The sequence below is a fragment of the Saccopteryx bilineata genome, chromosome 9, assembly GCF_036850765.1.
Source record: "Saccopteryx bilineata isolate mSacBil1 chromosome 9, mSacBil1_pri_phased_curated, whole genome shotgun sequence".
Classification (NCBI taxonomy): domain Eukaryota; kingdom Metazoa; phylum Chordata; class Mammalia; order Chiroptera; family Emballonuridae; genus Saccopteryx; species Saccopteryx bilineata.
The window spans coordinates 70,606,308-70,728,203 of NC_089498.1; the positions used below are offsets into that span (position 1 = coordinate 70,606,308).

Sequence of the window (121,896 nt, forward strand, 5' to 3'; positions counted from 1 at the left end):
TAATACCTAACAAAACAATAAAACTGTTATTTAAGATATTTCCATATTGCTTCTTGATTGGCGTCCTCATTTGCAATATTTTTTACCTATGGACGAAATGAACAAAGTGTTAAAAAAGTGTCAGGAATGTAAATCTGTGATTTCCACATTGGGCAACTGCCCAGGTACCCACCTTAGAGAGAACTGAGATTACAAGTGCCATTTTAACAACAGGTTCGCCAAACTCACCAAAAAATTAGGTATCGGTTCTGCCGAACCAGTGTGAACCGAATGAATACCACCACTGGTTACTACCACTCAAGTTTGTGCCCTTAAACGATGTAGGGTTTGTGGGGGTTTTTTTTGCTTATTTTCACAAATCAAATAACACTATGAATTTTGTTACTTGTTTCATTTGCTAAACATCCACATCCAGGAGGAGTTTCCAAGTTCGTCTTTTTCCAGGTTATACATACATCCAGGTGCCTATATGCAAGAGTCTCAAGAGCATATAATTAACAATAGAATTACTGGATAGCATGACCTGTGGTGGCACAGTGGTTAAAGCGTTGACCTGGAATGCTGAGGTCAACGGTTTGAAACGCTGGGCTTGCCTGGTCAAGGCACATATGGGAGTCAATGCTTCCTGCTCCTCCCCCTTCTCTCTCTCTCTCTCTCTCTGTAAAAATGAATAAATAAAACCTAAAAAGAAAATGAATTACTGGAAATCAGGTATCCGTTTCTTTAAATTTAGTAGATAATGCCAAACTGTTTTCAAAATTCTCAAATATAACACTCCTATCAGCAATGTAATCTTTCTGTAACTCCATCTCCATTCTAATGCTTGAATTGTGAGAATTTCTTAATTTCTGGCTCATTTTGTGGGTAGGTGAATGTATGTTGGATTTATTTGGTATTTATCATTACTGGTGACATTGAGCACTCTTCTCATGTTTACAATTTGGAAATTCTCTTTTGCAAAGTGACTGTTCAAATCTTTACCCTATTTTTTTTTTTTTTTTAACAGAGGCAGAGATAGACAGGGACAGACAGACAGGAACGGAGAGAGATGAGAAGCATCAATCATCAGTTTCTCATTGCGCGTTGCGACTTCTTAGTTGTTCATTGATTGCCCTCTCACACGTGCCTTGACCGCGGGCCTTCAGCAGACCGAGTAACCCCCTGCTGGAGCCAGCGACCTTGGGTCTAAGCTGGTGAGCTCTTTGCTCAAGCCAGATGAGCCCGTGCTCAAGCTGGCGATCTCGGGGTCTCAAACCTGGGTCCTTCCGCATCCCAGTCCAACGCTCTACCCACTGCGCCACCACCTGGTCAGGCTACCCTATTTTTCTATTAATTTTTTATTCTAGACTTGTACAAGTTACTAAATATTCTACATAATAGTTTGGTGTCCCCTGGCCAACTAGCTCAGTTGGTTAGAGCATTGTTCCAATAAACCAAGGTTGCAGGTTCGATCCCAAGTCAGGGCACATACAAGAAACAACCAATAAATGTATAAATAAGTGTAACAACAGATGAATGTTTCTCTCTCTTTCTCCCTTCCTCTCCAAAATCAATAAGTAAACTAAAAAAAAAATAGTTTGGTGTCAGTTATGTGTTGCCTGTAACTTCTAGCTAATGTTTTCTGGCTGCAGGATGGGAAGAGGGAGAAGAAAGGGGAGAGAAGCAGATGGTCATGTTTCTTGTGTGCCCTCACCAGGAATCGAACCCAGGAGGTCTATATGCTAGGCCAACATTCCAGGGCCTGTTTATGCTCCTTATAGAGACCTTTGCTAAATATAAATTCTTAATTTTCTATAATTGAGTTTATGATTTATTCTCTAGGGTCTTGTTTAAGAAATCGTCCCTGCCCCAAACTCATGAACATACTCTATTTTAAGATACAGAGTTTTGGCTTTCATATTTAAGCTTGTTATTGTACCCAAAATTGATTTTAGTTAATGGCATGAGATAGGGTCAAATTTCACTTTTTCTATATATTTATAGCCAACTATCCCATTATCCTTTTGCCATTGATCTTCCATGCCCCCTCTCATATCAATGATCATGTATGTGCAGGTCAGTTCCTACACCTGGTCTCATTTCATTTTCAAAACTTCCATGGTAAGAAGGAATAATCTCCATTTTGCAGATGAAACCAATCTCAGAAAGGTTAAATGACTTACCCAAAGTCATAGAACTATTAAGTAACAGAGCCAGAATTCTAGCTAGTACAAAAGTAGCCTCCATTTTCATAATTTCAAAATATATCCGGGGTTTTTATAGTGTTTTGAGGAATCTGAAACTCATGACAAGTCTAAACCCTTCTACTGTCTTGAACTTAACATTGAAATACAACTGATTTGTTCGTTTTTCTCCTCTCCAAATGATGGGTAGAAAGGGAGGAATTCTAAGTGCATTTGTATTCTAAGTACATTTAGAAAAGCAAATAAAATTAAGTATGTAATTATTTTATAGTGATAAAAACAAGAGTCGAGACCTTTACTTCCTGGATTGCTTCTCCCAGGGACTTTATAGGTAACAAGTAGAAAAGAAATTTAATTCAGCAACAAACCAGCTTCATTTAAAGCAAATAACATTTCTCTTTTTGAGGCATATTTTTTTTTGAGAAGAGTGAGGATAGTGAGATAGACTCTTGCATGCACCCCAACCAGGATCCACCCAGCAATCCCTGTCTGGGGCTGATGCTTGGACCAACTGAACTATCCTCAGCACCTGGGGCCAACGCTCAAACCAATCAAGCCACTGGCTGCAGAAGGAAGAGAGAGAAGGGGGAGAGGGTGGAGAAGAGAAGCAGATGGTCACTTCTCATGTGTGCCATGATCAGGAATCAAATCCAGGACATCTACACACCAGGCCCACACTATCCACTGAGCAAGCCGGCCAGGGAAGGCATATACCAGGGGTCAGGAACATTTATGGCTGAGAGAGCGATGAACGCCACATGTCTTAAAATGTAATTACGTGAGAGCCATACAACGACCCATGTATGTTACACATTATCCAATAAAAATTTGGTGTTGTCCCGGAGAACAGCTGTGATTGGCTCAAGCAACCCGCAACCATGAACACGAGCGATAAGAAATGAATGGATTGTAATACATGAGAATGTTTTATATTTTTAACGTTATTATTATTATTATTATTATTATTTTGTATTTTTCTGAAGTTGGAAACGGGGAGGCAGTCAGACAGACTCCTCATGTGCCCAAGATCCACCCAGCATGCCCACCAGGGGGCGATGCTCTGCCCATCTGGGGCGTTGCTCTATTGCAACCAGGGCCATTCTAGCGCCTGAGGCAGAGGCCATGGAGCCATCCTCAGCACCCGGGCCAACTTTGCTCCAATGGAGCCTTGGCTGCAGGAGGGGAAGAGAGAGTCAGAGAGGAAGAAGAGGGGGAGGGGTGGAGAAGCAGATGGGCGCTTCTCTTGTGTGCCCTGGCCGGAAATCGAACCCGGGACTCCTGCATGCCAGGCCGACGCTCTACCACTGAGCAAACCGGCCAGGGCAATGTTATTATTTTTTTTTATTAAAGATTTGTCTGCAAGCCAGATGCAGCCATCAAAAGAGCCACATCTGGCTTGCAAGCCATAGGTTCCCAATCCCTCGCATATACTTTTTTTTTTTTTTTTTTTTTACAGGACAGAGAGTCAGAGAGAGGGATAGATAGGGACAGACAGGAACGGAGAGAGATGAGAAGCATCAATCATCAGTTTTTTGTTGAGACACCTTAGTTGTTCATTGATTGCTTTCTCAGATGTGCCTTGACCGCAGGCTTTCAGCAGACCAAGTAACCCCTTATTCAAGCCAGCAACCTTGGGTCCAAGCTGGTGAGCTTTGCTCAAACCAGATGAGCCTGTGCTCAAGCTGGCGACCACGGGGTCTCTAACCTGGGTCCTCCGCATTCCCAGTCTGCTCTGTCCACTGCGCCACCGCCTGGTCAGACTGAAGGCATATTCTTTTTTTTTTTTTTTTTTTTTTTTTTTTTTTTTTTTTTGCATTTTTCTGAAGCTGGAAACAGGGAGAGACAGTCAGACAGACTCCCGCATGCGCCCGACCGGGATCCACCCGGCACGCCCACCAGGGGGCGACGCTCTGCCCACCAGGGGGCGATGCTCTGCCCATCCTGGGCGTCGCCATGTTGCGACCCTCCTGGGTGTTGCCATGTTGCGACCAGAGCCACTCTAGCGCCTGGGGCAGAGGCCACAGAGCCATCCCCAGCACCCGGGCCATCTTTGCTCCAATGGAACCTTGGCTGCGGGAGGGGAAGAGAGAGACAGAGAGGAAGGTGCGGCGGAGGGGTGGAGAAGCAAATGGGCGCTTCTCCTATGTGGCCTGGCCGGGAATCGAACCCTGGTCCTCCGCAAGCTAGGCCGACGCTCTACCGCTGAGCCAACCGGCCAGGGCCTGAAGGCATATTCTTAAACATTTGCTGGATACTCTAGCCCCTTTGTTGAACAGAATTGGAATTTAGTGTGTTATGTTTAACTACACTTAATAGGGTTAAGTAGAGTATGACCAGGTGGTAGCACAGTGGATAAAGAGTGTTGAACTGGGATGTGGAGGACCCAGGTTTGAAACCCCAGTCACCAGCTTGAGCGCAGGCTCATCTGGTTTAAACAAAGCTCACCAGCTTGAAGCCCAAGGTCGCAGGCTTAAGCTCAAGGTCACTGGCTTGAGCAAGGGGTTACTCACTCTGCTGTAGCCCCACGGTCAAGGCACATATGAGAAAGCAAACAATGAACAACTAAGGTGCCGCAGTGAAGAATTGATGCTTCTCATCTCTCTCCCTTCCTGTCTGTCCCTATCTATCCCTCTTTCTGACTCTCTCTCTGTCTCTGTCAAAAAATAAATAAAATAGGATTAAGTAGAATATTAATCTGTTCTGAGTCCCTAAGAATCTAGGACTTTAAGCTTTCAAATATTATGTAACAAAAATACTATTTTTTTTTTTAAGATTTTTATTATTTATTTGAGAGAGAGAGAGAGAGAGAGGCTGTGGGGAAGAACGGGAAGCATCAACTTGTAGTTGCTTCTCATATGTGCCTTGACCAGGCAAGCCCGAGGTTTTGAACCAGTGACCTCAGCATTCCAGGTTGACGCCTTATCCACTGAGCCACCACACGTCAGGCCAAAAGTATTATTTAAAAAAAAAATAAAAAAAACTTTTATTGAATTTATTGGGGTGACTGGTTAATAAAATTGTTTGAAGTGTACAATTCTATAATACATCATCTATATATTGTATTGTGTTCACTTTAAGACGTCTCCTTCCAGATAATAAAAATCAGAGCAGAAATAAATGAAATAGAGAACAGAAAAACTATAGAAAAAAATCAAGAAAACAAGGAGCTGGTTCTTTGAAAAGATCAACAAAATTGACAAACCCTTGGCAAGACTCACCAAGGAAAAAAGGCACAGGACTCAAATAAATAAAATCCAAAATGAAAGAGGAGAGATCACCACAGACATCATAGATATACAAAGAATTATTGTAGAATACTATGAAAAATTATATGCCACCAAATACAACAATCTAGAAGAAATGGATAAATTCCTAGAACAATACAACCTTCTTAGACTGAGTCATGAAGAAGTAGAAAGCCTAAACAGACCAATCAGCAGGGAGGAAATAGAAAAAACTATTAAAAACCTCCCCCAAAATAAAAGTCCAGGCCCAGATGGTTATACTAGTGAATTCTATCAAACATTCAAAGAAGACTTGGTTACTATTCTACTCAAAGTCTTCCAAAAAATTGAAGAAGAAGCAATACTTCCAAACACATTTTATGAGGCCAACATAACCCTCATACCAAAACATGGCAAGGATGGCACAAAGAAAGAAAACTACAGACCAATATCTCTAATGAATACAGATGCTAAAATACTAAACAAAATACTGGCAAACCGAATACAACAACATATTAAAAAAATAATACATCATGATCAAGTGGGATTCATCCCAGAATCTCAAGGATGGTTCAACACACGCAAAACGGTTAACGTAATACACCATATCAACAAAACAAAGAACAAAAACCACATGATCTTATCAATAGATGCAGAAAAGGCTTTTGATAAAATACAACACAATTTTATGTTTAAGACTCTCAACAAAATGGGTATAGAAGGAAAATATCTCAACATGATAAAGGCCATATATGATAAACCATCGGCCAACATCATATTAAACGGCATAAAACTGAGGACTTTCTACCTTAAATCAGGAACAAGACAGGGTTGTCCACTCTCTCCACTCTTATTTAACGTGGTGCTAGAAGTTCTGGCCAGAGCAATCAGACAAGACAAAGAAATAAAAGGCATCCATATCGGAAAAGAAGAAGTAAAGGTATCACTTTTTGCTGATGATATGATCCTATACATTGAAAGCCCGAAGGACTCCACAAAAAGATTATTAGAAACAATAAACCAATACAGTAAGGTCGCAGGATACAAAATTAACATACAAAAGTCCATAGCCTTTCTATATGCCAACAATGAAATATTAGAAAACGAACTCAAAAAAATAATCCCCTTCACGATTGCAACAAAAAAAATAAAATACCTAGGAATAAACATAACAAAGAATGTAAAGGACCTTTATAATGAAAATTACAAAGCATTGTTAAGGGAAATCGAAAAAGATACAATGAGATGGAAAAATATTCCTTGTTCTTGGATAGGAAGAATAAATATAATCAAAATGGCCATATTACCCAAAGCAATATACAAATTTAATGCAATTCCCATCAAAATTCCTATGAGATTTTTTAAAGAAATGGAACAAAAAATCATCAGATTTATATGGAACTATAAAAAACCCCGAATAGCCAAAGCAATCCTAAAGAAAAAGAACGAAGCTGGGGGCATTACAATACCTGACTTTAAACTATATTATAGGGCCACGATAATCAAAACAGCATGGTATTGGCAGAAAAATAGACACTCAGACCAATGGAACAGAATAGAAAGCCCAGAAATAAAACCACATATATATGGTCAAATAATCTTTGATAAAGGGGCCAACAACACACAATGGAGAAAAGAAAGCCTCTTCAACAAATGGTGTTGGGAAAACTGGAAAGCCACATGCAAAAGAATGAAACTCGACTACAGCCTGTCCCCATGTACTAAAATTAATTCAAAATGGATCAAAGACCTAAATATAAGACCTGAAACAATAAAGTACATAGAAGAAGACATAGGTACTAAAATCATGGACCTGGGTTTTAAAGAACATTTTATGAACTTGACTCCAATGGCAAGAGAAGTGAAGGCAAAGATAAATGAATGGGACTACATCAGAATAAAAAGTTTTTGCTCAGCAAGAGAAACTGATATCAAAATAAACAGACAGCCAACTAAATGGGAAATGATATTTTCAAACAACAGCTCAGATAAGGGCCTAATATCCAAAATTTACAAAGAACTCATAAAACTCAACAACAAACAAACAATCCAATAAAAAAATGGGAAGAGGACATGAACAGACACTTCTCCCAGGAAGAGATACAAATGGCCAACAGATATATGAAAAGATGCTCAGCTTCATTAGTTATTAGAGAAATGCAAATCAAAACTACAATGTGATACCACCTCACCCCTGTTAGATTAGCTATTATCAACAAGACGGGTAATAGCAAATGTTGGAGAGGCTGTGGAGAAAAAGGAACCCTCATTCACTGTTGGTGGGACTGTAAAGTAGTACAACCATTATGGAGGAAAGTATGGTGGTTCCTCAAAAAACTGCAAATAGAACTACCTTATGACCCAGCAATCCCACTACTGGGTATATACCCCAAAACCTCAGAAACATTGATTCGTGAAGACACATGTAGCCCCATGTTCATTGCAGCACTGTTCACAGTGGCCAAGACATGGAAACAACCAAAAAGCCCTTCAATAGAAGACTGGATAAAGAAGATGTGGCACATATACACTATGGAATACTACTCAGCCATAAGAAATGATGACATCAGATCATTTACAGCAAAATGGTGGGATCTTGATAACATTATAAGGAGTGAAATAAGCAAATCAGGAAAAAACAAGAACTACATGATTCCATACATTGGTGGAACATAAAAATGAGACTAAGAGACATGGACAAGAGTGTGGTGGTTACCAGGGGTGGGGGGAGGGAGGACATGGGAGGGAGGGAGGGAGAGAGTTAGGGGGAGGGGGAGGGGCACAGAGAACTAGATAGAGGGTGGCGGAGGACAATCTGACTTTGGGCGAGGGGTATGCAACATAATTTAATGACAAAATAACCTAGACATGTTTTCTTTGAATATATGTACCCTGATTTATTAATGTCATCCCATTACCATTAATAAAAATTTATTTAAAAAAAAAAAAAGACGTCTCCTTCCATCACCATTTATCCTCTTTACCCTATTTTTCTTTTTGCTTAATCCCTTAACCTTTTTTAAGCTTTCAAATATTATTTAAGAAAAATACTATTTTAAAAAGCTCATCACAGTGAAGTATAGAATTAAATGTCTAGAATTTGCTTTACAATATCTCAACTATCGATAAAAAGAAAATCAAGAATGTTGAAAACAAATGCAAGCCCTGGCTAAATAGCTTGGTTGGTTAGAGCAGTGGTCGGCAAACTGTGGCTTGTGAGCCACATGCGGCTCTTTGGCCCCTTGAGTGTGGCTCTTCCACAAAATACCACGTGCAGGAGCTACCTCGATAAAGGAATGTACCTACCTATAGAGTTTAAGTTTAAAAAATTTGGCTCTCAAAAGAAATTTCAATAGTTGTACTGTTGATATTTGGCTCTGTTGACTAATGAGTTGCTGACCACTGGGTTAGAGCATCTTCCTGAAGCACCAAGGCACATATGAGAGAGCAATCAATGAACAACTAAAGTGCCATAATGAAGAATTGATGCTTCTCATCTCTCCCTTCCTGTCTGTCTGTCCCTATCTGTCCCTCTCTGTCTCCGTCACAAAAAATTAATTAATTAAATTAAGCACTATTATTGCCACAGACCAGCATGGGTAGTACTTGTCCAGGTCTTGAGTGAGAATGGTGCAGAATGAAGAATTAAACTCAGAGAGAAAAAGGATGGGATCAGGAGGTCTCTGCACAGCAGATAGATTGCAAGAGCAAGTCGCCACCCCCAAACCACTTTATTTATAGGGAAGAGCATAGTCATTAGCAAATCAAAGAGATCTTTGATACAAAGTCTCATTTCCAAGGCAACCCAAGAATTCTCCCAAGTGCAGAAAACCCTCCACCCTGCACAACTTCATAAAACAAAGGATAAACATAGCTAAAACGGAGGTGTGGAGAAGGGCATGTAAATTAACTTTACCAACTTTAACAGTCAGAGGTTGGGGGGAAGAACTTAGCCTTTAGCAACTTAAGCAAGTGAGGTGGGGGAATGAGACGAGTAGAAATACTCAGCTTCACAACCAATATGGATTTGTGGTAAAGAGCTTACTTAGCCTTTAGCTTAAGCCTTAAACTGAGGGCTCTGCTAGCTTGGAGTCTCCCTCACTATTATAATTTAAAGATGAAAATAATTTTCTTGTCAGGGAAAAAATCAGACAAGGCCTTTTGGAGAAGGTGACTAAAGTTTTTCAGACTGGGTAGTGTTGCATAAATAATAATGGCAGAAAAGACATCCAGATAGAGGTTACAAATGGGAAATGGAAAAGACGTGTACAGGGAACAGCAAAAATAAAAAGTATATTTACAACAAACAGATGAAGAACTATTAGAGAATGACTAAAAACAATGGGTTCATCCCTGGCTGGTTGGCTCAGGGGTAGAACATGGGCCCAGTATGTGTAAGTCCTGGGTTCGATTCCCGGCCAGGGCACACAGGAGAAGTGCCCATCTGCTTCTCCACCCCTCCCCCTCTCCTTTCTCTATTTTTCTTCCCCTCCCACAGCCAAGGCTCCATTGGAGCAAAGTTGGTCCAGGCGCTGAGGATGGCTCCATGGCCTCTGACTTAGGTGCTAGAATGGCTCCAGTTGCAATGGTGCAACGCCCAGATGGGCAGAGCATCGCCCCCTAGAAGGCATACTGGGTGGATCCCGGTCAGGCACATGCAAGAGTCTATCTCTCTGCCTCCCCGCTTCTCACCTCAGAAAACAACAACAACAAAAAAAAAAAACCCCAAGGAGTTCCAACTTATTAGTGGGACATGAACACAATTTTAATAGCTTGCATCCAGCTGTTTTTAATGGAACAGAATGGGAAATATTAGGGTGTATCACATTTAAAAAGGGTAAATATTTAGTTTACCATAAGTGTTTCAAATGCACACATATACACATCTATGCCATCATGATATAAAATACATTTCTTGTGATTTGTTATAATTTTTTTAAACACCACGCTAGATCAACACCAGACTACCAGTAGTTATAACTAAGGCTGAGATTACAAAGAAATTTAATTTTCTAAAGCCTGCAGTGTTTGAAATTCTTACTAAAATAATATACTACCTATAATCAGAAAGAAAAAATTTAAAGAAAAGTACACAAAGACTTTTAAGCTCAGATAACTGTGAGGTCAGTGGTGTTGTTAATCAAAATAAGTATTACAAAAGGAAGGCATTTTCAACCTTTTTCATCTTATGACACACGTAAACTACTAAAATTCTGTAGCACACCAAAAATATTTTGCCAATCTGACAGAAATTAGGTGCAATTTTGATTCATTCATATCAAACGGCTATTGTTGTATATTGGCTATTGTCATTTTTAAATCTGACAGTTTAAGAGTAAAAAGGTCAGTGCCCCTGACTACATAGGTATTGCACGTTTTAAAAATTCTTGTGGTAGCCCTGGCTGGTTGGCTCAGCGGTAGAGCGTCGCCTGGCGGGCCTGGCGTGTGGGGGACCCGGGTTCGATTCCCGGCCAGGGCACATAAGGAGAAGCACCCATTTGCTTCTCCACCCTCCCCCTCCTTCCTCTCTGTCTCTCTCTTCCCCTCCCGACCCCCCCTCCTTCCTCTCTGTCTCTCTCTTCCCCTCCCGCAGCCGAGGCTCCATTGGAGCAAAGATGGCCTGGGCGCTGGGCATGGCTCCTTGGCCGCTGCCCCAGGCGCTGGAGTGGCTCTGGTCGCCGCAGAGCGATGCCCTGGAGGGGCAGAGCATCGCCCCCTGGTGGGCAGAGCGTAGCCCCTGGTGGGCGTGCCGGGTGGATCCCGGTCGGGCGCATGCGGGAGTCTGTCTGACTGTCTCTCCCCGTTTCCAGCTTCAGAAAAATATTAAAAAAAAAAAAAAGAAAAAAGAAAAAAAAAATTCTTGTGGCACAACAATGTACCTGCTGCAGCACACTGATTGAAAAACACTGCATTTAGATGAAGACTGGAATTTATATTTTATGTACACTAAGGCTGAAATGCTCAAAGAAAACAGTAGGCCCTTGCCTATTGGCTCAGTGGATAGAGCATCAGCCCAGTGTGCAGACTTCTCAGATTCGGTCCCACATGAAAAGCAACCATCTGCTTCTCTCCCTCTCCCCCTTCTTTCTCTCTTTCCCCTCTCACAGCCAGTGGCTCGACAGGTCCTTGTGCAGGCCCTGGGCAATGAGGATAGCTTGGCTGATCTGAGCGTTGGCCTCAGGTGCTGAGGATAGCTCAGTTGACTTGAGCATAGCTCCCAGATGGGGTTGGCAGGTGGATCCCATTCGGGGTGCATGCAGGAGCCTACCTCCCCTCCTCTTACTTAAAAAAAAAACCCAGTAAAACATTTTGCTTATAGGGTGGGATATAGATTTAGTAAACAGCCACACAGGGATGGTTGAAGCCATGACTATCCAAGGAGTGGGAAGAGGACCAGACCAAACACAGAACTGTGGGGAAAACTGTCTTTAGAGAGGGAAAAGAGGAAAAGAATCAGAGACAGCAAGAAGGAAATGTCATGAAGCATGAACTCTGAACTGATTCAAGAATAAGGCCACTAGAATGGCTACACTGTCATCAAATGTGGCTTTATACTATAAGCAAGATGTTGTTTATTAGGCTAATAGTGTTTTTGGTCTGGAACTGAACCAGTGAATGCCTAGTAACATTAGTGATCAGTAGCCATTGCTGTCTTAGTCCTTAGCATAAATATCATACCAACTCTGCACTATTAACTTTTTTGAGTGCCCAGTTTGGGTTTAACTTCCAGCTCATCTCACACCTCCAACTCACAACACCTTATACATAGATGATGTATCCTAACTCTTTCAAATAATTAACTGGCTAGAATCTTGTAACCAAGACATTCACAAATTACAGAAAACACTGAACTCCCTCTCAGGTTCTTCTTTCACAGGGCTTTACGGCCGTGCAAACCTGCACGCAGTGAAGTGGGTGCTGTATACAGTAACCAGTGCTTGCTGGAGAGAAGCAACTAATGACTAAAAAAAAATTTTTTTTCTTCATCTCACTCTCAGAAACTGAAATTATCTTCATGCCAACATGCCTTGGTTTCATTTTTAAGAGCATTAGCAATATTTCACTTGTCACTACCAGAAAAAAATGCTGGACAACCCTGAACTTAATTATTATTCAGTATTAATAACTGACACAGTAAGATTTAACAATAGAAAACTTTAATAAAAGCTTCAATAATTTTTTAAAAACATGTGAGGTAGGAGCAATTGAGAGAAATGAGAGCTTTCCCTCAGAAGATACACTTAGGTTAAAATTGGTCACCATAAACATAATTAAGTACTTTAAGGTAATTCTGTTTAAAAAACAAAACAAAACAAAACTTTTTTTTTTTTTTAGTGTGAGACAGAGACAGGAAGGGAGAAAGGTGAGAAGCATCAACTCATAGTTGTGGCACCTTAATTGTTCATTGATTGTTTTTTCATATGTGCTTTGAACGAGGCGGGGGGGGGGCTCGAGCCAGTGACCCGTTGCTCAAGCCAGCGACCATGGGGTCATGTCTATGTCCCGTGCTCAAGCTGGCAATCCCGTGCTCAAACTGGTGAGCCTGTGCTCAAGCCAGTGACCTCGGAGTTTTGAATATGGGTCCTTAGCATCCCAGGCCGACACGCTATCCCCTGTGCCACCGCCTGGTTAGGCTACAAAACATATTTATACAAGAGGAAAAACTCGGGGCATATGAACAAAAATAGGTGAAAATAGGGTATACATTTTTCTTTTTTTCTTTTTTTTCTTTTTTTTAAATTATTTTTATTTATTTATTCATTTTAGAGGAGAGAGAGAGAGAGAGAGAGAAGGGGGGAGGAGCAGGAAGCCTCAACTCCCATATGTGCCCTGACGGGGCAAGCCCAGGGTTTCGAACCGGCAACCCCAGCATTCCAGGTCGAGGCTTCATCCACTGTGCCACCACAGGTCAGGCCCATAGGGTATACATTTTTCATTTGTCACCAATTCAGCAAATAAAAGATCTTTTCTGAAGGATAAAAATTATTTTCTTTTATATCAAAATATACTCTAGAAATACTGAATACTAAAAATAACAAATGGGAGCCTTGGCCGGAGAGGTTGGCTCGATTCCCAATCAGGACACATACAGGAACAGACTGATGTTCCTCTCTCTCTCATTCTCTCTCCTCTCGCACAAAAATCCATAAATACACCCTGGCCAGACAGCTCAGTTGATAGAATGTCAGGCTGAGCACAAAGGTTGCCAGTTCGATCCCTGGTCAGGGCACATACAGGAAGAGATTGATGTTCCTGTCTCTGTCTCTCTTTCTCTCCCCCTTCCTCTCTTGCTGAAATCAATCAAAAAATAAATTTAAAAGATTTTTAAAAATAACAAGTGGAAGAGCAAGAGAGAATCAGACATTAATTGGAAATACTCAATTTATAAGTACTAATTTAAAAGACTTAGATTTCAAGTGAAAACGTATCTGACACCAAAAAGCAACAGTCAGGGGAAAAAAACAACAAAACGGCCTTTGGATCAGGGCCCTCAAAATATAGAACAAAATCATACCTATGTTCTCATTACCAAAGATTGTGCTCAAATAACAAAAGAATTAATTTTCTTTACCTGTATTTAAATAAAGAAAATGCAATTTAAAAAAAAGAATCTACAGGCCTGACCTGTGGTGGCACAGTGGATAAAAGCATTGACCTGGAACACTGAGGTCGTAGGTTTGAAACCCCAGGCTTGCCTGGTCAAGGCACATATGGGAATTGATGCTTTCTGCTCTTCTCCCCACTTCTCTCTCTCCTCACTAAAATGAATAAATAAAATCATTTAAAAAAGATTCTACAAAATCAAATTAATCCTGAAATTTTAGAGTGAAAAAGTTTATACCACAGAATTTTTAAAAAATCTATCTCTAAAGATGGTAAACATTCATTAAATTTTTTGTAGGTTGCATAAAAGCACATAAAAAGTACCGTAAATTTACACTTTTCACAGTTTTAGGTACACTTGTACTGAAAAAATAATTTCAAATTCTGCATGGTGATAGAACGTTATGCTTAACAAGAGTATACAAACACAAAAAACCCTGGAACTTTAAACAGAGAACAGTTACATCACTTTATAGCCTTATGACAAAATTTATCACTGTATCTCCACAGCCTAACCAGGCACTGATTTTACAGCATGCCCAACTTACTAATAATAGGAAATTGTAATAGGTCTCCATAGAGGAGACCACTATGCTAGTATGAAAAAGGCAAGGGAAACAGCACTTCATCTTCTTTGAAAATCATCCAATATATGACAAAGACTTGCGTGTTCTCCCGATGGAAGATCAATGATGTAAAATAAATTAAGGAAGAGATATTTAATACAGTATAGAATCATATAAAAATATTTATGATATTATTATTTAATATTTTGTATTTGGTTTACAAGATTGCCAAAAACAGTACAAAGATTTTTATGGCATGCTACGGATAATAATGTACTTAAGCAATAAGGTTTATGTATCTTAGCCTAACACCTTCATATAAATTTTTAAAAAGATGATCTATTTTTAAAATTAACTATACAGTCAAGGCACACAGGAGAAGCACCCATCTACTTCTCCACCCTTCCCCCTTTCCTTTCTACCTGTCTCTTCCCCTCCTGCAGCCAAGGCTCCATTGGAGCAAAGTTGGTCTGTGCACTGAGGATGGCTCCATGACTCTGCCTCAGGCACTAGAATGGCTCGGGTTGCAATGGAGCAACGCCCCAGATGGGCAGAGCATCGCCCCCTGGTGGACTTGCTAGGTGGATCCCAGTGGGGCACATGCGTAAGTCTCTCTGCCTCCACACTTCACTTCAGAAAAATACAAAAAAATAAATAAAATTAACTACAATATGACAAGGAATAATTTTTCTTTTTTTTAATTTATTCATTTTTAGAGAGAGAGGAGAGAGAGAGAGAAGAGGAGAGCAGGAAGCATCAACTCCCATATGTGCCTTGACCAGGCAAACCCAGGGTTTCAAACCGGTGACCTCAGTGTTCCAGGTCAACACTTTAACCCTGCGCCACCACAGGTCAGGTAAATTTCCATTTTTTAATATAATGCTTTGTCCTATATTTTAAAAAAATGGTTATAAATTGGACTGAGAGGAACCAGAAGAGAGAACTAGTTTTTCTAGCTGTGGCTAGGAAATATGAATCCTATTTATCAGACAACAGATCAAGTCCCTTTCCTTCTCCATTCTCACTTCATAAACTACCCTTCTCCATTGCCTTCATTATTCTTTTTGTTTAAAATTACTTCCTGTGAATTGTTTTCTCTTCCTGCTTCATAGAATCATATCTCTGAAATATGCCCATGGAAAACAGAAGATACTGAGTTTTAATTTATACAAGTACATAAATAAAGTACTCAAAATAGTACAAATATGATCATATAGAAAACAAAAAGGATATTAATTTTTCTGCGTGTAGATGAAAAAGTAGCTTCCCCAAAGGAGGATAGTGGTTTAGTGAGGACACGCTTCCCAGGAGAATCAGTTTATGTTTCGCTCTGGTTATAGCAACATTAAGACGTCGCCAATCTTTCAAGAGTTCACCAAGCTGAAAGAAATATAATTTCAATTATTTGAGTTTTCTTATACATTTGAGTTTGGTCTGGCAAGGGACACAATTTGTCTTGAACTATTTTATTATTTTTAATCCTAACCACTAGACCACCAGGGAAGGTTATTTTATTACTTTTAAAAAGATATATTGCAAAAAGATTCATCAACACATTAAAAAAATCTAGACAGTTGGAAAATCTTGCCTGCAATATCAACTTCAAATACTTTATCTTGGGTGTGATATCTTAGCCATAATTTCAAATTATCAAATACATATAATAATTACTAAAAAGTAGAGCTATTTCCACTCATTGTAGCATTGTTTTTAACAGTAATAAAAACAGTAAAAGACCAAACGAGTAGTTAAAAATACCATGATATGTATATATAGTGGAAAACTGCAACAAAAGAACAGGATGAAATTTTTTTAAGTGAGAGAGACAGAGAGAGACAAAAAGGGAGATGGCTGGGAAGCATCAGCGCATCAACTCGTAGCTATGGCACTTTAGTTGTTCATAGATTGCTTCTCCTACATGCCTTGACAGGGGCAGGGGGCCTTCCAGCCAAACCAGTGACCATGGAGTCATGTCTATGACCCCATGCTCAAGCCAGTGAGCCCACGCTCAAGCTGGATGAGTCCATGCTTAAGCCAGAAATCTTGGGGTTTTGAACCTGGGATCTATCCACTGCACCACCATCTAGTAAGGTTGAAATCTCTTTTTATACATTGACATGAAAAGAGCTCTAAGCTATTTTACTAAATGGAAAAGCAAAGTCCAGAATAATATATGGTCTACCGGAAAGTTCTGTCCATTTCTATCACAACAAGTTTCGACACGTAAGCAAGTTTATTTGGCGCATGTGTGCCTCTCTATTTTTATCACTTAATGTATACATACTGACATAGCAAATTAACTAAAAGTAAGTTGATTCACGTTAGACTTATGTGTGAAGCGATAGTGTACCCATGGCTACTGATAAAGTTCATTTACGCCACTGTAATTTTTACGAATTTCAACAAGGAAGAAATGCTAGAGGCATGTCTGTTGCATCCACCATATTCCCCGGACTTAGCACCCTCCGACTATCACTTGTTTTTGTCCTTACAAAATTTTTTGAAGGACAAAAAATTTAAAAATGAAGAAGATATCAAACAAGCACTGGTTCAATTTTTTGCATCAAAAGATAAAACATTTTTCGAAAATGGGATATACAAATTGCCGTCACACTGGCAAGAAAACATTAATAATAATGGCAATTATATTATTTAATAAAGTTTATTGATGGTAAGAAAAATTTGTATTTTGTTTTATTCCAAAAACAAACAGAACTTTCCGGTAGACCTTATATATATATTACCTTTTGTGTAAAAAGGAGAGAACTATGAATACTGATTCACATTTGCTTGTATATGCCTAGGAAATTCTAGGTTATCCAAAGAACTAAAAATGTACAGATGTAAGGAGAAGAACTGAATAGAAGAGGAACAGGATAGAAGAGAAACTTTTTACTATGTACATTTTAAAATTCATATGGAGGTATCACATAATCAAAAAAAATTAATCAAGAAGTAAAAATGGCCTGACCAGACGGTGGCACAGTGGATAGAGCATCGGACTGAGATGCAGAGGACACAGATTCATGACCTCGAGGTAACCAGCTTTAAGTGAGAGAGACAGAGAGAGACAAAAAGGGAGATGGCTGGGAAGCATCAGCGCATCAACTCGTAGCTATGGCACTTCAGTTGTTCATAGATTGCTTCTCCTACATGCCTTGACAGGGGCAGGGGGCCTTCCAGCCAAACCAGTGACCATGGAGTCATGTCTATGACTTGAGCGCGGGCTCATCTGTTTTGAGCAAAGCCTACCAGCTTGGACCCAAGGTCGCTGGCTCAAGCAAGGGGTTACTCAGTCTGCTGAAGGCCCGCAGTGAAGGCACATATGAGAAAGCGATCAATGAACAATTAAGGTGTCTCAACAAAAAACTGATGATTGATGCTTTTCATCTCTCTCTGTTCCAGTCTGTCTGTCCCTATCTATCCCTCTCTCTTACTCTCTCTCTGTCTCTGTAAAAAAAAAAAAAAGTAAAAATGCACAGGCCCTGACTGGTTGGCTCAGTGGTAGAGCTTCAGCCTGTCCTGTGGAAGTTCTGGGTTCGATTTCTGGTAAGGGCACACAGGAGAAGCGCCCATCTGCTTCTCCACCCCTCCCCCTTCTCTCTCTGTCTTCTCCTCCCCTCCCCCTTCTCTCTCTCTCTGTCTTCTCCTCCCCTCCTGCAGCCATGGCTTGATTAGAACAAGTTGGCTCTGGGCTCTGGGGATAGCTCCATGGTCTCTGACTTAGACGCTAAAAATTGGCTCCAGTTGCAGTGGAGCAAGGGCCCCAGATGGGCACAGCATTGCCCCCCCAGTGGGCTTGTCGAGTGGATCCCAGTCGAGGTGCATGTGGGAGTCTGTCTCTGCTTGCCTTCCTCTCACTAAAAAAAATAAAAATTTTCAAAAATGCAAATAACATAAATACATACCCCCCAAAAACTGGAATAATCTACAAATCTGAAAGTATATCAAAGGAAAATTTTATGTTTAAAATGCCCCAAATGCAATAGCCAAGAGGCAGAAGAAACCTAAGTGTGTGTTGTTGATGGATAAATGTATAAACAAAATGTGGTATATGTATGCAAAAGTATTACTCAGCTTCTAAAAGAAAGGAAATTCTGCCACATGCTACAACATGAATGAATCTTGAGGATTTTTTTCTAAGTGAAAGGATAAATATAACTGTACTTATTTAAGGTATCTAGAGTAGTCAAATTCATAGAGACTTAAAGCAGAATGGTGGTTGTCAGGGGTTGGAGGGAGAAGGAATTAGGGAGTTGTTATTCATGGGTATAGTGTTTCAGTTAGCAAAACGAAAAAGTTCTAGAGAGCTGTTGCTCAACAGTGTGAACACACTTAACACTACTGAACTGTATAGTTAAAATAGTTAAGATGGGAAATTTTATATTCTGTGTTTTTAACCACAGTTTCTTATAAAAAGAGAGGAAAAAACCATGTCCCAGACAAATAAACAGAAAATACAATTAACTCACAGTTCCATCTTTATTATTTCTAACAAAAGATACCAGAATGATACTTTTGTCTCTTCCTTGGTATTTGTCTACTGTATTAATTTCAACCATCCCAACAGAAGAATGTGTCAGTAACTCATTGATGATCTTTAGCTGCTGCCTATATGGTGCAATGATACCAATATCAGAAGGATTACATCCAGCCTAAACAGAAAAGGACACAATGTAAAATTTTTAAAATCTTGATTTTTGTTATTTAAGCCCTACCAAATTTATTAAATTAAATGTTTACTACATAATGTGCCCAACTGATGTTTACAATACATATTCCTAACATAAGAAGTAAATACAATGATTGAATTTGTTCTAAATCAACATTGACACTTCCCGGGATGAGATAATTACCTCAAATATTACTCCTTTGATTTTCAGAGGTTCAAGGCAGTATAATGGGTTGCATGCCACTAGAACAGTGCTGCCATAGAGTATAAAGAAATACCTTCCACTTTCTGCTATCCCTCACACTGAAGTTTCTAACCCCCAATCATACTCCCTATATTGACACAGTCAGAATTATTTGATGTTACAAAAAGTTACCTTAAAAGGAAACCCAAAATGTCATTATAAAAAATTACATGTCAGAGATAAATTTTCTCAAAATAAAATACTCAGGCTTCAGTCCTGTTATCTCAATTAACAAGGGTAAATGCTACTACATCTTAATTTCCTTGCATCCTAACATTCTATTATATTGTGAATACTAATTGGCTCTCAAAATAAAATTCTAAATTACCTTAATAAAAATTGAGGTCAGGAAAACTATGAGTTTGGCTTCTGTTATATTGCTCACACCACCCTTTTCAACTTGTTCTGGTGCTGGAACCTAAATAGAAAAACACGCACCCGCTTATAAAACAATGTTTAAAGTTAAGAGAACACAGCTCATTATAGGAACTGTACTGCCAGTGTGGAGACAGCTGAAAATTTCTTCATCTTAAAAGCTGCAGGTAAAAGAATTAACAAAAATGAATAAGATTATTCAATTTCAGAAAACCACCCAGAGGCAACTATTTTAAACATGCCACAGATGAGACTAAAATTTCTGTGAAAGCTGACCACACACTGAATTTCATGTTTTACTGTTATCCCCATTTTAAGAAATGAGAGGCCAAAAAAGTGACTTGCTCAAGGTCTCACAATAAATCATGACACTAGGAATCAAAACTTATTAGACGTGGCTTTAATATCTATGCTGTTTCCAATTTATGTTGCCTTTCTTTTTATCTTTAAGCCAGAGACAGACAGACAGAGAGAGACAGATAGGGACAGACAGAAAGGGAGAGAGATGAGAAGCATCAATTCTTTGTTGCAGCACCTTAGTTGTTCATTGATTGCTTTCTCATAGGTGCCTTGACCAGGGAGCTACAGCAGAGCAAGTGACCCCATGCTCAAGCCACTGACCATGGGGTCATGTCCATGATCCTACACTCAAGCCAGTGACCTTGGGGTTTCGAACCTGGGTCCTCTGCATCCCAGGCCAAACTCTATCCATGGTACCACTGCCTGGTGAGGCTCTGTTGCTTTTTATACAAATAATGGAACAGAAAATGTTCTCCAAGTTCTAGAATATCCAGTAAAACTCTTCAAGGACTCTTTTGCTTCTACATATCCCTAACTAACTTTGATGATTATTTTTTTAGATTTTTATTTTATCGATTATAGAGAAAGGAGAGAGAGAAAGGAGGGGGAGAGGAATGAGAAGCATCAACTTGTAGTAGTTGCTTCTTGTATGTGCTTTGACCGGGCAAGCCCAAGCCCAGGGTTTCAAACCCACAACCCTAGCTTCCCAGACTGATGCTTTATCAACTGTGCCCACAGGTCAGGCAACCTTGATTATTTTTATTTTTAATACAGCGTATTTGGAACCTTGATGCCAAGAAAGAGAAAACCTGAGTAGCAAAAATAAACTGAACAAACATTGGTGAGATAAATAACTGTAAATTATAACTATTAAACTGGAATTGTGCTTTAAATCACCTTATTTGAATAAATTTTTCAGAATCTGCATGCCGCTAGGCATTCTTTTTTTATAATGAAATGTTATTCTTACTACTTTTTTATTTTTTTTTATTTTTATATTTTTGTATTTTTCTGAAGTTGGAAATAGGGAGGCAGTCAGACAGACTCCCACATGCGCCCGACCGGGATCCATCGGCATTCTCTGCCCATATGGGGCATTGCTCCGTTGCAACCAGAGCCATTCTAGCGCCTGAGGCAGAGGGCATGGAGCCATCCTCAGTGCCCGGGCCAACTTTGCTCCAATGGAGCCTCGGCTGCGCGAGGGGAAGAGAGAGACAGAGAGGAAGGAGAGGGGGAGGGATGGAGAAGCAGATGGGGGCTTCTCCTGTGTGCCCTGGCTGGGAATCGAACCTGGGACTCCTGCATGCCAGGCCAACGCTCTACCACTGAGCCAACTGGCCAGGGCTACTTTTTTATATTTTTAAAATATATTCTTTATAAGTTTTATTTTTGAGAGAGAGGGAGGAAAGAAATGAGAAGCATCAACTTGTAGTTGCAGCATTTTAGTTGTTCACTGATTGCTTCTTATACATGCCTTAACCAGGGTGCTCAAGCTAAGCTAGTGACCATGGAATTATCTTGATGATTTACGCTCAAGCCAGGGATCCTATGCTCTAGCTGGTGAGACTGTGCTCAAGCCAGTGACCTCGGGGTTTCGAACCTGAGACCTCAGTGTCCTAGGTCGATGCTCTATCCACTGTACCACCAATGGTCAGGCCTTTTCTTTTTTTTTTTTTTTTAGAGAAAGAAAAGATGGGAGAGAGAGAAAGAGGCAGGAACAATCGATCCCCCTGTCCAGGGATCAAACTGGTAACTTCTATGTATCTGGACGATATTCCAAGCATCCAACCAAGCCATCTTGGCAGGATCCCTAGGTGTTAATTCTTGAACCTAAAATAGGGCAAAATCCAAGAAAATGAGAATTCCATCAGGTTATGCAGGTGAGGCCCTGTTTTTAACAATCAGCTAAACCTATCCATCTTAATAACAAATGACTTATTTTAGAGTAATAAGCATACATATAATTGGCCACTATATTTTTATTTGAACTTATATAAAAGACTTCTAAATCAGAGCTGACAATCATTATATAAAACAAACTATAGGCCCTGGCCAGATGGTTTGATTGGTTGAGGGTTGTCTAGATGTGCAAGAGTTATGAGTTCAATCCCTAATCAGGGTACATGTGGGAAGAGATAGATGTTCCTGTTTCTCTCTTCCACTCTCTAAAATCAATAAATCACTTAAATAAATAAATAAATAATAAAACAAACTGTAGGACTATATGGTCAAAACTTTGTTCTTAGTTCCTAGAAATAAGTCATTTAAAGTCCTTGTGAAGATATTTGTTTAATGCCAAGTTTGTAAAGTTTTTACGTACATATATGGGGTCGGGAGGTATATGGAAAACCTTACTTTTGGCTCAATTGTGCCCAGTTAAAGTCTTTAAAAGGACAAAATTTATCGTATCATTTATCCATTTGTAAACTTACCCTTTTACGGTATTAATGCTAGTTTCTTCTCTATAAAAGTAATTATAGCCTGACCAAGAGGTGGCATAGAGGATAGAGCGTCAGACTGGGATGCGGAGGACCCAGGTTCGAGACCTCGAGGTCGCCAGCTCTAGCGCGGGCTCGTCTGGTTTGAGCAAAAACTCACCAGCTTGGACCCAAGGTTGCTGGCTTGAGCAAGGGGTTACTCGGTCTGCTGAAGGCCCACGGTCAAGGCACATATGAGAAAGCAATCAATGAACAACTAAGGTGTTGCAACAAAAAACTAATGATTGATGCTTCTCATCTCTCTCCATTCCTGTCTGTCCCTGTCTATCCCTCTCTCTGACTCTCTCTGTCTCTGTAATAAAAAAAAAAGTAATTATACACTTGAGTTTACTTTGTAGCTTTCCTACTTTAAAAGTCAATTTTGATATCTACCAACCCTCAGAAAAACCTCCTCCCAGTGATACTGGATCTACAAAAAATATTTTGTGTTTGTTCTGCAGAAGTGTACAAGAGGTAAACCAGTTTTGCTTGAGCAGGCGGTTCCATAGTGGATGGAGCGTCGGCCTGGGATGCTGAGGACCTAGGTTAGAAATCCCGAGGTCACTGGCTTGAGCATGGGCTCATCCATCCAACTTGAACATGGGCTCATCCAGCTTGAGCACAGGGATCAGAGGCATGACCTCATGGTCGCTGGCTTGAGCCCAAAGGTGGCTGGCTTGAGTCCAAGGTCACTGGCTTGAGCAAGGGGCCACCGACTCTGCTGGAGCCCCCTGGTCAAGGAACATATGAGAAAGCAATCAATGAACACCAGGTAAGGTGCCACAACTATGAGTGGATGCTTCTCATCTCTCTCCCTTCCTGTCTGTCTGTCCCCCTCTCTCTGTTTCTGTATCACTAAAAAAAAAAAGAAAGAATATACCAGTTTTAACTAATAAGCTCTACAATAAAGCATTTGCTACTGAAAACTGAGGGATTTTAATAAGAGTATAAAAGGAGAAAAACAAATAAAAAAGTTTGCTTTTATACCTGGTCTGTATTAAGAAAACAAACAGGACTGTTTGGTTCAAATACTCCGATCAGCCAAGGATTTTCAGAATAATCCACGTAAAATTCCAGTTCCAGTTTTATATCTTTAAAGTTAGGTAGGTTTATCACTGCATTGGCCACTTTGTCTGATCCACATTCCAGCTTTCCTTCATATGTCAGTTTATTACTTAAGGACATAATTTTACTGGAGGAATTACAAAAATAATTTTAGTTCCGGTGGATGAAAACAAACATGAAAATCACTCATAGATAACTATCACACATACCTGTTCATTCTGTACTGCACAGTTAGCTGTACAACAGCACTTTTGTTCTTCTCCAGCCTCTTGAATAAGCTTTCACTCATGCCAAGAGCTCTGTCAACATAAATTCAGGCTGATCAGTATACTGTAACTGTCCCTAAAAAGGATCTAGTTTAAAGTGAAAACCTCGATGTCTGCTTACCGCGCTTCATGGTTTAGCACCAAGGGAGGAAGCTGCTGATGATCCCCCACCAACACAAATCTCTGTGAAAAAAAAAGTGGCCCTAGGCACACTGGCTGGCTAATTTGAGAGGCTTCGTCCACAATACAAAAATCAAAAACTTTACGAGAAAATACTGGATGGTTTATTCCCATACATGTCGTTGCAACTATAAGCTAAAAACAAACAAAAGAGATCAATTACTTAATATGTTCAAGAAATGCAACTTCTTTTACCCATTTTTGAAATGAAAAGATATAAAAAAGATTTCTGTCCCCAATAACAGAATCCCCCAATATTATTTAATCCTGAGACATAGCATGCGAAAAAAATTAATTTTTACTACAAACTGAAAAAATCAAGTAAATTTTCTAGACACTATAACAATTCTTAAATTTGCAGACCAAAAACAGCTCCAACAAAAGCCAAAGAAACAGAAAAGGGAAAGCCTAGTAGACAGAAAACTTATACAATAACCACTCTACTGTAGCCAAACACCACGGAAAAAACTGTGCCTCACCCTCAACCGATGCCAGCAGAGGCCGAATGGCAAGGCTAGACTTCAACTGTCCAGGAGTTATAAAAAGACTCCCCAATAGCCCTGGCCGGTTGGCTCAGCGGTTGAGCGTCGGCCTAGCGTGCGGAGGACCCGGGTTCGATTCCCGGCCAGGGCACACAGGAGAAGCGCCCATTTGCTTCTCCACCCCTCCGCGGCGCTTTCCTCTCTGTCTCTCTCGTCCCCTCCCGCAGCCAAGGCTCCATTGGAGCAAAGATGGCCCGGGCTCTGGGGATGGCTCTGTGGCCTCTGCCCCAGGCGCTAGAGTGGCTCTGGTCGCAACATGGCGACGCCCAGGATGGGCAGAGCATCGCCCCCTGGTGGGCAGAGCGTCGCCCCTAGTGGGCGTGCCGGGTGGATCCCGGTCGGGCGCATGCGGGAGTCTGTCTGACTGTCTCTCCCTGTTTCCAGCTTCAGAAAAATGAAAAAAAAAAAAAAAAAAGACTCCCCAATAGCATACCAGGATAGTGTCAGGAAAGGCCAAGCAGAGAAGCAGGACCTTCATCCCTGCTAGCGGGTAAAAAGCACACACACGCAATGTCAGTGGAAACCCGGTGGGGAGCCTGGACTTCCACAGCCATCCAGCAGCAGTAAGGAGCCCCCACCTTGGATGTTAAAAAGGCTGAGTGGGGAATCTGGACTTCAAATCCCACCTGACAGTAATGAGGTAGTATAACCCCTTGTCCTACCAGCGTAGTGTCAGAGGCAGCCACCTAAAACAGAAGTTTTATATAATATAACACAAAACTTCTCAGCTTTCATTTAAAAATCACTCTCCTGACCCGTGACGCAATGGATAAAGGGTTGACCTGGAATCCTGAGGTCACCAGTTCCAGACCCTGGACTTGCCCAGTCCAGGCACATTTGAGAAACAAGTTGATGCTTCCCATTCATTTCCCACCCCATCCTTTCTCTCTCTCTCTCAAATCAATAAATTTTTTTAAAAAAAATCAACCTTTATATAAAGATCCAAGAAAATCTCAAACTAAAAAAAAAAAAAAGAAAATCTCAAACTAAAAGACAATCGATAGATGCCAACACCAAGATGACATTAGAATCATATGAAAAAGATTTTAAAGCAACCATGATAAAAATGTTTCAATAAGCAATAATAAACACACTTGAATCAAATAAAAATATAAAACGTCTCAACAAAATAGAAAGTCTTGTCAAAGAAAAAGATAAAAGAACCAAATGGAAATTTTAGAACTGAAAATACAATAACCAAAATTTCAAAAAATCAGGGGGAAAAAGAAAGAATCAGTAAAAAGAGACACAGAAAAATAGAAATGATCAGGGGGCTGGGTAAAAAAGATGAAGGGAGTAAGAAGTACAAATTGGCAGTTACAAAATAGTCATAGGAATTACAGGAATTATAACCAGTGATATTGTAATAACTATGTATGGTGTCAGGTGGATACTAGGCTTATTGGGGTATCATTTTGTAGTTTATGTCAATTTCTTACCACTATGCTATATACCTGAAACTAATATAAAGATTGAATGTCAAGTGTAATTGGAAAAGATTTTTAACTTTATAGAAACTATAGTCTAATTAACAGAGAAATTACTAAAAAAAAAAAGTAATAATAAACAAGCCTTATGGACTTGTGGAACACAACAACAGATCTAACATTCATGTCCTTAACAGTCCTAAAAGAAAGGGAGGAGCTCAAAACAATACTAGAAGAAATCATGCTTACAAACATCCCAAGTTTGGCAAGAGACTTTAAATGTATTGATTTAATATGCTGAGAAAAAAAATCCACTACCAAACACAACATAATTAAACTTCTAAAAATTAACATCTGGAAAGCAACCTGAGAAAATCATCCTTTGCTACAGAGAAACAGTCTAATTCAAATGTCAGCATATTATCAGAAACCATGGAAGCCAGAAGAAAGTAGCAGAAGATTTCTCCAGGACTAAAAGAAAAGAATTATCTAACCAGAATGCTATAACTAGCAAAACTACCATTCAGGAATGAAAGGAAAATCGAGACATTCTCACATTAAAGGAAAACTAAGATAATTTTTTTTGCCAGCTGACCTACCACCCTAAAAGAATGGATGAATACAGGGATGTCTGCAAACAAAAAGGAAATGATAAAAATGAGAAATTTAGAACATAAGGAGGAAAGAAAAACCACAGTAAGCAAAAATATGTATAAATACAATATGCTTTCCATCTCCAAAGTATCTTTGATGGTTAAAACAAAAATTATTACATGGTCTGATATAGTTCTAAATGTAGATGAAATATTTAAGACAATAATATTATTAACAGGGGAATCTAAAGGGGCATAAATAATAAAAGTAAGGTGTCTAACTTCACTTGTCCTGATAAAACAACAGCAATAGACTGTAAGTAATGTATATATAATGTAATAACAAAAGCAACCACTAAAAAAGCTATTCAAAGTGATACATACAAAAACACTAGAGAGAAATCAAAATGAAATTCTAAAAAATGCACAACTAATCCATAAAAAGGCAGGAAAAAGAAATGAGAACAAGCCCTGGTCGGTTGGCTCAGTGGTAGAGTGCAGCCCAGCGTGTGGATATTTCTGGTTTGATTCCTGGTCAGGGCACACAGGAGAAGCGCTCATCTGCTTCTCCACCCCTCCTCTTCTCACTTCTCTCTCTCTCTGTCTCTCTCTCTGTCTCCCCTTCCTCCCCTCCTGCAGCCATGGCTCCATGGCCTCCGCCTCAGGTGCTAAAAAGGGCTCCAATGCTGAGCAACAGAGCAATGCCCCAGATGGGCAGAAGCATCACCCCCTAATGGGCTTGCCAGGTGGATCCTGGTCAGGGCTCATGCAGGAGTCTATCTCTGCCTCCCCTCTTCTCACTGAATAAAAAAGAACCAAGGACAACAAAAAATAGAGAAAATAAAGTGGCAGATGTCAGCCCTAACATTTATCAATAATTGTCATAAGTGTAAACAGTTTATATACCATGTGTATTTTACAATGCAGAGATTAAAAGATACCAAGTAAAAGAGTTTGGCAGCTATATACTATTTACAAGGAAGTCACTTCAAATTTAATGAAAAAGACATGCTGAGAGTGAAAAAGTGGAGTATCATACTAATTATCATTTGTTGATCCTTGAATCATGAGAATAAATCCCACTTGTTCATGGGGTATAAACCTTTTAATATGCTGCTAAATTTGGTTTGTGAGTATAGTGTTAAGAATTTCTGTATCATTCAAATAGGCCCAATGAATTTTTTAACATAGGTGCAAAAGCAATTCAATAGAAGAATGAAAGTTTTTTAAGAAGTGTTGCTGTAGCAATTGGACATCAAGAGGCAAAAAATGAACCTTGACCTAAATTTCATACCTTATATAAAAAGAAACTCAAAGCCTGACCAGGTGGTGGCACAGTGGATAGAGCATCGGACTGGGCTGCGGAAGGACCCAGGTTCGAGACCCCGAGGTCGCCAGCTTGAGCGTGGGCTCATCTGGCTTGAGCGAAGAGCTCACCAGCTTGGACCCAAGGTCGCTGACTCCAGCAGGGGGTTACTCGGTCTGCTGAAGGCCCGCGGTCAAGGCACATGTGAGAAAGCAATCAATGAACAACTAAGAAGTCGCAACACGCAAGGAGAAACTGATGATTGATGCTTCTCATCTCTCTCTGTTCCTGTCTGTCTGTCCCTGTCTATCTCTGCCTCTGTAAAAAAAATAAAAATAAAAATAAAAATAAAAAAAAAAAGAAACTCAAAATGGTAGCAGCCTTAAATGTAAGATATAAAAGTGTAAAAATTTTAGAAAAAAACAAACATAGGATAAATTATCAGCATCTAGAACTAGACAGAGTTCTTAAACTTGACACTAAAAACAGGATACAAAAAAAATTATATACCAGACTTCATCGAAATTAAAAACTTTTCTGCTGAAAAAACCTGTGAAGAGCCTGACCAGGCAGTGGCACAGTGGATAGAGCGTCGGACTGGGATGAAGAGGACCCAGGTTCGAGACCCCAAGGTCGCCAGCTTGAGTGCGGCTCATCTGGTTTGAGCAAAGCTTACCAGCTTGGACCCAAGATCGCTGGCTCAAGCAAGGGGTTACTCAGTCTGCTGAAGGCCCATGGTCAAGGCACATATGAGAAAGCAATCAATGAACAACTAAGGTGTCACAACAAAAAACTGATGATTGGATGCTTCTCATCTCTCTCTGTTCCTGTCTGTCTGTCCCTATCTATCCCTCTCTCTGACTCCCTGTCTCTGTTAAAAAAAAAAAAAAAAAAAAAAAAACCTGTGAAGAAGATAAAAGCAAGCCACATACTGGGAGAAATATCCACAAATTACATATCCAATAGAGGACTAATATCTACAATATATAAAGAACTCTAAAAACTCAGCATTAAAAAAATAAACAATCCAAATGGGCAACAGACATGAAGAGACATTTTACTGGAAAGGATATACAGATGGCCAAGAAGCACATAAAAATATCATTAACCATTAGGGCAGCAATTTTAAACCTGTGTGCTGAAAGAATTTTTAAAACATGCACTGACTATTTAGTTAGGGGCACACACCTCTTTTCCTATAGACTATCAAATTAAAAAATGACAACAGCCAACAGCCATTCAGTGTGAATGAATCAAAATTATACCTATTTTTTGTCAGATCGTCAAAAAAGATATTTTTTGGTATGCTGCATAATTTTAATCATTACCATATTTTTCGCTCCATAAGACACACTTTTTCCCCCCAAAAGTGGAGGGGGAAATGCCTGTGCATCTTATGGAGCGAAAAATACAGTATTTTATTAAATATTTTAACACACCATTTGGTTCAGAATATTTTTTTTCTAATTTTCCTCCTTAAAACCCTAGGTGTGTCTTATGGTCAGGTGTGTCTTATGGAGCAAAAAATATGGTAGTTCATGTGTGCCATGGGTGAAAATGGTTGAAAATTGCTGCCTTAGGGAAATGCAAACTAAAACCACAATGAGATATTACACACCTTTAAGAATGCCCAAAATGAAAAATAGTAACACCACCAGATGCTGCTAAGGATCACTCATACACTGCTGGTGGGAATATAAAATGTTACAGCTGCTTTAAAAAATAGTATGATAGATATCTAAAATTCTAAGCATGCAACTATGTAGTAACCCAAAAATTGCACCCTGAACGAGCATTTATCTTAGAGAACTGAACTTACATGAAAGTCTGTAGTAGTTTTACTCCTAATAACCAAAAACTGGAAATAATCAAGATGTTTTTCAATGGGTGAATAGTTAAACAACTCTGGTACATCCATACAATGGACCGATGCTTACCAATAAAAAAGGAAAAACCAACTGACATATGCAAACGTCTTAATCTCCAGAGCATTGGGCAAGTGAAAAACACCAGTCCCAAAAGGTTACACATTCTGATTCCATTCATATAACATTCTAGATATGACCAAATTGTAGAAATGGAGAACAGGTAAGTGGTTGTCACGGGTTAAAGGAGGGGTGTAATGGGAAAGAAATGTGCAATTATAAAAGTGCAACATGCCTGACCTGTGGTGGCGCAGTGGATAAAGCGTCGACCTGGAAATGCGGAGGTCGCAGGTTCGAAACCCTGGGCTTGCCTGGTCAAGGCACATATGGGAGTTGATGCTTCCAGCTCCTCCTCCCTTCTCTCTCTCTCTCTCCCTCTCTCTCTCCTCTCTAAAATGAATAAATAAATAAATTTAAAATAAATAAATAAATAAAAGTGCAACATGAGTGATTCATGTGGTAATGGAACTAACTATTCTGCATCAATGTCAATATACTGGTTGTAACAGTTCACTATAGTTTTGTTTTGTTTTTTACAGAGACAGAGAGAGGGATAAATAGGGACAGACAGAAAGGAACAGAGAGAGATGAGAAGCATCAATCATTAGTTTTTTGTTGCGACACCTTAGTTGTTCACTGATTGCTTTCTCATATGTGCCTTGACTGTTGGGCTACAGCAGACTGAGTAACCCCTTGCTTGAGCCAGCGACCTTGGGTCCAAGCTGGTGAGCTTTGCTCAAACCAGATAAGCACTTGAGGTTTCGAACCTGGATCCTCCATGTTCCAGTCCAACGCTCTATCCACTGCACCACCACCTGGTCAGGTATTTTAAACTATAAGATGAGATCTCTAAATAAGAAACCAAAGACATCATTTCAGTTCCAAAGCAAACAGCAAACTATAAATTAGTAACTTGATCTTGTGGTTTACATGAATTAATCATGTGCAAATTTGGTTAATGCAACTAAATTTCCTAGAGTTCTGTTTCTCCCGTCATTCTGGCTCCAGAAATTATTATCAGCATTATTATACCGTATGGTACTTACATGACTATTGTAGAGTTCTTCTAGAAGAGCTAAGGATTTAATGGACTTTGATCTGCAAATTTCTTCCTCTGTAAATTTCTGGATATCTGGATGTACCTTCTGAGTCTGACCCAAGCGCAAAAATCCTATCTTAAATTTCGCTAACTTCAAAAGAATATTGTCAACAGCAGAGTGTGTATAACTGGTCAACAAAACACTAAAACCACAGGCATAGAGAATTCTTACCTAATAATGAATAAGAGAAAGAAAAACAGCATTACTTTTTAATTCCAGATCATTTTTAACATGCTTATATTTTTCTAAATAAAATTATAAAACTTAACAGGAAGCATATCTAAGAGTTGAACCAAGTAACTTCTTAAAAATTTAAACTCCAAAATGTTTTATGAAAGTAACATGGCATTATTATGTTGTTAATGATGTTAATAAAATTGAATACATATGAACTTTGAATGGTGCCTGGCACAAAGTATCAATCAATATTTGCTACCATCATTATAATTAATCAGTAAATTACTACTCAGAAATTTACTGATATGAAAAAATATCCAATAAAATATATTTCTACCACTTCTATATAATTTATCGTTTCTTAAAGACTTTATTTATTCATTTTAGATATGGGAGAGAGAGAGAGAGAGAAAGGGAGGGAGGAGCAGGAAGCATCAATTCCCACATGTGCCTTGACCAGGCAAGCCCAGGGTTTCAAACCTGTGACCTCAGCATTCCAGGTCAACACTTTATCCACTGCACCACCACAGGTCAGGCTAATTTTTCACTTTTTAAAGAAAAGGAAAACATAACAATGATACATATACCACCAACATAAAGAGACCTTAAATGGGGGGCACATTGTTGGGATGAGGGTGTTATATTGAGTAGGACACTTGAATCTATGTTAACAAAATAAAATTTAAAATTTAATAGGTAAAATTTTAAAAAGGAGACTTTAGACAATCCTAAATGTAAGAAATCTACAGCATGATTACAAATATTTGTGATTCAGTTTTTCTAGTTCTCATTTGTTGTTATTATTATTATTTTTTTTGTTTGTTTTTTTTGGTGACAGAGGCAGAGACAGACAGGGAGGGAGAGATGAGAAGCATCAATCCTTTGTTGTAGGTCTTTGTTCCAATTCCTTAGTTGTTCATTGATTGCTTTCTCTTTTGTACTTTCATGGGGGGGACAGGGGAACTACAGCAGAGCAAGTGATCCCTTGCTCAAGCCAGCGACCTTGGGCTTCAAGCCAGCGACCTTTAGGCTCAAGCTAGCGACCATGGGGTCATGTCTATGATCCCCTGCTCAAGCCAGCGACCTTTAGGCTCATGCTAGCAACCATGGGGTCATGTCTATGATCCCATGCTCAAGCCAGCATCCCTGTGCTCAAACTGGTGAGCCCGCGCTCAAGCCGGCAACTTCGGGGTTTCAAACCTGGGTCCTCTGAGTCTCAGTCCAAGGCTCTATCCACTGTGCCACTGCCTGGTCAGACAAACATCACATTCTCTGAACAAAGGAAAAGCTGATTTACATACTTAGTTTCTAAGCAAAAGAATAATAACCTTACAAGAGTACATATTGTAGTTGTCTTTCCCGTTCCAGGCATACCCACGATGAGTGTGTAGTCTTTTGAAAGAAGTACTTTCTTCATTGCTTGCCTCTGAGGCTTATTCAAACCTACATTTAAATTTAAAAATAACAGGAAAAGGTATGTTACATTTCTATGAAAAAATGAACTATTTTAAAAGAAAAGCAGCCTCCATTCAAGTTTAATACATCTTTGCAAAGAAAACATGGTGATGTTAAAAAATATATGTAAACTACTCCCAAAGAGACGTTGTCTAAAAACTTTAACTGCATATAAATTACTTCGTATTAAATTATATTGTGCCTGACCAGGCAGTGGAGCAGTGGATAGAGTGTCGGACTGGGACGCAGAAGACCCAGGTTTGAGACCCCGAGGTTGCCAGCTTGAGCACGTGCTCATCTGCTTTCAGCAAAGCTCACCATCTTGGACCCAAGGTCACTGGCTCGAGCAAGGGGTTACTCGGTCTGCTGAAGGCCCACGGACAAGGCACATATGAGAAAGCAATCAATGAACAATTAAGGTGTCGCAACGAAAAACTGATGATTGATGCTTCTCATCTCTCTCCATTCCTGTCTGTCTGTCCCTATCTATCCCTCTCTCTGATTCTCTCTGTCTCTGTGTAAAATAAATAAATAAATAATATTGTATATATTAAATTATAATGTAGACTAAATTATAAATAGAACCAAAAAATATTAATGGGAGCAGAGATGCAGATTATAGCATACCTTTTAGAATAGAGGCAACTGTGTCCTTTGCGTCATGTGGAAGAACAGAACTAAGGTAGGGTATAAACTGAGGCTCACGAAAGTCTATGATTAAATCTCGAAGTTTCTGGCTGAAAAGAAAAAAAATGCTTTTAGTAATATTTCTTAGGAAAGTGGGATGAAATTCAGATTCATTCACTGTTACAAACCTGGCACCAGTATTTTTCATCAGTTTAGAAAGATTTCCTAATGGGGTATCTATATCACAATTTTTTTCTTCCTGGTCCAATCTGAACAAAGTTGATTCTGGGAGTACTGACAAGTTCCTAAAACAGCAAAACAGATGTATGTGAATGTTTTTCACTTACCATATTCAGTTTGTCTGTGTAAGAAATAGATTGCTGCCCCTGGCTGGCTGGATAGGTGGATAGAGTGTCAGCGCAGCATGTAGACGTCCAGGTTTGATTACTGGTCAGGACACAAATGAGAAGTGACCATCTGCTTCTCTTCCCCTCCCTATCACCCTTCTCTCTCTCTTTCCCTCTCACATCTAGTGGCTTGATTAGTTCGCTGAGAATAGTTAAATTGGGCTGAGCATCGGTCTCTGGCACTGAGGATAGCTTGGTTGGTCTGAGCGTTGGCCTCAGGCACTGAGGATAGCTCAGTTGATTTAAGCACTGGCCCCAGACGAGATGTTGGGGGGCTCAGGCGGGAGTCTATCTTCCCTCTTCCCCTTAAAGTAAATAAATAAAAAATAAAAATAAAAGAAATACGTTGCTGTCTGCTAAAAGAGTAAATGGGCCAGAATAGCTATTAAAATGGCTACCAGCCCATAATCCATACTTGGCAAGCAAAGACAGCATAAGGCACTGAATTGGTGGGAAAAGGAAGAAAGGCATAAGGCACCAAGGTCAAAAAAGTTAATAATCAGGAACCTTCAACATTTACTGACAATTTACTTGGCCTTGCAATCTACTCTGGCCTTACCGTCCCTAAAAGGATCCTGAGCACATGGCTCTCCTTCTACCAGCCTGGAGCACAGGACTCTTTCCTGACACCTTCTCTCACCCTTCTAGCAATCCCTAAAACCCTGATGTCCCCTATGGCACCTCCCTGGTCCTCTCTACTTCTTTTTCTTGTCATTTTCCCTTAGGTCCCGTGCCATCACATGGCTCTAAATCCCAAGTCTACATCTTCAGGCCTGACCTCACATTCATCTCCCACCTGGTTGCTCACCCAAGCTCCAGGTTTGGATGACCAGCAGGGAGTAAGCTCTTTCTATCTGGTTAAAACCTGGGCTATGAAAGCTCAATATATTCAAAGCTGAACAATTCTTCATCCTTGCTGAACCTGATTCTCCCTCTGTGGTCCTGATCACAGGTAACAGCACCTGCATCTACACTGCTGCCTTGATCCTTCCCTCTCCTCTCATCCTCATCCTCATCTCTACCTGCATATCCAATCAGCATCCAAATGCCAGCCAATTTCTTCTCAAAGTCACTCCATCCTCTCTGCCAAACCTGCCCTGCCCTTATTCACCTCTAGCCTGGGCCACCACAAGTTTTCTGGTTTCTCTGCTCTCAGTGTTGCCTTCATCAATTAATGGTACTCTTCAGTGTATGCACAGAAAAAAGCAAACCTGATTATCATTCTTCTGTTTAAAACTCTTCAAATATATCTGAATAAAGTCAAAATTTATTATCCTTCTATATAAGAAGATCTTCTATAACCTCAGCCCAGGGCACTGAGGATAGCACTTGGATATTGGAAGAACATGGATAGTAGACTCTACCACAAAATTTTATAACAACTATTTTACTATTTACTTAATATTTTTCTTTAAATCAACCTGCTTTCTTTTAACTGAGACAAATATATTTTACACAACTATAAATGAAAAAAATCCTTTAAAAAGAAGAACAAAATGGTGAGTATACAAAATGGTTAGAAGGAGAAATAAGTTATATATTTAACACAAGATATCTATCCTGCCCACCATACACGTAGTTGTGAGGATTAGGTGAGACTTTATCTACATTAGCACTATGGGATGGGAGGCACTAAACAAAGTTTAGCAGTTTGGAAGTTCCCCAACCTGTCAAACAAGAAATCAGCACATGACCCAGCAATTCAGCTAAGACATATTACTAGAGAAAATAAAAATATATTCATATAAAAATTTGTACGTGAATATTTATAGCAACACTAGCCATGACACCTAAAGTGAAAACAACTCAAATGTGCTGGTGAATAAATGAACAAAATACAGTCTATCTATATAACAGAATATTATTCAGCCATAAAATGAGATAAAGAAAAATGAATGAGGTACCAACTATTGCTGAAACACGGATGAACCTCATAAACATGCTGAGTAAAAGAAGCCAGACAAAATATATCACATATGGTTTATTTATAGGAAATATCCAGAAGAGTTACATCCATAGTGACAGAAAGCAGATTCGCTGTGGCCAGGGGCTGGAGGGAAGGGAGAGTAGAAAGTGATTGCTTAATTGGGTATGTCTTCTTTCAGGGTGGTGAAAATGTTTTGGAACTAGATAGAGGTGATGGTTGTACAATGCTGTTAATATGCTAAGTGCAACTGAACTGTGCATTTCAAAATAGTCAATGGGCCTGAAGAGGTGGTTGCACAGTGGGTAGAGCATCAACCTGGGACGCTGGAGACCCAGATTCGAAATCCTGAGGTCACCAGCTTGAGCGTGGGCTCATCCAGCTTGAGCATGGGGTCACCAGCTTGAGCATGGGATCGTTGATATGACCCCATGGTCACTGGCTTGAGGCCCAAGGTCCCTGACTTGAGTGAGGGGACACTGGTTTGGCTGGAGCCCCATGGTCAAGGATGTGTGAGAAGTAATCAGTAAACAACTAAAGTGAAGCAACTACATTATGAGTTGATGCTTCTCATCTCCCTTCCTGTCTCTTTCTTTCTTTCTAAAAAAGAGAAAAAATATGACCTGTGGTGGCGCAGTGGGATAAAGCGTCGACCTGGAACACTGAGGTCGCCGGTTCGAAACCTTGGGCTTGCCTGGTCAAGGCACATATGGGAGTTGATGCTTCCTGCTCCTCCCCCTTCTCTCTCTCTCTGTCTCTCTCTCTCACTCCTCTCTCTCTAAAAAAATCAATAAATAAAATATTTAAAAAAAAAAAAAGAAAAAATATCAGTGGTCAATTTTACATTATGTGATTTCACTTCAATTTTAAAGAAGAAATGAAGTACTGAAACACTGCTACATGAAAAAGAATCTCAAAAGCACTAAAAAACAGACAAAAACAGTAGGCTAAGTGAAAAAAGCCAGGCACAAAAGACCACATACTTATATGTTCCCATTCACATAAAATGTTCAGGACAGGTAAATCTACAGACAGAAAGGAAGCTGGTGATTGTCTGGGGCTGGAGGAATAACTGCTAAAAGCACAAGGTTTCTTTTTGAGGTGATGAAAACGTTTGAAAATTGATTCTGATGATGGGCAAAACTCTCCAGATATACTAAAATCTACTGAACTATACCCTTTAAATGGATGAACTATATGGTTTGTGAGTTACCCCTCTTCCCAAAAAGGAAGCATTTCATTACCTGTCTAATAAACAGGTGACTGTCATCATGTTAATCTCTTTCACATATCCCCTGGACAAAGCAAATAGTGTTCTTTCTTCTCCACTTAAAATAATTCTGTCACCTGCCATTAGATTTGTGATAGGCATGGTACCATTTTTCCGTTGGAAATTATGTAAATATTGTCCATCACAAACTGTCTTTACATGTTCTGTTCTAATCAGGTTTCCAATGCAGTTGCCACTCTGCTCCCTATGGAATAGAGAGAAAGCTTCCATTTATATCACATAATACTGTATTTTGCAGTATTCCACATTTCCTTCATCTGACCCCTGGAAACTCTAATACTAATATTGAGTCTGTCATTTTTACATATTCATCAATCCACACTTAAAATTTTTAAATGCTAAGAAAACATTCTATTAGCTTAAAAATAATATCATTAATAGGCCTTTTGACAAGTGCTAGAGAGAGCCATACCTGTTGCAACCACAGGCTGGGATCTGAGCAACATGTGTGTCAGCATTTTGCCATGCCTACTTCCTGTGCATAACTTACCATGACAAAAGACAAACTGTAATAACCTGTTCCTAAACCTAAGATAAAGAAAATACTAACCTATTTTGCCAGTGTTTATAGAGATTTATAATTACTATTCTTAAATTCATTGCAAGCAAACTGATAATCCCACTACTTCTAAGAAGTAAATGTTAATAAACATCAACAATCTCTCAGATCCTACTAAACACTATTATACAACTTCAGAAGCTTGTTGGCATGTACACTGCACATAGCACTCTACTTATGTAGTCCACAGATAACTACTTATGTTTCCTGTGGTAAAATCTAGTATTAAGAAAATAATCAGCCTGTCCTGTGGTGGCGCAGTGGATAAAACATTAACCTGGAACGCTGAGGTCGCCTGTTTGAATCCTTGAGCTTGCCCAGTCAGGGCACATACAGGAAGCACTACTATGAGTTGATGCTTCCAACTTCTCTCCTTTCTTTCTCTCTCTTCTTCCTTCTCTCACTCTCTCTCTCTCCTCCTCTAAAAATAAATCAATAAAATCTAAAAATATATAAAAGATTTGTTTAGGCTCTGGCTGGTTGGCTCAGTGGTAGAGCATCGGCCTGGCGTGCGGGAGTCCCGGGTTCGATTCCCGGCCAGGGCACACAGGAGAAGCGCCCATCTGCTTCTCCACCCCTCCCCCTCTCCTTCCTATCTCTCTCTCTCTTCCCCTCCCGCAGCCAAGGCTCCATTGGAGCAAAAGTTTGCCCAGGTACTGAGGATGGCTCTGTGGCCTCTGCCTCAGGCGCTAGAATGGCTCTGATTGCGGCAGAGCGGTGCCCCGGATGGGCAGAGCATCACCCCCTGGTGGGCATGCCGGGTGGATCCCAGTCGGGCACATGTGGGAGTCTGACTGCCTCCCCGTTTCCAACTTCAGAAAAATACAAAAAAATAAATAAATAAAATAAATAAAAATAAAAAGATTTGTTTAAAAAATTAAAAAATAATAATAATCAGCCTGACTAGGTGGTGGCGCAGTGGATAGAGTGCCAGACAGGGACGTGTAGGACCCAGGTTCGAAACCCCGAGGTCACCAGCTTGAGTGCAGGCTCATCTGGTTTGAGCAAGGCTCACCAGCTTGAGCCCAAGGTTGCTGGTGTGCGAAAGGGGTCACTTGGTCTGCTGTAGCCCCCCAGTCAAGGCACATATGAGAAAGCAATCTATGAGAAACTAAGGTGCTGAAATGAAGAATTGATGCTTCTTATCTCTCTCCCTTTTGGTCTGTCTGTCCTTATCTGTCCCTCTCCCTATCTCTGTCTGTCACAAAAAAAAAAGCAAAGAAAAGAAAATAATCATCTGCCCTGGCTGGTTGGCTCAGTGGTAGAGCGTCGGACCAGCGTGTGGAAGTCCCGGGTTCAATTCTCGACCAGGGCACACAGGAGAAGCACTCATCTGCTTCTCTATCCCTTTCCCTTTCGCTTCTCTCTGTCTCTCTCTCTCTCTCTCTTCTCCTCCTCTCCTGTAGCCATGGCTTGATTGAAGCAAGTTGGCCTTGGGCACTGAGGGTGGCTCCATGGCCTCCGCCTCAGGCACTAAAAAAAAATGGCTCCAGTTGCAACAGAGCAATGCCCCAGATGGGCACAGCACCATCCCCTAGTGGGCTAGCCAGTGAATCCCAGTTGGGCTCATGCAAGAGTCTGTCTCTACCTCCCTTCCTCTCACTGAATTAAAAAAAAATCAGCCAATTTCTTTTTTTTTCTTTTTCTCTTTTTTTACAGAGACAGAGAGAGAGTCAGAGAGAGGGACAGATAGGGACAGACAGACAGGAACGGAGAGAGATGAGAAGCATCAATCATCAGTTTTTCATTGCTACACCTTAGTTGTTCATTGATTGCTTTCTCATATGTGCCTTGACCGTGGGCCTTCAGCAGACCAAGTAACCCCTTGCTCGAGCCAGCGACCTTGGGCTCAAGCTGGTAAGATTTTGCTCAAATCAGATAAGCCCACACTCAAGCTGGTGACCTCAGGGTCTCGAACCTGGGTCTTCCTCATCCCAGTCCAACGCTCTATCCACTGCGCCACCGCCTGGTCAGGCAGCCAATTATCTCTAAAGTCACAAAATTATAAATACTCATTCTGGAAAGAAACAAATTGATGAAAAGCAAATATTACATAAAGAAAAATACTTTGACATGACCAGGAGGTAGTACAGTGAATAGAGCATCAGACTGGGATGCAGAGAACCCAGGTTAGAAAACCAGAGGTTGCTAGCTTGAGCGCAGGATCACTGGCTTGAACATGGGATCACAGACATGACCGCGTGGTTGCTGACTTGAGCCCAAAGGTCACTAGCTTGAAGCCCAAGGTCGCTGGCCCGAGCAAGGGTTCACTTGTCTGCTGAAACGCCCCACCCTGACCCCACCCTACCCCCAGTCAAGACATATATGAGAAAGCTATCAATGAACAACTAAGGTGCCACAATGAAGACTTGATGCTTCTCATCTCTCTCCCTTCCTTCCTATATATCCCCATCTCTCCTTTTCTCTCTCTCTCTTGCTTAAAAAAAACAAAAAACTTTGCAATGATATACAGAATTGAACTTCATAAGTAACTTGTAAAAAGATGGATCTCACAAAATACAAGATTAACCAATTTTAGAAAATTTAAATCTGTATCAAATAAATTATTTATTTAAATACATTTGCCCTGGCTGTATAGCTTTGTTGGTTAGTGCACAATCCAGATGTGCAGAGATTGCCGGTTCAATCCCCAGATGATGTTTCTGTCTCTTCCTCTTCTCTTTTTCTCACCCTTCTTCTCTCTCTAAAATATTAATTTAAAAAAAAAAAGAGCCTGAACTGTGGTGGCACAGTGTATAAAACATCAACTTGGAACACTGAGGTCACCAGTTCCAAACCCCGGACTTGCTTGGTCAAGGAACAAACGAGAAGCAACTACTACAAGTTGATGCTTCCTGCTCCTCTCCCCTTCTCTCTCTCTCTCTTCTAAAATCAATAAATAAAATCTTTAAAACAAAATTAAATACATTAAAAAAGGTTTAAAACATTACTATAGACAATATTAAGCATTCTTCTTGAAAGGTGAGTGTCAACTTTTTTTTCCTCATATGCCTGTGAGTTAATAACATTGTAGGTTTTCTCAAAATACAGACTGGGGCAAAAGCAGGTTTACAATTGTTAGTAAGCAAAACAGTTTAGTTTTGTATTTATTGTATTATTTTCCATTAGAACAATTGAAAACCTACTTTGCCCCATCCTGTATTTTGTAATAAATAAATGAAGACTATAAAACAAATCCAAAAAATACTAAAAGTATAAATTTTCTAAATACTAGTGTTTAAAGTATTAAGTAAAATTTAATTTGCACTCTACCAATACGCTACCATTCGCATTACGATATACTCAAGTTTATACTTTTTTCACTGATGAAAAGGACTTACTTTTTAAAACAAGATTTCTTGAGGCATATTTATCCTACTGAAAATAGCTAAAAATAGTGCTCTACTTAGAAAAAATTCATTGACAGCCATCCAGAGTTAACATGAATATATGAAACTACACGTCTTTAACATGGTACATAACGTGTATTAGTCATGAATTCCAAATGACATCCCACTAGCTAATCCAAATTATTGAAATTTCACTGTTTTAAATGTACCACTTACATTTCTGAAGAAGGCATCAACCATATATTTTGATAATTCTTTTTATTATCCTTTGATTGTGACTCCAGAGTTAACATTAGACACCAACGGCTGAAATACTCGAAGTGTGTGAGCTTGAGATGCCGGGTCTCCTCGTTTATTCTGGGCAGCATGGCAACCGGGATTGAACTGTCATCCATTTGTTCTTCGATTGCTCTAAAGATAAAGTTCCAAGACAGATATGTGTATAAAATATTCCACTGGCTGGCTATGAAATGAGGTATTTCTAAAATAAGCATATATATAGGATTATTATCATAATTTACAACCACTGCCCCAAATTTTCTTTAAAAGTCATTTCAATATATAACAAGCCAAATGACTTTTTACAAAACAAAATGCTTAAGAAACCCAATATTGCATTATTTTGCCTTCAATGACTACTTCCCTAACAACTACTTAAATCTAGTGCACTCTAGTCTTCATCACTATAGGTAAGTGAGTTTTGGCTTTTTGTACACTACATTTCTCAAAGTGACAATACTTGTACATCCAGTTCTGTGCCATAAGAAAGTCAACATAAAAACTGGAAGAATGATCTGGAATCTGGAATATCAATTTTGCTTAATTTTAAAATTTTTATATAGAAACAAATACATCATAGGATAGCCTACAAAATATTGAGAATACAACAGAAGATGTCAAAAACTGTGCTTATACGATAGGCCCAGAGTCTGCATGGCTCACAGTCCTCCGCCATTAAGAGATCCTCTGAGCCCTGGTGGGATAGCTCAGCTGGTTAGAGCATCATCTGGAAGAGGAGAGGTTACTGGTTCAATCCTGGTCAGGGCACATAGAGGAACAGATTGATGTTTCTGTCTGTCTCTCTCTCTCCCCTTCCTCTCTCTCTAAAATCAATAAAAATTTTTTTAAAAGACAGAGATCTTTTGATACAATAGTTTTAAAAGTCCTTTCAGGGTTGACGTGGAACACTGAGGTCACCGGTTCAAAACCCTGGGCTTGCCTGGTCAAGGCACATATGAGAGTTGATACTTCCTGCTCCTCCCCCCATTTTTTTCTCTCTCCTCTCTAAATAAATAAATAAATAAATAAATAAAAATCTTAAAAAAAGAAAACATCCTTTCTGTGAATTTTCAGGCTGAATTAAAATTTTGGTTCTGATTTGATCTTGTTTCCTAGTCTGTATTTACATCTACTTTTTTGTGTCCTTCAAAACTTTCACTGGCCTATGTTTATAAGATAGCATTAAAACTTCCCAATTGTAATAAAATAGACTTATATAAATGAGGCAAGTCCACTAGATCATAATAAACTATGTGTCTGGAAAAAAACATTTTCCTATTTTTAACTACAAAAGACCCGAAATAAAAATGGCAACTAAGAAGTAAAAGATTTCTTGAAATGCCATTTAAGTTGTATTGTATTCAAAATGCCTGTACTGAATACTAGATCTTTTTTTTTATGTTTTTTAAAAAACTTTTTCCCACTGATTTAAGAGAGGAAGGGGAGGAAGGGAAGAAAAGAGGTAGGAAGAAAGCAGAAGGGGGTGGGGGAGAGAGAAAGAAAACTCAACTCATTCCACTTAGTCATGCACTCATTGATTGCTTCTTGTTCGTGCCCTTACCAAGGATCAACCCTGTGACCTCCACATGCCAGATGACACTTTATCAACTGAGTCATCTGGCCATAGCCAATACTACATCTTCCCTTACCAAAATCTAAAAAGCATTCTACTATTCCCCCAAGGAAACAAGCTTCTTATAAAATACAAACTGATTTTTTTCCTAGTCCCTTCATTTTAGAAATACACACAGAAAAAAAATTACTTAAATGAAATCAATGCCAGACCAGCCAAAGTTAAATCATTTTGAATTGAAAGCACACTTACCTGCTATAAAGAGCACAGTTGCCCACTTGTGAACAATATTTACAGGTTTGCTGTTCCTCAATTATTTGTGGCAAAGGAGCAAGCTTTGTTTTCTCCTTTCCAGTAACAGATTTGCTAATACGGTGAAGCAAAGAGAATGCCATCTGGTTTCTTAGTTTTAATAATTCTATGGGGAAAAAAAAGGGTGAGTGTCTTTTAAGAATTAACTAAAGTTTATTATATCTGAAAGTAAAACTTTCAGATTTAAAAACAAAAAGAAAAGTAAAGGACAACATTCATATTTCCTACTACACTAGAATAACTATGCTAACATCTTGGTATAATTCCTCCAATTTTTATTCACTTGATAAATTCAACACTCATGGGCCCTGGCTGGTTGGTTCAGTGGCTAGAGCGTCAGCCCAGTGTATGGATGTCCTGAGTTCAATACCCAGTCAGGGCACACCTGATAAGTGACCATCCGCTTCTGCTTCTCTTTCCCTCCCTCTCTCTCTTCTCTCTCTCTTCTCTCAAAGCCAGTGGCTCTACTGGTTTGAGCGTTAGCCCCAAGTGAGACGACAGCTCCTCGCTGGTCAAAGTGTTGGCTTCAGGCACTGAGAATGGCTCAGCTGATTTGAGCATCAGCCTCAGATGGGCGTTACCAGGTGGATCCCGGTCAAAGTGCATGTAGGAGTCTATCTCCCCTCTTCTCACTTAAAATAAAAATCATATATCTCATAACTAGTACATATTGTGAATTTGGTGTTTTACTAGCTGAATTCTAAGGATTAAATACAGCAATCCAGAGTATAGGATAAGAAGTTTCAAGTTTTGTATGACAAAATTTTAAAAGGTTAATGTTTTCAACTATATTGTATATTGTTAAAATGATTTTTAATAATACCACAACTAGAAATTACAACCTGTACATAGGCCTAGCAAGTACACTGAGCAACTGTCAGTTATAAATACAGGCACAGCTTGCTTTTTGTTTTGCTTTTACTGCACTTCACAGATACTGTGTTTCTAACAAGTTGAAGGTAAGACCCTCTACCGGCAAAATATTATGACTCACATGTCTAACATTTTTACTAATATTTTAAATTAAGGTAAATATCATACATTGTTTTATTAGACATAATGCTATTAATGCACAGTTAACAGACTATAGGATCATGTAAACATAACCTTTATATGTACTAAGAAACCAAAGAATTTCTGTGGTTCGCTTTACTGCAATATTCGCCTTATGGCGATGGTCTGGAACCAAACCTGCAGTACCTCCACGGTATGCCTGTATGTATCGCCAACAGTTGAAGGAAAACAAATAAACAAAACCTGGAGAAGTAAACTTGAGAAGAAACAGCTCCACCTCTTTTATCAAGATGATTGGCAGGCACAGGGTACATCTGGCCTGACCTGAGGTACAGGAGCAGGCCGGCCTCTGGGTCAGCTCTCCTCTCCTGACTAAGCAGTGTGTACAGGACAAGCTGCGAAAACATAGCACATTTTGTCAAATAAACTTTACTTCCTGCTTTCTCACACATGCGCACTCAACACAAACTGTGATTTAAATATCAAAAGGTCAATTAGTCAATTAAACTATTTCCATTTTGAAAACAACATGAGCCAAATTAGTAAAGGTAACAATAAATTCAAATATTTAATTTCTTCAAAACATCATTTAGTGCATCTCAGTAGTACACAGACAAAAAAGAAATATTTCAAATTTTTCTTAGTAAATAAATAGGTTTCCAATAAATTGAAGAGAGAAATTAGCCAAACTGTTTTACATTTTGAAGCTAACAGTTTTTAAGCACTACTTTTTCTGTTTAAGTAAACTAAACACTGAAATACATATTATTATTATTATTATTATTTATTTATTTTTAGCGAGAGAAACAGAGACAGAGAGAGAGACATATAGAGACAGACAGACAGAAAGGGAAAGAGGTGAGAAGTATCAATTCTCCCTCGCAGCACCTTAGTTGTTTACTGATTGCTTTCGTATCATGTTTACTGATGTGCCTTCCAGCAACCATGGGGTCGTGTGCATGATCTCACACTCAAGCCAGCGACCCCGCATTCAAGCTGGTGAGCCCGCACTCAAGCCAGATCAGCCCGCACTCAAACTGAATGAGCCAGCACTCAAGCCGGCAACCTCAGGGTTTTGAACCTGTGTCCTTAGCATCCCAGGCCTATGCTTTATGTTCTGGTCAGGCATAAAATACATATTATTTATTTCATAATACTGTGACAACTAAACCAAACAAACTCTACAGTTTACTGTTTTTTCCAGAGCTGGGCCACCACGGACTACTTAAGTTGATGTGTTACTCCTCAGAGAAACTAAGACAAGGTACAAATAGCTCCATGAGAACACTTTAGCAGTAAGACCAAATCATTTAGTTGGTCATATTCAATATAACAACAAGTAATTTGTTTTCCATGCAATCTCCAATATTAAAATATTAAATGATTTATGAAGGCCCAGTATTTAAGTCATAAAATTCCAACATACCAAGACCAGTCATCATAATTAACACACCAAAAGACAATGTCCAATTATAATGATATTCTGGGTTTGCTTAGCTATATTTAAAATATGATTAATTTATAAAAGGCAAAAAGTACTATTTGCAGCATAAATATTAATTATATCTATATCTACAAACTTATCACTAAGTGTAAAAGACAAGTTTACAAAAAACAAAAATTAAATTTTTTTGATTTTTGTTCTTTTGCTTCAGCCACATATCATGCTGTTTGTGCAATTAGCAAGCATAACAAAATTATAAAAGAAATCCCAATATACAAATTTTGTAAAAAAAAAAACACAATCGCAGATACCTCAATGTTCAAGGACATTTATAAAAATACTTAGAGTAATCTCACATGTTTACAAAGTAAAATGTGAAACATTTAGTCTTAGGAAATAATCACAGAAAAGTTTCATATTTTAACTTGATATCCTAAGTTCATCTATAAACATAAGATTCTTTTGAAGGGCTGCTGCTTCAACATTTGAACCTATGAAGCATGTTTTGAGAGGGCTTCTTATAAGCACCATACTGTGTTCTCTGATACAGCATATATACCAAAAACTTTTTTTTTTTTTTTAGTGAGACAGACAGGAAGGAAGGGAGAAAAATGAGAAGCATCAATTCTTCCTTGGGGCACCTTAGTTGTTCACTGATTGTTTTCTCTTATGTGCTTTGACAGAGGGGGTTGAGGGGGCTCCAGCAGAGTGAGAAACCGCTTGAAGCCAGCAATGTTGGACTTCAAGCCAGAGACCTTTGGGCTCAAGTCAGTGGGGTCATGTCTATGATCCCATGCTCAAGCCAGCAACCCTGCGCTCAAGCTGGTGAGCTCAGGGATTCGAACCCAGGTCCTCTGCGTCCCAGTCCAACACTATCCACTGCGCCACCCACTGGTCAGGCCAAAAAACTCTTTTAAAAGTAAAGTGAACTCATAAATGACAGGGTAGCGCCTTTAGGCTGTGGACCAAAGGAGTCATCCAAAATTAAAAGCCCTTTCTTGTTAGGGTTTTTCCCTCAATGGGAACTGAGGCGAAAGGAAGAGGTACGAAGAACTCTGCTCCTGGAACTTATTAGAAGGGGAAAATGCCAGAAATGAAATGAATACGTGATGAAAGGAAGTTGGGCTGAAATTTTACAATATTATTATAAGTCAACTACATTACCAGTTAAGTTTTGGTGACCTGTCTTAGGGATCACAGCTCTTAGGGATCCATATTTTTCCTTTAGAAAATGTATTTTAAATAATGAATAACTGACTTAAGAGATTAACTTTTATAATACAACATTTATAAAATAAAGATCTTCCCTAACTGAAGTTAGTTTATAATGTAAGCTTTTTCTGTATTATCAAAGTAAAAAGTTCAAATTTTCTAAGAGCAGAAATCTGTCTTTCCCCATCCCCAATACCTATAAAATTCAATGAATTATTATAATTATTTTTAAATGTTTCCTTGGTTTTTGCACAATGAATATGCAATATAAACTCCAATATTTTTGACCAGGCTCTACTCAGTTTTTTTTTAAATACAAGAAATACTATTCTTTTTCATATTATTTTATCCTCAAAAGTTCTTCTTGCAACTTCTCTTCTTACAAAGATAAAAGTTCTAATTGAACAAAATTAAATATAGTAATGGTCTTTGCCTTGAAGGCAGGCACTACAAATTAGAGCAACAATTTTAAAAAGAATGGTTTTTTTGTGTGTGTGACATAGAGAGGGATAGGGACAGGCAGGAAGGTAGAGAATGAAGTATTAATTCTTCATTGTGGCTCCTTAGTTGTTCACTGATTGCTTTCTTATATCTACCTTGATGGGGGGGAGGGGGGCTGGCTATAGCAGAGCAAGTAACCCCTTGCTCAAGCCAGTGACCTTGGGCTTCAAGCCAGTGACTTTTAGGCTCAAGCCAGCAACCACGCAGTCATGTGTATGATCCCACGTTCAAGCCAGCGATCCCGAGCACAAGCTGGTGAGCCCTGGCTCACACCAGCAACCTTGAGGTAAACCTGGGTCATCTGCATGCCAGTCAGACACTCTATTGCACCACTGCCTGTTCAGGCAAAAAGAAAGCTCTTTAAATCTAGACCACTTTAGACACCAAAATGTTTTTTCATATTTCTCTTCCTTTTAGCATTCAAAAGTGATTTCATTCAAATTTGTCCTTAAAAAATTTTTTTTTGTAATGTTCAGTCTCATGTACACAGAACACATTTTTTCAAATCTTTGACCTCAAAAATAGCTTTTCTTCTATTTTGGCATTATCTTTCTTCCTATTTAATCTAGCCAAGTCTTTAGTTCATAATTTCAGTCATTTCTGCATTGTTAAAGTGAAAAATTCATGTCTTCTAATAGGGAAAGCCTATTTTCTCCCTTATCTCCAATATCTGTAAAACCTAATAATAGATAAAAAACAATGAAGTTACTTTTTCATTCCCAAATGCAAGAGCTTTCATGAGGCTTCTAGTGTTTAATACACAATTAAGAATGGCAAGAGCCTGACCTGTGATGGCGCAGTGGATAAAGCGTAGACCTGGAAATGCTGAGGTCGCCGGTTCGAAACCCTGGGCTTCCCTGGTCAAGGCACATATAGGAGTTGATGCTTCCAGCTCCTCCCCTCCTTCTCTCTCTCTGTCTCTCCTCTCCTCTCTCTCTCTCTCCCCCTCTCCTCTCTAAAATGAATAAATAAAAAATTAAAAAAAGAAAAAAGAAAAAAGTTAGAAGGATTAAAAAAAAAAAAAAAAAAAAAGAATGGCAAGAAAGCCTGACCAGGTGGTGGTGGGAGGTGGCACAGTGGATAGAGAGTAGGCCTGAGACGCTGAGGACCCAGGTTTGAATCCCCGAGTTCGCCAGCTTGAATGTGAGCTCACCAGCACAAGCACGAGATCACAGGCTTGAGCCCAAAGGTTGCTGGCTTGAAGCCCAAGGTTGCCAGCTTGAGCAAGCTGTCACTGGCTTGGTTGACACCCCCAGTCAAGGCACATATGAGAAAGCAATCAATGAACAACTATGGTACCCCAACTATGAGCTGGTGCTTCTCATTTCTCTCCCTTCCTGATGGCCCCCCTATCCTCTTTCTCTCTCTAAAAAAAAAAAGAAAGAATGGCAAGAATATTTTAATTATTTTTATTTATTTATTTTTAGATTTTATTTATTCATTTTAGAGAGAGGAGACAGACAGAGAGAGAGAGAGAGAGAAGGGAGGGGGGAACAGAAAGCATCAACTCCCATATGTGCCTTGACTAGGAAAGCCCAGGGTTTCGAACCGGCGACCTCAGTGTTCCAGGTCGATGCTTTTACCCACTGTGCCACCGCAGGTCAGGCAAGAATATTTTAATAAGAGAAAATCTCAACAGTATGGTGAAAGAACAACAGTATGATGTTTACCAGGCAGGAAGGCAGATGAGGGGAGGATGAAGATAGTAAAGGGGGTCAATGCCTGGTGCTGGAGGGAGACTGGACTTTGGGTGGTGAGCATACAATACAATGGACAGATGATGTGTTAGAGAACTATATACTTGAACCTTATATAATGTTATTAACCAATGTCACCCCAATAAATTTAATTAAAAAAGGGAAAGATGTCTCTTTAATCCCTCATTATACAATTATTTTGAACTTGAACCTCATTTTATATGAAATTTGCTGAATAAGTGAATTCCAAGGGCAAAGCAATTTTAAAAGTTTTGGGTTTTGTGTTTTGTTTTTTTACAGGAACAGAGAGAGTCAGAGAGAAGGACAGATAGGAACAGATAGACAGGAACGAAGAGAGATGAGAAGCATCAATCATCAGTTTTTCGTTGCGACACCTCAGTTGTTCATTGATTACTTTCTCATATGTGCTTTGACCATGGGGCTGCAGCAAACCGAGTAGCCCCTTGCTTGAGCCAGTGACCTTGGGTCCAAGCTGGTGAGCTTTTGCTCAAACCAGATAAGCTCGCGCTCAAGCTGGTAACCTCAGGGTCTTGAACCTGGGTCCTCAGCATCCCAGTCCAACATTCTATCCACTGTGCCATTGCCTGGTCAGGCTAAAGAAGTTTTTTTAAAGATTTTATTGATTTCACAGAGAGGAGAGAGGGGTTGGGGGAGCAAGAATTATAGTTGCTTCACTTTAGTTGTTCATTGCTTGCTTGTTGCATGTGCCTCGACCAGGCAAGCCCAGGGTTTTGAACCAGCAACCTCAGCATTCCAGGTCCATGCTCTATCCACTGAGCCACCACAGGCCAGGTGCAATTTTAACTTATATTACAAAATGTTAAGTTATTTGTTATTCCATTACTACATATTATACCATTAAAAAATATAGTGGCCCTGACCGGTTGGCTCGGCGGTAGAGCGTCGGCCTGGCGTGCGGGGGACCCGGGTTCGATTCCCGGCCAGGGCACAAAGGAGAAGCGCCCATTTGCTTCTCCACCCCCACCCCCTCCTTCCTCTCTGTCTCTCTCTTCCCCTCCCGCAGCCGGGGCTCCATTGGAGCAAAGATGGCCCAGGCGCTGGGGATGGCTCCTTGGCCTCTGCCCCAGGCGCTAGAGTGGCTCTGGTCGCGGCAGAGCGACGCCCCGGAGGGGCAGAGCATCGCTCCCTGGTGGGCGTGCCGGGTGGATCCCGGTCTGGCGCATGCGGGAGTCTGTCTGACTGTCTCTCTGCGTTTCCAGCTTCAGAAAAATACAAAAAAAAATTTTTTTTAATTTAATTTAATTTAAAAAATATATAGTAATATAACTTTCTTTTAGTTTTATCTTTGCTACTTAAAAGCATCTAGAACATACTACCGATTGCCAATTCGAAGATGGGCAGAAGGAATGGAAATAATTAGAAAACAAAATAGAACTTTATGTTAATTACTTTAAGTCATATAGTTAATATGAATTTCATATAATTTTGAAGGACAATAGAAGATTGTTAAGTTTACTAAAGAGAAAAAAAGAATGATTTTAAAATCTTGAATCTGCCTGGCCTGTTGTGACACAGGGTTTATCGACATGGAACGCTGAGGTCGCCCATTTGAAAACCTGGGCTTGCCCAGCCAAGGGAATGAATGACCGAAGTGAAGCAACTAGGAGTTGATATTTCTAGCGCCCCCATCCTCTCTCTGTAAAATCAATAAATAAAATCTTAGGCCCTGGCTGGTTGGCTCAGCGGTAGAGCGTTGGCCTGGCGTGCGGGGGACCCAGGTTCGATTCCCGGCCAGGGCATATAGGAGAAGCGCCCATTTGCTTCTCCACCCCCCCCCTCCTTCCTCTCTGTCTCTCTCTTCCCCTCCCGCAGCCAAGGCTCCATTGGAGCGGGGATGGCCCGGGCGCTGGGAATGGCTCCTTGGCCTCTGCCCCAGGCGCTAGAGTGGCTCTGGTCGCAGCAGAGCGACGCCCCGGAGGGGCAGAGCATCGCCCCCTGGTGGGCAGAGCGTTGTCCCTGGTGGGCGTGCCGGGTGGATCCCAGTCGGGCGCATACGGGAGTCTGTCTGACTGTCTCTCCCCGTTTCCAGCTTCAGAAAAATACAAAAAAAAAAAAAAAAAAATCTTAAAAAAACCCACAAAACACTTGAATTTAACATTATGGTAAGATGGTTCTACATTTCATTTCAGATAACAATCAATATATCCAAATTAATGATAGGGAATAAAAGAATGAACTTACACTGATGTTTCCTAAATAGTATCCTGTGTAGGTTAGGAAATATTGTGTTAAACATAGCTAAAACAAATCATACTGCTATAACACTTCTCAGAAAGTTTATTAGGCTATTGTGCATCATTATATCTACAAATATACTTGGTTTCCCCAACTTAAATGACCAACAAGTTCTTTTATTTTTGGAGCATCTGTTTAGATTGGTAGTTTGGCAACAGAAACTTGGCAACATTGGCTTACAAGTTCAGCTGCTGTGTTTCTTTGTTGGACAAAAGTTGCTGCTGTACCATGTATATATTTACAAAATAATTTGAGTACTCAGAATGTATCACAAATTGAAAAGTACGATTTGAAATTCAAACATTATCTGAATTGAACTAAAATATATAAAACAAACTACAGTTTTAAATCAATAAACATTCAATTTTCTTATTAAGATATATATATATACCTGACTACGGTGTTCAATAGAATTTGATTCTTTGCCTGTTTTAAGTTCCAATGGCATTATTTTATATTTCGTTTTACATCCTCGATGTATTTTCACACCAACTGTAACATCAATTTTTCCTTTTAATCCAAACCTAGGGGACCAAATGCTTTCTTCAATATCCAGTGATTTTACAACTTCAATTTTACATGTTGCATTATTGTTACGACCATCACTTGGCCTAAAACAAAACAAAACACAAAACACAATTAAAACACTTAGCTCATTTCTCATCTGCTTCCATTGACTTTCCTTTGCACACAGAAAATGTGGGGCTGGGAAAGTCTATATTCCTTTACAACAGTGATTCTCAAAGTGGCAGCATCAGCACCATCCAGAAACTTGTGATAAATACAAATTTTCAAGCACCACTCTAGACCTACTCACTCAGAAATGTTAATGGTAAGGCTCAGCACTTTGTTTAACAAACTCTCCTAAGCAATTCTGCTGCACACTAAAGTTTGAGAACCACTGTTCTATAGGCTCTAACTTGTGTAATTTATATTTTCTTAGTTTTTATCTGTCCCTTTCAGCTCCTTGCTATCACAATCTTCCTAACTTGGGCCTTTAACTTCCGCAGGCCTTGATTACTGCAAGTATAACTACTTGGACTGCTGAAGCCACCATACCAACCTGAATATTCTGATCTACAATTATTACACAGGTTAATATATAACTGTTTGCACGTGGTTGCACCCTAGGCAGCAAGGGATACATTCTTTCACGTAACACCACATTGACTTGGGTAAAAATTAGCTGCCTTTCCCCCTCATCTATGCTGTGTGAAATTTGATTGTCCAACACTTCATCTCTACAGCCCTGTGAAAATTCTGGGAGAGATGAAAATAACTTTTAAAGCCTTTTATACATTTCTTATCTAAGATTTACTCATTTTCAGAGTAGTAAGTTATTCTGCACAAGGAAAGTCAGATAAGAGCTAACTTTTGTAAACTATATCACACAGAAATCAAGATTTATAAAGTAGAATAATTCTGCCTGTTATAAAACACAACTTACTTGACATGGTTTTCATGTTGTTTGTTTATTTATTTTAGTGAGAGAGAGAGAGAGGAAGGGAAGGACAGACAGGGACAGACCGAAAGGAAGGGAGAGATGAGAAGTATCAATTCTTTATTGCAGCACCTTAGTTGTTCAATGATTGCTTTCTCATATGTGCCTTAACCGGGGGGCTCCAGCTGAGCCAGTGACCCTTTCCTCAAGCCAGTGACCTTGGGCTTCAAGCCAGTGACCTTTGGGCTCAAGCCAGAAACTACGGGGACATAATAATGATCCCACGCTCAAGCTGGCAACCCTATGCTCAACCCAAGCCCAGGCTCAAGCCAGGTGACTTCAGGGTTTGAACCTGTGTCCTCAGCATTCCAGGCCGATGTTCTATTTACTGCAGTACCACCTGGTCAAGCTTCATGTTGTTTAAATGAAGTTTTTTTTGTGTTGGTTTTTTTTTTTTTGACAGAGACAGAGAGAGAGTCAGAAAGAGGGACAGAGAGGGACAGATAGGGACAGACAGACAGGAAGGGAGAGAGATGAGAAGCATCAATTCTTCATTGTGGCACCTGAATTGTCCATTGATTGCTTTCTCAGATGTGCCTTGATTGTGGGGCTACAGCACAGCAAGTGACCCCTTGCTCAAGCAAGTGACCTTAGGCTCAAGCCAGCATTCTTGGGGTCATGTCTGTGATCTCATGCTCAAGCCAGTGACCCCGCGCTCAAGCCAGTGACCCTTGCTCAAGCCACAACCTCAGGGTTTCGAACCTGGGTCCTCTGTGTCCCAGTCCAATGCTCTATCCACTGTACCACCAACTGGTCAGGCAAATCAGAGTTATTTCTTAACAATAAAAGTATTTTCTAAGAAAAAGAATGCTACCTTCAGTAATTTTTTAAAAAACTATTTCAAGATGCTTCAAATACCATCTCTAGGCACATATTTCCACAATCTTTGAAAAAGACAGTAGAGGAATTCAGGGAAGTCACAACTTACATAAAAATTTTTAAGTATTAATGTTTTCTCCCACCAAATGTTATCTGATCATATTTTCAAAAATGCTTATGTGAAATAAAGCAAACCATATTACTTATAAAATATCACATGTATATTTGACAGAATAGAGGTAATAAAACTTTTAACATTGCAAATAAAATTAATTCCCCAAGAAATAATGTGTCTGACCAGGCAGTTGCACAATGGATAGAGCGTCAGCCTGGGATGCTGAGGACCCAGGTTCGGAAACCTAAGGTGGCCGGCTTAGCATGGGATCATAGACATGACCCCATGGTTGCTGGCTTGAATCCCAAAGCCACTGGCTTGAGCCCACAGTCGCAAGCGGTTACTGGCTCTGCTGGAACCCCCTCTTCCTCGCCATCAAGGTATGTATGAGAAGCAATCAATGAACTAAAGTGCCACAACAATGAGTTGATGCTTCTCATCTCTCTCCCTTCCTGTATGTGTCACCTTTATTAAAAAAAAAAAAAGTTATGAGATCAAAATCTTCTGTGCAAAAGCTCCAGTGGCTTCTCATCTAATCAGAGCCAAAGTCCAAACATGGCTTTAGGACCCAGGAGAGCTACTTCTGCGCTCTCTCCCACCTCACTCTGCTCCAGCTACACTGGCAGGCATGAGTCAGCCACAGGCATGTGCCTGACTGCTCTTCCTGGAGACTGCTACAAGTTACTTCATTTCCTTCAGACTTTGGCCCAATGTCACATTATAGACACCTTACAGGACCATAATACGGAAATTACTTACATGTCCCATGAGTCTTCATTCCTTTTCACCCTCCCCATTGTTTCGCACTGCCTTTACTACAGTCTGTCTCACGGCCCTTTACTTCTTCAGTTGCAGAGAAGCTCCATGAAGCCACTGGCTTTTTTTCCTGCTACTGTAATCCTGGCACCTAAAGCATTACTTGGCACATATTAGGCACTCAATAAATATTTAATGAATAATGAAAAACAAAAAAGTTATCTGTATATTAATATCAATGCTACTTGAAGGAAAAAAAGTAAAAAACCAACCAAATGCCAAAAAACACTAAATGGCAAAACATAGTACTATCTAGCACAAATCCATAATCAACATATGAGACAGTCCATATATGAAATTAGGATTCCCCCAAATATTTATTATTTTATTTAAAAATAACTACATATAAAATTAGAAGATTATATTATGCCTGACCAGGCGGTGGCACAGTGCATAAAGCGTCGGACTGGGATGCAGAGGAACAAGGTGCGAAACCCCAAGGTCGCCGGCTTGAGCACAGGGGTGCTGGCTTGAGCAAGGGATCATAAACATGACCGCATGGTCGCTGGTTTGAGCCCAAAGGTCGCTGGCTTGAAGCCCAAGGTCGCTGGCTTGAGCCCAAGGTCACTGGTTTGAGCCAGGGGTCACTCGCTCTGCTGCAGCATCCCCCACCCAGTCCCAGGTCAAGGCACATCTGAGAAAGCAAACAATGAACAACTAAGGAGACTAAGGAGCCACAATGAAGAATTGATGCTTCTCATCTCTCTCCCTTCCTGTCCCTATCTGTCCTTTACCATCTCTGTCACACACACAGAAATAAGAAAAGAAATAAAAGATTATATTATAATGCAAATAGAATTTTCTATTCATTAGATTATATTTTGTTCTGGAAAAATACTCAGGGCTGTAATTTATAAAGCAAACAAAAGAACTAGTTATAACTCAACCTTTAACAGACTTTAATTCAAAATACAGAACAGAGCTAATCTAAACATATAACACCATATAAACAAAAGGGGTTTCTTACAAAGAGAGCTGCATCTGCGGGTAGTCAGCTGAAGTATATTTATGCATGAAATCTGCAGCCCATTTAGAAAATGAAGGAAGATACTCTTCTACTTCCTGTTTTACTTCATCTTGTTTCAAATTTAAGCGGTACCTATAAAGTAAAAAATTAAATTTAAAGCTTGGATATGAAAATAGCTAAATAATAGAAAATACAAAAGATGGACTGCAATCGGAGTCAAGGATGAAACAGAAAGTAAAACGTGCCAAACCTTGTGCAGGGAGTCAGTCATTCATAAAACTTCAATGACAACTTATCGGTTTACATACACTATTTCCATTGTTACGAAATGCAAAGTAGGTATTATCACTTTTTAAGAATCTTTTTTTCCTCTAAAGACTTTGTTTATTAGTTATAGAGAGAGAAGAGACAGAGAGAAAGGGAGAATGGAGGAGCAGGAACCATCAACTCATAGTTGTTGCTTCTCATCTGTTGCCTTGACCAGGAAAGCCTGGGGGTTTGAACCAGTGATCTCTGCATTCCAGGTTGACGCTTTATCCACTGCTCCACCACAGGTCAGGCATACTTATAAAAATCTTTAAGTAACTTCTTTAGTCATCAAACTGGCAAATCTGAAATTTCAAATGAGATCTGACTCCCAAAACCATGCAATTTTCAGTATGTCACACTGTTGCTAAAGGTAAGGCAAAAGCCTGACAAGACGGTGGCGCAGTGGATTGAGCATCGGACTGGGACGTGGAAGACTCAGGTTTGAAACCCCGAAGTTGCCAGCTTGAGCACAGGCTCATCTGGTTTGCGCACAGGGACTACTCGGTCTGCTGTAGCCTCCCAGTCAAGGCACATATGAGAAAGCAATCAATGAACAACTAAGGTGTTGCAATGCGCAATGAAAAATTAATGACTGATGCTTCTCATCTCTCTCCGTTCCTGTCTGTCTGTCCCTGTCTATCCCTCTCTCTGACTCACTCTCTGTCTCTGTAAAAAATAAATAAATAAATAAAAATAAAAATAAAAAAAACCTTAAAAGTAGTTTTAGGGAATTATTTTTTTTCTCCAATTTTTTACTTATTTATTATTTTAGAGAGACAGGTAGAAGGGGGGAGAGAGAGAGAGGGAAAGAAACATTGATTTGTTGCTCCACTTAGTTATATTGTCACTGGTTAACTCTCGTATGTGCTCTGACCCTGGATTGAACCCACAACCCTAGCATCTGGGGGACACTCCAATCATTTGAGCTACTAGGCCAGGGCCTTTCGTGCAATTCTGGAAACTCTTCACAGAACTGCAATGAGGCACTGCAACTTTGGAATCTGCTTTCTAGTATGACACTAATTTATACTGAATAGAATAGAATAGTTTAATGGCCAAATACCTTAGAGACTGTAGAAGTGACATAATAAAACTGTAGCTGTAGTTCTCTCATAGCTACTTACATTTCCTTCAGATGCCTTATCTCTTGAACAGTTTGAAAAGCAAGTTCCTTTAGCTTTTCTGAGACAAAGCTATCATTTATTGCTTTCTGAAATACTTCATGAAGAACCGTGCCAATCAGCATTTGGCGTGTGGCTGGATCAGAGCTCTATCAAAAAAAAAATACAAAAATTTTATTTCACCATATATCAACATACGTAAATATATACTTATTACCTAACCTATTAAACCACCATAGCCAAAGCGCTGGTAAGACAAATGCCAAAACATCAACCAATCTTTTTTTCTGGTGGGTACAATGATAAATAAATTCTTCTATTCTGAATGACATAAATTATTTTACAAGTATGAGGTTTTCTAAATCATTATATTTCCATTTTTAAAATATTAACCAATAACTGAGGTTGCCAGTTCAAAACCCTGGGCTTGCCTGGTCAAGGCACAAATAAGACTCAACCAATGAACAGTTACAGTAAAGCAACTAAGAGCTGATACTTCTTGTTCTAAAATCACTAAATAAAATCTTTAGAAGAAAAAAAAAAAGCCCTGGCCGGTAGCTTGGTTGGCTAGAGCACTGTCCCAAAGGGCAGAGGTTACTGGTTCAATCCCTGGTCAGGGCACATATAGGAACAGCTAGATGTTCCTGTCACTATTGTTCCCTTCCCCTCTTGCCGAAATCAATAAATTTAAAAATTAGCCTGACCAGGCAGTGGTGCAGTAGATAGAGCAACAGACTGGGATGCAGAGGACCCAGGTTCAAAACCCCAAGGTCGCTAGCTTGAGTGAGGACTCCTCTGGTTTGAGCAAGGCTCACCAGCTTGAGCCCAAGGTCGCTGGCTTGAACAAGGGGTCACTCAGTCTGCTGTGCCCCCTGGTCAAGGCACATATGAGAAAGCAATCAGTGAACAACTAAGGTGCTGCAACGAAGAAATGATGTTTCTCATCTCTCTCCCTTTTTGTCTGTCTGTCCCTATCTGTCCCTCTCTCTGTCACAAAAAAAAAAAAAAAAAAAAAAGAAGAAGAAGAAGAACCCCGGTCATGGCACATAGAATAGGTAATCAATGGCACAACTAAGTGAAACGAGTTGATGCTTTTCTCTCTCTCTCTCCCTTCTTCTCTCCCAAACATTAAAAGATAAAGGTTTTAATAAGTTAATATTTAGGTCTGCTTTATAATACGTGGTGAAAAGAGAAGTTGATATTCTCCCACAACTGAAGAAAAAAATGAATAAACTAAACAATAAATAAGTAACAATTAACACTGTTAGAAAATCCATGCAGGTATTTTCCTTTTTCTCTTTCTGCTCTGCTGTACTTTTAGTTTTCTACATCTACATACAGATTAACTATATAATTAAAGCAATACTTGAGAAGAAAAAAACTTTTATTTAAAAAAAAATTTTTAATGTTTATTTTATTGATTTTAGAGAGAGAGGAAAGGAGAGAGACAGACAGAGATGATAGGAACATTGATCTTCTCTTGTACATGCCCTGACCAGGGATCGAACTGACAACTTCTGTGCTTCAGCACGATGCTCTAGCCAACCGAGCTATCCAGTCAGGGCGAAGGAAAAAAGTTTTAACAAATAAAAACCAAGGCTTTTGGCCCTGTCCAGGTAGCTCAGTTGGTTAGAATATCATCCCAATGTGCCAAGGTTACAAGTTCAACCCCTGGGCAGCGCATATGCAAGAATCAACCAATGAATTCATAAATAAGTGGAACAACAAGTTGATGTTTCTCTCTCTCTCTCTCTCTCTCTCTCAAATCAATAAAAGAAAAAGGTCTTCAACAAATAAATGGCATTGGCTGACCAGGAGGTGGCGCAGTGGATAGAGTATCGGACTGGAATGCTAAGGATCCAGGTTTGAAACCCTGAGGTTGCCAGCTTGAGCGCTGGCTCATCTGGTTTGAACAACGCTCACCAGCTTGAGCTCAAGATCTCTGGCTTGAGCGTGGGATCACAGACATGACCCTATGGACGCTGGCCTGAAACCCAAGGTCGCTGGCTTGAGCAAGGGGTCACTCGCTCTGCTGTAGCCACCTCCCATCTCCCCCAACCCCATCAAGGCACATAGAAGAAAGCAATCACCAAACAACTAGAACTAAGGAGCTGCAACAAAAAATTGATGCTTCTCATCTCTCTCCCTTCCTGTCTGTCTGTCCCTCTCTCAGACTCTATCTCAGTCAAAACAAATAAATAAATGGCACTTAAACAAAGGAGGTGAATGGAAGACAGAACTAATATAGATCAAAAGAAACTTAACAGACCTATCAATAAACATAACAGACCTAGCAGAATAGGTTGGTTGATTAGAGCACCTTTCCCATACACAAAGTTCAAGGTTCTATCCACGGTTAGGGCACACACAGGAATGGATCAATGTTTCTGTCTTTCTCTCTCGCTCTCTCTCTCCTTCTTCTCTATCTAAAATCAATCAATAAATTTTTTTTAAAGATTTTATTTATTCATTATAGAGAGGGGGGAGAGAGAGAGAGAGAGAGAGAGAGAAGGGGGGAGGAGCAGGAAGCATCAACTCCCATATGTGCCTTCACTAGGCAAGCCCAGGGTTTTGATCCGGCAACCTCAGCGTTTCCAGGTTGACGCTTTATCCACTGCGCCACCACAGGTCAGGCAATAAATAAATTTTTTAAATAAAATAGATAATAAAAAGAACTTGTTTGGATATCAATTCTAACAATCAACTGAATAAAGACATTTTTTTTTTTTATTCATTTTAGAGAGGAGAGAGTGAGAGAGAGACACAGGGGAAGAGCTGGAAGCATCAACTCCCATATGTGCCTTGACCAGGCAAGCCCAGGGTTTTGAACCGGCGACCTCAGCATTTCCAGGTCGACGCTTTATCCACTGTGCCACCACAGGTCAAGACATTTTTGATATAAGACATGAGAGATAAACTGAGCATTAAATTAATTTCAGAAATTAGTTTTTTGTATTTGGTAAAAATATTCTATTTATATATTTTTTTCAATATCAGCTTTCATTTACTTGCAAAATAGGTGCTTGGGAAAGCAGAATGGATACATGGGGGTTTACTACAATCATCTCCATGTATATTTGAAATTTCCCATAACTTTAAAAAAAATTATTTTATTGATTTTAGTGAGAATAAAGGATAGAGAGAGAGGGAGAGAGAGGGAGAGAGAGAAAGAGAGAGATAGGAACATAGATATGTTCTTGAATGTTCCCTGACCAGGGATTGAACCAGGAACTTCGGTGTTTTCAGACGACGCTCTAACCAACCAAGCTATGCAGCCAGGCTATAATACCTTTATTTATTTATTTATTTGACAAAGACAGAGAAAGAGACAAAGAAAGGGACATACAGACAGGAAGAGAGAGATGAGAAGCATCAATTCTTCATTGCGGCACTTTAGTTGTTCACTTATTGGATTGCTTTCTCATATGTGCCTTGAGGGGGAGGGGGTTATAGCACAGCGAATGACCCCTTGCTCAAGCCAGCAAAACTAGGCTTCTAGCCAGGGACCTTTGGGCTCAAGCCAGTGACCATGGGATCATGCCTAAAATCCCAAGCGCAAATCAGCGACCCCACACTCAAGCCAAGTGAGCCCAGGCTCAAGCTAGCAACCTCAGGGTTTATAACCTGGGTCCTCTGCGTCCCACTCCGATGCTCTATCTACTGCACCACCGCCTGGTCCGGCCATAATAACTTTTTTTTTTAAAATAGTTTTTTTTTACAGAGTCAGAGAGAGGGACAGACAGGGACAGACAGACAGGAACGGAGAGATGAGAAGCATCAATCACTAGTTTACAGACAGGAACGGAGAGATGAGAAACATCAATCACTAGTTTTTCATTGCGCATTGCAACACCTTAGTTGTTCATTGATTGCTTTCTCATATGTGCCTTGACCGCAGGCCTTCAGCAGACTGAATAAACCCCTTGCTTGCGCCAGCAACCTTGGACTCAAGCTGGTGAGCCTTGTTCAAACCAGATGAGCCTGCGCTCAAGCTGGCAACCTCGGGGTCTCAAACCTGGGTCCTTCTGCATCCCAGTCCGATGCTCTATCCACTGTGCCACTGCCTGGTCAGGCCATAATAACTTTTTTAAAGGAGACATTTATTTTCAGTTTATTGGGAACCACATCAGGCAAAGTGTGGAAATATCTAGATATATTAAATTTTTCATTTTATTACTAAATTAATTTTGTTATTAGAATTACTTTATTAGTGTTGAACAAGATTCAAAAAATCCAGGCATTTGGCCTTCAGTCCCAGCATTGCCACTTACCAGCTACATGACTCTGGGCAAGTCACTTAAATTCTTTGAACCTAATTCCCCTTTATGTAAAATTCTGCTGACTAGTACCATTCTGCCTCAGAAGATTGTTGGAAGTAGTAAGTAAATTAAAAGTGTAAAATGGCTCTAGCCTTTCCGGTGGTGGCACAGTAGATACGGTCTCCACCCTGGTCACTGAGGTCCCTCAGTTCCAAACTTCTTAAGCACAGAGTCGCTGGCTTGAGCCCAAAGGTCAATGGCTTGAAGCCCAAGGCTGCTGGCTTGAGCAAGGGGTCACTGGCTCAGCCTGAAATCTACTCCCTTATCAACTGTCTGCTCCTGAGTCACATATGAGAAGTAATCAAGGAGCAACTAAAGTGAAACAATTATGAGTTGATATTTCTCATCTCTCTCCTACCCCCTCCTCTCTCTCTCTAAAATAAATAGATAAATAAACAAAAGTGCTGTATAAACTCTAAAATCCTGCTGAAACTTTAGCTGTTAATATTATTTACCCTGAAATTTTCACTCAGGACAGCTCTTCTCATACATCGAATACTACTGGCTATGCTTGTGCCAGAAATCAGCATGTCTGGATACAGAATCAAATATCCGAAATCTTCATCTATTATCCAAGTATCAGACGTGCAGTCTCCCTCCAAATGAATGATGTCCCCAGCCTCTACTGGTGTAGAGCACCTGAAAATAAAGCAAATTATCCAGGTTCCTACATATAAGCTTATTAAGGAGGCTTCAAAAATAAACAAATATTTTGCCTAAAGAAGTAAGTATTTCTAAATTTCTGGATCTTCTTTGAAAATTAAATACCAGGATGAAGTCTTCTGAATCAACTCCTAGTCACTCCATTCCTTTCCAACTTTGAAATACATCTGAGAATACTCATGGATTTTTCTTAAACCCCAAAAGAAAATGGCTTTAGCACTGCCTAAAGCTATCAAATGAGTAATATAAAACTGCAATCATGGCTGCTGTTGTTTTAGTAATTAACTCTCTCATCCTTAAGACTTATGGTGTTATCTACACCCTCTATAAGTTTTGAGGCATGGAGCCAACCCAATGCAGCAAGAATCAAATAAGCCCTGGCCGGTTGGCTCAGTGGTAGAGCGTCGGCCTGGCGTGCAGAAGTCCCGGGTTCGATTCCCGGCCAGGGCACACAGGAGAAGCGCCCATCTGCTTCTCCACCCCTCCCCCTCTCCTTCCTCTCTGTCTCTCTCTTCCCCTCCTGCAGCGAGGCTCCATTGGAGCAGAGATGGCCCGGGCGCTGGGGATGGCTCCTTGGCCTCTACCCCAGGTGCTAGAATGGCTCTAGTCGCAACAGAGCGACGCCCCCAAGGGGCAGAGCATCGCCCCCTGGTGGGTAGAGCGTCGCCCCCTGGTGGGCGTGCTGGGTGGATCCCAGTCGGGCGCATGTGGGAGTCTGTCTGACTGTTTATCTCTGTTTCCAGCTTCGGAAAAATACAAAAAAAAAAAATAATAATAATAATCAAATCATATTTAAGTAGTTCAAACCATCCGATTTGCAGTCTAGACGACATCAGACCTGACCTTCTCTGCATCTGCATCTCCCCTTCACCACTTTTGGGCCACACTTTGCTTGAGTCGAGAAATTTAAGGTCAAAGAATGTTCCTCTGCTGTAATTAATTTTCCTCTCAGTGAGAGTATGAATTTTAAGCTGTAATCTTAAAGCAGAAAATACTGGGACATAGGAAATAGTCATTTAATAAGTCCCTTTGTAATTTCCAATGGCAATAAAAATCAAGTTTTGGAATAGGAACCTGACATGCTGGGGTAACAAGCACAAGTTTTATGTAGAATTCAGGTTGAAATCTATTCCCTTATCAATAATTAAATTATAGTGACATCCACACAAGCCCATGTGATGGGTTTTAAGATTGTAAAATTAAGAATCTGCCAGGCCCGACCTGTGGTGGCACAGTGGATAAAGTGTTGACCTGGAACACTGAGGTCGCTGGTTCAAAACCCTGGGCTTGCCTGGTCAAGGCACATATGGGAGTTGATGCTTCCTGCTCCTTCCCCCTTCTCTCTCTCTGTCTCTCTTCTCTAAAATGAATAAATAAAAATAATTTAAAAATAAAATGGAGCAGACCCACGCCTCGCCCTTCCACCTCTTCTTCCCCCCAGACACATTCTCTTTGCCTTTCTCTCCTGACCTCCAAGGCCCTTCTTCTGCCTCTGAAACTTGTTTTCAGAGCCTATGCAACCTTGCTGGCTTACTTCTACTATCTCTGTAAGCGGTTTGGGGTTTTTGTTTTTTTGGTTTTTAGAACTTTATTTCAACATAACTATGCTTACAGAGATATACTCATATTGGTTAATAGAATGCAATTTAAGTTTAACTTATTTTACCTGATTTGGACCAAAAAGTTAGTACATGGTTTAAGCATTAAAAAAAAAAAGATTTGCAATCTGGTTTATTTTTTACCTATTACAAACGTATATGAAAGAAAAATATAAAACGCTTCACAAATTTGCATGTCATCCTTGCGCAAGGGGCCATGCTAATCTTCTCTGTATCATTCCAATTCTAGTATATGTGCTGCCAAAGTGAGCATTACCTCTGTAACATTCTAAATACACTTTCTCTTATGATTTGAAAAAAAACCAAAAGGAATCTGCAAGATCAGTGCTTAAAGTCACACAAAAATTACCAGTCATTCCTAAGGATGCATAATTCTTTATATTCTAGCGACTGGGAAGCAGTGATGATCAGATGCTTTTCATGGTTCCCTTCTTCATTCTGTACAATATTGACTGCTAATACCAGGTACCGATTATCCATTCCTCGGCTCAGGATTGTTTTAGAAGAGGAAGCATCCACCTTCTTCTGAAATCTAAAGCATAAACATACAAAACTACTAAAGTATGAAATTAGAAACCAACCTTCTAGTTTTTAAGTTTGTCTCTTCTGGAAAGCTTACCACAATGACTGTTAACGAAAACAGCTGAAAATTAAGAGAGCATAGCATAAGTCCTATTATAAGAACTTTCCGCCTGACCTGTGGTGGCGCAGTAGGTAAAGCGTCGACCTGGAAATGCTGAGGTCGCCAATCGAAACCCTGGGCTTGCCTGGTCAAGGCACATATGGGAGTTATTGCTTCCAGCTCCTCTCCTCCTTCTCTCTCACTGTCTCTCCTCTCTCTCTCTGTCTCTCTCTCTCTCCTCTCTAAAATGAATAAACTTAAAAAAAAAAAAAAAAAGAACTTTCCAAATGCCTGACCAGGCCCTGGCCAGTTGGCTCAGTGGTAAAGCGTCGGCCTGGCATGCAGGAGTCCCAGGTTCGATTCCCCGCCAGGACACACAGGAGAAGCGCCTATCTGCTTCTCCACCCCTCCCCATCTCCTTCCTCTCTATCTCTCTCTTCCCCTCCCGCAGCCAAGGCTCCATTGGAGCAAAGTTGGCCCGGGCACTGAGGATGGCTCCATGGCCTCTGCCTCAGGCGCTAGAATGGCCCTGGTTGCAATAGAGCAACACCCCTGATGGACAGAGCATCACCCCCTGGTAGGTATGCCGGTGGATCCCGGTCGGGCGCATGCGAGAGTCTGTCTGACTGCCTCCCCGTTTCCAACTTCAGGAAAAAAAAAAAAATAATACAAAAAAAAAAAGTCTGACCAGGTGGTGGTTGTGAAGTGAGTGGATAGAGCATTGAACCGGGACATGGAGGACTCAGGCTTCAGAGGACCCAGGTTCGAAACCCTGAGGTTGCCAGCTTGAGTATGGGCTCACCAGCTTAAGCACGGGGTCGCTGGCTTGAGTGTGAGATCATAGACATGACCCTATGGTCGCTGGCTTGAAGCCCAAGGTCGCTGGCTTGAGCAACGGGTTACTCAGTCTGCTATAGACCCCAGTCAAGGCACATATGAGAAAGCAATCAATGAATAATTAAGGTGCTGCAACCAAGAATTGATACTTTTAAACTCTCTCCCTTCCTGTCTGTCCCTAGTTGTCTCTGTCTCTCTCTTTGACTGTCACAAAAAACAAACAAAAATATAAGAAAAATAATTTAGTCCAATCTATTTAATGCAGGAAATTCTTCTATGAAATCTTATTGGGGATCAACCAACTCCTGCATCGTACACAAAGCAAACTTAATACATTAGCTCATTCCTTCACAGAGTAACTCAGAAATTTCTTCTATCATAAAGTTAGTGTCACAATACCTTGATATACTGATCCTAGATGCCTGAAACCAATGTAAAATAATCCCTCCTCTAGAAAACAATTAAGTTCCTCTTAAGTCTTTCCAGTTTGATTGCAGTAAGACTCCAACAGAGTGCAAAGTCATTACCTCTCCCATTATAACACTAAATGCCTTTCAAATTACTCAAAAATTATCTTTGTCACCCACCCTATGTTCTATTATTTTGGAACCTACACATTCACCTACCCCAGGAATTTCCCAAGGTCAGCTGGGAAACCTTAAGCATCTCCTAAAAGGTACTGATGATCAAAACCCAAAGGCAAAGATCCATCAACAATATTCAGCATCAGTGTTATTGCTATTGAAAATAATTCCACGGCCTGACCTGTGGTGGCGCAGTGGATAAAGCCTCCACCTGGAACGCTGCTGTCACCAGTTCAAAACCCTGGATTTGCCCCGTCAAGGCACACATGGGAGTTGATGCTTCCTCCACCTACCCCCTTCTCTTTCTCTTTCTTTTTCTTTCTCTCTCTCCCCTCTAAAATAAATAAATAAAGCCTTAAAAAAAAAAAAAAAAAGAATTCCACACCATGATTGTTTCCCCAACCATTTAAACGAGGTAAGGGTGCAGAGATCTCCCTGGGGTAGGTTCTTCAACTAAACATTGAGAAAAGCAGTCGCGATTTCCTTTTATGAGGGCATTTAAGGTGGTTGGGACTCTCCAAATGCGGGAAAGACGTGGAATCAGGGGAAATAATGAACTGTTAGGCAATGAGCATCTCTAGGATCTGGGCCGAGTGTGGCCCCAAAGAGGACTCTGTGAAGCAGACGCCAGCTCTGGAGGCCAGTCCAACGCCCCGGGACCTGAGCCGGTCACAGTCCCCAGCTCCGGTCCGCCGAGCCGTGGGTGCGGCCTTTCCCGCTCCTTTCATTCAAATTTCCCGCTTTGCTCCCAGACCTTCCCCCACCCTGCTCCGCTCACTGCTCTTGGGGCGACTCAGCGTCCTTCTCAAAACTCTTCTCCATCAGCAGCTCCAAATCACCCCGCTGGTCCATCCACGGTGCGGAGACTGCAAACTGTCGCCACGTAAAATCAGGAGAACCGCACCAACACTGAGAAGATAAGAGCGTAGGTGCACGAGGCGCCGGGCGCATGCGCGAGCTCGCGGCGATTCCCAAGTGACCTGCGCGGATACCCTTCCTGCGCCGGGCTTGTTCCACGTGGAGCGCCGCACCTGGGGCTGTAATTTTCACTTTTTGTAACAACTTTGTCAGGTTTGGGTAACAAGATTATGCTGGCATCATGAAATGAGTTGGGGAGTACTCTCTGTTTTCTAATTCCTAAACGTTTGTATGGAATTATTTCTTTTTTTTTTTTTTTTTTTTTTTTTTTTCTGAAGTTGAAACCGGGAGGCAGTCACACAGACTCCCGCATGCGCCCGGCTGGGATCCACCCGTCATGCCCACCAGGGGGCGATGCTCTGCCCCTCTGAGGTGTCGCTCTGCTGCAACCAGAGCCACTCTAGTGCCTGAGACAGAGGCCATGGAGCCATCCTCAGCGCGGGGCCAACTTTGCTCCAATGGAGCCTAGGCTGAGGGAGGGGAAGAGAGAGAGAGGAAGGAGAGGGGGAGGGGTGGAGAAGCAGATAGGCGCTTCTCCTGTGTGCCCTAGCCGGGAATCGAACCTAGGACTCCTGCACTCCAGGCCGATGCTCTACCACTGAGCCAACCGGCCAGGGCCGAATTATTCCTTTCTTAGAAGACACCCTCTGAACCTGTAGGTTTCGTTGTGGAAGGATTTTTGATAAATTATTTTAATTAGCTATGCAGATAATGTTTCATCTATGGTTGTGATTTTCAAGACACCTGCCCTTCTAAGTTGTCAGATTCCTTGACAAAGAGAAATCCCTTATCTTTTTAATACCTCTAGGATCCATGGTGACGTCCTCCTTTTCACTCATTTTTTAAAGATTTTATTTCTGATTTTAGAGAGGAGAGAAAGGGAGAAGTGGGAAGCATCAAGTTGTAGTGGTTGCTTCATGTATGTGCCTTGACCCTGCAAGGCCAGGGTTTTGAACTGGCCTCCTCAGCGTTCCAAGTCCAGGTCCACTTTATCCACTGTGCCACCACAGGTCAGGGCTTATCAATCTTGTTGCTCTTTTCCAATAATTAATTTGGGGAGTTTTCTATTGTCTGGGTTTTTGCTGATTTCTATTTTAACTGCAAAGTATTGTTGACAAAGAGGCATTATTAAAACAATCAGCCTGACCTGTGGTGGCGCTGTGGGTAAAGCAGTCAACCTGGAACGCTGAGGTTTTGGATTCAAAACTGACCTTGGCCTGACCAGGCAATGGCGCAGTGGGTATAGCGTTGGACTGGGATGCGGAAGACCCAGGTTGAGACCCCGAGGTTACCAGCTTGAGTGAGGGCTCAAGCTGGTTTGAGCAAAAGCTCACCAACTTGAGCCCAAGGTCGCTGGCTCAAGCAAGGAGTTACCCGGTCTGCTGAAGACCCAGGGTCAAGGCACATATGAGAAAGCAATCAATGAACAACCAAGGTGTCGCAATGTGCAACGAGAAACCAATGATTGATGCTTCTCATCTCTTCGTTCCTGTCTGTCCCTATCTGACTCTCTCTCTGTCTCTGTAAAAAAAACAACAACAACAACAACAAAACTGACCTTGCCTGGTCAAGGCCTGTATGGGAATTGATGCATCCTACTCATCCTCCCTTCCCTTTACTCTAAAATGAATAATAAAAAAAAACAAAAACCATAATTAGACAATTTTATCCCTGTGCTGAAAAGTTTCAAGGGCTTCTGTTGGGTAAACAAGTGTTTTTTAGGTTTGCTAGCTTGTATTGGGGCAGTGCTATGTCCATTCTTGCCCTCAGGGTGGCAGATTGCAAATTTTGGATTGCCTTCATGTTTGGGAGGGGCCATTGTTTGCTGGAGAAGGGTCCCCCCTCCTCAGCCTGTTTTGCTGGGGAGGGCTGAAGGGCTTGGAGCCCTGAGTTAGAAAGAAGCAGTCTTCCCAGCCTGTTTGCTGGTACACCGTTACAAGACTAATAAATGCAATGGCCCACCATTTTCTGGCTCCACAGTTCTTTTACCATCTGTCCCAAACCAATGGGAACTTTCATGGCCATGGCGGTGGCCACTGGCCTTACACCTTCCCATTGCATTTAGAAGAAAAGGCAAAATCATTACCATGTCCTGTAGTAGCCCTACCTGATCTGGTCTTTGCATACTTCTCCAATCTCATTTGTAGCTGCTCCTTCATTCACAAGGCTTCATTCACACTGGCTTTCTGACATTTCCTATGTCAAGCCAAGCTTTTTCCTATTTCAGGATTTTTGTACTTATGTGGGCCATTCTCCCCCCAAAACTCTTATTTATTTATTTATTTATTCATTTTTAGAGAAGAGAGAGAGAGGGAGAGAGAGAAGGGGGGAGGAGCTGGAAGCATCAACTCCCATATGTGCCTTGACCAGGCAAGCCCAGGGTTTCAAACCGGCGACTTCAGCATTTCCAGGTTGATGCTTTATCCACTGCGCCACTACAGGTCAGGCCTAAAACTCTTTGAATGACTTTCTTTTTTATTCTCCATGTGTCATTTTAGCATATAAAGTTTTTCTTGACCATTCTAAAGTAGCTCACTGATCTTTACATGCCACAATTATTCTCTAGTATGTGATTTCTTTATTTCTTTAGTGAGCATTTCCACAATCTTTAATTGTTTTATTGATTGGTTTATGTTTATTGACATTTTCAAATTTACTGACATGTTAAAGAATTTCATTTGAATAGGATACTATGGTGAAGTAGCATCATAGCTAGTAGACTACGCTGTAGATTCAGACTGGCTGGATTTGAATCCTAGATCTACCTTTTATTGTGTGAACCGGGATAAGTTACTTGATCTCTCTGGGCCTCAATTATTCTATCTGTATTAAAGGAACATAAAAGAATACCTATCTTATAGTATTGTAGAGGCATCAAAACAAGGCATGAAACATAGTTAAGTCCTCAGAAAACATACTTATTATTTGTCATTGATTTCTAGTGCCTAACACAGTGTATGTTATTGAAAGAATGGATATGAGGAATTGTGTAAAATGTACAGTTGCTACACAAGTATGTTGTATATCATTGGCCCCACTCCGCAAGGCAATGCATTGTTCATTTAATATAAGTTTAATTATTCGCCATTCTTTCTGGCTCAAATCAGCAACAAGACATTTCGGTGAAACAAACCAAATGACTTTCTTTATAAATTACTCTTTCCATGGACTATTGGTGCCTCTTTTTTCCCTACTAGAACATAAACTCTCCAAAAACAGGGACCAACCTTTTTCCTTCTTCCCATCAGTAAACATCACTGAGCACCTATTATGGTGCCATATCCCGCGTTCCTTATTGACAACGAAGGCATGACTTCACCCTTGAGAGAACCTACTGGGGGGGCCATAGGTAAAAACAGGCAGTTACCACAAAGTGTAGTAAATACTGTATTAGAAAAATACCCAGTAGGCCCTGGCTGGTTGGCTAAGTGGTAGAACGTCGGCCTGGCATGCAGGAGTCCCAGGTTCAATTCCCGGCCAGGGCACACAAGAGAAGCGCCCATCTGCTTCTCCACCCCTCCCCCTCTCCTTCCTCTATGTCTCTCTCTTCCCCTCCCGCAGCCAAGGCTCCATTGGAGCAAAGTTGGCCCGGCGCTGAGGATGGCTCCATGGTCTCTGCCTCAGGCGCTAGAATGGCTCTGGTTGCAACAGAGCAATGCCCCAGAGGGGCAGAGCATCGTCCCCTGGTGGGCATGCCGGGTGGATCCCGGTCGGGCGCATGCGGGAGTCTGACTGCCTCCCTGTTTCCAGCTTCAGAAAAATACAAAAAAAAACCCCAAAATCCAGTGTTTGATGTTACTGGGCATCCAATCAGACTGTAAACTAACAGAGCTCCCAAGATAAGCCCTACACAATTGCTCATATACCTGGCACATGAGCTAAATAAATAGATACTGCATACCAAGTGGGAGAATGGGGTAAGATATTATATATACCCACTAATCTTTTCACCTCTCCATAGGCAAACATTGAGAGCTAGTAGCGGTACCTCACAATCCCTAGACAAGACCACTGCCCCCTTCTATGGATCAGAGGGCTCTAACCACTTGAAGGCAGGAAAACAATAATAATGAAAATCAAAATGGCCCTGGCTGGATAGTTCAGTTAGTTGGAACATGGTCCCAAAGTGCAGAGGTTGCTGGTTCAATCCCCAGTCAGGGCATGTACAGGAATAAATGTTTCTCTTTCCTGCTCTCCTCCTTCCTCTCTCTAAAATCAACAAATATTTTTTTTTAAGTTTTTTAATTAAAAAAAGGACTCTTCCTAAAAAAAAGAAAATCAAAACAGAAATAATCTTCAAATGGAAGATAACCTGACAAGATGCACATGTGTCTCAATTAGAAATAAATCAGATATAGTTATTACTTTAAATATTCCATTCTGAGTGCATATTTTATTTTTTTTATATTTTTTATTTACTTATTCACCTTTAGAGAGAAAAGAGAGAGAAAAAAGGGGTGGGGGATCAGAAAGTATCAATTCCCATATATGCCTTGACCAGGCAAGCCCAGGGTTTCAAACCAGCAACCTCAGCATTACAGTTGGACACTTTATCCACTGCACCACCACAGGCCAGGCCCTGAATGCTTATTTTAATATTTGTTCTTCAATAATGAAAATAGTTAAAAGAGAAATAATTGTTGAACTATGAATACAATTTAATTTTAATACTCTGTATTCTATAAAAGAAATAGAATGCAAATTTTTATTTTAAAATATTTGCAGTTTTTATTGATAACGTAATAGATACTTATTTTTTTAATATTTTATTTACTAATTTTACAGAGCAAGATGGGAGCAGCAAGAAGTATAGTTGCTTCAGTGTAGTTGTTCATTGCTTGCTTGTTCCTTGCTGTGTGTGCCTTGACCGGGCCCGGGCAGGGTTTCCAACCAGGGACCTCAGTGTTCCAGGTGGACAGTTTATCCACTGCGCCACCACAGGCCAGGCCTGAGATACTTATTTTATACATTTAATTATCATGAAATTTGATAACAGTATTTAGCTACAGTGTGATCCAGAAATGAAAAGATACAAAACATTTTAGGAACACATGTTTCTACCCGCACGTACACTTAGAAATCATACAAAGATACATATTTATTTTAAAATAAAGACTTTGAAAATGAAACCAGTTCATCTAATTTATACCAGGGTATGACAAGAAATCTTTTATGCAAAAATAAAAATTGAAGCAGAAATAACACTTTCAACTTAGTTTTCTAATGTCTGGAAAATCACATTAATTCTACGAATCACTATTTCTGAGGAAAAATTATAAACTCCTCACCTCCGATTTCTGTCGTGCTTATAAAAAAACATAAAAAACACTCTAAACACAATAAATGGAATTCTTATGTTTTAAACCATTTTAATATAAAGGCTAGCCATTCAAATCATCTTTACATTCCTACTTAAATTTATATTGCACTAAAATTATTTTACATGGAAGAACTAGATGTATCATGGCAATACTTTAGAAATAGTCTTTGATACTCACACCTATATTAATGGATATTTCACAGTCCACATAAATAAATTTTCTAATATACACCAAATCATCTGACGAAACAAATCTATAGTACTAATCTGTTTTGAAAGCAGATAGTATTTACTATTACTGCCTTTGGAAAATACATTGACTTTTTAAAATATTACATCAGCCATAGTACCTGGTAATAACATTTGATCAATACCTGAATATTTGTCACTTACCATTGAGTCTCTACATGACTACTTTTTAAATATGTTTATTTTATTTTTTTAACGCAGAGAAAAACTGTTTGTCCTTTATCCAGTGGAGCAGAATTTTAAGAAGAGAAATAAGAATAATATACCAATTCTGGTGTCTAAGCTATGGGTTAATATAACTTACAAGTTCATTTCTCATCATTCTGCTGCAAAGTCTGTTTGTTGTAATAATAATAATCAAAGTTAGAGTTTTTGAAGATCATGATTACAATTAAAAGCTTGGAGCAGCATGATAAAACTAATGGCAACTGCTTGAGTCCCATTTTAAGTTAGTTCTACTTCCAAATAACACTTGTAAATGGTTTCAAATAACCTAACTGATTAGCTTGCATCAGTTTAGTTTTGGCATCTAAAGGTACAGTAAGCAGTTTTGATTCATGAATAAAATCAAGTACTAAAATACCAGTGGTTTCTGTGACAGGGTGAAGAGCTCCCTTCAAGTAATAACCTCCCCCAAATTAAAGCAACATTTTATTTCACCCCAGAGGGAGAAATAAAATAAAAGAAATAAGTAAAGGAAATCACAATTTTTTTTCAGTTGAGGTGAAAAAACTGCTTCATAAGTTCATATGTTGTAAAAGCCACTGCTTGAGAGGGAATGCAGCGAATGTAGTTCAGAGATAAGCCACGATACAATCCTCTTCGAATTCCATGGTGTCCATAGACATACTTCATAGTCTCTCGCATGGTACTGAAAGACAATGGTTAAATGATGACACCTTTAAGCCCACTCATGAAGAGACAATTGTAAGATTCATAATAGCATTTGTAAAAGAAACTAAAATGTCATATTGAATAATTTTTGGAAGGCAAGTGATAAAACAAACAAAATTTACAATAAGCCTGGCCTGTGGTGGCGCAGTGGATCAAGCCTCGACCTGGAATGCTTAGGTCGCCCATTAGAAACCCTGGGCTGGCCCGGTCAAGGAACATGCAACAAGCAACAAGCAAGCAATAAACCAAACTGAACCAACTATAAGTTGATATTTCTCATCCCACCCCCCACTCTGTGAAAAAACAATCACAACAAAACAGCAATTAATTCCACGTTAGTACAGCACTAAACAAAGAATTGTCAGAGTCATTAATAACATTTTGTTATGGCATTTACTGGCAACACTATTTCATAATAATATCTGAAATACTGATGGAGTCTTTTTGAAGGATGTGAGAAGAGTTGTCCTTTAAGTTACCATTTCAGCAACTAGCAGGTAGTTACAGAACTAAAGGTTGAAGGGATATCTTTCAGACTTCAGCACAAAAACTTTGTTTCAAACAGTGTTTTCTTTCCTTTCAAACCAACATTTTGGGCTTTGACTTTACCTTTCAATAGAAAAATATGGATTGAAATCTTCAAAAAATCTTTTGGGCCATCAAAGGGAATTCTAGCTCCTGAATCAACATTCTGCTCTTCTCCTGAGGGACAACACATCACCTTTCAAACAGAATGATTCTAAGCATCTATGGATAATAGAAAATGCTTGAGCTGTGCTGTGCAGTAAGGTAACCACTAGCCAAAGATGGTTCCTGAGCACTTGAAATGTGGCAGTTCCAAATTGAGATGCACTGTGAATGTAAATGCACCCTGGCTTTCAAATGGTTAGTACAAACAAGGATGTAAAATATTGAAATGTTGAAGTTACAATTCTTTTGATTTCATGTTTCTTTTTATACATTTTCTAATGTTGCTACCAGAAAATTTTAAATTACATGTGGCTCACATTCTATTCCCATTTAACAGAGGCACTCTAAAATGAAATTTTAAATATGATTGGGACCTGAAGTAAAACCTTACAAGGTAATCAAATTAAACTATGGGAGATAAAATGGGTGTTCTACATTACTGGTGAGACACAGTCCTATCTCCTTACTTAAGTTAAACATTACATTTCCTACAGAAAATGAACAATGACAAATGGAGAACTTACAGGCACTTTTCAAATTCTGGAAGAACAGTTCCTAACTGCATTCTCCTACGAGTTACATCAAACGGGTAGCTAAAAGAAGAAAAAGGCAGGACTTAAAAATGATATTTCATTTTCTGCTTAACAATTATTGAATGCAAAGCCCTATATATGCTAAGAAAACTATTCCTATTCTTTTATTGTTTTATCTAACTTAGGAGTCAGGTTACAGGCTACTGGCCCCTGAATAAAATTAAATAGCAATACAGAGACCTCCTGGCCTTTGCTTATGTGGTCCCCCCAGATTAGGTGGTGGTTCTCTGCCACCACAATATCAAGTTTTATTCATTCCTCAAGGCCAAATTAAATGCCACATTCCGAAGAAACAAACTGTTTTTCATGGTTGTAACCTTAAGTAGGATTTTCTCCTCTTTGGCACTATTAATATTTTGGGTTGAATACCTCTTAGTCATGGAGGGCTGTCCTGTGCATTGTAGGATGTTTTAGGTGCATCCATGGTATCTACCCATTAAGTAGGTAGGTAATCATCACCTAAACAACATCCCCAGTTGTGACAACCAAAAAATGTCTCCACATATTAAGAAATGTTCATTGGAGGCAAAATCAGTCCAGTTAAGAACTACTACTCTTAAGAAAATTCACCAGTCCGCCCATGTGTAGTAGACCAACCAAAACTTTTTCTTTAAGAGACAAAATAAACAACACAGATAATTATATTTAAGAGGACAAAGAAAATTCCACATAAAGATTGCCTGAAATGAAATATACAAAAGTAATCTCTTTTTGGAATCAGATCCCAGGTGATTTTTTTAAAATTACTTTTATTTTGCTAATAGTGACTACTTTTGTTAGGTCCTGTGCTAAACAAATTATGTACATTATTTCATTCCATCTTCAAAACAACTGCACAAAGTAGGTACTATTATCCCAACATTAACTAATGTGTGCCCTGAACAGCTGGCTCAGCGGTAGAGTGTCAGCCTGGTATGTGGAAGTCCTGGGTTTGATTCCCAGTCAGGGCACACAGGAGAAACAAGCATCTGCTTCTCCACCCCTTCCCTCTACCATCCCACAGCCATTGCTAGAATGGTTCGAGCAAGTGGCCCCAAGGCACTGAGTATGGCTGCATGGCCTTGCCTCAGGTGCTAAAAATAGCTCAGTTGCTGAGCAATGGAGCAGCAGCCTCAGATGGGCAGAACATTGCCTGGTAGAGGGCTTGCCAGGTAGATCCCAGTAGGAGCACATATGAGAGTCTGTCTCTGCCTCTCAGCCTCTCACTTAATAAAAAAAAAAAATTTTTAATCTTAGAGACATTCTCCAGTGTCATAAGGCTGCTATCTACTTTCCTACTCAAAGCTCTACATGGTACCTAATATATACATAAGTGATATATGACAAAAACAATTACATACTTTTATATATGTTTAAATTTATTATGAAATAGTTATGTTAAAAAAAAACAAAACCTATATCCAATCAAACAGCTCAATAAACAACATTACCAATATTTGAAATAACCTATGTACTTTGATAGCAGCTCCAGGAATTAATTTTTAATGAGGTGTGGGTAAAGAAAAAAACTTTATGAGGATAAAAGGACTAAAACCTCAACCTGAAGGATTCTGTTTCCAAGCAGGATAACACAGCCTGACCAGTGGTGGTTCAGTGGACACTGAGGTCCCAGCATCAAACCTCCTAGGTGGCCGGCTTGAGCGCAGGCTCATCCAGCTTCAGCACAGGTTCAACAGGCTTGAGCACGGGGTCACAGAATTGAGTGTAGGATCATTGACACAAGTCCATGGTCACTGGCTTGAAGCCCAAGGTGCTAGGTTGAGCAAGGGGTCACTGGCTGGGATTAAGGCCCCCAGTCAAGCAATCAATGAACAACTAAAGTGCAGTAACTATGAGTTGATGCTTCTCATCTCTTTCCCCTCCTGTCTGTCTCTCTTCCCCTCAAAAAAAGCCAGGAAAAAAATGTTAGTGGGAGAAGTAATTTATGAGTATAAAGGAGAGAATGTAAGAAGACAAAGTACAAGAGTCAGAACTAGGAAAATAGCAATGAGTAAGAAAGAAAATAACAATGTAGGCAACGTTCAAAAGTAAAAAAAGATAATAAAACTTAATGACTATATAGTTATATAAAATATGAAAAATCATTTCAGGTATTCCCAGGACTATAGGATTAATGTTTATCAATAACAAATAGGAAACTTGGGAGCTGAGGATTGTCACAAAGAGGGAAGAAAGTAATATCTGGGTTACAGAGTTGGCACCAACTGCAGAAGTCCAGAAGTCCAAGAGTTTGCTAGAAAATAGTGAGTCAACAACGGAGATTTAAATAGAACTGGTTATCTGTGAAGAGATGACCATTGAAACCATATAGATAGATAAGCTATTCTAGACATTTAAGGGAAGAGCAAAGGACTAAAGTCTTATTTGGCCTTAGAAAACTGGCACAAATAGGTAGAAAGAGGAAGACATGAATCAGCAAAGTACCAGAAAAGGGAAGGTTAGAGAGCATGATCACCAAGAGAAGGCATTGTTACAAAAACCAATGAACTAGAAGAATTGGAAGGAAGATAAAAGACCTGAGAAGGAACCACTGGATCTGTTAAAAATAAGCGGCACAGAATACAGTTTAAAAAGAGAAATGGGGGCCTTGGTGGGGTAGCTTAGTTTGTTAGAGCATCGTCTCAATATGCCAAAGTTGCGAGGTTCCATCCCAGGTCGGTGCACATTCATTCAACCAGTGTATGCACAAATAAGTAAAACAAAAAATTAATGTTTCTTTCTCTCTTTAAAAAAAATATATCAATAAATAAAATGTTTAAAAGAGCAAAAGAAGAGAAGTGGGAAAGAAAAGACAGATTTTAAGGATCTAAGTTAGAAATGAGTAAAGAAAGAAAAGGGCAGTAAAACCAAAAAGAGAATCAGAAGAGCCAGAGGTGAGCATGTCTCTGCTAATGAACAGATTTCTGAAAGTAAAACACACACACATTACTTTCTTTACACTCAATCAGCATGATCTACTCCCACACACAAATACATCAAATTTGCTTTCACAAAGGAACTATTTACTTATAAAATCCAATAAACACCTTACTTTTCAGTTCTTATCTTCCTTTGACTTTTCTTTTTACATTGGATACCCTTTTTTGAGCCTGTTGTCTTCCTGTTTTACTCCTCAGTCATAGAAAGTTTTTCTTCTTACTATTCCTGAAAAGTTCCTGCTTCTTAGTATTCCAGCCTTTTTTTAAAATTTTATTTATTCATTTTTAGAGAGGAGAGAGAGACAGAGAGAGAGAGAGAAGGGGGGAGGAGCTGGAAGCATCAACTCCCATATGTGCCTTGACCAGGCAAGCCCAGGGTTTCGAACTGGCGACCTCAGCATTTCCAGGTCGACGCTTTATCCACTGCGCCACCACAGGTCAGGCTCCATCCAGCCTTTTTTTATCTCAGCTTCTCAATCTCTCTTGGTCTAGAAAAAATTCTTTAAAGCCACCTTTCCAATTACAATGTAGAAATCCCTTTATGTTTCCACTAGAACTTAAAATATAATAACTCCATTGTGCTGCTATCGTCTCAATATGAGTATAGGCTTCTTAAGCTAACAACTATGTTTTTCCTTCAGTGAGCCTCCCAGTGCCTCATTCACTGCCGAAAAAAGAAGGCCTTGAATATTTTAGTGCAAGACAAGCTGTCTTCCTTGCTCAAACACAATAAATGGCTCAATTTCAGAAACCTCATATAGGTAAATTCACGAGAAAATATGAAGGAAGAGTATACTTCATGTTTCTTTCTTTTAAATGAATCCACAAGAAATTGGGTGTGTTCAAACTAATTTGGTCAATTTGGCACTAAATTATTTATAATATGCTAAAAGCCCAGGCACATCTGAAAAAAAATGTATTATAAATTAATACTTATATTTTGCAAGGAATCCTGTGTTTTAATCTATTAGAAAAGAAATGATTAACCAATGCTGAAAATCAGGATTGGGTAACTGTAATTTGACTGAATTAAGTTGATGAAGAAACTTACGATATTGTCTGTGCTATTGCTCCAGCAACACCACCACAAAGTAAGTTTATGTGAGTTTTCAAAACTAAGACATTAGGATTGTCTGATGAAGGTCTGCCAAGAAGGGTGGGAGCATGGGAAAGCCCAACACTCTTTAAGGTACCAAAAGTAAAAAATGAAACACCTGAAAAACAAAATATAAATTCACCACGATGCTTAACAGAACATGAGCTGAGAAAAGACACCACTCTTACGAAATAACCAATTAACTCAAGGAACAAACTATGCATTTCCTGTTTCCTGATATTTGGCTTACTGTAAAATTTTTAAAAAATTAATTTCTATAAACTTAAAAACAAAATTACCACCTAAAAAAATTATAGCATTGGCTTTCACACGTTAATATATAGTTCAGTTCACTGAATAAAAGCAGTACTGAGTATAATGCCACCTTATCAAGGAACAGAATTAAACTATTTTCCAAGGTTTTGCATGAATAAATATTAAACTCATGATTAATAATTACAAGTAAATATGACAACTTCTATTTATTACAACAATAACGGTGATACTGTAAGACAGAGCCAAAAAATTCAGAAGTGACAAAGCATTGTTATTTTAATTCAGTATCTAATTTTATCTCCAAGGAAGAGTTGTGATTAGGAGAGAAATGTTCGTTTTGGCTCACAGGACATGTGAAATCTAAAACATATTGAATTATTATTGGTAATATGAAAATTCATAAAAATTGCTAAAAGTTTACATAATTTTATAATAGACTCATTAAAGTTGTACATTAATAAAATCAAAATTAGAATTCAAGCATTCCTATAAACTAAGCACTAATCAAGATATTCTAATATCTACTATATTTAAAAAATATATTTAAAAAGATACTTGGTGTTTAAGAACAAATAAACACTAATAAAAATTCATTCCAGGCCTGACCAGGCGGTGGCACAGTGGCTAGGCGTATGACTAGGATGCAAAGGACACAGGTTCGAGACCCCGAGTTCGCCAGCTTGAGCACGAGCTCATCTGGTTTGAGCAAAAGCTCACCAGCTTGGACTCAAGGTCACTGGCTCAAGCACGGGGTTAGTTACTCCAGCGGTTATCAACCTGTGGGTCATCAACCTGTGGGTCGCGACCCCAGCGGGGGTCCAACGACCAAAACACAGGGGTCGCCTAAAGCCATCAGAAATGTATTGTATAATAAATATGTATTTTCCGATGGCTTTAGGCGACCCCTATGTTTTGGTCGTTCGACCCCGCTGGGGTCGCGACCCACAGGTTGAGAACCACTGGGTTAATCGGTCTGCTGAAGGCCTGCGGTCAAGGCACATATGAGAAAGCAATCAATGAACAACTAAGGTCTCGCAACAAAAAATTGATGATTGATGCTTCTCATCTCTCTCCATTCCTATTTGTCTGTCCCTGTCTATCCCTCTCTCTAACTCTCTTTGTCCCTGTAAAAAAAATAAAAATAAAAAATTTATTCCAGGATAATACCTCAATATTTTCATTTATTCTCTATAGAAAATTATTAAAATCTTATAGTATTTTGAAATGATGCTATACAATTCTGAAATATTCACACACTTTTATATTTAGAAATCTATTCTATTTTTTTTTTTTTTTTTTACAGAGACAGAGAGAGAGTCAGAGGGATAGACAGGGACAGACAGACAGGAATGGAGACAGATGAGAAGCATCAATCATTAGTTTTTCGTTGCACGTTGCGACTTCTTAGTTGTTCATTGATTGCTTTCTCATACGTGCCTTGACTGCGGACCTTCAGCAGACTGAGTAACCCCTTGCTGGAGCCAGCGACCCTGGGTCCAAGCTGGTGAGTTTTTGCTCAAGCCAGATGAGCCCATGCTCAAGCTGGCGACCTCGGGGTCTCGAATCTGGGTCCTTCAACATCCCAGTCCAATGCTCTATCCACTGCGCCACTGCCTGGTCAGGCTAGAAATCTATTCTAAAGACTTAATCTAACTACAAATAAAAACAGCTGATGACAAGGAAATTCATAGCAAATTAAACATAAGTTAAAAAAAAAAAAGAACTACCTAAATAATATGGAATCATATTTGGTGAAATATGACAGAACTGATAAAAAATGTTTATGAAGCCGTACCAGTGGTGGCACAGTGGATAGAGCATCGACCTGAGACGCTGACGTCCCAGATTTTAAACCCTGAGATCTCGGGCTGGAGTGTGGGCTCATCTGGCTTGAGCACAGGCTCACCAGCTTTAGCACGGGTTGCTCACTTGAGAGTGGGTTCATATACATGATCCCATGGTCACTGGCTTGAGCCCAGAGATCACTGGCTTGAAGCCCAAGGTTGCTGGCTTGAGCAAGAGATCACAGGCTCAACCGGAGGCCCCCAGTCAAGGCACATATGAGAAACAGTTAAAGGATAACTAAAAACTGCAACAACTCTGAGTTGATATTTCTCATCTCTCTCCCTTCCTGTCTGTCTGTATCTCTTGCTAAAAAAAGAAATAAATAAAATTAAAAATAAAAATGTGAAAACTCAAAAATTTTAAAAATACTTGAAAAATGAGAGAAAACTAAAAAAGGAAATTATACTGATACAGGGAGTCCCCAGGTTATGACAGTCTCAACATATGATATTTTCAAGTTTATGATGCTCACTCCCATAAAACCTTAAAAAAACTGATATGTTGAGAGTGTTTCAGTTTACACCAGGGGTCCCCAAACTACAGCCCGCGGGGCCACATGCGGCCCCCTGAGGCCATTTATCTGGCCCCTGCCACACTTCTGGAAGGGGCACCTCCTTCACTGGTGGTCAGTGAGAGGAGCACATTGACCATCTCATTAGCCAAAAGCAGGCCATAGTTCCCATTGAAATACTGGTCAGTTTGTTGATTTAAATTTACTTGTTTTTTATTTTATTTATTTTTTGTTCTTTATTTTAAATATTGTATTTGTTCCCATTTTGTTTTGTTTTTTTACTTTAAAATAAGATATGTGCAGTGTGCATAGGGATTTGTTCATAGTTTTTTTTATAGTCCGGCCCTCCAATGGTCTGAGGGATAATGAACTGGCCCCCTGTGTAAAAAGTTTGGGGACCCCTGGTTTACACCATTGGCATACTTTTTTTATTTTTATTTTTCAGTGAGAGGAGAGGAGGCAGAAAAAGAGTCCTGCACGCACCCCGAGATCCACTCGAAAAGCCCACTGGGGGGCAGTATTATGCCCATCTGAGCCCTTGCTCCGTTGTAACCAGAGTCATTTTAGTACCTGAGACAGAGGCTTTCGAGCCATTCTCAGCACCTGTGCCAACTCGTTCTAATCAAGCCTTGGCTGCAGGAGGGGAGGGGAAGAGAGAGAGAGAAAGCGAAAAGCAAGAGGGGGAGGGGTAAAGAAGCAGATAGATGCTTCTCCTGTGTACTCTGACTAGGATACAAACCCAGGACATCCACATGCCAGGTCAACACTCTACCATGAAGTCAACCAGCCAGGGGTGTGTCGTACTTTTTTTACACTAATTTTTTGTCATTTTTTCTATTACTACATGAGTGTACAATACAGTATATTTATGTCCTTTACCATTTTCTGTGGCTTGGTTGTGTTTTGACGCTCTAGATCAGGGGTCTCAAACTCGGCCCGCCAAACAATTTTGTGCGGCCCGCAGACTAATCCACGAAGTTCAAAATATTTTGGATAAAATTAAGTAAGCCTAGGGGCCTACTTGTATTTTTCATTTCTCTAGCATCCTAGCTAGATATTAGCTTAGTTAACAGCAGTTGTGATGCAAACTACAGTTTCTGGTCGTTTTGTGACACTGAGTAAACTGCATGTACGATTGTGCTTGTTGTACTGATTTTTTTTTTGTTTTCAACTGCAGTGAGAAAAGTGTTGCGTAACAGTTGCCTTTTTTTTTTTTTTTTCATTTTTCTGAAGCTGGAAACAGGGAGAGACAGTCAGACAGACTCCCGCATGCGCCCGACCGGGATCCAACCGGCACGCCCACCAGGGGTGGTGCTCTGCCCCCCAGGGGGTGATGCTCTGCCCATCCTGGGCGTCGCCATATTGCGACCAGAGCCACTCTAGCGCCTGAGGCAGAGGCCACAGAGCCATCCCCAGCGCCCGGGCCATCTTTGCTCCAATGGAGCCTCGGCTGCGGGAGGGGAATAGAGAGACAGAGAGGAAAGCGCGGCGGAGGGGTGGAGAAGCAAATGGGCGCTTCTCCTATGTGCCCTGGCTGGGAATCGAACCCGGGTCCTCCGCATGCTAGGCCGACGCTCTACCGCTAAGCCAACCGGCCAGGGCCCAACAGTTGCCTTTTGTAGACCTAGTGCAACCCGCCAAATGGCTGTGATCTTGCTCTGCGGCCCACATGCTGAGTTGAGTTTGAGACCCCTGCTCTAGATTATGATTTTGCAACTGTGTTAAGATAGGTAAGTGACTTAGACTAGGGTGTGTTTCGATTTAGACCAAAATCCAGGTTATATCACTGTCATAGGAACAGAACTGAGACATAACTCGAAGAACCCCTGTATACATATATTATAAATGTGTAAAAATATATTTTAAAAACTGAACACTAGCCTGACCAGGTGGTGGCGCAGTGGATAGAGCATCAGACTGGGATGCAGAGGACCCAGATTCGAGACTCCAAGGTCACCACCTTGAGCATGAGGTCATCTGGTTTGAGCAAAAGCTCACCAGCTTGGACCCAAGGTCGCTGGCTCGAGCAAGGGGTTACTCGATCTGCTGAAGGCCCACGGTCAAGGCACATATGAGAAAGCAATCAATGAACATCTAAGGTCTCGCAACAAAAAACTGACGATTGATGCTTCTCATCTCTCTCCATTCCTGTCTGTCTGTCCCTGTCTATCTCTCTCTCTGGCTCTCTCTCTGTCTCTGTAAAAAAGAAAAGAAAAAAAGAAACTGAACACTAGCCTGACCAGGCAGTGGCACAGTGGATAGAGCGCCAGACTGTAACGTGGAAGACCCAGGTCAAAACCCCGAAGTCACTGGCTTGAGCGCAGGTTCAAACAGCTAGAGCAGGGGCTCACCAGCTTGAGTGCAGGATCTCTGGCTTGAGCATGGGATCATAGATATGACCCCGTGGTCGCTAGCTTAGCCCAAAGGTCACTAACTTGAAGCCAAAGGTCACTGGCTTGAGTAAAGGGTCATTCACTCTGCTGTAGCCCTCTGCCCCTGGTCAAGGCACATATGAGAATGTAATCAATGAAAAACTAAGGTGCTGCAACGAAGACTTGATACTTCTCATCTCTCTCCATTCCTGTCTGTCTGTCCCTATCTGTCCTTCTCTCTTTCTCTGTCTCTGTCAAAAACAAAACACACACACACAAAAAAAAAAACTGAACACTACTAAAACAAAAATTAAAAAAAGAAAATAAAGCAAAAAATTAAAGAGTTCTAAAAAAATTAAAGAGTTCTGCTTCTAGCACAATGGCAGTATAGGTATTATTAGGGAGTTTGTAAATGCAAAACAATTATATCCACTTCTGGGCTTGCAAAAAGTATGAGGTCTCCAAGAATCCCCAGAACCATTACCTCCCAAAAATACAAGGTGGGCCTACTTGGGAGTTGTAAGCCCATAACAGAGGTGGAACGACTACTTATTGATGCCAATAGCAGTATAGCCACTGAGATGGATCCTGCCATTGTTCATACAGAAGACGGAATCACTGAGTCTGAAACTCAAGAGATTAAAATCAAGTAACAAACTCATAATTAAAGACCACTAAACAGAGGAGGAGGGAAATGAAAGTGTTATATTTAGGAAGAGTAAGGGTATAAGGATTCAGAACAATAAACAAACAAGTTAAGAAATGAATTTTTAAAAGAAAAAGAACAGCAATATATAGATATCAAATAGCAAGATATAGAAACAAGTCCAAATATATCAATAATCATAATAATCATTAAGTGGACTAACTGACAAAATATTATACAGACTCAATTAAATAAAATATCTAGCTATACGGAAATTATAAAAGAAATACCTAAAACATAAAGTCATGAGATAGTAGAAAACAAAAGTATGAAAAAAGATATACCAGTAAATATTCACTTGGATATGTCCAAAAATTAATTATGAGATGGATGAAAATCTTGACAATGTCTAGATGATGCTCAAATTTTTTTTTAAAGTTCCAAATGGTATGTGGTCATGCTTAAAAGAAAAAAAAGAAAAACCAAAAACAGCTGAATTCAGCCCTAGCTGATTGGATCAGTTGGTTAGAGCAGTGGTCCCAACCTTTTTTGGGCCACGGACTGGTTTAATGTCAGAAAATATTTTCACAGACTGGCCTTTAAGGTGGGACGGATAAATTTATCACGTGATCGAGACAAGCATCAAGAGCAGGGGTCCCCAAACGTTTTACACAGGGGGCCAGTTCACTGTCCCTCAGACCATTGGAGGGCCGGAATATAAATAAAACTATGAACAAATCCCTATGCACACTGCACATATCTTATTTTAAAGTAAAAAAACAAAACGGGAATAATACAATATTTAAAATAAAGAACAAGTAAATTTAAATCAACAAACTGACCAGTATTTCAATGGGAACTATGGGCCTGCTTTTGGCTAATGAGATGGTCAATGTCTGGTTCCATATTTGTCACTGCTAGCCGTAACAAGTGATATGACGCGCTTCCGGAGTCATGATGCATGCGTCCTGCGTCACCGGAAGTAGTACTGTACGTGAGCGACACTGCGCTTTGCATCCGCATCCTGTGCTCCTCTCACTGACCACCAATGAAAGAGGTGCCCCTTCCGGAAGTTCGGCAGGGGCCGGATAAACGGCCTCAGGGGGCCGCATGCGGCCCACAAGCGAGCCGTAGTTTGGGTACCCCTGGTCAAGAGTGAGTCTTAGACGGATGTAACAGAGGGAATCTGGTCATTTTTTAAAAATAAAATATCGTTCAGACTTAAATATAAATAAAACGGAAATAATGTAAGTTATTTATTCTTTCTCTGCGGATCGGTACCAAATGGCCCACGGACCACGGGTTGGGGACCACTAGGTTAGAGCATTGTTCCAATATGCCAAGGTTGTGGGTTCAGTCCCCCTTCAGGGCACATACAAGAATCAACCAATAAATTCATAAAAATGTAGAACAACAAATCAATGTTTGTCTCTCTTCCTTTCTCTCTCTCTCTCTCTCCCTCTCCCCATTCTTCTCTCTATAAAATCAATCAATAAGTAAAATTTAAGCAGTAAATACTGATATACTATAAATAAATTAAAATGGATTTGCTTTAAAAAAATTTGAGATGAGGGTGGATGGTGTATTTAGGGATAAGATAAAATAAGATTGGTCATAGGTTGATCGCTATTGAAACTAGGTAATAGGTACATAGTGATTCATTAAACTATTGTCTATTTTTGCCTGACCAGGTGGTGGCGCAGTGGATAGAGCGTTGGACTGGGATGCAGAAGGACCCAGGTTCGAGACCCCGAGGTCGCCAGCTTGAGCGCAGACTCATCTGGTTTGAGCAAACAGCTCACCAGCTTGGACCCAAGGTTGCTGGCTCCAGCAGGGGGTTACTCGGTCTGCTGAAGGCCCACGGTCAAGGCACATGTGAGAAAGCAATCAATGAACAACTAAGAAGTCGCAACGCACAACGAGAAACTGATGATTGATGCTTCTCATCTCTCTCCGTTCCTGTCTGTCTGTCCCTGTCTATCTCTGCCTCTGAAAAAATAAATAAATAAAAAAAGATTTCCTTCTAAACTATTGTCTATTTTTGAATATGTATGAAAATTTTCAAATTTTAAGTAAAAACAAATAAAATAACAAATGCACTGGATACAGCTAAAGAAGTATTCAGGGGAAAAATTACTTACATTAGAATGAAAACCAAATCTAAATGTTTGAAAGTTAATTAGGCAAGCATCCAACTGAAGAATAAAACCCAGAGAAAGAAGGAGATAAGGCATGACCAAAAACTTATAAAATTGAAAATAACAGGCCCTGGTCAGTTTGCTCAGTGGTAAGAGTGTTGGCCCCAGGATGTGGATATCCCAGGTTCTATTCACAGTCAGGGCACACAGGAGTAACACTCAGCTACTTCTCTACCCCTCCCCCTCTAATTTCTCTCTCTTTCTCTCTCTCTCTGTCTCGCCCCCCCCCCCCCAGCAGCCATGGCTCAATTAGAGTGAGGTGACCTCGGAAGCTGAGGATGGTTCCATGGCCTCCGCCTCAGGCACTAAGAAGAGCTCCATTGCTGAGCACCCCAGATGGGCAGACCATCGCCCCCTTTACTAACTTGCTGGGTGGATCCCAGTCAGGGCACATGTGGGAGTCTGTCTCTGCCTCCCCTCTCACTGAATTTAAAAAAAAAGAACATTAAAAAAGTGAAAACTTGCCTGACAAAGCAGTGGCGCAGTGGATAAGAGTGCTGGACTGGGACGTAGAGGACCCAGGTTCAAAACCCCAAGGTCACCTGCTTGAGTGCATGATCATAGACATGACCCCATGGTCACTGGCATGAGCCCAAAGGTTGCTGGCTTTAAGCCCAAGGCCAGTGGCTTAAGCAAGGGGTCATTCACTCTGCTGTAGTTCCCAGTCAAGGCATATATGAGAAAGTAATCAATGAACAACTAAGGTGCCACAATGAAGAAATTATGCTTCTCATCTCTCTCCCTTCCTGTCTATCTGTCCCTCTCTCTGACTCTCTCTCTGTCTGTCAAAATAATTGAAAACTAGTATAAAACAATCAAGTTCAAAATGGTAAATAAAGGTACAAATTACCAATGACTCACAGAAGCCTGAATGGCCCTACAGTCACTCAAGAAATTAAACCAGTATTTAAAATCATCCCACAATGTCCTTGGCCGATAGCTCAGTTTGTTAGAGCATCATCCAGAAGTACAGAGGTTGCCAGTTAGATCCCTGGTCAGGGTACATATAGGACCAGAGTGATTGATGTTCTTGTCTCCTTCTCTCTCTTCCTCCCTCTCCTAAAGCCAATTAAAAAAAATTTTTTTTAATAAAATAAAAATCAACCCACAATTAAAACTTTCAAGAAATAGATCATTCTAATCACTTTATAAAGATTCTTCCTGATGGACAATATCTTTAATCCATACTTGAGGATATTACAAGAAAAAAAATTACTAACTAATCTCATTTATAAATATAGATGTAAAACATAAAAAGAGCAAATTGAGGCTCTGGACAGTTGACTCAGTGGATAGAGCATCAGCCCAGTATAGGACGTCTCAGGTTTGATTTCCAGTCAGGGCATACATCTGCTTCTCTCCCCCTCCCTCACACCTTCTCTCACTTTTCCCCTCCCATAGCCAGTGGCTCTGTTGGTTTGATAGTCTGGGAGCATCAGCCTCAAGTGCTAAAAATGGCTTGGTTGACTAGCATCAGCCCCAAAAGGGGATTTCCAGGTGGATCCTGGTTGAGGCACTTATGGGAGTCTGTCTCACCATCTCCCTTCCTTTCACTTAAAAATAAAAACAGCAGAATGAACACAACAGGATATAAAAAAATCATTATATCACAACCAATTTGGGTTGATATTAGAACATCCATTGACCATAAAGACAGATTTAAAAAAACTATACAATCGTCTCAGTAAATGCAGAAAAAGATATGTGATAAAATTCAAAACCAATTCAGATAAAAATTCTCATCAAAACTTCCTGAATCTGATAACTGGTACATACTACAGTAAACATTATGCTAAGTGAAGTATTAGTAACATTCCCTTTAAAATCAGTAATGAGCCAATATGCCCAGAATTCTATTCACTGCTGCACTATAGGTCCTGAACTAGTATAGTAAGATAAGACAAACATAAACACATTTCTTAAAAATAAGAATTAGAATGAAGTAAGAATAATAATATTATTTGCACAAATTGTGATGACCTACACAGAAAACCCAAAACATCTACACGTGACATGGTGGCTGACATCAACAAGTAGGATAACAGCAAGTTATAAGATGAAAATGAAATCAAGCAATAAATTTACAATGTAATTTTCTAAAAGACACAACAAAGTTTATAAGGTGTCTATGACCGTATCTAGCTAAAATGTCCTAAAAGTGTATGAAATTTCATTCAAAATCCCAACAACATCAAAACTGATGTGCAATGTCAAAAACTGATTCTAAACTGTGTGGAATAGCAAAATATCTATTAAAAAAAGCATAAAGTCAAGAGACTTGTCCTACAAAATATAAACTTATGAAACTGTGCTCTGTTACTGTTTTAAGTAGAACTAAAGATCACTAGAGAAAGGAAGAACCACTTAATAAATGGTGCTGAGTCAATTTCTGACAGATCAGTGGCTTAAATATAAAATGCTAAACTTTAAATATCATTTTTAGAAGAAAAAAAAAACCAAGATTCTGCCCAATTTGAAACATACCTGCATATGGAGCCATTCCTAATATAGTAGGCATCAGACCTCTGTAAAATCCAAGGAAGCCCCCTTCCTTTGAGTGAAGGAATAATAGAAGTAAGATCATATTGCTCTCATTATGGTAAACATCAAAGAACAAAAACATATATTACAATAAAATAAATTATTCTGGGACCTATCTTGAATCACAGATGTGTCTTCACAATTATTATTATCAATTACCACTAAAAAAGTAATTATTCAGATAACATTCAAAATATTCTCCTAAATGTAAAAGGACATGTTATAGATGAGAAAAGTAAATATATACCTTTGCATAAATTGTTTTGAATGCATGAATAATTCCTGTGTAAGTGTGTTCCCCTTTCACTTGGAATGCTAGGCGTACTCTAACCATGTCAAGAGGGTAAGTACAGATAACTGCTGTCATACCTGAAAAAAAAACAGAAACAGAAATGTACAAGAAACTTTTTGATACGTAACTCTTTTCTATCATTATATCATGTCATATACAAAAGATATAGGTATCTTTCCTATCATTTGTTGTGTTCTCCAATAATAGCAATGATGAAAACATAATGAAATCAAAGGTAATATTGATACAAGTATATCATAATATCATCACCTGAAAAACAACCTGTATGTAAATGATCATTTTGTAAAATGTTTTCAAGTTCTTCCTATATGAAATTATATTGTTAGCACAAAAATAGTACAGTGTAGCCCAGGCTGGTTGGCTCAGTGGTAGAGTGTCGGCCCAACATGTGGATGTCCTGGGTTTGATTCCTGGTCAGGAGAAGCAACCATCTGCTTTTCTACCCCTCCCACTTCTCCCTCTCTTCCTCTCCCACAGCCATGGCTCGAATGGTTCAAGTGCATTGGCCCTGGGAGCTGAGGATGGTTCCGTGTAGCCTCCATGTTAGGCACTAAAAATAGCTTGGTTGAGAGCATAGCCTAAGAAGGAGCATCAGCCCCAGACAGGGGTTGCTGGGTGGATCCTAGTTGGGGCACATGTGGGAGTTTGTCTCTCTATCTCCCCTCCTCTCACTTGGAAAAAAAATTTTTTAAAAATAGCACAATGTAAGTGGAATTAAGTATTTTTAAAGATTTTATTTATTGCCTGACTATGGTGGCACAGTGCCTAAAGCGTCGACCTGGAATGTTGAATCAGCAACCCCAAGATTCCAGGTCAACACTTTATCCTCTGAACCACCACAGGTCAGGTGGATCACAAGTATTTTTTTTAATTTTTATTTATTTTTTCACTCTAGAGAAGATGAAAGAGAGAGAGAAGAGATAGAGAGAGAGCAGTAAGCATCAACTCCCATATGTACTTTGACCAGACAAGCCCAGGGTTTTGAACCAGTGACCTCAGCATTCCAGGTCCATGCTTTATCTACTGAGCCACTACAGGTCAACCTGATCATATGTATTTTTAAAATTGTATTACTTGTCTATTCCAAGGTAAAATATCAGGCAAGATATCTGACTTTTTACTTATTTCCTCTAATCCTAAGATGCTTTACCAACCCAATAAAGTCTTATAAAAATAAAATGAAGTCATTTAAAAAAATGTTTAGGTCCTGGCCAGTTAACTCAGATGGTTAGAGTCTCAAAACACTCAGGTTGAAGGTTCAACTCTGTCAGAGCACATACGAGAAGCAACCAATGAATGCACATTAAGTGGAACAACAAAGAAATACTTCTCTCTCTCTCTCTTTTTCTCTTCCTTCCTCTCTAAAATTGGTGTCGATCAATAAATAATAAATTTTTTAAATTCATTTTTTTAGTTGCTGGTGAGAGGTGTTGAATGGATGAGGGAAAGGTTCTCAGGAGATGGGGTGGAAGAGTATTCCTGCAGGAGGAGCAGCTAGTACAAGTCCCTAAGTATGTTCTAGAAGCATCAAGTCAATGTAACCAAAGCAAAGTGAGGCCATGGGCAACAGACAAAAGCAAGGCCAATCTGTGGGCAGTGAAAAGAAAGGCTTTCCGGCACTAAGAGCTGCCTGAGGACACGATAGGTTGCCCTATTACAGAGTGAACTTCCCATCACTGAGGTGTGCAAGCCATATTCAGAGAGGTTATCGAGAAATCCTAAAGGCTTCTAAAAAGATTCTTCATTCCTTCAACCCCTTCAAGTTCATTAGTATCCCTGTTTTGGCAGAAGTTGGAAAGATTTGTGTGAAACAAGTGAATGAAAGCTCCAGGCTGCCAGGTCCAAAGCAGGAGTAGTTTCAAGGGTTCTGGCAACCCTGAAGACTTCAATTTCCAAGTGCATATAGCACTGTATCCCCTCCCTAGTCCTACCCACTGCAGAACTAAAGAGGGCTCCAGAGTGTCTTCAATAGACAAGAAACCCTTGAATCTTTCTGCACCTAAGTATCCCCACTACCTTGGGACCCCATTCTCCAGGAACTTCTCAGCACTTTTTTTTTAGCAAGAGAGACAGAGAGAGGGACAGAGAGAGGGACAGATAGGGACAGACAGGCAAGAAGGGAGAGATGAGAACTATCAATTCTTCGTTGCAGCACCTTAGTTGTTCATTGATTGCTTTCTCACATGTGCCTTGATGGGGGGGGGGGGCGGTCAGCCAAGCCATTGACCCCTTGCTCAAGCCAGTCACCTTGGACATCAAGTCAGCAACATTTGGGCTCAAGCTAGTGACCATGGGTCAAGGCTACAATCCCACGCTGAAGCCAATGACCCTGCACTCAAGCTGGTGAGTCCGTGCTCAAACCGATTACCCCGCACTCAAGCTGCAACCTTGGGGTTTCAAACCTGGGTCCTCTGTGTCCCAATCAACACTCTATCCACTGCACAACTGCCTAGCCAGGTTCTCAGGACTTTTTTAAACTTTAAAAGAGTACGACCCTCTGGCCAGTTAGCTCAGTGGTAGAGCATAGGAACGTGTGGATGTCCCAGGTTTGATTCCTGTTCGGGCACACAGAAGAAGTGACCACCTGCTTCTCCTCCCCTCACCTCTTCTCTCACTCTCACACTTCCCCTCCTACAGCCATTGTTTGATTGGTTTGAGGCCATCAGCCCCGGGTGCTGAGGATAGCTCCATGGAAACTCCACCTCAAGTGCTAAAAATAGCTCAGTTGCAAGCATGGCCCCAGATGAGCAGAGCATCAGCCACAGACGGGGATTGCCAGGTGGATCCCATTTGGGGCACATGCGGATTCTGTTTCTCTATCTGCCCTCCTCTCACTTAGAAAAGAAGAAAAAACAAACAAACAGCCTGATCAGGCAGTGGCACAGTGTATAGAGCATCGGACTGGGTCATGGAGGATCCAGGTTCAAATCCCCAAAGTCTCCAGCTTCAATGAGAGCTCACCTTGTTTGAGCAAAGCTCACCAGCTTGAGCCCAAGGTCACTCACTGGCTTGAGCAAGGGGTCAATCCATCTGTTGTAGTCCTCCAGTCAAAGCACATATGAGAAAGCAATCAATGAACAACTAAGATGCCGCAACAAAGAACTGACGCTTCTCATCTCTCTCCTTCCCTGTCTGTCTGTCCCTACTGTCCCTCCATCTGTCTCTGTCTCACACACACACACACACACACACACACACACACACACACAAAATACTTTAAAACATTATTAGGACCTCGCCTGGCCTCTGGTGGTGCAGTGGATGAAGTGTTGACCTGGAATGCTGAGTTCATCCGTTCAAAACCACAGGCTTACAAGGTGAAGGCACATAGAAGAAGCAACTACTACAAGTTGATGCTTACCACTCCTCCTCAACCTCTCTCTTTCTTAAAAAACAAAAAAACATTATCAGGCCCTTGCTGGTTGCATAGTGGATAGAGCACCATCCCAGAGTGCCAAGGTCTCTGGTTTGATGCCAGGTTCACTAGTAGATTCTGTGGGTACTGGCTCCCAAGGGAACCAGTTTGAGCCCCAGTCAGGGCACATATGAGAAGCAACTAATGGCAGAACTAAGTGGAATAATTAGTTGATGCTTCTCTCTCTCTCTCTCTTTCTCAAAAAAAAAAATCATTATTTTCACTTTAGAATTTAGGTAAATTTGTTATTGACTAAACATAATAAAAATATAAATATTCAGCCCTGGCCGGTTAGCTCAGCGGCAGAGCGTCGGCCTGGCGTGCAGGGGACCCGGGTTCGATTCCCAGCCAGGGCACATAGGAGAAGCGCACATTTGCTTCTCCACTCCCACCCCTCCTTCCTCTCTGTCTCTCTCTTCCCCTCACGCAGCCAAGGCTCCATTGGAGCAAAGATGGCCCGGGTGCTGGGGATGGCTCCTTAGCCTCTGCCCCAGGCGCTAGAGTGGCTCTGGTCCCAGCAGAGCATCGCCCCGGAGAGGCAGAGCATCACCCCCTGGTGGGCAGAGTGTCGCCCCTGGTGGGCGTGCCGGGTGGATCCCGGTTGGGCGCATGCGGGAGTCTGTCTGACTGTCTCTCCCCATTTCCAGCTTCAGAAAAAATACAATAAATAAATAAATAAATAAATAAATAAATATTCAAGGTAATAGAAACAGTTTGTTTTAGGAATAAGATCTCCTGATAAGTAAATTGAATATTAAGGTCTATCTAGATATCTAATACTAAGGTTCAGCAATATATGATTTTAAATTCAATAAGCTACCCAGCTGGGCTATTTCTTTTTTTTAATTAAAAATATCTATTTTAGTAAAGTATCAAAGAAATGTACGTTCAATGTAGAAAGAGTAGAAAATACAGTCAAATAACATATATTCATCTGCCAGGAATAACCACCTAAATATATATTCCAAATCTTTTATATATACACATCTACACACATGTCTCCCATCCAAGTACTAACCAGGCCCGACCCTGCTTAGCTTCCGAGATCAGACGAGATCGGGCGCGTTCAGGGTGGTATGGCCGTAGACACATCTACACACATGTAAACACATAAACACTTAAAATTTATAATAACGTAATTCTATTTTGTAGTCAATTTTTTTTCACTTTACATTACATTGTGAACATCCTTCCATGGGAGAAAAACATTACCTGGATATGCCATTATATTTTTCTGGGATTTTTTGTTTCTTAGTTTTTTTGTTTTGTTATAAGATATTTATTCATTTTAAAGAGAAGAAAGAGGGAGAGAGAGAGAGAAGGAGGTGATGAGCAGGAAGCATCATCTCCCATATGTGCCTTGACCAGGCAAGCCCAGGATTTCAAACCAGTGACCTAAGCGTTCCAGGTCAACGCTTTATCCACTGCGCCATCACAGGCCAAGCTCTTTGTTTTTTAGTGAGAGAGAGAGAGAAAGAGAGAGAGAGAGAGAGCCTGACCTGTGGAGGCACAGTGGATAAAGCATAGACCTAGAATGCTGAGGTCACCAGCTAAACCCTGGGCTTTGCCCGGTCCAGGTGCATACGAGAAGCCAACTACTATGAGTTAGTTTCCTGCTCCTGCTCCGCTTCTCTCTCTTCTCTCTAATGTCTATAAATAAAATCTTAAAATAAAAAAAAAAAGAATATGACTTCTAAAAAGAGAGAGAGAGAGAGAGAGAGAAGAGGGAGAGGAAAGGAAAGAGAACAAATGATCACTTCTCATGTGTGCCCTGATCAGGGATCAAACCTGAGACTTCCAGCCCTGGCCGGTTGGCTCAGTGGTGGAGCGTCAGCCTGACGTGCAGAAGTCCCGGGTTCGATTCCCGGCCAGGGCACACAGGAGAAGCGCCCATCTGCTTCTCCACCCCTCCCCCTCTCCTTCCTCTCTGTCTCTCTCTTCCCCTCCCGCAGCGAGGCTCCAATGGAGCAAAGATGGCCTGGGCGCTGGGGATGGCTCCTTGGCCTCTGCCCCAGGCGCTGGAATGGCTCTGGTCACAACAGAGCGACGCCCCGGAGGGGCAGAGCATCGCCCCCTGGTGGGCAGAGCTTCGCCCCTGGTGGGCGTGCCGGGTGGATCCCGGTCGGGTGCATGCAGGAGTCTGTCTGTCTCTCCCCATTTATAGCTTCAGAAAAATGCAGAAAAAAAAAAAATACCTGAGACTTCTGCACTCCAGACCGATGCTCTATCCACTGAGCAACTGGCCAGGGCCACATACGACTTTTTTTCTTTGGTGGTTTTATAACTTTATTTGATAATCAGTGGTCAGTTCTCATCCACATTGATTGTGTAGACTTTTGAAAGTGGTGACATATTTTTAAAAGTGGTTATCTATTGGCCCTGGCTGGGTAGCTCAATTGATTAAAGTTTTGTCCAGATATATCAAGGTTGCAGGTTCCATCCCCAGTCAGGGCACATACAAGAAGCAACCGATGAACCCACAACTAAGCAGAACAACAAATCACTGTTTCTCTCTCTCTCTTAAATAAATGAATTTTTTAAAAAGAAAGTAGTTAACCATTTGGTACAAAGGTAACCAGTATATAGAGCTTCTCTGGTGAATATCCATCCTCATTACATTTTCTGGACAACTGCACACAAATATTGTTCACAAGAATATGGGATATTCCTTATTCTTTGGGCCTAGACAATTTTGTTGGGCCTGGTGTCAATGTGCACATCTAGAGTTCCCATCACCTTCTGGGCAAATCTCCAGTCCTCTTTGAGTACCTAAGGGCACACTTCTTGAAGCTCACTCTATGGATGCACTTGTGAAGGTTAATGGTATATTCCTTGGTCAGTAACCCAAGGTTGGCAAAACAACTTATCTTCTCACCAATCAAGTTGTGCTTACAATTCTTGTGTATGTGCAAACTTTTCTATTCCTCCTCTTTCGGTCAGCGAGCTGAGGACTTAATGATGAATTCAAACCAACTGAGACTTAAGGGGATGAGACCTTCCCTAAAGTCTCATTCTTTTATTATCTCTATATTCTAGAATCCCAGAAATTACAGTTATCCAAGAACATACGTTATCAACAATTAGATTTAACTGATTTAGAAAGCTTAGAAGAATCTAACATCATCTTACATAATCACTATATGCTTAAATAAAAAACAAAAAACCTTTAGTTGCAAATTATATTGCTAACCACAATTCCAGAGACACAATCCTGGGTTATTAAAACGTGAGATTCTAGCCTGACCTGTGGTGGCACAGTGGATAAAGTGTCGACCTGGGAACGCTGAGGTTGCCAGTTCAAAACCCTGGGCTGGAGCTGACCTGCTCCCATCTAACTGCATTCCTCTCCCCACCATACAATACATGTAGAACTCTAGGACTTTATAACGACTAAAGTGCTTAATTGCACAAACTGAATAGCAGGGGTCTATTTGCTCAGAAAGGCCAAATAATCTAGATGCTCTTGCCACACATACCTTTCTCTCTGCCACTGCTATACCCATGAAGGGATGGCACAGAATCTTGGTTACAAAAACCTGACATCACCACAGAGTATGACATTCCATGACCACAGTGATAGCCAAAAAAGCCATTCAAAATCCTACAAACTCTATGATAAACACAATTAATATTCTGATACCCTGGCTGGTTTGCTCAGTGGATAGAGCATCGGCCCAGTGTGCAGACACTTCAGGTGTGATCCCTGCTCAGGGCACACATGAGAAGCAACCATCTGCTTCTCTTCCCTTCCTTTTTCCCCTTCTCTTTTTCTTCTCCTCTCTCAGCATATAGGTCAATTGGTTTGAGCATCTTCCCTAGGTGCTAAGGATAGCTCAGTTCATTCAAGCATCAGCCCCAGACAGGGTTTGTCAGGTAAATCCCGGTCTGGACACATGGGGGAATCTGTCTTTCTATCTCCCATCCTCTCACTTAAAAAAAAAAAAAAAAAGGAAAGCCTGTACAGGCGGTGGCACAGTGGATAAAGCGTCGCACTGGGCTGTGGAGGACCCAGGTTCGAGACCCCAAGGTCACCAGTTTGAGTGCGAGCTCATCTGGTTTGAGAAAGGCTCACCAGCTTGAGCCCAAGGTCGCTGGCTCAAGCAAGGGGTTACTCGGTCTGCTGAAGGCCCACGGTCAAGGCACATATGAGAAAGCAATCAATGAACAACTAAGGAATCGCAAAGAAGAACTGATGTTTCTCATCTCTCTCTGTTCCTGTCTGTCTGTCCCTATCTGTCCCTCTCTCTGACTCTCTCTGTCCCACAAAAATAATAATAAATAAATAAAAATTAAAAATGAATAAAAAAATTTTAAAAAGGAAAAAAATAAAATTTTGAAGTCACAGAGAAAAAGACTAATGCATTTGGCTATGTAAAACTTTTATATCGGGGGGTAGGGTAAAAACAACTTTTAAATGATTTTTCTAAAAAATCACAAGTAAAACCAAAAGACAAATGTAAAACTTGGAAATAAAATATTAGCAATATTTGACAGAAAACTATTGTCATAACTCAAAATTCATAAAAATGAATAAAGAATAGTGAATAAATGAATAAAGAGTCAGTGTTGGTATGGTATATAAGAAAAAAAACATTAAAAGCATTGTGGGGATCAGTTTAGCAATATCTATCAAAAGTTAAATACAGGGGTTCCTCAGGTTACAATAGACTCGACGTATGACATTTCGAGTTTATGACACTCACTCCCATAAAAACTTTAAAAAATTGATAAACATGAGTCGGAGTTTCAGCTTACGCCATTAGTGTTATACTTTGTTTTACACTCATTTTTTCTGTTACTACAGTACAGTGTATAGTACAGTATATCTAAGTCCTTTTCCTTTTTCTGTGGCTTAGTTGTGTTTTTATGTTCTAGATTATGATTTTGCAACTGTGCTAGGATAGGTAAGTGACTTAAGCTAGACTGTGTTTCAACTCACACCAAAATTTAGGTTATGTCACTGCTGTAGGAACAGAACTGTGTCTTAACCCAAGGACCCCCTATATGCACATATCCGTTGCTAAAGTAATTTCCCTTCTAAAAATTTACAGATATTGTCACACAAGTACAATGCATTATTTGTGAAATTAAAACTGAAAATATGACAAATGTCAATCAATAGTAGACTGATAAAATAAATCATAGTATATTCATACTTTGGAATATAGCACAGTTCTAAAACAACAAAAAATCCCTGCCCAGATAGCTCAGTTGTTTAGAACATTGACCAGAAGCTCAAAGGTTGCTGGTTTGATCCCTGGTCAGGGTACATACAGGAACATATCAATGTACCTGTCTGTCTCTCTCCCTTCCTCTCTCTCTAAAATCAATAAAATAAACATAAGAGAAAAAAAATTCGATCTCAGAAAAGACTATAAGACAATTCTTTAAAAAAATAAAATCGGCCTGACCTGTGGTGACACAGTGGATAAAGCGTCGACCTGGAAATGCTGAGGTCGCCGGTTCGAAACCCTGGGCTTGCCTGGTCAAGACACATATGGGAGTTGATGCTTCCAGCTCCTCCCCCGTCTCTCTCTCCTCTCTATCTCTTTCTCTCTCTCTCTCTCTCTCTCTCTCTGTCTCTCTCTCTCCTCTCTAAAATGAATTAAAAAAATTAAAATAAAAAAAAATTCACTTTAAAAATAAATAAATAAATAAATAAAATCTAGCTTGACCAGGCGGTGGTGCAGTGGATAGAGCATCAGACTGGGACACAGAGAACCCAAGTTCGAAATCATAAGGTCACTGGCTTGAGCGCAGGTTCATCCGGTTTGAGTGTGGGCTCACCTAGTTTGAGCACAGGCTCACTAGTTTAAGAGTGTGGTTGCTGGCTTAAGTGTGGGATCATACACATGACCCCATGGTTGCTGGCTTGAGCCTAAGGTCACTAGCTGGAACAAGGGGATCACTCACTCTGCTGTAGCCCCCAGTCAAGGCACATATGAGAAAGCGGTCAATGAACAACTAAGGAGCCACAACAAATAACTGCTGCTTCTCATCTTTCTCCCTTCCTGCCTGCCTGTCTCTATTTGTCCCTCTGTCTCTGTCTCTCTTGCTAAAAAAAAAAAAAGAAAGAAAACAAATGTAGGCTACTTAATCAATGTCATACATATCACCTAAACCAGAATAAGTATTTTAATAGAAAATAAATTTATCAGAAATAAAATATACCCACTCCTCTTACCTGCCATGGATCCAGCCATTAATCTGTGCACATGACCAGAAATTCCCAGCTTTGTAGTAATGAACTAGAAACCAAAAACATCAAATTAAATGAGATATTTTTAAATGCTATCCACTGTTTAATATTTATTTCGAAAGAGTTACAGAACTAGCAAGAATGAAATCAGTATGAAATGTGAGTGAAATGAGCACAATTATATGAAGATATTGTTATATCATAAAGAGGCCAGATATTTCCTCTATAGCTTGTGCTCTAATTTTCGTACTTTTACAGAAGCAATCTAGCTTAGAATTACTGAATATACATACTACACATTGACGACCACAAATACAAAGTATTAATGCCCTCTGTACATCAAAACTTCTATACACGATGAAGTCTTGATATATAAAGGGCATCCATTCTATCTGACAGACTAGCTTAGAATGTTGTTCTCATCTCTGCTGTTTACTTTTTATTTTAAGATACCCTGTAAAATTTAACATATTTAACCCCTTTCTGTATTAAGATGCTTGAGAGATAAACTTTTAGTCAGCTAGAAAAGAGAAACTTGATCAATAAGATGGAAAAAGTTGTTAGCTTAGATCATTACTTATAAACAGATTTTAGAATATGATTTCCTATTTTATTTGGTAAGAAAATCCAAAGCCACAATATTCCTCTCCACAATTGAGAAACAAAAAGCACATAAAAGAGCTATTATTATTTTATGGATTTATTAATATCCACTTGAAGGATACTTTGGCTCTTCTTCATAAGCATGAATATAAAAAATTTACTCAAAAATGACTAACGATTCTAGAATAGGAAACTCCAAAACGACGCTATATTTAAAATGTTAAACTATCAGAAATCTTATTCCTTCAAAAAGACATTACTTTACCCATTCATCAAAAGTAACTTTAAAGACCAAAGCAAAGGCCTTGTCAAACAAGTATGATATTTAAGGACACAAAAGAAGAAAACAAAATAAAAGTTCACCGTTTTATAATGCTCAAACGCCATAAACTGGATTGCACCATAGGGAAAGATTCGAATCATCATTGCACCATTCCCTTTATACAATCCAAGGTATCCCTCCTTTTGGGGAACAGCACGCAATGTAGAAAATACTCCTATTTTTAGAAAGATTTTTAGATGAAAAATATTATTAAAACAGAGATAACTATATAAATTCAAATTTTCATGACAATCACAGATAAAGATTACTAATGCCATCATTCATAATATAATTTTGTTTCAGGAATTACATGAATAGTAATTTCTATAGAAGTTAATACTACTTAAAATATATCACTTGTTTAAGTTATATAAGCACACTGCATGTAAAAATATAAAACATATTATAGCAAGAACAGCTACAAATTATAAATTACTCTTATACCTATCACAAAATTAAACTATACCAATCTAAAAGACATTAACAGAAATACAGTGTGTCTGTAAAGTCATGGTGCCCTTTTGACCAGTCCCATGAAAGCAACAAAAGATGATAGAAATGTGAAATCTGCACCAAACAAAAGGAAAACTCTCCCAGTTTCATACCTATTCAGTGCAGTTCGATGTGGGCTCATGCACAGATTTTTTAGGGCTCCTTAGGTAGCTATCCCGTATAGCCTCTACAGACTTGTCACTGACTGATTGATGGCCTACCAGAACGGGGTTTCTCCACCAAACTACTGGTTTCCTTAAACTGCTCAACCCACCGAGTAATTTATTCCTATGTGGTGGCGCTTTGTTATAGACGCGCCGATATTCACGTTGCACTTTGATCACAAATTCAAATTTAGCGAGCCACAGAACACACTGAACTTTCCTCTGTACCGTCACATCTTGACAGGCATGGCCGTGGGCTGCTCCGCTGTATACACGGTGTTATGTAATCATCTGCGCATGTGCACATGCTGCCACATCATCCTACAGAAACTGGGAGGGTTTTCCTTTTATTTGGTGCAGATTTCACATTTCTATCGTCTTTGTTGCTTTCCTGTGACCGGTCAAAAGTGCACCATGACTTTACGGACACAGTTTATATTCAAGGTCCATATATGGCAGTGTAGATGATCCACGCCATCTAGAAGGATGAAGGAATATTTCACAGAATGATCCAGACATACATGTGGTTTGTTTACATAAGAGTACTACTAGGCCTTGGCCGGTTGGCTCAGCAGTAGAGCGTCGGCCTGGCGTGCAGGAGTCCCAGGTTCGATTCCCGGCCAGGGCACACAGAAGAAGCGCCCATCTGCTTCTCTATCCCTCCCCCTCTCCTTCCTCTCTATCTCTCTCTTCCCCTCCCGCGGCCCGGGCGCTGGGGATGGCTCTGTGGCCTCTGCCTCAGGCGCTGGAATGGCTCTGGATGCAACAGAGCGATGCCCCAGAGGGGCAAAGCATCGCTTCCTGGTGGGCATGCCGGATGGATCCTGGTTGGCACATGCGGGAGTCTGTATGACTGCCTCCCCGTTTCCAGCTTCGGAAATAAAGAAATTTAAAAAACAAAAAAGAGTACTACTAAATAGGTCCTGGCCGGTTAGCTCAGTAGTAGAGCGTCAGCCTGGCGTGCAGAAGTCCCGGGTTCGATTCCCGGCCAGGGCACACAGGAGAAGCGCCCATCTGCTTCTCCACCCCTCCCCCTCTCCTTCCACTCTGTCTCTCTCTTCCCCTCCTGCAGCCAAGGCTCCATTGGAGCAAAGATGGCCTGGGCGCTGGGGATGGCTCCTTGGCCTCTGCCCCAGGCACTAGAGGGGCTCTGGTCGCAACAGAGCGATGCCCCGGAGGGGCAGAGCATCGCCCCCTGGTGGGCGTGCCGGGTGGATCCCGGTCGGGCGCATGCAGGAGTCTGTCTGACTGTCTCTCCGTTTCCAGCTTCAGAAAAATACAAAAAAAAAAAAAAAGAAAAAAAAGAGTACTACTAAATAAAAGAAAATAGACCAATACTAATCCCATTTGTAGTACATACTTTCAATAAATATATCACTTAGTATTCCCATTATTAAGCTATTTAATTTCAGGTTCCTTTCCAAATATTTCAAACAAAAACTTGATCAAATATGAATGTAAATCACTAGGCTCATTTTGAATTTTAGAATTCAAGCAACCCTTTAATCCCTTCCCAGAAATTAAAATTATAGGTACTTATTAACATCAAAGAAAAGATATCTCCTATAAGAATTATTATTATTATTATTGAGAGGCAGGGAGGCAGGCAGACAGACTCCTGAATGCGCCCCTACCAGGATCTACCCAGTAAACCCCCTATGGTTGATGCTCTGCCCATCTGGGGTCACTGCTCCATGGCTTGGCAAAAAAGGTATTTTTAGCTCCTGAGTGGAGGTCATGGAACCATCATCAATGCCCGACGCCAATTTCCTGGAACCATTAGAGCCATGACTACAGAAGGAGAAGAGAGAGAAAGAAAAGAGGGAGGGGGAATGGTAGAGAAGCAGATGGTTGCCTCTCCTGTGTACCATGACTGGGAATCAAACCCGGGTTTCCACAAGCTGGGCAATGCTCTAATAAGAATTTATAAAAAGCAGAAATATAACCCTAGCTGAGTAGCTGTTGGTTAGAGCGTTGTCCTGATACACCAAGGTTGCGGGTTCAATTCTCAGTTTGGGTACATACAAGAATCAACCAATGTGCCTGACCAGAAGTGGCACAGTGGACAGAGCAGGGGTTGGGAACCTTTCGCTGAGACAGCCATTAATGCCACATATTTTAAAATGTAATTCCGTGAGGCCATACAACGACCCGTGTATGTTACGCCTGACCAGGCGGTGGCGCAGTGGATATAGCATTGGACTGGGATGCGGAAGGTCGCCAGCTTGGGCGCGGGCTTGAGCATGGGCTCACCAGCTTGAACATGGGGTCACCAGCTTGAGCATGGGATCATTGAAATGATCTCATGGTTGCTGGCTTGAGTCCAAGGTAGCTCGGTTGAGCAAGGGGTCACTAGCTCAGCTGGAGCCCCAATGTCAAGCCATGTACGAGAAGCAATCAATTAACAACTAAAGTGCCTTAAGAGTTGATGCTTCTCATCTCTCTCCCTTCCTGTTTGTCTCTATCTCTCACACAAAAAAAATTTTTGTTTTTTTTGTTTTTGTTTTTGTTTTTTGTTTTTGTTTTTGTATTTCTCTGAAGCTGGAAACGGGGAGAGACAGACAGACTCCCGCATGCGCTGGACCGGGATCCACCCGGCACGCCCACCAGGGGCGACGCTCTGCCCACCAGGGGGTGATGCTCTGCTCCTCCGGGGCGTTGCTCTGCCGCAACCAAAGCCACTCTAGCGCCTGGGGCAGAGGCCAAGGAGCCATGCCCAGCGCCCGGGCCATCTTTGCTCCAATAGAGCCTTGGCTGCGGGAGGGGAAGAGAGAGACAGAGAGGAAGGAGGGGTTGGGGGCGGAGAAGCAAATGGGCGCCTCTCCTATGTGCCCTGGCCAGGAATTGAACCCGGGTCCCCCGCACTCCAGGCCGACACTCTACCACTGAGCCAACCGGCCAGGGCCCAAAAAAATTTTTTAATTAAATAAATAAATATTTATTTATTTATTTATTTATTTATTTTGGTGACAGAGACAGAGAGAAACAAATAGGCAAAGACAGAAAGGGAGAGAGATGAGAAGCATCAGTTCTTTGTTGCCTTGACAGAGGGGGGGAGAACAGCAGACCAAGTGACCCCTTACTCAGGCCAGTGACCTTGGGCTCAAACTGGTGAGCCTTGCTCAAACCAGATGAGCCCACACTCAAGCTGGTGACCTCAGGATTTTGAATCTGGGTCCTCCGCATCCCAGTCTGACGCTCTATCCATTGTACCACCACCTGGTCAGGCAATAAATAATTTTTTTTAAGTTTAAGAAAATTTTTAAAGAATCAACCAATGGTCTTGGCCCATGGGCTCAGTGGACAGAGCGTTTTCCCAGCGTGCAGACATCCTGCGTTTGATCCCATCAGGACACACATAAGAAGTGACAATTTGCTTATCTTGCACTTCCTCTCCCCCTTGCTCTCATTTCTCCTCTCGCAGCCAGTAGCTTGAAAGGGTCAAACATCGGCCCCAGGTGATTAGGATAGCTGGGCTGATTCCAGCATCAGCCCCAGACAGGGGTTGCCAGGTGCATCCCAGTAGCGGTGCATGTAGTAGTGTACCTCTATACCTCCCTTACTCTTACAAAATAAATAAGTAAAAATCAACCAATGAATGCACGAATAAGTGGAACAACAAATTGATATTCTCTCTCCCTTCCTCTCTGTAAACTCAACAATTTTTTTTTTTTTTTTTACAGAGACAGAGAGAGAATTAGAGAGAGGGATAGATAGGGACAGACAGACAGGAACGGAGAGAGATGAGAAGCATCAATCATTAGTTTTCGTTGCTCGTTGCAACATCTTAGTTGTTCATTGATTGCTTTCTCATATGAGCCTTGACTGTGGGGCTACAGCAGACCGAGTAACCCCGTGTTCAAGCCAGCGACCTTGGGTCTAAGTTGGTGAGCTTTGTTCATACCAGATGAGTCTGCGCTCAAGCTGGCGATCTCGGGGTCTCAAACCTGGGTCCTCAGCATCCCAGTCCAACACTCTACCCACTGCACCACCGCCTGGTCAGGCTAAACTCAATTTTTTTTTTAATTTTAAAAAAGTAGATATCTAAATGGACTAAATGTCTATTAAAAATAATTCTGTTATATGAGCATATGGCTATACATATAATATGTAAAATTCTCCCAAAATACATGAATAAGAAAACTAAATATATTCATGCACACACCTAAAAAAAGAATTCCATTAAAGACATTGTCCCCCTTGCTAGAAGAGGGGGCAAAGGTAAAGCCCTGTTTAATTTTATTCAAATGTGTTTGTAACCATTTAATGGTAAGTAAATTTAGAGTGAAAACTACCTAGTAGGGGCAGGAAGGCTGACAATGACGAAGGAGAAGTAAAATGATGAAAGGACAGTATACCTAGAGAATTTTTCAACTGTACTGATAATGCTTATTTTGATGCTCTGTATGGGTCTATATGGTTATTATACTATTATTCAAAACTCTTTATCATATACATTTTAAGAAAAACCATTAGTAGAAGCAAAATAGATACAGTACTTTAAGAAAAAGGAAATTTAATAAAGAGCAGGGGAAGAGAACTGGAGAAGACAAGAAAACCACAATAAACAAAAGATATAAAATAAGAATGTGGGTGAATCACTCAATGATACCAAAAAAAAAGAATCTGAATGACAAATTCCTCTATTAAAAGCCAAAGAGCCTGACCAGGCGATGGCACAGTGGATAGAGCGTAGGACTGGGATGCGGAAGACATAGGTTTGAGACCTTGTGGTCGCCACATTGAGCAAAGGCTCATCTGGTTTGAGCAAGGCTCACCAGCTTGAGCCCAAGGTCGCTAGCTCAAGCAAGAAGTCACTTGGTCTGCTGTAACCTCCCTGGTCAAGGCACATATGATAAAATAATCAATGAACAACTAAGGTGCCACAACAAAGAATTGATGCTTTTCATTTCTCTCCCTTCCTGTCTGTCTGTCTGTCCCTCTGTCTGAATCTGTCACAAAAAAAAAAAAAAAAAGCCAAAGACGCCTGGCCTGTGGGGACCTGGATGCTGGAGGTTGCCAGTTGGAAGCTCTGGGCTTGCCTGGTTGAGGCACATACAAGAAGAAACCACAACTGATACTTGCTGCTCTACCTACTCTCCTCTCTCTCCTCTCTTTAAAAATCAATAAATAAAATCTTTTTTAAAAGCCAGATTCTCAAATTCTGTTAAAAATCCATATTTAACCATTTCCCTTTTACATAAATCTCAACTAAAATAACAGAAAGACAAACATGAAAAATGAATGTTAAATGTTTTCAAATGAATTTTAAATATCCACTGAGATGATTGTACCGTTTTTTTCCCTTCAACCTATATTCTATTTTCACTTTAGGAAATAAATTGAAAATTTTTTTCTTTAAGTACTTTTAAATTAGTTCACATATAATATAATTCCTTTGAACAGTACAAACGTTCACATATGTCCTCATACCGCCTGGCCATCCAGAGTATGATCGTACATGTGTAAGGCAACATTAAAAAAAAGGCAAATGTAGCCTGACCTGTGGTGGCGCAGTGGATCAAGCGTTGACCTGGAATGCTGAGGTTGCCGGTTCAAAACCCTGGGCTTGCCCAGTCAAGGCACTTATGGGAGTTGATGCCTCCTGCTCCTCCCCTTTTTCTCTCTTTCTCTCTACCCCCTCTCTAAAATGAATAAGTCTTTAAAAATAAATAAATGGTTAAAATGGCAAATTTTATTTAAAAATTCTTATTTCCATAAATTGGTTATCAAACAAACATGATTTTAAGTTAATAAAACTGGAATTGAAACTAATTTTATTTTTTGGGGGGGAAAAAACTCACTCCCAGGGGTCAGTGAGCATGAAAAAAACTCACTATTCAAAGGGTTAAATTAGTTTGAGGTGTACAACATAGTGATTTGACATTTATTTAACTTACAAAGTGATTACTCTGATAAGTCTACTAGAATCTGACACCGTACACAGTTATTACAGAGATTTCTTTTATTATATAACATTGGATCAATTTTTGCTAACGTTACAAAAATGGGCCCTGGACAGGTAGCTCATTTGGTTAGAGTGATATCCCAATATGCCAAGGTTGCAGATTAAATCCCCAGTCAGGGCACATACAAGAATCAACCAATGAGTGCAAAATTAACTGGAAAAATAAAAAAGGTGTTTCTCTCTCTAAAATCAATTTTACCGACCTATGGTGGCACTTCGGATAGAGCATACACCTGGGATACTGAGGTCCCAGGTTCATAACCTAAAGGTTAATAGCTTGAGTGCCAGCTCACCACCTTGAGATGGGATCACTGACATGACCCCATGGTCAATGCCTTGAAGCCCAACATTGGCTTGAACAAAGTGTCCCTGGCTAGGCTGGAGCCACCCCTCTACCTACCCCATTAAGGCACAGTATGAGAACCAATCAATGAACAACTAAACTGCCACAACAGCCTGACCAGGTGGTGGAGCATCAGACTGGGACGCGGAGGACCAAAGTTCGAAACCCCTAGGTCTCCAGCTTGCACAGGGGCTCATCTGAATTGAGCACAGGTTTGCTGACTTGAGTGTGGGATCACAGACGCGACCCCATGGTCACTGGCTTGAAGCCCAAGGTCGCTGGCTTAAGCAAGGGGTCACCCACTCCGCTGTAGCCCCCAGGTCAAGGCACATATGAGAAGGCAATCAGTGAACAACTAAGGAGCCGCAACAAAGAATTGATGCTTCTCATCTCTCTCCCTTCCTATCTCCCTCTCTCTGACTCTCTCTGTCAAAAATATAATAATAAAATAAATAAATAAAATGCCACAAATACAAGTTGATGTTTCTCATCTCTCTCCCTTCCTGTCTCTCTCTTTCTTTCTCGCAAATAAATTAATTTAATTTTTAAAATTTCAAAAATGTTTGAAATTATGTGTTCCCTGAAGGGTACCAAGTCCCCACTATTATCTTTTATATCAATCTTGTGTATTATTTAAATCCTTCTCTGTATCTTTACTTACTTTATCAAGCTAGGATTAGAAGGAACTGACATTTGATAAAACACAAGCATATGCTTGTATATGTATACATTAGCTCTGAAAGGAAATGGAAGAAACTTGTAAAACTGCTCAATTCAAAGGAAGGAATAAGGGAAGGAGAAAGACATTTGCTTTTGCACTTTTATGAGCTTGTGAAAATTTACATTCAAAAAATGTAAAAGCAACAAAATTAAAAATAAAGATTTTTAGCCCTGATCGGGTAGCTCAATTGGTTAAAATGTTGACCCGATAAACTGGGGCTGCAGGTTTGTCCCATTAGCATACGTAAGGATCAACCAGGAAGTACATCAATAGGTGGTACAACAAATCAATGTTTGTCTCTCTCTCTCTCCCTTCCTCTCTTTCTCCAAAATCAAGAAATTTAAATATATATATATTTAAATTTATATATAAGATATATATATATTAAACAGGAGAGACAGCCAGAGAGACAGACAGACAGGAAGGGAGAGAGATGAGAACATCAACTCATAGTTGCTGCACTTTATTTGCTCATTGATTGCTTTTCATATGTGCCTCTGGGGCAGGGGGGCCTCCAGCTATGCCACTAACCACTCACTCAAGCCAGCAATCTTTGGGCTCAAGCCAGCCACATTGGGGTTCGAGCCCATGGAGTCATGTCTATGATCCCACACTCAAGCCGGTGAGCCTGTGCTCCAGCCAGATAAGCCAGCACTCAAGCTGGCAACATCTGAGACAACCTCGGGGTTTCTAATCTCGGAATCTAGCACCCCAGGCCAATGCTCTAACCACTGTACAACAGCCTGGTCAAGCAAAAAAAACATCATTTTTTTAAGTAAAAATTTTTGAAGAATCCTATTACAATTCATCTACCTATTTTTGTATTACATTTGAATATAAAAAGTTAAATGAAGGTCAAAGATTTCTAATACATTAGAGTATTTATCCACTTTGAGTAAAAATGAAAAGTAGATTTTGGTACCTGAAAATGTCACACATTTTTAGTTTTGTGGTTTTTAATTTTTTTCCCCCAATTTTCCAAAAATTGCACGAAGGTAAAGCAGAGCTCAAGTTGATGTGGGTTGTTTTGGCATTAGTAGTAGTGCCCCCACTACACACTGACTAGACATTGGCACAACCCCAAGAAAAACATGGTTTACACATTTTTTAAAAGAAGCTAAGATAGGCCTGACCTGTGGTGGCGCAGTGGATAAAGCGTCGACCTGGAATGCTGAGGTCGCCGGTTCAAAACCCTGGGCTTGCCTGGTCAAGGCACATATGGGAGTTGATGCTTCCTGCTCCTCCCCCTGTTCTCTATCTCTCCATCTCTCTCTCTCTCTCCCCTCTCTCTCTTTAATAAAAATGAATAAATAAAATCTAAAAAAAAAAAAAAAAAAAAGAAGCTAAGATAGAACTTATATTCAATAGCACATCTTCATTATTTGACTGTGACTATTCATGTTTAAAAAACCCAATATAGCCTGACCTGTGGTGGCGCAGTGGATAAAGCGTCGACCTGGAATGCTGAGGTTGCCAGTTCAAAACCCTGGGCTTGCCCCGTCAAGGCACATATGGAAGTTGAAGCTTCCTGATCCTCCCCCCTTCTTTTTCTCTCTTTCTCTCTCTCCCTTCTAAAATGAATAAATAAATAAAAATTTAAAAATAAACAACACAAAAACCCCCAATATTTTTTAAATGTTTGGCCCTGGCTGGTTGGCTCAGTAGTAGAATGTCAGTCTGGGCTGCAGATGTCCTGGGTTTGATTCCCGGCCAGGGCACAAAGAGAAGTGCCCATCTGCTTCTCCACCCTTCCTCCTCTCCTTACTCTCTATCTCTCTCGTCTCCTCCCACACCCAGGGCTCCATTCAACAAAGTTGGCCTGGGCACTGAGGATGGCTCTGTGGCCTCTGCCTCAGGCACTAGAATGGCTCCGGTTCCAGCAGAGCAACGCCCCAGAAGGGCAGAGTGTCAACAACTGGTGGACTTGTCGGGTGGATCCCGATCAGGTGCATGTGGGAGTCTGTCTCTCCATCTCACCACTTCTCACTTCAGAAAAATACAAAAAAAAAAAATGTTTATGCATACATAAAAGAAAGTAAGTTTCTTAGAATAAAATGCCAAAAACATTTTCAAGATGATAAAAAGCCAAGAATAACTTTCTTAATGGCTAGTATATTTTAAAATATTTTTTATTGATTTTTTTAGAGAGAAGGAAAGAGAAAGAAAGTGTGGTGTATTAACTCATAGTTGCTTCACTTTGGTTGTTCACTGATTGCTTCTCATACAAGCCTTGACAAGATGATCCCAGGATTTTGAATCAGTGACCTCAATATTCTAGGTCAATGCTCTACCACTGTGCCACCACAGGTCAGGATATGGTTAGTACAGTATATTGATATTTTAAAGATATACTTATAGCCTGACCAGGCACTGGCACAGTGGATAAAGCATAAGACTAGGAAGCAGAGAACCCAGGTTTGAAACCCCAAGACCTCCGGCTTGAGCATGGTCTCATCCAGCTTGAGCGTGGGCTAATCCAACTTGAGCACAGGCTCACAAGCTTTAGCCCAAAGGTCGCTGGCTTCAGCCCAACGGTTACTGGCTTGAAGCCCAAGGTTTCTGACTAAGCCCAAGGTTGCTGGCTTCAGCAAGGGGTCACTCGCTCTGCTGGAGCCGCCCGATCAAGGCACATATGGGAAAGCAATCAATGAACAACTAAGATGCTGCAACAAAGAATTAATGCTCCTCACCTCTCTCCCTTCCTGTCTGTCTGTCTCTATCTGTCCTTCTCCTTGTAAATCTCTGTCTGTCACAAAATATTAAAAGAAATAAAAAGGTCTGGCCTGTGGTGGCACAGTGAATGGGGCATCAACCTGGAATACTGAGGTCACCAGTTTGAAACGCTGCTTGTCTGGTCAAGGCACATATGGGTGTTGATACTTCCTGCTTGTCCCTCACTTCTCTCCTTCTCTCTCCTCTCTACAATGAATAAAATCTAAAAAAAAAAATGTTTAAAAAATAAAGACATACACATACACACACACACACACACACACACATATATACAGATACATACAGAGAAATATAGATATAAATATATAAAGCTCCATGAACTATACCACTCCAGGAATTTCATTTCAAATTTTGCATCCCTTGTCCCTGGCCGGTTGGCTCAGTGGTAGAGTGTGGGCCAGCATATGGAAGTCCCTGGTTCAATTCCTGGTCAGGATGCACAGGAGAAGTGACCATCTGCTTCTCCACCCCTCACGCTTCTCACCCTTCTCTCTCTCTCTCTCTCTCTCTCTCTCTCTCTCTCTCTCCCTCCCTCCCTCCCTCCCTCCCCCCCAGGTGCTGAGGACAGCTCCCTGGCCTCTGTCTCAAGCACTAAAAATAGCTGTTGCTGAGCAACCAAACAATGCCCCAGATGGGCAGAGCATCATACCATAGGAGGTTTCCTTGGTGGATCCTGCTCTAGGCCATGCCATGTTCTGTCTCTCTGCCTCCCCTGTTCTCACACTTAATTTAAAAAAATAATTTAAAAAGATTTTTTTTAATGTTTACATGGGTACACTGTAACCCATGGCACACGGCCCTATGGAACGTGAAATCTAATATAAACACGTATATATTATCTAATGATTACAAATCAGTAAACAAAACAACATAGACTAGCATTGGGAGGAAGTTAAAGTGAGTAAAACCATCCTGCTCAGACATAGTAAAACACTCCAAGATATTGGGTAATAAAATTCATCTCCTTTGCACTCTCAATTGAGATAACAAAAAAAAAATAATTGCCTTCCTTTCCAGTTTAACATAAGCTCTCAATAAGTTCAAAGGTCTGATTTGTTTTTATAAAGGATTCATATACGGTGAAGAATTCATTGCTAGACACAAAGATGGTACTAATTTTTTTTTTCAATTTCAAATACAGACTTAGTATTAAAAAAATCAACAAGAAAATGAGCTACAGCCAGACCAGGCAGTGGCGCTGTGGATAAGGCATCAGACTGGGACGCAGAGGACTCAGGTTGGAAACCCAGAGGTCACCATGGTCTTCAGCACGGGCTCATCCTGCTTGAGTGTGGGCTCACCAGCTTGATCATGGGGTCTCAGGCTTGAGGTGGGATCACAGACATGACCCCATGTTCGCTGGCTTGAGCCAAAGGTCGCTGGCTTGAAGAAGAGGTCACTTGCTCTGCTGGAGCCCCTGGGTCGAGGCACATATGAGAAAGCAATTATTAAACAACCAAGGTGTCTCAACGAAGAATTGATGCTCCTCATCTCTCTCCCTTCCTGTCTATCTGTCCCTATCTGTTCCTCTTGCTGTCTCTGTCAAAAAAAAAAAAAAAATGACAACAACCAACACAACAATAACCATCTGGTGTGAAGGGAATGAATCAAAATATTACCTTTTTTTTTTCCTTTTTTTTTTTGTATTTTTCTGAAGTTGGAAACAGGGAGGTAGTCAGACAAACTCCCGCATGCGCCCGACCGGGATCCACCCAGCATGCCCACCAGGGGGCGATGCTCTGCCGCAACCAGAGCCATTCTAGCACCTGAGGCAGAGGCCACAGAGCCATCCTCAGCGCCTGGGGCAGAGGCCAAGGAGTCATCCTCAGCGCCCGGGCCAACTTTGCTCCAATGGAGCCTTGGCTGTGGGAGGGGAAGAGAGAGACAGAGAGGAAGGAGAGGGGGAGGGGTGGAGAAGCAGATGGGCACTTCTCCTGTGTGCCCTGGCCAGGAATCGAACCCGGGACTCCTGCACGCCAGGTCGACGCTCTACCACTGAGCCAACCAGCCAGGGCATATTACCTATTTTTTGTCAGACTGGCAAAAAATGTGTTTTTGGTGTGCCACAGAATTTTAGTAATTAGGTTATGTGTTCCATGAGATGAAAAATCATTGGCTTAGAGGGAAAAAAAATTGTTATTTTTCATTTATTTATTTTTTGTGACAGAGACAGAGAGAGGGACAGACAGACAAGAAGAGAGAGAGATGGCCTGATCAGGTGCTGGCGCAGTGGATAGAGCGTTGGACTGGGATGTGGAAGGACCCAGGTTCGAGACCCTGAGGTCGCCAGCTTGAGCACGGGCTCATCCGGTTTGAGTAAAAGCTCAAGCTTGGACCCAAGGTTGCTGGCTCGAGCAAGGGCTTACTTGGTCTGCTGAAGACCCATGGTCAAGGCACATATGAGAAAGAAATCAATGAACAAATAAGGTCTTGCAACAAAAAACTGATGACTGATGCTTCTCATCTCTCTCCGTTCCTGTCTGTCTGTCCCTGTCTATCCCTCTCTCTGACTCTTTGTCTCTGTAAAAAAAAAAAAAAAAAAAAAAAGAGAGAGAGAGAGAGAGAGAAAGAGAGATGAAAAGCATCAATTCTTCATTGTGGCAACTTAGTTGTTCATTAATTACTTTCTCATATGTGCCTCGACAGGGGGCAATAGCAGAGTGAGTGACCCCTTCCTAAAGCCAGCAACCTTGGGCTTCAAGCCAGCAACCTTTGGGCTCAAGCCAATGACCATGAGATTACGTCTATGATCCCATGCTCAAGTCAGTGACCCCACACTCAAGCTAGTGAGCCCAGGTTCAGGATAGATGAGCCCTCGCTCAAGCCAACGACCTCAGGGATTCAAACCTGGGTCGTCTGCATCCCAGGACAACACTCTATCTACTGCATCACTGCCTGGTCAGGCAAAAGTTGTTACTTTTTTTTAGAGAGAGAGAGACAGACAGGGACCAACAGACAGGAAGGGAGAGAAATGAGAAGCATCAATTCTTTGTTATGATACCTTAGTTGTTCACTGCTTCCTCATATGTGCCTTGACTTGGGGGCTCCCACCAAGCCAGTGATGCCTTGCTCAAGCCAGCAACCTTGGGCTTCAAACCAGCGAACTTTGGTGGGCTCAAGCCAGTGATGACGGGGTCACATCTATGATCCCACGATCAACCTGCACTCAAGCTGGCAACCTTGGATTTCAAATATGGATCCTAGTGTCCCAGGCCAATGCCCTATCCACTGTGCAACCTCCTGGTCAAGCAGAGGAAAAAAAAATTAATCTCACCACTAAACATTAACCTTTAGCCTTTTGTGTAAGCACACGTTTATTTATATAAAAAACAATGATCCCACCATTTTTTAATTTTTTTATTCTTTGCCTGACCTGTGGTAGCATAGTGGATTAGAATTAGACCTGGAACGCTGAGGTTGCAGTTTCAAAACCCTGGGCTTGCCTGGTCAAGGTACATATGGAAGTTGATGCTTCCAGCTCCTCTCTCCCTTTTCTTTCCCTTTCTCTGTCTCCCCTCTCTTAAAAAACAAACAAGTAAATAAAATTTTTTAGTTCATTATTTAAGTGAAAAGATGGGAGATAGACAGATTCCCACATGCACCCCCACCAGGATCCACCCAGCAACCCATCTTGGGCCTGTGCTGGCAACAGAGCTATTTTTAGCACCTGAGGGGGCAGCTCCACCAAGCCATCCTCAGTTCCCAGAGCCAATGCCCTTGAATTAATTAAGCCATGGCTGTGGGAAAAGAAGAAAGAAAGAAAGAGAGAGAGAAAGAGAGAGTGTGAGAGAGAGAAAGAGAGAGAGAAGGGGAGGGAGAAGGGAGAAGCAGATGGTAGCTTTTCCTGTGTGACCTAACTAAAATTGAACCCAGGACTTCCACACACCAAGTTGATGCTCTATCACTGAGCCAACCAGCCAGGGTCTGATTCCACCATTTTTTAATTTTTACATTTAAACAATACATAATAAACACTGCTTCTAGTCAATTAATATTCTTTTTTATTAAGTGAGAGGTGGAAGACAGAAAGACAGACTCCCGATATGTGCTCTGGCCAGGATCTACCTGGCAAGTTCCCTACCCAGTGATGCTCTGCCCATCTGAGACTGCTGCTCCATTGCTCGGAAACTAAGCTATTTTAGTGCCTGAAGCAAGGCCATAGAGACATCCTCAGCACCCTGGGCTAACTTGTGTAAACCATTAGGGCCATGACTATGCAAGAGGAAGATAGAGTATGAGAGAGAGAAGGGGGAGAGGTGGAGAAGCAGATGGTCGCTTTTTCTGTGTGCCCTGACTGGCAATCGAACCTGAGACATCAACACGCTGGGCTGATGCTCTACCCGTGAGCCAACCGACCAGGGCCCAAAAATTCTTACTACAACCAATGATATATTATTAGTGTCCACATTAATTAAATGGCTGGTTTTTATGTTTTTACAGAACAATCAAGGGCTTGATATTTTTTTAACTTTTAAAATTTTTTTTTGTGAGAAAGAGAGAAGGGGGAAGGATCAGAAAGCATCAACTCCCATATGTGCCTTGGCCAGGCAAGCCCGTAGTTTAAAATCGGTGATGTCAGCATTCCAAGTCAATGCTTTATCCACTGCATCACCACAGGTCAGATCAGGGCTTGATATTTTTTAATAATGCAAGTTTACCCATAAATTGCATTGGATTCTTGAAACCTTGCTTGCACTAAGATTTCTAGAAGGTGCCTGACCTATGGTGGCACAGTGGATAAAGCATCAACCTGAAATGCTAAGGTGGCCCATTCAAAACCCTGGGCTTGCTCAGACAAGGAACATATGAGATGCAACTTCGAGTTGATATTTCCCACTCCTCCCGCCCACCCCCTTTTCTCGCGCGCTCTCTCTCCTCTAGCTAAAAAATAAAATCAATAAATAAAATCTTGAAAAAAAAAGATTTTTAGCAGGCATGTTTAAAACAATAAATCTTATCTCCATGACTGACTTGATTTTTTTTTTAATCAGGCTGAGCTGTTAATGCAGTGGTCAGGAACCTATGACTCGCGAGCCAGATGTGGCTCTTTTGATGGCTGCATCTGGCTTGCAGACAAATCTTTAATAAAAAAAATAATGTTAAAAGTGTAAAACATTCTCATGTATTACAATTCATTCATTTCCTACTGCTCATGTTCATGGTTACGGGTGGCTGGAGCCAATCACAGCTGTCCTCCGGGACAACACCAAATTTTTATTGGATAATGCATCATGTACAGGGGTCATTGTATGGCTCTCACAGAATTACATTTTAAAATATGTGGCGTTCATGGCTCTCTCAGCCAAAAAGGTTCCCGACCCCTGTGTTAATGTATGTCTACCTGTCAAGGGTATGACACGTTAATCCCAATAAACAAATAGTACTTCATTGATTCAAAGATTTTGGTTTAAAGGATATCAGTACCCTAAAATAATTATAACCTCTATTGCAAATGAAAATATTAAAATAGGTAAGAGATACATCCCTTGTAAAATCTGCCCCAAATTTGAACTCCCTTTTGTATCCTATTTCCACTATAATTTACAAATAGAAACCAAGCCTGCAGTTGGATGTTTTCATTCATTTTTATCTTTAGTATCTATTAACTCACCTAAATGTTTGTAATGGTGATTGTGAGCTTGCAATAAAACCTTTACTCGATCCAAAGGAGCAACTGTTGTTTTAGCACAGCATCCTGCAATACCTAAAAAAACAGTAAGAGATCAGGGGAAAATTGCATACCATTTTTTTCCAGATGCAAATAATTATTCATTCAGCCAACACATACCCTCGGAGCTTTAATTTGGTCTCTATGGTGATGTGCAGATAAAGGATGGGCCCTCATTCTCTATAACTTACTAATTGAATGTGTCGTACTTAAAAATAAACTTGAACAGGAAAAAGAAAATAGTAAGTTTGAACAGTGTAAATCTGTTCCCTAACACCTGATGAACTCTGGGAAACTTGCTAAATGTGGTTATGGGGACACTTGAAGGTATTTACCCAACTGTAGGCTCTGTTTGAAGTAACCTCCTCTTTTTCTGTATAACTTTTACATTGAAATAACCTACTTTTACCTATAAAATTCAACCATTCTTTTATACATTCGGCAATTATTATAATTATTATTATAATTCAGCAATTATTTGTTCCCTACCATATGTCACTGTGCAGACAAGTGGATGACGGTAAAGTGCAAAAGAGTATACATACCGACCAGCCCTACCAGCCTGGCATGCTTCTAAGGTGATACTAGAGACTTTTTTGCTATGTTGTTTGTGCACTCCACCCCCAAAATTCATATGTTGAAAACTAATTCCCAATGTGATGACATTTAGAGGTGGAGCTTTTAGGATGTGATTAAGTCCTGAGGGCTCTACATGTTTATTTATATAAAATGTGATTTGATTCAACCACTATAAGGGCAATGATCATGGGATTAGTGCCCTCATAAATGAGATCCAAGACACTACCGGCTCCTTCCACCTAATGAAAAGACACCAAGAAGATGCTGTTTATGAGAAAGAAGGTCCTCATTTAATCTGCTGGCACCATGACCTTGGACTTCCCAGCTTCTAGATCTTTGAAAAATAAATGTTTGTTGTTTATAAGCCACCCAGATTATGGTATTTTTGTTTTAGTAGCCCAAATGAAGTAAAACACTTTTATAAAGTAACTTACATGTACAAATGCTCCTTAACTTACAATGGGGTTACATCTTGATAAACATATTATAAATTAAAATTATCATAAGTAGAAAATGCATTTTAATTAAGGGTGAATTTTACTATATATAAATTATACCTTAATAAGCCTGATTTTGAAACAAAAAAAAATTGTAAAAACAATAAAAAACAGAAAAACTATGCAAGCTTCTACAAAATACCCAGCTTAGCCTGACCAGGCAGTGGAGCAGTACATAGAGCATCGAACTGGAACGTAGTGGGCCCAGGTTGGAAACTCTGAGATCACCAGCTTGAGCTGTGGCTCATCTGGTTTGAGCAAGGCTCAACAGCTTGAGCCCAAGGTCGCTGGCTGAGCAGGGGGTCACTCGGTCTGCTGTACCCCCCCCTCATAAAGGCACATATGAGAAAGCAATCAATGAACAACTAAGGTGCCACATCAAAGAATTGATGCTTCTTATTTCTCTCTCCCTTTCTGTTTATCTGTCCTCTCTTTGTCACAAAAAATAAATAAATAAACAATACTCAGCTTAATCAAGATTCCTTTGCAGAGATCCTGATATTTGTTGTCTTCAGTTCTTATCATTCTTTTAATAGATTTTACATGGTAACTAACTGTAAAGATACATAAAAAGAAGTGCACATATCATAAGTATGCCACTTAATGAATGGTGAATACAATTACGTAAAGATCACACAAATCAAGAAATGAAACTTTAGCCTGACAGGCGGTGGCGCAGTGGATAGAGCATCGGACTGGGATGCAGAGGACCCAGGTTTGAGACTCCGAGGTCACCAGCTTGAGCGCAGGCTCATCTGGTTTGAGCAAAGCTCACCAGCTTGGACCCAAGGTCACTGGCTCAAGCAAGGGGTTACTTGGTCTGCTGTAGCCCCATGGTCAAGAAAGACACATATGAGAAAGCAATCAATGAACAACTAAGGTGCCGCAACAAAAAACTAACGACTGATGCTTCTCATCTCTCTCTGTTCCTGTCTGTCTGCCCCTCTCTCTCTCTCTCTCTCTGACTCTGTCTCTGTGAAAAAAAGGAAAAAAAACTTTACCAGCCTCCCAGAAGTACTTTCTGTACTCCCACAATCACTACTTGCCCTCCTTTTCATAAATAACCAATCAACCTTCTGATTTCTAACACCATAGACTTATGCTGATTGTTTTTGAACTTTATACAAATACAATCACAACAGCATGGCTTCCTTTGTACCTGGCTGATTCTGTTCAATATTATGCATGTGAGATTCATTGCTGCATGTGGCAGGAATTTACTCATTTTGAGTGTTGCCTGGTATTTCATTGTGTGCTTATACTGTACCATATTTTGGTAACATGTAATAACATTGATGGACATTGATTGCTTCTGGTTTGGGGCTACATTGAATATTGTAAACATGAACAGAAATACATATATTGGGATATACCTGGGAGTGGAACTGCTGGATCATATTATATACAAATGTTCAGCTTCATGTATAACTGCTCAACTAGTTCTCCAAAGTGGCTGTACCAATTTACATTACTACCAGTGGCATATAAGAGTTCTGGTTGTTATACTCACTTACATGCAGCATATCTCTATTTCAATATCTAATCAACATCACAAAATGTAACATGTCCAAAACTAAATTCCTTATCTCCCCCAACAAACATCTTATAAAAGTTGCCCAGACCACAGCCTTCCTATTTCACTCCAGCAGTTGGGCTGCACCAGCTACCTGTCAAGTATCTGTGGCAGAGTTTACTAGAACCACTGAAACCAGTTTTAGTTGTAGACAGCTTTGCACAATTTCCCAATCATGTTTTAAAAGCTATTTGTTTTCTTTCGTGCAAACAGCAAAATCCAATTCTACACTCCGTCATCTATGGCCTTTACTAAAAGAAAGGAGGGCCCAGCATGTTTCACTGAATGAAATTCCGAGGTCTTTGTAAGAGACGTCCTCCTTTCCCCGCCATCCAACCCTAAAGAATGGGTGTCCGGTTCAACACTTTTACCTCCTTAGCTGCTCCAAGACAAGCCCTTCCTCCCCAGGATCCTGCTGTCACTAGCCAAGTGATTATCAGAAAAAGATTCCAGCAGATCAGGGCAAACATCCGGCCAGGCATTGAAGCAGCCATTGTCCGAGAATGTCCTCGCAGCTGCATGCACCGACCTGCCCCTGCCACCCCGAGCACGATCCTCTCGGCGGACACCCACCTCCGGCCAGGAAGGAGCGCAGCCAGTAGAAGTCTCGGCGGGCGGCAGGCCCTCCGGCTCCGGCCGCCTGCGGCATCGCGGGAGGAGAGTCGGTGGCAGCCAGCGCCGCCGCCGCAGCCGCCGCCATCACGACCAGTACCGCGTAGGGAGCTTCAGTCGCTAATTTACAGCCCAAGGGAAAGGGCCGTGGCCATTGCTGGCGCTAACAGGGCACTCTCCGCCGCGAGAGAGCGGCGGGCAGCACCTGCGGCCGGCGCAGGCTGATGATGTCCCAGGGGCGGGGTCTGGGCCAGACCGGAAGCGGGAGTCTCCCGGCCTCTCGGCCTCCGCTCAGCCTGCCTTACACACGTCGCCACAGCCGACTTCTTTTTTCAGGCCTCCCGTGTTTAGACGCAAGAAGAGAATTGTGGCCAGCGGGAAGGTCCCTGCAAAACCTACCAACTCAGGAAACTCTCCTCTGTCCACTGACCTACAGTGACCATCGATCTATATCCGCCCAACGGATTATATTCTGACTTCCCTAAAATGAACCCTTTCCGGAACTAACCTTTCATTGGGTTCTTGACTCTTTCCGGGAACCTCTGAAATTATACCGTCTTCCACTAATTCAGCTTTGCCTTCTGTTTGTCAATGAACCTCAATTCCTGACCTGTCAATCTTTCCTTCTGACGGTACTGAAACCGGAAAAGGGTCCATGTTCGTGCTGCTGAGAAGGGGGGGGGGGGGGAGGGTCTGTAACCAGAACTTTTTTTTTTTTTTTTTTACAGGCAGAGAGTCAGAGAAAGGGCTAGATAGGGACAGACAGGAACGGAGAGAGATGAGATGCATCAATCATCAGTTTTTCACTGCGACACCTTAGTTGTTCATTGATTGCTTTCTCATATGTGCCTTGACCGTGGGCCTTCAGCAGACCAAGTAACCCCTTGCTTGAGCCAGTGACCTTGGGTCCAAGCTGGTAAGCTTTGCTCAAACTAGATGAGCCCACGCTCAAGTGGCGACCTAGGGGTCTCAAACCTGGGTCATCCGCATTCCAGTCCGAGGCTCTATCCACTGCGCCACCTCCTGGTCAGGCCCCAGATACTATCTTAACACATTATCTCAGCCAACCTCTTTTGTAAGGGGAAGAAAGGGAAAGGTAAAGAGTTCAAAATTTAGAGAAAAGAAATTAGATAAGAGTCGCAGTCCAGGGATTCTTCCAGCATTTCTTCATCTGCTGACCAATACTTCTTTATCTGTGTCCTTGTCAGCCCTGTCACATCCTTGGAGCCCCAGGGTTAGATACCATCTTGCTTGTGGATCTCCTGGGCCAGAACACAAAGGTGGATTGCTTGCAGCCTCATCAAATAACATAAGCCCATTCATGTATCCAACTCCTGGAACAAGGCTTTTTACTTACATTAATCATTAATCCCATTGATTATAACTAAAAGCTAGTATTACTAGAGCCAAATTTCTAACTCTTTAGCTCCCCTATCACTTCCATCTCTTACAAAGAAATGTTGCTAAAGCAGATTATTCCTTTTTTTGGAGCTCTACAAATTACACCAACACTTCTGCTTTGTCAGGCCTTTCTGAATCTGTGCCTTCTGCTTAACTCTCAAATTCCACTGAGCTCTACTCCCCACTAATCCCAACTCTCTGCCCTACACTCTTAGAAGTTCCTGCACAGCCTGTGATGGTGCAGTGGACAAAATGATGTGAAATGCAGACATCTGTTCCAAACCCCGGCCTTGCCCCGTCAATGCACATACCAGAGCAACTATGGATTGATGCTTCCTGCTCCTCACCTCACCTTTCTCTATCTTCTAAGATTAATAAATAAAATATTTTAAAAGAAAAGAGCCTGACCAGGTGGTGGCACAATGGATAGAGCATTGGACTAGGACACACACGGAGGACCCAAGTTCAAAACCCCAAGGTCGCCACCTTAAGCACGGGTTCATCCTGTTTGAGAATGAGGTCACTGGCTTGAGCACGGGATTGTGGACATGACCCCATGGTCATTGGCTTGAGTGCAAAGGTCGCTGGTGCCTGGCCTGTGGTGGCGCAGTGGATAGGGCATCGACCTGAAAATGCTGAGGTTGCCTGTTCAAGGCCCTGAGCTTACCTGGTCAAGGCACATATGGGAGTTGATGCTTCCTGCTCTTTCCCCCTTGTGTCTCCCTTCTCTCTCTCTCCTCTATAATGAATGAATAAATTAAATCTTTAAAAAAAAAAACAAAGGTCGCTGGCTTGAAGCCCAAGGTCACTGGCTTGAGTCTAAGGTCACTGATTTGAGAACAGGGTCACTTGCTTTGCTGTAGCCCCCCACCCCCCCATCAAGGTACATATGAGAAAGCAGTCAATTAACAACTAAGGAGCCACAACAAAGACTTGATGTTTCTCATCTCTCTCCCTTGCTGTCTGTCCCTATCTGTCCTTCTCTCTGTCTCTCTTTAGTGTGTCACACACACACAAAAAGACACTTCAGTTTCTTCTCCATGGCCTACTGTATTCCAAGAGCTATTGCTATTTCTTTTTCTTTTTTTTAAGACTTTTAAAACATCTTAGCCAACCTCCTACTTTTAAATACCTTCTATAATCTATATGTTGATGACTCCCAGTCTTCAGCTGTTCCCATTTATCTCCAACTATATTGATTCATATTTTCTTTTCTTAATTTTTTTCTTTTTTTTTTTTTTGACAGAGATAGGGAGAGAGTCAGAGAGAGGGACAGATCAGGACAGACAGACAGGAAGGGGGAGAAATGAGAAGCATCAATTCTTTGTTGCGGCTTCTTAGAGTTCACTGATTGCTTTCCCATATGTGCCTTGAACAGGGGTGGGGCTGTAGCAGAGCCAGTGACGCCTTGCTCAAGCCAGCAACCTTCGGCTCAAGCCAGCAACCTTCGGCTCAAGCCAGTGACCTTTTGTCTCAAGCCAGCGACCATAGGGTTCAAACCTGGGTCCCCCGCATCCCAGTCTGATGCTCTATCCACTGCACCACTGCTTGGTCAGGCTTCTTTTTTTTTTTTAATGTATTAATTTTAGCGAAAGAAGGAGGGGGCAGCAAAAGGAAGAGAGACAGGAACCTCAATTTGTTTTTGTATATCCCCTGACCAGGGACTGAACCCAGCAACCTCTGCACTTCAGGATGATGCTCTAACCAACAGAGCTAAGCAGTCAGATCTGACTTATATTTTCAATATCGCCACATATATATCTAATTGGTATCTATTTATTGTATC

General features: G+C 40.7%; 2 protein-coding genes and 2 non-coding genes across 6 annotated transcripts; all 4 read right to left on the bottom strand.

Annotated features, from left to right (window-relative positions):
• Positions 1–12,620: 12,620 nt before the first annotated feature.
• DNA2 (DNA replication helicase/nuclease 2) lies at positions 12,621–66,338 on the bottom strand. 2 transcript variants are annotated; one of them, XM_066242606.1, is made up of 21 exons: positions 66,219–66,338; positions 63,747–63,929; positions 61,571–61,754; positions 56,800–56,945; positions 55,367–55,498; positions 51,540–51,759; positions 44,295–44,412; positions 42,944–43,109; positions 41,056–41,250; positions 36,884–37,114; positions 33,497–33,613; positions 33,309–33,418; positions 32,555–32,669; positions 30,996–31,215; positions 24,098–24,291; positions 23,920–24,009; positions 23,633–23,837; positions 19,822–19,911; positions 19,050–19,232; positions 15,811–15,957; positions 12,621–14,705 (listed from the first exon to the last, which is right to left on the bottom strand). In XM_066242606.1, the coding sequence occupies exons 1-21, from the start codon at positions 66,290–66,292 to the stop codon at positions 14,637–14,639; spliced, it is 3,189 nt and encodes a 1,062-aa protein (XP_066098703.1). In that variant the 5' UTR covers positions 66,293–66,338; the 3' UTR covers positions 12,621–14,636. The 2 variants fall into 2 exon arrangements, with proteins under 2 accessions (XP_066098703.1, XP_066098702.1); XM_066242605.1 differs by lacking the exon at positions 12,621–14,705 and having other exon boundaries at positions 15,787–15,957.
• Positions 63,543–63,650, bottom strand: LOC136313754 (U6 spliceosomal RNA). Its single transcript, XR_010727198.1, has one exon. It is a non-coding gene; the product is annotated as a U6 spliceosomal RNA (small nuclear RNA).
• A 5,973-nt stretch (positions 66,339–72,311) lies between the features above and the next one.
• On the bottom strand, positions 72,312–118,950 carry SLC25A16 (solute carrier family 25 member 16). 2 transcript variants are annotated; one of them, XM_066243229.1, is made up of 9 exons: positions 118,671–118,950; positions 115,392–115,484; positions 99,401–99,534; positions 98,420–98,483; positions 88,755–88,876; positions 88,451–88,517; positions 78,074–78,236; positions 74,036–74,104; positions 72,312–72,826 (listed from the first exon to the last, which is right to left on the bottom strand). In XM_066243229.1, the coding sequence occupies exons 1-9, from the start codon at positions 118,795–118,797 to the stop codon at positions 72,673–72,675; spliced, it is 993 nt and encodes a 330-aa protein (XP_066099326.1). In that variant the 5' UTR covers positions 118,798–118,950; the 3' UTR covers positions 72,312–72,672. The 2 variants fall into 2 exon arrangements, with proteins under 2 accessions (XP_066099326.1, XP_066099325.1); XM_066243228.1 differs by having other exon boundaries at positions 72,312–72,798; positions 118,671–118,949.
• LOC136313830 (U4atac minor spliceosomal RNA) lies at positions 108,022–108,143 on the bottom strand. Its single transcript, XR_010727257.1, has one exon. It is a non-coding gene; the product is annotated as a U4atac minor spliceosomal RNA (small nuclear RNA).
• Positions 118,951–121,896: the final 2,946 nt, after the last annotated feature.

What these genes read in the sequence shown, in the direction of transcription:
- DNA2 (XM_066242606.1), bottom strand. Translation starts at nt 66,292, where the DNA reads ATGGACCAGCGGGGTGATTTGGAGCTGCTGATGGAGAAGAGTTTTGAG. An exon ending in AAGAACTCTACAATAGTCAT is followed by an intron (nt 24,292 to 30,995) that starts GTAAGTACCATA and finishes GTTTGTTTTTAG; the next exon opens with CTTATAGTTGCAACGACATG. An exon ending in GAAATAATAAAGATGGAACT is followed by an intron (nt 15,958 to 19,049) that starts GTGAGTTAATTG and finishes TATTTCTTTCAG; the next exon opens with CTTGGTGAACTCTTGAAAGA.
- SLC25A16 (XM_066243228.1), bottom strand. Translation starts at nt 118,797, where the DNA reads ATGGCGGCGGCTGCGGCGGCGGCGCTGGCTGCCACCGACTCTCCTCCC. An exon ending in GCAATAGCACAGACAATATC is followed by an intron (nt 74,105 to 78,073) that starts GTAAGTTTCTTC and finishes TTCTTCTTTTAG; the next exon opens with CTACCCGTTTGATGTAACTC. An exon ending in CCAGAATTTGAAAAGTGCCT is followed by an intron (nt 72,799 to 74,035) that starts GTAAGTTCTCCA and finishes ATTGTCTTTCAG; the next exon opens with TACCATGCGAGAGACTATGA.